At 30.4% G+C, this 131,720-nt stretch overlaps 7 protein-coding genes across 9 annotated transcripts; 3 read left to right on the top strand and 4 right to left on the bottom strand.

Moving 5' to 3' along the window:
• Positions 1-2,161: 2,161 nt before the first annotated feature.
• LOC130670967 (E3 ubiquitin-protein ligase Hakai) lies at positions 2,162-3,238 on the bottom strand. Its single transcript, XM_057474612.1, has 3 exons — positions 2,872-3,238; positions 2,446-2,775; positions 2,162-2,374 (listed from the first exon to the last, which is right to left on the bottom strand). The coding sequence occupies exons 1-3, from the start codon at positions 2,971-2,973 to the stop codon at positions 2,177-2,179; spliced, it is 630 nt and encodes a 209-aa protein (XP_057330595.1). The 5' UTR covers positions 2,974-3,238; the 3' UTR covers positions 2,162-2,176.
• An 8,390-nt stretch (positions 3,239-11,628) lies between these two features.
• On the top strand, positions 11,629-27,139 carry LOC130670882 (cyclin-L1). The gene is made up of 4 exons (XM_057474488.1): positions 11,629-12,269; positions 12,359-12,543; positions 23,381-23,962; positions 24,043-27,139. The coding sequence occupies exons 1-4, from the start codon at positions 12,048-12,050 to the stop codon at positions 24,236-24,238; spliced, it is 1,185 nt and encodes a 394-aa protein (XP_057330471.1). The 5' UTR covers positions 11,629-12,047; the 3' UTR covers positions 24,239-27,139.
• On the bottom strand, positions 24,352-71,999 carry LOC130670881 (uncharacterized). The gene is made up of 5 exons (XM_057474487.1): positions 71,570-71,999; positions 71,116-71,499; positions 28,138-28,416; positions 27,537-28,024; positions 24,352-27,461 (listed from the first exon to the last, which is right to left on the bottom strand). Exons 1-5 carry the CDS (start codon positions 71,735-71,737, stop codon positions 27,311-27,313), a joined length of 1,470 nt encoding a protein of 489 aa, XP_057330470.1. The 5' UTR covers positions 71,738-71,999; the 3' UTR covers positions 24,352-27,310.
• A 7,756-nt stretch (positions 72,000-79,755) lies between these two features.
• Positions 79,756-85,567, bottom strand: LOC130671276 (transmembrane protein 115). The gene is made up of 4 exons (XM_057475065.1): positions 84,726-85,567; positions 83,123-83,378; positions 82,871-83,047; positions 79,756-80,055 (listed from the first exon to the last, which is right to left on the bottom strand). Exons 1-4 carry the CDS (start codon positions 85,174-85,176, stop codon positions 79,851-79,853), a joined length of 1,089 nt encoding a protein of 362 aa, XP_057331048.1. The 5' UTR covers positions 85,177-85,567; the 3' UTR covers positions 79,756-79,850.
• Positions 85,568-87,287: 1,720 nt separating this feature from the next.
• On the top strand, positions 87,288-88,986 carry LOC130671277 (borealin). The gene is made up of 2 exons (XM_057475066.1): positions 87,288-87,426; positions 87,498-88,986. Exon 2 carries the CDS (start codon positions 87,707-87,709, stop codon positions 88,583-88,585), a length of 879 nt encoding a protein of 292 aa, XP_057331049.1. The 5' UTR covers positions 87,288-87,426; positions 87,498-87,706; the 3' UTR covers positions 88,586-88,986.
• Positions 88,987-103,890: 14,904 nt separating this feature from the next.
• Positions 103,891-110,608, top strand: LOC130671547 (uncharacterized). Of its 2 annotated transcripts, none has more exons than XM_057475503.1 (5): positions 103,891-104,151; positions 104,986-105,083; positions 105,171-105,375; positions 105,450-105,929; positions 106,403-106,705. In XM_057475503.1, the coding sequence occupies exons 1-5, from the start codon at positions 104,064-104,066 to the stop codon at positions 106,543-106,545; spliced, it is 1,014 nt and encodes a 337-aa protein (XP_057331486.1). In that variant the 5' UTR covers positions 103,891-104,063; the 3' UTR covers positions 106,546-106,705. The 2 variants fall into 2 exon arrangements, with proteins under 2 accessions (XP_057331486.1, XP_057331487.1); XM_057475504.1 differs by lacking the exon at positions 106,403-106,705 and adding an exon at positions 110,106-110,608 and having other exon boundaries at positions 103,914-104,151.
• LOC130671545 (uncharacterized) lies at positions 106,228-109,696 on the bottom strand. Of its 2 annotated transcripts, none has more exons than XM_057475502.1 (3): positions 108,833-109,696; positions 106,823-108,686; positions 106,228-106,458 (listed from the first exon to the last, which is right to left on the bottom strand). In XM_057475502.1, exons 2-3 carry the CDS (start codon positions 108,571-108,573, stop codon positions 106,455-106,457), a joined length of 1,755 nt encoding a protein of 584 aa, XP_057331485.1. In that variant the 5' UTR covers positions 108,574-108,686; positions 108,833-109,696; the 3' UTR covers positions 106,228-106,454. The 2 variants fall into 2 exon arrangements, with proteins under 2 accessions (XP_057331485.1, XP_057331484.1); XM_057475501.1 differs by having other exon boundaries at positions 108,764-109,695.
• Positions 110,609-131,720: the final 21,112 nt, after the last annotated feature.

The raw sequence follows: 131,720 nt of genomic DNA, 5'->3' as shown, positions 1-131,720 counted from the left end.
ATTATTATTATTATTAATATTATTATTATTATTATTATTATTATTATTATTATTATTATTATTATTATTATTATTATTATTATTATTATTATTATTATTTATATTAATTAGTGTAATATTAAAATATTAGTGTATTAGATTTGTGAATATGTATTCAGTCTAAAGTATGTGCTTATGCGGCGTTGCTAAATGTTTTAACTCGGTTTTAATGCGTACAGTTTTAAATTTTATACCAATTTTTTAAAGCTTATATTTCACGGAATTTCACGGTAAATGGTACATTTTATGGTAAAAAATATATCTTGCGTGTTTGCAAAAAGCTAATTTTATGTTTTTTTCAACCTCTAATCAACAAACTATGGTATGATTCAAAGAAAAGTGTCGATAACCTAACTTTTACATAAGGTTCTGACAAAATTCGTATACTTTTAAAAATTTTATTTTCAAAAATATGCACGGTGAAGTAAGATTTGAATTCCACGATAGCATAGGTTATGACTTAAACTATTGTAAAAAAAATTTATTTTCATCATAATCTAATGAATTTTATTTTTGATTGGCGGCGAAAGGACCTCCTTAACTAAGAGGTCCTTTTTTGTAGAGAATAAAATTTCCTAAAAAATTGTTGCTTGCATTTTTACTGTAAATTTTGTTATTTAGCCAATATCACTCAAAAACCCTCAATATCATAAAAAAAATGATTTTCAGAGCCAATACAAAAAAAAAACAATTGGAACGTCAGAAAAAGTACTCAGGATACTTTTGCAAAGTATTAAATTATCTACAAAATACTGTAAACGGCGGTCCAATAACATGAAATGCGGCTGAGCTATAGAGAATTTAAAAACAATCTCAACTGTCTTAGGTATTTTAAATGGGAAAAATTCAAAATTAAATGTAAAGTACTTACAATTAAAATTAAGAGCTGAAATTTTCAGGGAATTTTTCGCAACGATATTTTGAAATGGGAGTGAAAAAAAAATAGTCGTTCCCAACGTATCACCCTATTATTTATATCGCGTGCGAAATGCCAAAAGAGCGTACTACAGCAGAGATAGGGTTTTTGTGCCAAAAGGGCGTACAAAAATAAAATTCGTTTTTTATTACAAAACATAAAAATAATGCTATATCAATGAAGCAATATCAGAATGAATATGAAAGGTGGAAAATTGAACTGTAGAAAGGGGCGCAGTGGGTGAACGAATTTCAGTACTAAAAAATTTGATGAAAAATGATCTATTCACAGAATTTTTATAAAATAGTAAAAATTCTTTTTCAGTTTTATTTGACTCTATGTAGAATTATTATATACCCAAAGATCAGAACGTTTTTCACGCAACGAAAATGAAAAAAAAATTAGTGTAATTTGACTGCTTAAAGGTTAGTTGAGGGGTAATTGGGGGGTGGCTGCAATTTTCGACTGTCATTTTAGCACTTGTACGAAACATTTCATAAATCTTGATCCAGCAGATTTTTTACTTTTCATTTTGTTTTTTTTTTTCCCTTCCATGAAAGACTTCCGATCTTTAAGTACATGAATTTTCGAAAATCACTTAATTATTTTTCTATACTCTTTGTAAAGCTATTTTGTGTGATTCAAACAAAGAAAAAATTAACTTCTTTAAATGCTTATAATATAAAAAAACTCAAAACGATTGAATGATTTAAAAAATGATTACGATGCGATAAAATATATATTCAAACCTTTTGAGATTTCGCGCCTCAGTAACGGATAGTATTTCATAGTTTTGCACGACTCATCGAAGCATCTGAGATGTGCTTTACGATTGAAAAATTTATTTTCGATTTTAATTAAAATCAGAATTCATTTGGTTAAGCATTAACAATTCAACATTTTTCTTGTAATAAAATCCGATTAAATGAACATAACGCTTTTTGGGCTTTGACATTTTTTTTTCATTTTCCAGCTTAAACAATGTTTGACAGGCGATTAGAAAAAAAATATCTTCTATGCCCTTTTGGCTTTAGATCACAAAATTTTTAAGTTCCTAAAAACAAAAGGGCGTACAAATTGACACATACGCCCTTTTGCCTTTTGAAATTTCTTTGTTCATTTTTAAGCTTAGAATATGTTTACAAAGTGATTGGCAAAAAAAAATTACTATACGCCCTTTTGGCATTTCGCACGCGATATTAGTATACAGAGAAAAAATGTTTATATTACTTGTAAATCACGTTGACTAAGATAAGTTCTACGACAACCAGCGTTACCATATCTAGTACCTCCATGAGTGCACATAAATACTGTACCGAGTCCTGTTTGTTCAACTCGAGAGACTTTTTCCATGCATCGAGGACACATTTTATCTTCTCGTTTGCCACAAAATAAACAGAATACGTGTTTGCATGGTATCTATTGTCAGATTAACATGAGAATATTTTAAAATTTAATTTTATCAAGTCAAAAGATTTTAAAATACTTGCCATACGCCCATAAATAAGAATTGGTTTAAGACATTTGTCGCAGCAATGAATCATCGGATTAAGAACTTTTTCTCCAATTAGATTAACACGATGATCCCATCGCAAGCGCAGCATAGGCTCTGGAGGACCTCGATTGATTGTAGTGAAAGTTGGCGCTTCCAACTGTGATATATCTGCCTCCAAATCGAACTGATGTTCTGTTGGAGTTGCTTGTGATTGCTGTTGATCTTGAAGACCTTCAAAATTAGACTGTTCGGTTTCTATTTCTTCGGGTTCTTTTTGAATTTGTTCCGGTACTTGAGGAGTATCTTCTTCATCGCTTTCTATTATCTTTTAGCAAGTAGTAAAAATAAAATATTATAATTATTAGTCAATGAGAAAAAAAAAAAGCTAAATTCAAAACACTAATAAAAATAGTTTAAACACCTTAACAGCTTTTTTTGTACGACCTCGTATTCGCCCTCGAGCCCGCCCACGAGCTCTACCACGTGCTCTACCTCTCATTCTTTTACCACTGTCTTCATCCATTAATCATTAACAAAATTCAATTGTTTTCGAAATTGATAAACAGTTTATTTTTATTAATAATCAAACTGATTCTATTTTTTTTTTTTAGGTTATATTTAAAATCATTATAAAAAACTTGATTGATTCAAAGTAAACAAACTGGAGGTACATTTTCGAAGTTATTTGAATTTAGTCGAAAAGTATTAGTATATCTATTTTAATAACAATATTATTTGCAAAAAAATTATTTACTGATCACTTTAAGTTTATTGCCAATCACTAAAATTGATTACATTCAGGGTTGCCATAAATGCCAGTTCAAAAGCAGTGTGTTAGGAACTGACACGGAGGCGTGGCTTAAAAAACATGTCGGACGATAGCTTACACTTTTAAATGCGTAACCCATGTGACAGTAGGGTAAATAAATAAAATGTTATTAAATTTCATGAAAAATTGTCTTAGACGAGTAAAAACCCATAACAAAAAAATATACATGATGCCGGACGAATTTTATATGTCGGCTATTTGATTCAATATGGGATAAACCGCGAAAAAAGTGATAAATATGTGATCGTAGTTACCGCGCTTTGTGTACAAACGTCTCATATGAAAGAAAACCCCATGAAATTAATGCAAAAATCTAAAAAATTACAGAATAATCAAAATATTACTATAATTGATATTTATTTACTTGAAAACACAAAAATAATATTATCAGTTTTTAAGTGTTAGGTTAAACTTTAAAAACGTATCTGGCAATACATAATTGGGTTTTTTAAAATGTGAGGAGTAAGCTTTCATTTAAGGAGTAATTTTCTTCATTTTTAATAACTTCTTCTACGCATTTAATTTATCAACTTTTTCGAAATTTCCATTTTTAACACCGCTCTTTTTACAGTGTATATATTGACAATATATAGATATATCAGCAATGATAATTAAAACCCGGATAAAAATAAACTCGGTTTGAAAAACTGGCCTTAAATATTACAACTTCTATTTTAATTTTTATTTCTTAATAATTTGAGTTGTATAAAATTTATTGATGATGTAAACAGCATGCATTTACTGTGTACCCGAGTCGAAATATCAGACCCGTTTTAGCTGTAAAAGTGTTCGAATCCTTTGCAGTTTGAATCGCAGCCTTAAAAGACGCCTATTTAAACAGTAACAGACGGAATGAACTAAAGATACGGTGAAAACAGCTCCACTGAGTTCCGTTTTCAATGTAAATCTTATCCAAAGAATTATTATTATTATTATAATCATTATTTTAATTTGAAGGTATATATTAAAGCTTGGGGATTTCCAACATCTTATAAGGAGCACCATACACAGTAAAAAATATTGTGTATCTGTGTTAAAAACTGTCCGTGTTAAATTTTCTGTGTTGATTATTTTGTGTCAAATCAACACAATTCTTTGTGTTACTTTAAAATTTTTAATCGATAAAAGTAATACCTAGTACAAAAATCGATATTATCAACATTTATTGAGTGTTACTTTAAAATCAACACAAAAAAAGTGTTGAAACGACAGTTGAATTGTGTTATAAAAAATGTCTTCCTTCTATTCACGCGGGAAGCGCCATTAAGCATCAATTTTGCTTGGTTAGTTATTACTTTTGTGACATTGATTTTATTTATTTTCAATTGGAAATAAAAAAATTAAGTTAACAAAGTTCATGATTCGTATAACTTAAAAAAAAAAAATATTTAAAAAATTGCATCTGTAGCTTTTTTACTTTTCTACATGCGCATATTTTTTTTTTTTTTTCGTAATTGATTTGTTGATAAAAAAAATCGAAAATTGTTAACTGTCTGCTAACTTTAGGACCATGTTTACCATCACAAAATAGTTCAGTGTTAAATAATAATTGTTGACACTTTAGATAACCTAATAATAATCCATGGTACAAAAATAAAAGTGTTGAAGTTACTTCTTATATTACTCGAATTTTGTGTTGAAATTTTAATATAAATTTTGTGTTGAAATTCAACACAAATAGTCTGTGTTGAAAATTAACACAAATATTGTGTGGACCGTTTCTAACACACAGATTGTGTTGATTTTAACACAATATTTTTTACTGTGTAATAATAATAATAATAATAATAATAATAATAATAATAATAATAATAATAATAATAAATGCCCACGGTGCATGTTGTGCGGCCAGCGGAGATTTTGATTACTCCGTGGCGCACCGTGGGCTAGATAGGTCAGCCCTCCACCTACTGACCTACCAAGCGCACAACAACCTTTGCATTGGGTTAACTCCCCAATGTGAAGTAAACTGAGTTCAAGATAATCCTGAACACAGAAGTGCTCCCCACAACCGGCCCTTCTCGGATGAGGGCTACCCACTAGCTGGGCGGAGCACCGAGATTCCGAATGATGACGACCCTGGCGAACAACGGACTGCATTTAGGTGGACGGAGGAATTACGAGTCGATCTCCTGATGTGCTATAATAACAGTGAACCGGAGCGGAGAGGTTACATGGCTAGGATGCATGCTCTCTGGAGCGATATGCAACCTAACCATAGCCATTTTTCACAACAACATCTGCGTGATTATGCCTCTCATCTCCGGCGAACACGACGATCACTGTTAAATAACAGACGAGTATCTAACCGTCTGTCTTTTCCAGCACAGCTACATCAGGAGAGACGCCGTTCTTCCGAAGACGCCGACAATGATTTTGAAAGACGACAAGTATGTATCTCTAAAAAGATACACTACCCAAAACATCTACTTGACACGGAAAACCACGAGCTATCAACTCGGATTCAGGAGGATTCTACTCTACTCACCATCAATCAAGCTGTCTATGATGCTGCTTCCTCACTCTTACCTCCGGCAAGAAATAATACTTCTTCTCCTGAGGCTAAGATGAGAGGTCGCATTGGGCAGCTTTCACTGAAGATTGATGATCTCCGGAAACATGTCTCCCGCATTCAGTGTGTGATTGAGTACGTAAATGCTCGTAAAGCGTTTACGCCTAAAGTCCGCCGTATTGCGGCGGGACTACGATATCAACATCACACACTGAATAAGGAGAATCTTCTTAACATCAAAGAAGGTTCCCTTAACAGGTTGCGGGCTCTGGTGACTGCTAAAAAGTCACTAGAGAAAAAGCTGAAGCGGCTTACCGATAACTCTTTGTTTCGGTTGAGTCCTTCACGCTTTCTGACACCTAAGACATCTGTTTCTGGCGATCCCCCATCTATCGAGCGAGTAGAAGCTTTCTGGTCCGAGTTGTATGGTGATCAACCAAACGTGAATCGTGACACCCCAGCTCTCAACGACTTCGAGGCATTTTGTCGCCACCACCGAAACGACAATGCTGATGAAGAGAGCCCTGAAGTCAGCGTGGAAGAGGTCCGTTTGGCTCTGAATAATGGTAAGAACTGGGCTGCTCCGGGTCCGGATGGCATCAACTTATTTTGGTGGAAGAAACTTACTTCTACCCATAATCATCTGGCCCGGATTTTTACAGCGTTTATCAGAGGCAACGAACCTATTCCGTGCTGGCTTGTAGAAGGGCGAACCGTGCTCATCCCTAAGAAAGGTGACTTGTCCGACCCGAAGAACTACAGGCCTATCACCTGTTTGAATGCAGTTTATAAGATTTTCACAAAAATCTTGAATAATCGCATTCTACAGGAGATAGATCCTGTATGGCAGCAGATATACGAACAACGTGGCAGTAAAAGAGGCCTGTCAGGTTGCAAAGAGAATCTGTTAGTAGATCGTTGTGTCATTCAAGACGCGGTCTACTATCAGCGCAACCTGTCAATGGCCTGGATTGACTACCGTAAGGCATTCGACTCAACATCTCATGAGCTCATTCTCTTTTTGCTCAAATGCCTTGGGGTCAATCGTGATACAGTGGGATGCATACAGCGTACGATGCAACTTTGGCGAACACGGTTCCACATTTCATGTGGCGACGACAAACGTGTGACCGAAGTTGTACAGTACAAGCGAGGTGTCTTCCAGGGAGATTCCCTAAGCCCTCTGCTGTTTTGCATCTCACTGCTGCCGATATCTGTTGCGCTACGCCGTACCCGTGGATACTCAGTGGGCCCACCAACTGATCGGAAATATTCGATCACCCACTTACTCTACATGGATGATCTGAAGGTATATGCTCCTGATGAGGAACACCTTCAGACAGCCTTGAATATCGTAGGGGAGTATACACGGGATGTCGGCATGGCTTTTGGGTTGGACAAGTGCGCGGTCGTTAATCTGGTGAGGGGTAAGTGCTCTGATTTGCGCGAAGATATCGAGTTAGTAGATGGGAGCGTCATTGACCATCTTGACGCCGGAGAGTCGTACAAATATCTAGGGATTGACGGGAGTCCTATGCAGGATGTTGCGAAAATCAAAACGACTCTCTGCAGCGAGTATGGGCGGAGACTCCGGAAAATCTGGTCATCAGAACTTTCCGGGAAAAACAAAGTCTCTGCAACTAACATGCTTGCTGTCCCAGTACTACTCTACTCTTTCGGTGTCCTTGAATGGACCCGAAAAGAGCTTAGAGATCTCGATATCAAGACACGCAAAGTCATGAATATCAATCGGAGCATGCACCCTAAATCCTCAGTCACCAGATTATACCTTTCCCGGCACATCGGAGGGAGAGGTCTACAGAGCTTGGAGTGTCTACACGATCGTTTGGTTTTGGGTTTAACATACGAAGTTGTCAATTTCACTGCAGATGAGGACGACTTCCTTATGCAGATTGTTCATAGTCATGAGAATCTGCAGAAGGGAGCGTTCTTATATAAGGCAGCAAAGTACGCGGCAAAATCTCTCGGTCTCGGAAGAGTAAACCCTCTTATTGAACTCCCTAAGGAGGAATTTAAGAGTGTCGTCAGGAATGCTGAGCAGCAAAAACTGCTCAGTACACACATGGACAAGTCCATGCACAGCGTGTTCTTCAAACACGTGCGTGACCATGGCTTGTCCACCGAGCTGACGTTTTCCTTCCTTAAGTCAGCTGGCCTGATGTCCGAGACCGAAGGATATATTTTTGCCTGCCAAGATGGTGTGATCAATACCCTCGAATACCGTGCGAAAGTACTCCAGATGCAGCTACCCGACACATCGTGTAGGGTGTGTAAGCAACATCCTGAGACGCTTATGCATCTCTTGTCAGCATGTCCTGTGCTGGCAAGAAGTGCATACATCCAGCGTCATAATGCTGCTCTGCGAGTACTTTATTACCACCTTAGACATACGCACGGTATCGATAAAACACCAGTGCTGCCTTACCTGCCAGGAGATATTCCGCAAGTTGTTGAGAATGACCGTTGCCGCATTTATTGGAACGTGCCATTCGCAACAACGCGGAAAATCGACCATAATAAACCTGATATTGTGCTCTTCGATAAAACCGCTCGTGACATTTATGTCATTGAGTTTTCAGCTCCTGCTGAGTATAACATCACGGTTAAAGAAGAGCACAAACACGAGATATATCAGGATCTCCTGTTCGAAATTGGCAAACTTTACCCAGGTTACCGTGTCAAACTTGTCGTCCTCATTGTTGGCGTCCTAGGAGGGATGAAACAGTCGTTTGTGTCTGCACTAGCTAGAATACCAACTTGTTCAGCGCAAGTTGAGTTTCTGGCATCGCGGATGCAAAAGGCTGTTATTCTCGGGTCCCTCCGTCTCCTAAGGCAACGAAACATGGCCTGCTGCGCATGCTGATCATCTTGTTGATGATGCATCGCAGCAGTTACGATTTGGCGCTCAGCTGAGGCCCCTGATTAAAAAAAATGATTAAAAATGATTTAAAATGATTTGTTTTTTAATCATTTTAAATACTTTTTAATCCTTCAAATCATTTCTAATCCTGCCTCTTATGGACATTTAACGTGTAAAATCATTTTTAATCATTTTTTTTAATCAGGGGCCCTCGGTAGAGTCGGACTACCGGGGATAACCCCCTGAGCATTTAACTAAAAAGAAATAATAATAATAATAATAATAATAATAATAATAATAATAATAATAATAATAATAATAATAATAATAATAATAATAATAATAATAATAATAATAATAATGTTATTATTATTATTATTAAAAAAAAAATCCTGTTCCTAAGTAGCGTTCGAACCTGCATCCCTAGGCACGGTACAAGAAAAATAATTATTATTATTATTTAAATTGTTATTATTATTCGACGCCTGGTTTGAATGTAATCCTGTTAAAATGCGACAAAACTCCACTATTTACAGTCAAACCAGGCGACCAGTTCATATGGTATTTTATAGAGCAGACTCTCTCTTGACCACTCAATTTTCTGAGAATTGTTAGAAAAAAATACAATTTAAACAGGTCTGAATTTTCGACTCGGGTATTTACTTGAATGATGTAAGCTATCATTAGTTTGATGTTTTACCACGAGACTGCGTGACCCAGTTTCTAGGTTACCAATACTCTACCCCAATAGCCAATTTAACTTGATATTGACAGTAATTTGATGTTGAAATTACCTAAAATCTGTCGCCGAAATTTGTCGACAATTTGACAGCAAAAGTTGAAAAGAAAAATTTGCGGTCAATTTTTCTTCAATTTAGATAACTTTTTACGATAAAAAAAGTCAGTAATGTTTTTTCTTACCATTTCAGAAGGTAAGCAATTTCATACATAAAAATGTCTACAATTTGAGGATAAAAAAATACTTTACAACTTTTCAAGTCAAATTCACAATAAATTGATGTAAAAATTTGCCTGAAAATTAACGACAACTTTTTTCTAGTCAACTTTTGATGTAAATTTCCATTCTGATTCGAGTAGTAAATTTACGTCGAATTGAATAGCAAGTTGCAAACAAATTGTCGTAAAAAACGGAAAAGTCCAAAGTTGACAGAAATTCGACGAAAAATTCAAGGAAACTTTTGTAAAGTAAACTTTTGTTAAAGCAAACTGTGCCATTAGGGAATCTACTGCCGTCATCTGAATGTAATTTGACAAAAGAACTTGCCGTCAATTTGAAGTGAAACTTTCAATCAACTTAACGTCATTGTCTGACAGTAACATTTGTAGTCAAAGTGAATAAAAAGTTACAGACAATTTACTGTCAACTTACAGGTAACTGTTTGCTCTCCAACACTCTCCCTTAAGGGTGGGCCGCACCTAACGGAATCCTGAATTTAAGAATTCTAATTACTTTTTGAATATTTATGGGACTCGGATGATGAAAATCTTCCGAGGAAGTTCGTCTTCTGCTTTTAGTCGGAAGCTAATAAAATTGCTGTTATGATAATTATTTAATAAATAATTAGAATTCTTAAATTCAGGACTTCGATAGGTGCGGCCCAGCCTTAAGTTGACTTCAGAATACGGCAGTAGCTTGTAGTTAACTTGTGGATAAGGTTGTTATGTCCTCAGTGGCCTCAGGTGCCTCCACCTGTTAATGAATTAATGAACTTGAGATCCATAAATAGGCGCGCATTTAAATTTCATTTGAAATTATATATTATCTTACAACACTTATTGCGTCTTATCAATATTTAGTCAATAATTTAAATAATAAATCGTCGTGGCACATACTTATTAAATTATGTATTTTTATTATAAGAAACTTTAAATAAATAGATAAATAAATCTTTATTTTGTATTCAGAGAAATATAAATACAGTTGAGTGGTCTTGGAACGTTTCCTGTCACCCGATACTTAAAACCTAAACAAAACACACGCATAAAAATCATGAATAGGCCCTTGTTCTATAGTTAACAGTAAATATGGTTATAAACAAATGCATACTCTATAAACAAATAAGAAAAAGATGTATTTAATAAATAAATGTTACTTATAAATGAAAACCATATCACAAGAACTCAACTACTATTGTTAATATACATACATATTAAATAAAGAGCGACTCGTATAATAAATAAATTAATAGAAATATAGCATTAGAATAATTATAATGGTGTTTCATGATAAATAATAATTTCAATCGTATTAAATAATTAAATATAGAATAATCATAGTGGAATACACCTCTGATAGTCTAGATTAATTAACTAAAAGATTGTATTCAAGTACAGGAAAATGAAATATAAATAATATAAGTAATAAGTAAAAGCATAGAACGGATAAGTAAAGAACGTAGATGTGCAAGCTCATATCTCGTACTTGTATTAGTAGGAAGTATAAATGCATAAGTATATAATTAGTAAAGACGTTGATATGTATAAGTACATATGTTGCATAAGTATGTGTGTGAGTATGAGAATGGTGGGAGAAGTCGAAGAGCGGAGAGTCAGAGATCTTTTCTGCCGTCTGATGCAACTTAACTTCTCTCCGAGAACTATTGACGAGCACAACTGTTATTACTGATCAAATCTTATCTACACTTTATAATAAAACTCAGTCTTCAGATAAAAGTTATTTTATCAATTACATCTATCCTTATCCATAATTTCATTATTTCATTAAATAATAATCATAATCATCATCATCATCATAGTCAACAATAAATTTATCACTGTTTTCAAATTCAAAATTGGTCCCGCGTGACAACGAACTGCCCACTGTCCAGGAGGTGGCGTCAGCTCCGATCCTAGTAACCTCCCAGGACATAACAAGGTGGCTATCAGGGTAAACTTTTGCTAAAGCAAACTGTGCTATTAGGGAAGGTACTTTAGTTTTGTGATGTTGTTATCCAGTATCAAGTCACATAACCTCAAATTTGTTTAGCGGATTAGTATTTATATCATTATATAGCGATAGTAATGAACAAATTAAAAATAAAATCCAAACAATGAGATTTTTTTCGTGAAAATAACCATTTTTTTCTTAATTGTAAGACCACGGAGTTTTGAAACGATGACTAGATTTTTAGATGTAAATTTCCATACGAACGTCTAGGATTTGTAATTAAAAGACTAGGGCGCCTGAAAGCTGTTATTTTTTTTCAGTTAACACACGATTCTTATACTTATTTTTATCATTAGTGAAAAGTGCGAGCCTTCTAGTCATCTAGCTTTTTATGGAAAAACACAATCTTCGAAAATTCTAATAAATAGAACTGTGTAGTGAAAGATTATTTATTAATTATTATAATCATGAATTCCAAAGAAAATATGGTTCCAGCAAATAAAAGTTCGATCAACGCCAAACCATATGGAAAAATAGTATTGACATTACAGAATTGCCTTTTGCCAGAAGAAAAACTTAATTCAACACCATCCCGATTAGACGGATTAGATGCGGAAACTGAAACTGATTTACGAATATTAGGATGTGAACTCATACAAACTGCTGGAATATTATTGAAATTACCTCAGGTTATTATTATTCTGTTCTTGTAAATTCTTCTAAATCGATTTTTTTTTCATCAAAACCACAGATAATCGTATAATGAAAATTATTTCAGGTCGCGATGGCTACCGGTCAAGTTATATTTCAAAGATTTTATTACAGCAAATCCCTAGTAAGGCATAATATGGAAACTACTGCTATGGGTTGTGTTTGTTTAGCGAGTAAAATTGAAGAGGCACCAAGAAGGATCAGAGACGTAATCAATGTTTTTAATCATATAAAACAAGTGTCAAGTCAGAAGTAAGTAAATAAAACGATATTGGCTTACATGTTAGCTTTTAAACTTTTAACCATAAGCTAAAAGGGCAGGTATACGACTCAACCATAAGTGACCCTACCAAAAATAAAACTCTACCCAATTGAAGTCAGCCGCATCATACCCACCTAGAAAATTCCCGCTCCAATAAAATATCTACCATCTCAAAATCTCTACCAATGAAAAATTCTACCATGATATAATCACTACCAGAAAAAAAACACTACCAAGTTGCATTTATGAATAAACTCTACCGTTTGAAATCCCTACCATCAACTTTAGAATGTATATTTTATAGACAATAAATTTATTTTTAATTAATTGGGAATATTTAGGAATATGACTATATTATTTACGACTAATTAATTAATGAGTAATTAGCATTTGGGATTTAAAAACTAAAACAATTCATAACTTTCTTCCCAAATAGTTTACTATTAGCTAACAAAAAAGTCGTGTTAATTATATTTTCTAACATGCGCACTAAACGCTCAAACAATATTAAATAATTACCCATTAATTAATTAGTGCTGAATAATAAAATTATATTCCCAAATCTTCTCAATTAATTAAAAATGAATTTATTGTCTGTAAAATATACATTCTAAAGTTGATGGTAGGGATTTCAAACGGTAGAGTTTATTCATAAATGCAACTTCGTAGTGTTTTTTTTTTCTGGTAGTGAATATATCATGGTAGATTTTTTCATTGGTAGAGATTTTATTGGAGAGGAAATTTTCTAGGTAGGTATCATGCGGCTGACTTCAATTGGGTAGAGTTTGATTTTTGGTAGGGCCACTTATGGCTGAGTCGTATACCTGCCAGCTAAAAGCAATTAACAGTATGACATTTTTCTAATTGTACTGCTCTTGTACTTTACATCAGACTCATTGTATTCTAAGAAATATTTATTCATTATTTTAAGAGTTGTCATTTTTTTCTCTTTTGCACTCAAGTGAATGAACAGTACTATCGCTGTTGCACTTGCATAGTTAATGGAAACTTAGTCTGCGTTTTTTTCTTCATCAAATAAAATTTAATAAAAAAGTATAAACAGATTGCTGCACAGAAAGAAAAGATATCTTGAGCCAAAAATTAAATTTCTGCGAAATGTTTTTCTTGTACTAAGCAAAATTTCTTATTTGATTTTGAAGTAAAACATTCTTTGAATCGAAAAATTACATTTTTCATGAAAGACATTATTCTCTTAATCCAAACAAACTAATCCCTTAAGCCGAAAGAAGACTCTTGAAGCAATTTATTTCTCTATTTGAAAATGTTTTTTTTTCGACTCGAAAAATTTTTTTCATGGCTAGATATTTTTCTTATCGAATTAAAAGAAAAATTCTCTAATCAAGAGAAAGCAAGTTTTGGAACTGAGTTAAAAATTTCATGGACCACGAAATTTTTTTCTTGATTAGACATTTGTATTTTTGACTGAAAAATTTTTTTTCTTGGTTCGGCGTAATTTTTTCTTAACTTAAGAAATTTAATTTAATTAATTTATTTATTTATTTAAAGTCGCATCAACCTCCAGGGTCCTTAGCGACTACTGAGAACAAGACAATTTGGTTTTACATATTTAAATCATTGAACTTATAATATCTATCACACTTACACTAACTAAACTTTACCACATTCTGTACATACACACAGATTATTCTTATTTTTTTTTTTTCTTTTTTTTTCACAATATACTTTTACATATATACAAATCTTTTTTAATTTTTACACAATTAATTTTAAATCGTTTAACAAATTTTTTAACACATTGATATATTTCTTGTCTTTTAGGGTATCCCAGGAGTCACTTGGCCATTTTGCTTTTTCCTTTTTAACCTTTAATTTTAGGCACCCCGAGATTATATGATCAACTGTTGCTATATTATTACACTCGGGGCATAGTACTGGATCAGCTTTACTTATCAGATGACCGTGCGAAAACCAAGTATGCCCAATTCTGAGTCTCGTGAGGGTACATTGGTCTGACCTGTTCTTAATTTGTGGGGATATTTCCCATATGTTGTTGCGAATTCTGTGGAGTTTGGACGCTTGAGTTATCCATATACTATTCCATTTAGCACTGAAGTGTTTTTTGGTCACTTTTTTGAGATCATTTATTGGAGTAGGGAGTGCTGTAAGATCTACCCCATCAAGAGTTGCTTGTTTAGCATTAGAGTTAGCTATTTCATTACCACTGATTCCTTGGTGGGACGGGATCCATGCAATTGTGATATTTTTAGTTTTTGATAATTTTAGTAGCTTGTATTGACACTCAGTGATAACTTCGCTTGAATTTTGCGAGGACTTTAAGGCATCAATCGTAGACTTTGAATCAGTACAGATTATAAAATTTACTGCAGGAAGATTCTCAATCAAGGATAAGCTTTTGGAGATTACAGCTGCTTCACAAGTAAATATTGAGAAGACTGGATCCCATGGAGGAATGGGGTTGAGATGAGGCTTGTTTACTACAATATCACTAAATTTGGAATTTCTGATATAATGTTTTATAAATTTAAACAGTGGGGTTGGCCATGTGGAGTGGGTTATGTCCAGTTCGTTAGGTGTGAAATTCAGTAGCTTGGGGGCAATTAGCTTGATTTTTGGAATGAAGATCAGTGTGAGTTCAATTCTTCTGAGATTGAGAGGTATTTCATGTGCTTCTGTTAAAATGCTTGACCTTGGACTGGTTCTAAATGCCCCTAAGGCTATCCTGAGTGCTGAATTTTGTATAGTCAAGTTTTTTTAGTTGGCTGTTGGACGTCATGTTATATATTATTGATCCATAATCAAGTTTCAATCTTACAACTGCTTTATAAGTATTGAGTAGAACCTATGTATCAGCACCTCATTTATTAGAGCCTATAGCCTTTATAATTCCAAGTCTTCGTTGGCATTGTCCTTTGAGAGTGTCAATATGTTTGTTCCAGCTTAAAGATTTGTCGTGGATCATTTCCAGTATTTTGAGATTATGTACTTGTCTTAATATTGAACCATTGAGCGATAGATATGGACAAAAGGTATAGTATTTGGGGCTTTTGGAAAAAATCATATACTCCGTTTTATCTTCAGCAAATCTGAAACCTGTTTTATCACACCAGAATGTTAGCCTATTTAGAAATTCTTGAAGTGAATTACAAATATTATTAATATTTTTCCCTGAGCAGTAGATGGTAAGATCATCAGCGTAGAGAATGGCATGTGATGGTGTCGAGATGCAATATGTGATGTCATTTATGGCTATCAAAAATAGGGTCACACTGATAACAGAACCTTGTGGGATGCTGTTAGTTATAGATCTTGGGTTCGATATAACATCCTCCACTTTTACTTGGAGTAGTCTATCTTGTAGGAAGTTTATAATGAAGGCAAGCAGATGGTTATTTACTCCCAGTTTAATTAGTATCTCGACAATTCTCTTTCTCCAAATCATTTCATACGCTTTCTGAAGGTCGAGTTGTACTGCAATTACGTGTAGCTTGTTCTGAAAGGCTTCACTTATAAAATTTTGCAATTGTGCTAGATGTAGGTTGGTTGAATGGTGTTTACGGAATCCCTGTTGGGCTGGGGAAAACCACTTAATTTTTTCTAGGACCCAAACAAGCCTTTTATTAACTATTTTTTCCAATAGTTTACCCAGGTTACATAACATAGCGATAGGTCTATAGTTGAGCGGATTAGACTGATCTTTGCCTGGTTTAGGAACTGGAACCACTGTTGTTAGCTTCCAGAGACTCGGAAAAAGGTTATTTTCCCAAATATAATTATATACATTTAACAGGTATTTTAGACAGCTTTCGGGAAGCATTTTAATCAGTGACAGGGGGATCCCATCAGGACCTGGACATGAATTTCTGCTATTTTTGATGACTGCTTTTAATTCCTCCATTGAAAGTAGGCAGTTAGTGTCATTCATTAGATTTTCTTTAATTAGAGGTTCGTAGGGCTTGGGTTGGTACGCTTTTAACTCCTCAAGTTGTTTAAACACTATAAAGGACTGTGAGAAGTTATCATCACTTGAATTGTGTGCAAAGGTGTCCGCCAGAAGTTCAGATTTTGCTTATAGGGAAGAATGCGGCAGTTCTTGCTTATCCATTAAAACTGAAGACACTCTGGTTGGTGGTTTACCATTTATTTTATTTATTTTCTTCCAAATTTGATTCGTCGAGATTTTATGATTAATAGTGGATACAAAGTTTTGCCATGAGGCTCTTCTAGAAGTCTTTAAACATTTTCTCGCTATCGCTCTTTGCCGTTTAAACTCAATTTTCAGCTGTAGATTATCCTTATTTTTCTTATATCTGTTAAAAACCACTTTTTTGTCTGCTAGTGCTTTTTTAGCATCTTCCGAGCACCACTCGTAGGATTTTTTCTTGTCCTGTATAGTTTTTGGGATGCTTAAATCCGCTGCAGTGATGATAGCCATATTTAAATCTTCAATAGTATCGTCAATTGTCACTTATAAGGTTGGAGATTTGAGGAGATTAAATTTCTGCTCAACTATTTTTTTATATTTGGTCCAATCTGCTTTGCTCATAATCCATCTTTCAAGTCTCTGTGTCTTGCTCTGTCGTAGATTTTCCTCGTATGTAATGTGGATCGGATAATGATCACTGTCATAGAGGTCCTCATCAACATACTATATAAGGCTTTGTGCGATATGTGGATTTGATTGAGTAAGATCAATGCTACTTTCCGATCCTGAAGAGATGCAAAAGTGAGTCGGGACTTCATTATTGAGCGTAATTAAATTATTACAATCCATCCAATCCTCAATGATCCTAGCTCTAAAAGAATCTGTGAATTTAGAACCCTACAGGGTATTGTGACTATTAAAATCCCCCATAAATATAACTGGATTGCTAATTTGAGACGATATATCATTCAGTTCAGTAGCTTTTAACTTATGGTTGTTGGGAATGTACACGATACATATCGTTATTTCGTGGGGTATTTTAATTTTAACTGTAATAATTTCTAGATTAGAATTGATGTGAACTTGTTGAGCAGGAATATGTGATTTTACACATATCATAACTCCCCCGCTAGCATGAGAGGCATTCTCTCTATTCTTATTAAAGCAATTAAAACCTCTCATACTGAACATCGTGTTATTTTTTAAGTGAGTTTCTTGCAGACAAAGTATATCAGGGTTGTTTTTTTCTAGGGGTGTGCGAATCTTGTTCGAATCGAATCGAGTCGAATAGTTAGATTCGATTCGATATTCGAGTCGAATATCGAATAGTTCGAAAGATTCGAATAGTTCGAAAGGTTCGAATAGTTCAAAAGGTTCGAATAGTTCGAAAGGTTCGAATAGTTTGAAAGGTTCGAATAGTTCGAAAGGTTCGAATAGCTCGAAAGGTTCGAATAGTTCGAAAGGTTCGAATAGTTCGAAAGGTTCGAATAGTTCGAGAGGTTCGAATAGTTCGAGAGGTTCGAATAGTTCGAAAGATTTGAATAGTTTCGAAACTTTACCGAATCTTCGGTAAATAGGGGAGCCTGGGGCACGAATGCCTCCCTCATGCGGGGTAAACGGGACCAATCGAAAAAAAATTTTTTTTTCGTTTTCCGTCAAGTTAATTGTTTTTTTAGTGGTCCATTTTACCCCACATATCACATATTGGCCTAAAATATGGTAAAAACATTATAGAGGTCATAACTTGACGGAAAATAAAAAAAATTTTTTACCTAATTTTTGAGGGGGGCATTCGTGTCCCAGGTCCCCTATTTACCGAAGATTCGGTAAAGTTTCGAAACTATTCAAATCTTTCGAACTATTCGAACTATTCGAACCTTTCGAACTATTCGAACCTCTCGAACTATTCGAACCTCTCGAACTATTCGAACCTTTCGAACTATTCGAACCTTTCGAACTATTCGAACCTCTCGAACTATTCGAACCTCTCGAACTATTCTAACCTCTCGAACTATTCGAACCTTTCGAACTATTCGAACATTTCGAATCTTCGAGGCGAATCTCGAATCGAATTGTTCGATTCGATTCGCCTCGAATAATTCGAAGTTTCGAGTATTCGCACACCCCTATTTTTTTCATTTAAGATTTTCAGGAATTCTAGTCTCTTGTTCAAACCATTTAGGTTCCATTGAATGATGTGCACATTATTCTTTTATATGGTGGAGTAATGTGTAATGGAGAAGAACATATATATGAGTAATAAATTGATTGAGAGAGATGTCCTTGTCAGTTAATTTTTAATGGTTCAATTCTTTTTCAGTATCCGTATTTTCTGAGTCGGTGATAGGCTTATCAGATGTCCAGGATAAATCAGGATTGCTCGAGTAAACTATTCCAAACTCCTTTTTTATTTTGTTTCTGAGTTTAGAAAATTTAATTTTCATTCCTCTTGTTGTGAGAAAAGGGTACAACTCAGTCAATTGTTTGACCATTTCACTCAGGTTAACATTCAGCTCTTCTATAATATTCTTAATAATTTTTTGCCCTGAACTTTTGTTTAACAAGTTTTGAAGTTGATTGGGGTTACAGGTATATTTCATTGCGTTAGTGTTAATCTCTTCAAGGACTGTTGGCGGTAGCACTGAGGTCCCTTGTTGTGGATCCTTGGTGGACTGAGATCAATTTTTTGTTTTTTGTGGGATTGTGATAGATTTTTAGGTATTTTGAATTCCTTGTTTTCCGGTCGACTGTAGGTTATTTGAAATGATGATGTTGAAGATGAGTCCGAAGGAAGAGATCTTTTTTTTATTGTTGTTGTGTCCATGGGAACATAGTCAGATAACATTGTTGGTTTTTTTATATGATGGTCAATGTTGTCCTTGGATAAAACAGAATTGGTTAAAGATTCTTCTCTATGGAGCTCAGCTTATCCACTTGTTGTTACTGCTTTATTTTTGTCCATGTCAAGAGAAGAGGAACCGCTATTAGGGCATACTTTCGCAATATGTCCATCTTGTTGACAGACAAAGCATTTAATTGAGTCACATGAGAAATGAATAGTATATACTGTGTCATCAAATTGAATTTTTATAATCTCTGGAATTTTGTTGGCGTCATCAGGGTTTAGATATACTTGTCTTCTAAAGCTTTTGATATGTGAATGACCTGGCTCATTTGAATTTACTCTAAGACAGGTAATTGTCGATGTAGGTACAATGTTCTCTTTTTCTAATGCCTCAAGGATGTGGCTATGTGGGATTATCGGTGGGACATTAGATAGTATGATCCTCTTATTTATATTTACCAAAGGTCTAATGTTGAGTTCTCTTGATCCTATTTTAATGCTTTTACATTCATGAACTAATTTATCAGCAATTTCTTTAGACGCAAGGTATGCACTGATTCTATTTTTTGATATTTTCGATATGTACCTTATACTTTTTGCGGTGACTTTAAGAGCTATAGCATTGATGTACTCTTTGATCGATATATCTTCAATTGCATCAACTATTATGGCACATTCTTTAGTCGGGAAGGTTTCATTTCTCGTTGCATCTGCATAACCTATAGGCACTGAGACAGACGCCATCCTGGTCACTGCTTATCTTTCTGTAGTCAGAAAGATAACACTCCCACCTCCACCTGCCAAAGGATTACTCCTTGGCACTTTTTTTCTAATTTTTTTGAAACACTTAATTTAGCACGACAATTCACTAATAAGCACTTAAGAAATTCTAAGCTGATTGTATACCACTCATGCACTATTGTAAGAATAAACTCGTAGCGTATAAGGGAGAGCTTCATACACGACCTTACCGTTAGGCCGTCCGAAAACGAATGTTAAGAAATTTATTTTTTGGCCTAAGATAATTTTTTGTTGACTTGAGAAAAACTATTTTATGTACAGAAAAAGAATTATCGAACCAAGGAATAGATTTCTTTCGCCGAGATTAAAATTATTGGAAAACAAGAACTAACTTTCTTGGTCCAAGGTGAGCAAAAGAGTTTATCGTGTTAAAATCGTTATTGTTTTTTTTTTTTTTTAAATCAAAACAATTATTTTTTTATGTTCCTGAAGATCGGAACATTTTTTCGCGCAACGTTAAAAAGAATTGGAAAGTAAAAAATCTACTAGATGAATAGATTTCTGAAATGTATCGTAGGTATCTTAGCGAAATACTGATCGCATAATATACAATATAGTACAAAAATAAATTAATTTTTTGTAGAAAAAAAATCACGAAATTATTACATTAATTCATCTTTATTATTTTTAATGACGCAATTTAATTATTCAAATTTAACTTATTTAAAATAAAAATGGGAACTAAGTATCCACTTACTGTGCTAGTGCAACAAAGAGAGAGTAGTTCTCAATCCTTGGGGCACGAAAGAAAGAGCACCTGTAATTGGATCCAAGACAAAACTTTCTTGTCTTGAGATCCGAGTAACCTTGGTTTGAGATTTTTCAGATGATCGATCAGAGAAAATGCTACACAGAAAAAACAGTTAACTTGATTCAAAATAGTAGTTTATCTATCGAGTGCGATCGTGTTTAAGACGCGAGTGTGAAGATTGGTGCCCGAGCCGAAGGCGAGGGTACCAACACACGAGCGTCTTAGACTCGATTGTACTAGATAAATACATTAGTTTTTGTGACAGATATTTGAAATTTACTACATTTAGTGCCTATAAATGGCAGGTTATAAATCCGCGTTTATTTATTTGGTAAGATTGTTTTGAGTATTTATTGAAAATTAGAGAGAAGTCGGTAAGTGGACGAATTAAAATGATGATAAATTTTGTCACAAGATGGCTCGTTAAGTTACTTCGATATTTTTTGGTCGTTTGCTATCGCACATGTAACCAAAAAATATTTTTTGATCCGATGATGACGTCACTATTAGAACGATTAGGTATCTTTTTTACCAGCTGTATCTTATCTAATATTTTTAGCTGCCGGCTATAGGCACTAAATGTCGTAGATTTCAAGTGTCTGTCACAAAAACTTTCTTTTGGTTTAAGATAGTAAATTCTATTGCTCCAAAAAATAAATTGCTTAAGTGAAAATAAAAGTTGCTTGGGCCAAGAAAAAAATTTCTTGCTCCAAAAGCTTGTTTCTTTAATAAAAATGAAAAATTTTCTAAGTCAGAAATGTTTTCTCTCTTCGAAAGGTTGACGTGTCGATTCTTTTATTTTTTTTTTATCTGAAACGTATTTTTTTGTTCTTTTATTTCGAAAAAAAATTATTCAAGTAACCATTAATAGTAAATATTAAGGTCATGATGTACTATAGGATATACTATAGGACAATCCAAAAAGGTACTTGTCACTCTGTCAGATGACAGAGGAGTACTTAAACAAAATCGTATTGAAATTTGAAATATAATAATTCTAGAATATCTTTCTTACTAGGGAGAATGAAAGTGGCTGAGCGCGATCTCTTAGCGAGCAACGAACTACTCCCGCTGCTGCTGCTCAGCACCGGTGACTCTCCCCTTCTCCAAATCGATTTTTTCTCCCAAGAAATTTTTTCTCTTGGCTTAAGCAACTTTTGTTTTCTTGGTCGGAGCATACGAAAATACTTGCGTGAAAAGCATAGTACTTGTTCCGAGAAATTTTATTTTCTTTAAACAAAAAAAATGCAATATTTCTACAAAAAAATAATGTATCTTGCTTCAAAGAAAATATCTCTTACTCTAAGTAATGTAAACTCTTAAAACAAGTGAAAATTTTTTGGATTTAAGCGTACAAATATGTTGACATGAGAAAAAAAAATTTTGATTTAAGATAAAAATTTGACGATAATTGTTAACTTAGTGCAATAAATTTTTATTTTCCGAATCGATCAACAGAAATTTCTTGAATCAAGAATATTTTTCTTGATTCAAATTAACTGTTTTTTCTGTGTACTCGAATTTTTTGAACCAGCTACTTTATTTTTACTTCAAGTTGGTAAACGTATATTGTTTTAAAACATCATAATTCATTCATTTAGAGTATAATTTCCTTAAACTTAACATTATTATTTCTTGGCTTAATTAAGGATATTCTCAGATAGTGTCCCTCATTTTTTGAAAATTTTCAATGACACTTTCAATTGTCATAAGCGTATCAAAATTTTATCAAAAAAAAAAAAAAAATTGAAGCATTAATTGAAAAAAGGACAACGTAATAGTAATTTTGCCGAGATATAGAATTTGGAAAAAATTACTTACAACTTTATCAATTAGGAGGTAAACAGAATTTGTTGAATGAATTTAAGTCTAAAAAATTTGAAAATTCGAATTATAAAATTGACATGAAGATTTTACTGGAATTTAATTAACAAATTTCGTTTAACTCCCAATTGATATTAACTGCAAGTATTTTTTTTTAAATCTACACATATCGGCGAAATTGCTACTTCGCTGTCTTTTTTTCAATTAGTGCTTTAATTTTTTTGAATTTATTGATAAAATGTTGATACGCTTATGACAGTTGAAAGTCATTAGAAATTTTTAAAAAGTGGGGGGCACTGTCTGAGGATCGCCTTAAGTAAGTAATATACATAAGTTAAGAAAAATGTTTATCATACCAAGAAATACAAATTTTTAAAACAAATAATTCTACTATTAGACCAAGTGTAAAAGATGTATTGGCTTAAGAATTTATTTCTTCATTCAAGATTTAAAATTCAAGAAATTATTTTACTTCGTTCAAGAGATTTCCGGTTTTCATTCCACCCACTGAAAAGTTTCTTGGATCAAGTAAAAATCTCGAGTCAAATAATTTGTTTTCTGAGTAGATTATAAAATATTTAATCGAGTCTTGAGCTTTATTTTGCGTTTAGAGATTTTATTTAAAAAAAAAAGTTTGGACAAGAATAATTGAACATTCGTTTTAATTATTTGTTTATCTAGGCCGATTCAGCCGGTAATACTGGACCAAAACTACGTAGCTCTAAAAAATCAAGTTATTAAATCTGAACGACGAGTTTTGAAAGAATTAGGTTTTTGTGTTCACGTAAAACATCCACATAAGATCATTGTGATGTATTTACAAGTATTGGGCTATGAAAAAAATCGATCTCTTATGCAGCAATGTTGGAATTACATGAATGATTCACTACGTTCAGATGTATTTTTGCGTCATCAACCAGAAACAGTTGCTTGTGCCTGTGTTTACTTAGGCGCCCGACAGCTTCAGCTTCCGTTGCCTACACAGCCACCTTGGTTTGCTCTATTTAAAGTTAATGAATCAGCAATTAGAGATGTTTGTCGACGTATACTGAGGCTCTACACTCGACCACGTATACGTTCAGAGCAACTGGAAAAAAAAGTTGAAGAATTACGGCGACAATATGAAGAAGCTCGATCTAAAGCTCGTGGTGATGTTGAAGGACATACACCTAGTCCACCTCTTCCTAAACACCACAATGCTTGGGGTGGATTTATTAGTCGAAGTGGAACACATGCAGTTCCGGAAAGAGTTAAATCTCCAAGGTATTATTGATTTTTTTTCCAGTTTTATTTAGTGATATTTATCACTACTTATTTCAATAATAATTATGTATTTTTTCCAGGCGTTTAAAATCAGCAAATAATGCTTCATCATCTATCCAACGAAGTGAAATAACGAAACATAATAAACGAAAAAAGCATTCGAGTAGAAGCAGATCCCGAAGCCATAGTCGTGGCCGTACCCGTAAAACAAAAAAAACACAACGTCATAGGACTGGCAGTCATAAGTCTCGTAGCAGATATAGATCGCGTAGCTAATTTTTACTTTATCATTTGGGTTATAAACAATAAGTCATAGATTGTTATTGCAGTTAAAATAAGTAGCGTACATTTTAATAGTGATAAAATTAATTATAACTGTAAAAACTGTATGAATTGCTACATTTTATAAAAATTACAAATGTAATTGATTTTTATTCAAGCAATAATATTTATCACATTGAACACAAAATTTGAAAAAAAAAAAAATAATAATAATAATAATCAGTAACTTGAGAAGAATTTTTTAGTTGTTTATCGAAACATGGCGCAATGTGAAAGACATTCTCCCAAAGCTGCCCCCACTTTTTTCAAAATCAGTAACGCTGTCTAGAGTCGGAATCCAGAACCAAAATAATGAAAATTTAATTTAATCATTGAAATAATAAAAACTCTATACTTCAAGGCAAATTAGATTCAACTAGATGCTAAGAAGAATCATATCAAATGAGAATTGAACTAATGTAGGTTAAACACGGGACAAAACATAATATTAATGTTTTTTTTAAACAAATAAAACGACAATAGAATAATTTATTAGTTTAATTAATATTTTACAATTTTTTATTTATAAAAATGGCTTTTAAATTAATTGCTAAATTTTTTTTCTGTGATATTTTATTTTGGTAGAAGAAAATTAATAAATTCGTGTTTTCGGGAAGCAAGCAGTTCCGTTTAGAACTTATGATATTTCCGACTGTGGAATAAACCCTTTCAGAGGGTGTGCTTGATGCTGGAACAGCTAAAAATTTTCTCGACAGTCTAGCCAGTAGAAGAAACTCATGGCGTTTCGAATGTCACCAATGAAGGCGATTATCATTATGATGAATATTTGGCTCCATTTTGAAGCTATTGATTTTTCTTTCATATACATCATTCTGGTGATTTGAATTATCGCTTTCAAAGCTTACCATTCTCTCAAAACTTTGAGATATGGCTACCTTTTAGAGATTATAGTCAACGGAAATTTTGAAGAGACATCAGTAGTTGCCAATAAAAACAAAAGAGAAAAGGACTTAGATTATCTTTTCAATTGTGAGGTAGCCATATTTCGAAGTTTTGAGAGAATGGTAAGCTTTGTAAGCGATAATTCAAATCACCAGAATGATGTATATGAAAGAATAATCAATAGCTTCAAAATGGAGCCAAATATTCCTCATAATGATAATCGCCTTCATTGGTGACATTCGAAACGCCATGAGTTTCTTCTACTGGCTAGACTGTCGAGAAAATTTTTAGCTGTTCCAGCATCAAGCACACCCTCTGAAAGGGTTTATTCCACAGTCGGAAATATCATAAGTTCTAAACGGAACTGTTTGCTTCCCGAAAACACAAATTTATTAATTTTCTTCTACCAAAATAGAGACATCACAGAAAAAAAATTTAGCAATTAATTTAAAAGCCATTTTTATAAATAAAAAATTGTAAAATATTAATTAAACTAATAAATTATTCTATTGTCGTTTTATTTGTTTAAAAAAAACATTAATATTATTTTTTGAGCCTGTCTGTTAATAAAAAATCATTAAATAGCTTAAAAAAAAATTAGCCGTTTACCCGGTTAGCTGTTGGCTGAGCTAAGCTAGATTAAACGGTTAATCCGCCAGCTAATTAGCTAAGCTAATTTAGTTAACCGGTTAAATTAGCCAAGCTGATCGGTTAGTTAGCTAATCAACTTAACTAACTTTTTTAGCCGGCTTAACCGGCTAAATTGTACAGCCCTAGTAAAAATGCAGATAAAGATTCTTTGAGAAATTTGATTCTCTACAAAAAAGGTTCTCTTAGTTGAGTGGCTCAAGTTCTTCGTTCATGTGAAATAGCGTTTATATTAATTTTGTAAACAAAATATTTGTCAAAAACGTTTCCGACGCTTATCAAATTTAACCTTTCTTATTTTTATGAATGGCTTGAATGAATAAAAAGAAAATTATTTACTGATTTAAAATTAAAATTTGAAGGCATTTGATTGAATTTTTAAAAAAATATTATATATATAAAGTTAATTAACTCTCTGTATCACGTGAACGAATAACTTGAGCCACTTAACTGAGAGGACCTTTTTTGTAGAGAATCAAATTTCCTAAAAGCTCGTTATCTACATTTTTACAGTAAATTTCGTTATTTAGTCAATATCAACTAAAAATCCAAATTATTATTAAAAAAATGATTTTCAGAACCAATACAGAAAAAAACAATCAGAATCTTATTAAAATTACTATGGAGATTTTTGCAGAGTATTAAATTACCTACAAAATGCCGCAAACGGCAACCCGATTGAAGTGCAGCTGAACTATAGAGAATTTTAAAAAAATCCTAACTTTCCTATGTATTTTAAATGGGAAAAATTCAAAATCAAATGTAAAGTACGGGAAATTAAAATTAAGAGCTGATTTTTTCAGAGAATTTTTTTTTTATGTCTACAACAATATTTTTGAAATGGGAGTGGAAAAATAAGTCGTTCTAAACAGACCACCCTAGTCAACATATTTATAAATGTACGTATCATTACTTACATGTTACAAGTCATACAACACTCTACAGATATCTCTCACTCGAATTTAATTTACAAAATTATGGAATAATTATTGACTTAAAAAATCTAAATCATTGAAGTACTTATCTTGATTTCTCGAGTGGAGACAAATACTCGATTTTCTATGCATGGAAATAATCTTTCTACAGATCATGATCAAAAATTTAATTTTTAGTTTCGTGTTCAACCTACATTAGTTTAACTTTCATTTTATATAATTATCTTTAGCATCTAGTTGAACAAAATTTGCCTTGGAACATAGAGTTTATATTTTTTCCGACGATTAACTTAAATTTTTATTGTATTAGTTGTAGATTCCGACGCTAGACAGCGTTACTGATTTTGAAAAAAAAAAAAAAAAAAAATAATAATAATAATAATAATAATACAGACAGCTTTGGGAGAGTACCCTTAATTTTTATGGTTTATTTTATTTTTCCCATTTAATTCAGAAGTTCGAAATATCACATGCGAGATGATTAATTTTCTTACAGTCGAATTTATATACATATAAACAAACTATTTTTACAGAAACACTTTCAACTACCAGCATTATTGTAAGACTGTCGACCAGCTAACTCTAATAAGTAACGATCAGGATGATCCAACCAATCATTAGGGCTTAACTTGACAACTCTTTGTTTTTCAGCTTCTTGTAATTGCCATTTTTTAACTTCTAATTGTCGTTCTCTAAAAATAAATAACAATAGTTATAAAATTAAATATTATTTATGCTATAAAATTTATTATCATTAAAATAAAAACCTTGATTTTCTATCACCACAGCCCCATACTTCAATACTTGTAATACGATGAGGTGCACCTCCAAAATCAACCGAATGAAACGATTGATCAATATTAATAATAGGATTTCGTGGATCATCTCCAGCTCTTAATCCATAAGGATATCCTCTAATACTAGTATTTAAGTACAAAATTTTTGATTTTTTTTGAAGCACTTTATAAGTAGGATATAATTCAACAATAACAGAGTCGTCATCCCCCCAATAAAGATGAGACTCTCGCCATTCAACAGCACTACATATACAATAAATAATCTGCTGATCACTGCCGCTATCTCCTTTTATAGTTACTATCGTTGGACCCCGATACCCTAATACATGATGAAGAAAACGATTAACTCCTGTTCCATGTTCATCACTGCTATATAACAAAGTCCAGTGACTAGGACAAGGATTTCTAGATATCGGAAGTATCTTAGCTGTATTATTGTCTAATGACGGATCCTCAGTCTGTAAAATTAAACTTATTAAGAAAACCTAGTATCGGAATTGTTATTTTTTTTTTAACACTAAGTTCTATAAAACAATTAAAAAAAAAAAAAAAAAACATTTAATAATCATACCTGAATGTAAATAAGGGGTAAAGAGATGGATAATAACCATACATGACTTAGAGGCAACAAGTTTTCAGGCTTATCAAAAAAAACGGCTTTTTCTAGCACTGGAGTAATTGATTCCATATGAAGTTGTAATTCTTCAGTTAATAAAAGTTTTTGGCCATAACGATAGGCAATAGTGAATACATGGACAATCATTCTATGTATTCCCGTCACTACTCGAGGACAATGCTGCCACAGCCAATTACTTACGTAACTTATTGAAAGAGTTTCTTTGCCATGAAACTGAAAGTATAGTAATGAAAGTGTTATTCTGTAATTTGAATGTATTGTAGACTTTTCAAGATGAATCATATTTTTAAGTCAATTAATTCGTAGTTACAAATGATTTTCTAACCATAAATTAATGATTTAGTTTTTTTTTAACTTCCCACTAAGAAAATTGAAAATTTTCAAAAATTCGGGAAGTTATTGGTTTCGGTTCGATTTTCGAAAATCGAATTTCTATCAAATCTTGACGTTTTGAGGTTCTAGGAAGCTATCCTGACTAATTTCACGATGGTGTCCGAGTGTATGTATGTGTGTACGTACGTTCGTACGTACGTATGTATGTATGTAAATATTCATAACTCTTGAACGGATGAACCGATTTCAATCTTTGAGGTGTCATTCAACGTGGCTTGTTAATATCTTGAAGCTGTGAAAAATTGGAGCTTAATCGGTAGGGTGCGTTCGGAGATATTTAAAAAATAAAATTTTGTCAAAAATGTTTTATTTGGATAACTTTTAATTTGCTCAATGGATCGATTCCAAAATCTAATCAGCTCTGAAACTTCATAGGCTGCGTCGAATGCCACCTCAACCATCAAAATCGGTTCATTCGTTAAAGAGAAACCGAAAACGAAAGAATTCAAAAAATCTGGGCATTGGTTGACCCTGCGGGCCAGCCCCAAAACTTCCCGCTGTTTTCGAGCTCAAGGAGCTTGAAAACATTACTGTGTATATATTTTCGAGCTCGAAAATGCAATTACCTGGAATTATTTTTTATGAGCTTTTTAAGCTCTACCAAGTTACGTATTTTGCTAAAGTTTAACAAGTTAAGAATCGAAAATTATTAATGAAGAAGCGGTTTTCAAATTTTTATTCTCGATGATGTTTAATGAAATAAATATATCGAGGCAGAAATCAATGTCAGTGATCAAAATCAAAATTTGAGTGATTTTTGACTTAGGTCAAAGCAATAATATATAAAATGTCCGAGAAACATATTAAAAACTGGGTTTTCTCAATTTTTTGCTGATAATATGATTTAAACTAAAGAACAAGTTAGATGACATTCTATGATGATAAGAAGAGACTATAAAGAGAAAGAGTTGGTATGATTTCAGACACATTTTAGCACATTATATTTTGAATTATCCGGAAAAAATAACATAAAATGTTATTTTTTCAACTTTTCAGCACCGATATCTTTTGAACTAATCAACCGATTTTGACGTTTGAGGTGGCAATCGGAGCGTTTTCATGAATTCTAGAGCTAATTAAATTTTGAAATTGATCGGATGAGTTACTTCAAAGATAATCGAAAAAAAAAACGTTTTTTATCATTTCTTTCGCCAACGATATCTCTCGAACAAATTAACCGATTGAGATGGTTAACGCGGTGATCGACGCGTTTTATCAATTTCTAGAGCTGATTAGATTTTGAAGTCGATCGTTCGAATGGTTTCTGAGGAATCACTAAAAAACTAAAAAAAAAAATTTGTTTTTTTCGTAATTCGCCAATATTTTCGAGTCTGCTAAATCAAACGATCTGCAATTTTCAGGAAAGTTGAAGGCCATCAAGCTCTTTCGAGTGCCACCTCAACCATCCAAATCGATTCATTAGTTAAAAAGTTACAAAGAGTTTACACACACACACACACACACACACACACACACATACACTCGGACATCATTCTGAAAATAGTCAGAATAGCTTCCTAGGACCTCAAAACGTCGACATCTGATGAAAACTCGATTTTTGAAAATCGGGGTGAAAACAATAACTTCCCGAATTTTTCGAAAATCAACGATTTTCTTAGCGGGAAGTTAAAAATTTTTTTTTTTAGATTTTTGGAAATTTCTCAAAAACGACTTTATAAATCAATTTCAAAATTTGGTCAGCTTTAGAACTTGATAAAATGCGTCGATTGCCACCTCTACCGTCTCAATCGGTTAATTCGTGAGTGTTGTGATATTAATTAAATAAAGACATGCCAGGACTGATTGGTGGTTGGGATGTTTGAAAAATACGCATATTTAAAAATATAACAATATTTTTATTTGTCACAGCACAAAATATCACTGGGTTGCAAATTAAATAGTTTATTTAATTTATAAATACTGTTAAATGTCTGAGCTCATGAATACGTGAATGATTGAATACAAATTATTGAGTTGAGCTCGAGTAAATAAATGAATTAAAACTAATCAAGTTGAGTTTAATTGAACACTGAGTTAATTGCAAAAATGTCATGATAATAAGTAACATGATGTCAGAGGTTACTGAGCGAAGTGAATTATTGAACACGTAATTACTATTTTTAATAGCACTGAATACATAAATAATTTTGTTATTGAGTTTTAATAGTAATGATCACTTAATTAAATTGAATTTAATGAGCTTATGATAAATTACACTGATTTTAATTTATTTGTTGAACACGTGGTAGCATGATAGCAGAGGCTACTGAGCGAAAAATAACTTTTAGTTTAATTAAGAAATTGAGCATAATATTAATCAAATAAATAATAAAACTGAGTCCTTTGGTTTGATGAACACTTGAATTAATTTATAAAGTAGAAATTAAGCACCTGTACGATTCTCCGTCGAAAATAACCTCCTCAGGAACAGGTTGTAGAACACTGGATTTCTTGATGTTGTTTTTTATTTATTTTATGAGCTCTGGTGCTCGCAATTATAAAACTGATTATATTTTTATATAAAGTTATGAACCCTTAACGTAGTTTATTGATTACTTTTAATTATTTACTCGAGATGAGCGCAATTTTAATAGATTATACAAAACACGTGGTGACACTTGAAAATGTATAAAACGAAGATAATGGCGTCGGTCTTCTTGCCACGAAGCAGTAAAAATCCATGCGCATGCGTCGCACTGCGCTAGTCAAGTTTGAATTGATAGACACTAGGCCCCAGTAGGCGCTGCCTCTATTTGCCGGAAGTTCAACTACACTTATCCAAAAAATTAAAGGAACAAGAAAATTTTATAAATTTTTTAGTGATTTTTGGAAGGCTGTATTTTCGTGAAAAATGATCGTATTGAAAAAATAAAAAAAGCAAATTGAAGCTTGAAATCTCTAGTTTGAAGATCTTTCAGCAAAATATTTTTTTGAGCCACGGTTTTTGCGGAATCAGAAGCAAAATGTCGAGACAAAATTTTTCTAAATTTTTTGGTTTCGTTTTTTAGGTCTACGGGGCCGGGAAAAATTTTTTCAAAAAAACAAATTCATGGCTTGTTTAGGAAATTTATTCAGCTACAATTTGCTTTTTTTTGTTTCTCTGTACGACAATTTGCTGCTGAGATATCAGCCTTCAAATGAAAAAGGATCCTTTTGTCTTTGATTATTGATATCTCAGCAAGAAATGGTCACACCGTAATTTAAAAGGCAGTTTAATAAACTTGAATAAACCCCCTACAAGCTCCATTTTTGATTTTAAAAAAAAAAAATTTTTTTTCATCCTTGATATCCATTTGAAAAACCTTTAAAAAATGGCCATTTTCTGGTTGTTTAGTCGACTCATCGCTACTCTGCAAATATTGATAAAAAAAATAATGTTGCCAGGTAATTTTACAGCTTAATGTACCCCCAAAAACCCTGGAAATTTTCAGATTGATCCATTGAACCGTTTGTCCGGTCCGATTGCTCAAAATTTACAAAACAATTAAAGGAACAAGTTTTGTTCCGTAATTTGTGTAATCATTACCAAAATGCAAAAATTAATTTTTTTTCGGATTTTCTTCCATTTTTGCATTAGTTATTCAGTAAATGTAAGGTAAATAAAAACAAAAAATTTTTTTCCGAAAAACGAAAAAAAAAAATAACCCCCCGAATAAAACATAAAAAAAAAAAATTGGAAAAAATTCTTGTTTGGTCTCGTTTTTTGGAAAATTTTTTTTTTTTCCTCTTTACCTTACATTTACTGAATAACTAACGCAAAAATGAAAGAAAATCCAAAAAAAATTGTTTTTTTTCATTTTGGTAATGATTACACAAATTAAGGAACAAAACTTGTTCCTTTAATTGTTTTGTAAATTTTGAGCAATCGGACCGGACAAACGGTTCAATGGATCAATCTGAAAATTTCCAGGGTTTTTGGGGGTACATTAAGCTGTAAAATTACCTGGCAACATTATTTTTTTTATCAATATTTGCAGAGTAGCGATGAGTCGACTAAACAACCAGAAAATGGCCATTTTTTAAAGGTTTTTCAAATGGATATCAAGGATGAAAAAAAATTTTTTTTTTTTAAAATCAAAAATGGAGCTTGTAGGGGATTTATTCAAGTTTATTAAACTGCCTTTTAAATTACGGTGTGACCATTTCTTGCTGAGATATCAATAATCAAAGACAAAAGGATCCTTTTTCATTTGAAGGCTGATATCTCAGCAGCAAATTGTCGTACAGAGAAACAAAAAAAAGCAAATTGTAGCTGAATAAATTTCCTAAACAAGCCATGAATTTGTTTTTTTGAAAAAATTTTTCCCGGCCCCGTAGACCTAAAAAACGAAACCAAAAAATTTAGAAAAATTTTGTCTCGACATTTTGCTTCTGATTCCGCAAAAACCGTGGCTCAAAAAAATATTTTGCTGAAAGATCTTCAAACTAGAGATTTCAAGCTTCAATTTGCTTTTTTTATTTTTTCAATACGATCATTTTTCACGAAAATACAGCCTTCCAAAAATCACTAAAAAATTTATAAAATTTTCTTGTTCCTTTAATTTTTTGGATAAGTGTACTGTTACGTTCCCGTAATATTTTATTGATTAAATTAAATTAATTATTTTTAATAAATTAATTTTTTGCAATGTAACGGAAATCGGTTACGATAAGAGAGTCGCCGTGGCTCGCGGGTAGTCAAAACAGATGACGATGCATGAGACCCGGGTCACGACGATTCTCTCACAGAGAACCTGAGATGCAGCGTCAACATTTTGTCAACTCTGTTGACTTTATTATATTTTTATAATGACTAAATAATCAGTCCTTCGAGAGAGCTCATAGAGCTCGATCCTCTGCTCTCTATATAGTTAATAAACGTAATTATATCTAAATTAATTCAACCTTATTTTGGGGTGCCAATTGGCACCCCAATATTTTCACCTACACTATGACCTATTCATTCACTATCCAAAATAAATAATTACAATAAAATAATCGACGACCAAGGCCCACCGGGGGTCTGTCGATACTCCAATGAGGCCAAACCTGAATTAAATTTAATAATTAAAAATTATTTTTATTTTTAATTAGTTTGGGGTAATTCTCAAAACGTAACAGTGGTGCTGTGACCAGGATCAGTGACCATTGTTTATAGACGATACAAATAATTATTAAATAATTAAAAATTAATATTGGGAATTATTCAAAACGTAACAGTACATTCAAATTTGAATGTAGTTGTGATTACGCAACAGTTAGAAAGATATCGTTGATGAAAGAAATAGTAAAAAACGTTTATTTCGAAAACAACGGCCTACAAAAGTGTTTTCGAGCTTGAAGAGCTCGAAAATGTATTCACAACAATATTTTCGAGCTCCTTGAGCTCGAAAACAGCGGAAAGTTTGCGGTTGGTCCGTAAGGCCATCCGTTACGTAGGCTATTTTTTGTTAAAAAAATACGTGTTCGCAAGTGATTACCGCACGCAAGTCATCGTATAAAACACGCTAAAGTAATTATTGAATACGCAAAAAGTTGTTTATTGAACAAAAAAGCGAGCACTAAGATAGTGCTTATACCGTATAAATAATAAAAAAATTCAGTTGTCAATATTTATTTTTATTTCAAATAACAAGAAATAAACTCTGCTTTCGCTACTTTTGAATTTTAAAACGCAGTAATGGGTATATACTAGACTGGGCCAAAAAAATCGACTATTTTTTTTTTAACGATACTGTGAAAATATTATCTGGGATGACAAAATAGTATATTTTACACCTCGGGCAGTAAAGTAAGAAATATCTCAGATATCATGTAATTGTTGGCCGAGGCGAAGCCGAGGTCAACAAACCTGTGATCTGAGGCTTTCTTATTTACTGCCCAAGGTGTCAATACTATTTTTCTCCTCGACGGAGGCGGAAAGCGGAAACTTCGTTTCCCACAGCGGTAGAAAAGGACGCTTTTCGCCCGGAGGGAAGAAAAAAAACTATTGTGAAAATTTGAGCCCTTAATATTAATATTAAGAGGTGTATCATCGCAATTTTTGATTTTTTTTTTAATGAACGGGTTTTTGTCGCATAACTCTCAAACAATCGAGATAAACGAAATAGATTTGAATACATTTCTTGTAGGAAATTAAATGCTTTACAAACAAGGTCTGATTAAAATTTTTTGTCAGATAAACCGTTTTTTTATAACCATACCTGGAACATTGGTATGATTTTACAATTTAATTGTTCTACTTTGAAATTTTGTAATTAACGTAAAAATCAGTTTCCGAAAAAAAGCCAACGAATATTCTCAAAGGAAATTAAATGCTCTTCAAAAAAGTTTCTTAACAATTTTTGCTAAATTCACTCCTTCGAAATTTATTCAAAGCTGAAGTTGAGTCAAAACGACTTCAATAACCTTGAATAACTTTTAAGGGAGTGAATTTAGCAAAAATTTTTAAGAGACTTTTTTTTGAAGAGCATTTAATTCCAAAGTTGAACAATCAAATTGTAAAATCATACCAATGTTCAAGGCATGATTATAAAGAAACGGTTCATCTGAAAAAAAATTTTAATTAGACCTTGTTTGTAGAGCATGTAATTTCCTACAAGAAATGTATTCAAGTCTATTTCGTTTATCTCGACTGTTCGAGAGTTATGAGACATAAACCCGCTCATTCAAAAATCGCGATGATCCACCTCTTAATTTCAATATTAAGGGCTCAAATTTTCACAATAATTTTTTTTTGTCATCCCAAATAATATTTTCACAGCATCGTTAAAAAAAAAAAAATAGTCGATTTTTTTAGCCCAGTCTAGTATAAAGGGTAAATGCACCAATTGTTGACCGGACACCGGTTAGTTGACCGATGTGTATAAAAGTTAAGTAATTAATATCTTACAAAGGTTTTTTGGTTTTAGATGTAATTTAAGTATAAAATATAGTATTTAGTCTTCACAATAAAAAATTGCGCAGAGCATTGCGCCTTGACAACCGCGATCAAATATATATGATGTGTTTGTTTACAACGAGTCTAACTATAAACCGGTCAAAAATAACTAGGGTCCACTTGAAAGGTGAGGGCTTTTTATTATGAATTTAATGACATTACCGGGAAAAAATGATTTTTCCTAATCATATATGATCATGCATAATTGTCTATATATGATCAGATCCAAAAATTGGCCAGGTCTGATCATACATAACTTGATCTGTTTATACATGATTATATATGATTATATATAATCATGCATGAACGAATATAGTCATTTTTAGAATCTCATTTAGAATATCTGTAAATTATTAATCAAGTAGTTTAATTAGGATTTATTGTCTTCATCAATATCAATGTCGGTTAAAGTTAAATAAAAAAAAAAAAAAAAAATTATTAACCATCGACAATTATTTTACTACGAGGTCACCCATCCAATAAATGTCCAACGCCGATGGTGCTTAACTTTGGTTATCGATGGTTTGTAGTCTGATCCTCTAGTCTGTTATACACTTACAATTAAGAAACGTTTATGGCATTACTTAACTCAAATAATCAAATTGATACTTTATACTTTTAAATTACTGCCGAAACCTTTGAACATTTTTTAAGTATTGGGGATTTAAGTTTGATTGATAGTTGACAGAATAAAAATTTAATAACATTGATATTAAAAAATTGTCATATTATTTAATATATATATATATATATATATACATATATACATATATATATATATATTTAAATATTTATAGGTTTCATATCAATGAAATCTGATCAGATTTAATCATAGACATATATAACTACATATAGGTTTATATCAGTCACGTCTGATCAGATCTAATTATATATAGGCCTATATCTAATTATATATGGGTTTGTATCAATCATGTCTGATCAGATCTAATCATGTATAGACTTATATATGATCATATATGGAGTTATAACAGCCAGGTATGATTATATCTAATTATATATAGACTCATATATGATCAGACCTGATCATATATAGACTTGTAGATGATTATATATGGGGTCATAACAGCCAGGTATGATCAGATCTAACTATATATAGACTTATATATAAATAGATCTGATCATATATAGACTTATTTTGCATATTACACTGGTCACAGAAATTAAGGGATAGAAAAAAAATCCGAAATTTTTAGGTGATTTTCAACATGCTGTAACTCGGTGAAAAATGGTCGTATAAAAAAACTAAAAAAAGCAAATTGTAGCCTCAAGTTTCTAGTTTTCAGATCTGGACCTCAAAATTTTTTATCATGTACGGTTCCGGAGTAATCATAAGAAAACCAACGAAAAAAAAATTTTCAAAATTTTTGCTGGTCTTTCAATACCTCTATGGGCGACAATAAATTTTTTTGAATAATCCGACTGTCTGACTTTTCTCGGAAATTTTATGCCCTTTAATTTGGTGGCAAAAGCAAAAAAGTCCATTTTGACTTTGATAATCAATAACTCCGGATGTATTGGTCGTACAGAAAATAGAAGCAGGGTTTTGAAAACTGGAAAACATTCTCTATAAGGCAAAATTAGTGGCATTTGATAGAAAAATTTTTTTTAAAGCGATATTGTTGGGTAAAAAACAGGTCAAAATTCACAAATTTAAGGATATTTGGAAATCTTGCTATAACTTTGGATATAACGGATGAACAAAGGATATCTTCGACTTTTTTTCAACCTCAAAGTGTCCTGAAAAAACCCTAAAAATTTCAAATCGCTACGATTTTTCTTTTTAAGTGCCCCGAAGCTTTAAATTTATCGATTTTGTCAAAAATCACCATAATTGGTAGTTTCTCGGTTTTTGTTCATTTTTTCGATTTGAAAATGTTATTTTTACCGATAATCTTCATTTCTTTGATCAAAAAGATCGATTATCGAAAAAATTGAAAAAAAAAAAAATTTTGAAAAAAATTGTTTTTTTTTTCAAAATTTTTTTTTTTGTTGTATCTGCAATGATTTATCATTGTCAAAAAAATTCCTAAAATTTTTTTTACCGCTTTAACTGCATCTGCTTCAAATGTCAACTTAACAAACATACCCTTTGGGTAACTCTAATGCCGGCGGTAAAAAACATTTTAGGAATTTTTTTTGACAATGATAAATCATTGCAGATACTACAAAAAAAAATTCTGAAAAAAAAAATTTTTTTTCAAAATTTTTTTTTTTTCAATTTTTTCGATAATCGATCTTTTTGATTAAAGAAATGAAGATTATCGGTAAAAAAAACATTTTCAAATCGAAAAAATGGACAAAAACCGAGAAACTACCAATTATGGTGATTTTTGACAAAATCGATAAATTTTAAGCTTCGGGGCACTAAGAAAGAAAAATCGTAGCGATTTGAAATTTTTAGGGTTTTTTCAGGACACTTTGAGGTTGAAAAAAAGTCGAAGATATCCTTTGTTCATCCGTTATATCCAAAGTTATAGCAAGATTTCCAAATATCCTTAAATTTGTGAATTTTGACCTGTTTTTTACCAAACAATATCGCTTTAAAAAAAATTTTTCTATCAAATGCCACTAATTTTGCCTTATAGAGAATGTTTTCCAGTTTTCAAAACCCTGCTTCTATTTTCTGTACGACCAATACATCCGGAGTTATTGATTATCAAAGTCAAAATGGACTTTTTTGCTTTTGCCACCAAATTAAAGGGCATAAAATTTCCGAGAAAAGTCAGACATTCGGATTATTCAAAAAAATTTATTGTCGCCCATAGAGGTATTGAAAGACCAGCAAAAATTTTGAAAATTTTTTTTTCGTTGGTTTTCTTATGATTACTCCGGAACCGTACATGATAAAAAATTTTGAGGTCCAGATCTGAAAACTAGAAACTTGAGGCTACAATTTGCTTTTTTTAGTTTTTTTATACGACCATTTTTCACCGAGTTACAGCATGTTGAAAATCACCTAAAAATTTCGGATTTTTTTTCTATCCCTTAATTTCTGTGACCAGTGTATTTTCCTAATTAAATTTTATCTATTTTATTTCAGAAATCTGAACTATTTGCATCAGAAAATATTTTTAAAATCACTGAATCAAAAAGCAAGAAAAAAAAAACAAGCATTAAATTAAAAATATTCACCTGAAGATTTAAATGCCGCAATCACCAATTATAATAATAATTATTATTATTAGTATTATTACTATTATTATTGTTTGTTTATGAAAAAAGTGATATTTAAGACATAAAAAGTCTATCTAAATTATAAGTTACTGCTTCAAAAGTACTAAATAAAGTCAACTACATACATATAGTTTGAGTCAAAATTAATTTATTTCAGCGTCATTTATTGGGTTCCCCCGGTCAATAATTGGTGATTTTGATAAATTAACACTTTAACAATAAAATTCATATATTTTCGATAATTTTTGATAAAAATAGAATGAGATTATCAATAATCAAGTATTTAACTATAATAAAATCCATTATTAATTTCAGCTAATAACTTAATACTTATTTTATAGCTTATTACAAAAAAAAACCTCAATCGGTCAATAATTGGTGCATTTACCCTACACAGGGAATTATTCAACACTTTTTTTTTTTTTTTTTTTTCTTTGAAGATTGAACGCCATACAAAAAAAACATCATTTTAGCAGAATAAAAGGTAAATTTTGCAAAAAAAGTTTCAAAAATTTTTACTTATCATGCAATCGGTAAATATGGAACTAAAGCTTATTTTATCAGTTTCAACGTATTATTCATAAGCTCTAAATGAATCACTTGATCGGAAAGTTATACGAGAAATTATCTTCAGAACTAGAATTTTCCGTTATTGTTAAAATTTCACATTCCCCTATTAGATTGATAAAAATTGTTATGGAATAAAAATAAAGATAAGTTGAATAACAAAAATAAAAGCTTATAAAGAAGAAATTAAGATATTTAAAAAAAAAAAAAACAAGCGGAAAACCCCGAGAAAAAATAGAAAACTTGTTTAATTTCTTGGTCAAGACCGAAGCTCGACTGAGCGGGATTCAGGTACATAAGCCTGCACCACGGCCGAACCGTGTCTTTTTAACGGACAAATTGAACTGCACGCATCTATTAGACCGGAAGGGGTATTTTTTTTTTATATTTACTAGGTCTCGAAACAGGTCCTTGATGGTTGCAAGACGGTCGTCTTATCCACTGGGCTATCAAACTAAAAATATAAATGGAACGTTTTTATGTTCTATTTGTTATTCAGCTATGTTATAGATATGAGACACTTAGAAATAATGCAAAAATCATAATAATTACTGCCAGACAGTAATTCTTTGCAACTCGTGGTAAAAAAGCACATCTCTGATTGGTTAAAAATGACACTACAAAGATAAATATTGCGAAGAATGTTCACATTGTTCGTGAAAAATATGACAAATCTACACTTTATATATACATCGTGCCAAAAGGTAAAAGGGCGCATTGCTACAGGTTAGTAGGGATCCATGCTAAAAGGGCACATAAAAATTTCTTTTTTTGCCATTAGTTTTAAAATTTTTCGAAACGCAAAGATCTGTAAAAAAAAATCGGTCTATAGGTTGACCCTGCGGGCCAGCCCTAAAACTTCCGATGTTTTCGAGCTCCTTGAGCTCTTCGAGCTCGAAAATACTTTTGTATGCCATTGTTTTCAAAAAAACCATTTTTTAGCTTTTCTTTCTCCCACGATATCTCGCAAACAAATTAACCGATTTTGATGGTTGAGGCGGCAATCAACGCGTTTTACTAAGTTCTAGAGCTGATTAGAATTTAAAATCAAATGATTCAATTTCTTGGTAGATATCCGAAAAAAAAAACGTTTTTCACTATTTTTTTAATCAACGATATCTCGTAAACGAATTGACCGATTAAAACGGTTGAGGTGGCAATCGACGCATTTTATCAAGTTTTAAAGCTGATCGAATTTTGAAATTTATTTATCCAGTCGTTTTTGAGAAAATTCAAAAAAACCAAAAAAAATTTTTTTTGAATTCTTTCGTCAACGATTTCTCTTGAACGAATGAACCGATTTTGATTATTTTGGTGGATTCGACGCGGCTAATAAAGTTTTAGAGCTGATTAGATTTTGGAATCAATCTATCGAGCAAATTAAAAGTTATCCAAATAAAACATTTTTGACAAAATTTTATTTTTTAAATATCTCCGAACGCACCCTACCGATTAAGCTCAAATTTTTCACAGCTTCAAGATATTAACAAGCCGCGTTGAATGACACCTCAAAGATCAAAATCGGTTCATCCGTTCAAGAGTTATGAATATTTACATACATACATACGTACGTACACACATACATACACTCGGACATCATCGTGAAATTAGTCAGGATAGCTTCCTAGAACCTCAAAATGTCAAAATCTGATAGAAATTCGGTTTTTGCTAATCGGACCAAAACCAATAATTTCCCAAATTTTTGAAAATTTTCAATTTTCTTAGCGGGAAGTTAAAAATTGTATTTGTAGAATACAAATTTTTTTTTTTTTTCAATTTAGTAAAAGGATTCCAAAATAATTTTATAAACTTTAATAACCAATTCCATAATAAGAAATATTAATACAATCACGCGTATTTTGTGATTTTTCTAAACATAATTTTAATTTTGATATTACAAGAACGTATAAGTTAAAATACACCTTCTTGGCTGCAGCACTTTTAACTTTCCGCTAAGAAAATCGACGATTTTCGAAAAAGTCGGGAAATTGTTTTCACCCCGATTTGTGAAAATCGAAAATTCATCTGATGTCGACGTTTTCAGGTCCTAGGAAGCTATTCTTACTATTTCCAGAATAATGTCTGAGCGTCTGTATGTACACAGAAAAAAAAAAATCTTGACTCAAGAAAATTTTTCTTCAACCAAGAAATTTTTCAGCGAGTGGAATGAAAACCGAAAATTTCTTGAACGAAGTGAAATAATTTCTTGAATTTTAAATCTTCAATTAAGAAAAAAAATTCTTAAGCCAATACATATTTCATACTTGGTCCAATAATAGAATTACTTGTTTTAAAAACTTGCAGTTTTTAGTTTAATAATAATTTTTCTTAATCTGAGTATGTTACTTACTTAAACCAAGAAATAAAAATATTTCGTTCGAGAAAGTTATACACTTAATTAAAGAACTATGATGTTTTGAAATAATAAACGGTACGAACTCGAACTAAAAATAAAGGGAGTTGATTCAAGAAATTTAAACTCTTGGTTTGAGCATAGTGTACTTTCTCTGACCAATCACACGAAAAATCTCAAACCAAGATTTCTAGAGTCTCAAGCCAAGAAAGTTTTCTCTTGGATTCTCACTCATAGATGCTCCCTCCTTCGCACCCGAAGGAATGAATACTCCCCACTCTCTCTCTTTCTCACACTAGCGCAGCAAATGGATTTTGAGTTCACCTTTTTATTTTAGATAAATTCAAAATTAAATAACCAAATTATATTATTATAATAAATTAATAGATTAATGTAATTATATAATATTGAATAATTTCTCAATTTTTTTTGTAATTAAATTTTTTTTTTTTTTTAACTTTTTTATATTTATGTCGAAATTCATTTATGAATGATTCATACAATCCGTTCAGTATTTTGGTAAAATGTCAAAACTAACATTTTTCTAAATTATTAGCGATAACATTTGTAATATTAATTCTGGGTTTAGGATTTAAAAATGTGACTGACCATAAGCCAGTGTGGTTCAGTATATGTGGGCAAAGTAAACGTAGCCTAGCAAAGGCTGGGATGGCTTAGTTGGTAAAGCTCTCGCGTGGCGCCGAATCGATCTGGGTTCGATTCCTCGTTTAAGCGATAATTGTTTTTTCTCAATTTGTTTAAATATTTAGCTCATTGCGAAACTTGCCCATCCCTTATAAATGCTTCTGATACAGTATTTATTTGCTTCACAGCATTGTTTGTAATATTTAAACAAAAAAAAAATTGTTCATTAAAAAAATGAAACAAAAAAAATAAATTTTTTTAGCTCGATAGATTTATTTGCTTAATTAAAGAAACTAATTTCTTGGCTGAAAATTTTTTTTTTGTTTGCGACAAATAAAAAAATTCTTGGCCCAAGAAAGTTTCTTCTTGGTTTAAAAAATTTTTTTTCTCAGTACAAAAACTTTTTTTTTTAGCTCAAGACATTGTTTCTTGACTCGATAAGGTAACAGTCTTTAGACAAGAAACAAATTTCTCGAGTTAAAAACAAACTTTCTTGGCCCGAGAAAATAATGCTTTAAACCAAGAGCAAACTTTCTTGGGCCAAGAAAGTTTGTTCTTGGTTTAAAACATTATTTTTCATGGTTCAAAAACTTTTTCGTTTCAGCTCAAGATATTTTTTCTTGACTTAAAAACGTAAAAATTTTCAGCCAAAAAAAAAATTTGTTGAATTGAAAAAAAAATCTTCTCGAACCAAAAAAAAATTTTTTGGGACCAAAAAATTTTTTTCTTGGTTTAAAGAATTTATGTTTTAGACTAAGAAAATTATGTCTTCCGCGAAGGAAATAATTTCTTGATCCAAATAATTTTTTTACTTTAATAAAGTAAGAAATTTTGCTTGGTTCAAGAAAAAAATTTCGAAGACATTTTATTTCTTGTTTCAAGATTTCCTTTTTTTCTGTGTATGTGTGTGTATGTGTGTGTGTATGTATGTATGTATGTAAACTCTTTGTAACTTTTTAACTAATTAACCGATTTGGATAGGTAAGGCGGCAATTGAAAGAGCTTGTTAGCCATCAACTTTTCGGAAAATTTCAGATCATTTGATCAAGTAGACACGAAAATATTGGCAAATTACGAAAAAAAAAAATTTTGTTTTTTCCAGTTTTTTATTGATTTTTCAGAAACGACTCATACGATCAACTTCAAAATCTATTCAGCTCTAGAACTTGATAAAACGCGCCGATTGCCGCCTCAGCTATCTCAATCGGATAATTCGTTCGAGAGTTATCGCGGGAGAAAGAAATGGTAAAAAACGGTTTTTTGCGAATATCTTTGAAACAACTGAACTTAACAATTCTAAAATCTTATCAGCTCTAGAACTCAATAAAATACGTCGATTGCTGCCTCTACCATCAAAATCAGCCAATTCGTTCGTTAGATATCGTGGGAGAAAGAAATGCTAAAAAACGGTTTTTTTCGAAAACAATGAGATACAAAAGTACTTTAGAGCTCGAAAATGTATTCACAACAACGTTTTTGAGCTATTTGAGCTCAAGGAGCTCGAAAACAGCGAGAAGTTTTAGGGCTGGCCCGCAGGGTCAACCGATAGACAGATTTTTTTTTTTCATTTTTAGACATAGGCTAAGCTTTTTAATAAATTCCTTAGAAAAAAAATTTGTTGGCCCTTTTAGCTTTAGGTCACAAAATTTTCGAATTCCTAAAGCTAAAAGGGCGCATGATTAAAGACATACGTCTTTTTAGCTTTGGGGAATCTATGTTTGATTTTCAAGCTTAGAAAATGTTTACTAATCAATTGGCGATGAAAAAAAAATTTATGCGCCCTTTTACCTTTTGGCACGCGATATATAGATACACTATTTAGTAGTCACTAAACGATCCAACAGAAAAGCCAATCAACAGCCGTCTCGAGTTAGGACAACGGAAAGTCCCAGACTATAGAAAATCATTTTACTGTATTTAATTATAATGTACAATTAACTATATGAACTTTGGCTCGAAACTCTAGTTATTTTTGCTGAGTATCCATATATTGAAAACAATAAAAATAATTCTAAATTATTATAGAAATCAATTAAATCATATTTAATTGTTACTATTTAATAGAGTGCTTTAATTGTACAACTTCTGCAGTTTTTTACAATGTCTACCTTCTAACGCCCTCCCTGGTGAAAATTTTTCGGAATTTTCTCTGAAAAACTAAGTTCTAAAGACTTTTTCAGAGTTTTTCAGAAAAAAGTCCGAAAAATTTCCACCAGGGCTAAGCTCTTTTTCCGCTTGATATACACCCTAAGCTCTTACTCTCTTTATTTTGCGGCTGTGGTTCGACTAGTGCTCATACTGTACTGCATCATTACGGTGATGCCTTATGATGTCCCTTGTGCAATGGAGGTGCAGTGGCGTAGGAAAACCACAGACAAAACCAAGCCAGTAAAATTCCCATTTTACCGATCACTGGATCTTCATTCCGCGCCTAACGGTCAGAGACCTCCGTTCGAACCCGTCGCGTGGCTAAGCGGTCACCGAGCCAAGTAGTAATCATGCTCGATGCTACTTGACTTTGGTGACCGCCCGAGCCACGCGCGTGCCGAACGACTGCCTCAGCCGCTTAATTTAATTGTTACTATTATTATTTAATAATCTTTTGCATAAAAAATGATACAGGAATTAATTTTATATTAATAAGATTGAATATTATTTTAGGTTAATTAAAAGATTAAATTTAATGTAGTGTCGTTTTTACCAATAAAAGACATTTTTTCTTACCATTCGATGCAAAAACTATTGTGACGGATTGAGTAGGAAGGGCTTTTGCCACTCGCTTAACGGCTCGTGAGCCAATCACACTCGTTGTCGAAAGCACCTTCCACTCAATGCGTTAATATGCTATTATTTAAATGAAAATGAAATTATTGTATTTAAATAAAAATTTGATTAATTTTTTTGATGAATTGTTACCTATAATCAAGCACTATTTAATAATTTATTATTAATATTCGTAGTCGTAAAAATAATAAATCATTTTCAGATATTTTTGGCTAATTCGAGCAATTTAAGAAAAAAAAAAATAAAAAAATATGGTGGTCACATTTCTGGAAAATCTGGAAATGTCGGGAATCATAATAGATATTTACGTCATAAGGCCGCAAAGTGGCGATTTACCGACAATCTCGATGTTGCGATATGAGCCTAAAGTTTGTGGCGCGAATTTGCGAAAACGAGTGTAAATACAACGTCCGAGGCGAAGCCTCGGACGGTTATTACACTCTTTTTTGTAAAATAGCGTCACAAACATAATGCGAATATCGTAAAATCGAGATTTTCTGAATTGCCACTGAGCTGCCATATGACATACAATATTTTTTGTCATTTTTGTTCAGAAAATTCAATTTGAGAGACGCGCAGCCTCGAAAATGTTATATTTACTTGTAATTTATACATGCGTAAGCGACTACTTAAGGGTTGATTTACTTTCTATCACTTACAGAAAAATATTTATTAATCATTTAATAAATATTTTAAATACTGTAATAAAAGACACACTAATCACTGGTCTGCAACGTGTGTTAGTTATAAGTAAAATGGCATCGTTATTAATAGAAATTAAATTGAAAAACTACTCAAAATCTTCGGTCGGTAAGCTAGAATGTGATTCTTTTCTCTACAGCCCATTTCATTTTCGTCCGGTTATAGAGAAAAAGTACAGTCAAGGGGCATTTTGCGGTATAGGCCACAAAATAGAGACTGTAAAGTAGGGATTCCGGAAATCAGCACCTTTGCGGACGCCACCCAGTGCTCGAAAATTGAACTTTCTGAACAAGTATGACAAAAATATACTTGAAAAATCAGAAAAAAGTCAGGGAATTTTACCACAAACCTGGAAAAATTTTTACTTTTTCTTTTTATTGAAAAAATTTTTTTTCGGTCAAAACTGTTCAAAAAGTGGCGCGGCGTATATGCGATTTTAATACCGTCTTGAAAAAAAATTAGTAGAAATTGATTCTAATAGCGAAAAAATGAATCAGTTAGAATTAAAAAGATTCTTGCAAAAAAAAAGTCTTAGTAGTAATCAATCGTCAGGATCTCCAAGTTATTAACATACATATTGACAAGTAAAAAATCTGAAAACCGCCTGACGCTACAGGCTAGCCCTAAAACTTCCCGCTATTGTCGAGCTCAGGAAGCTCGAAAACATTATTACTTGTGAATTTTTGAGCTCTTCGAGCTCAAAAATCTGTTAGACCGACAAAACACACATTTCACTGAAAAATAAATCATTCTTGTCCGACGATATATTTGGAACGAATGAACCGATTCAGGCGTTCTTGATAGCAATCGAAAATGCTCACCAAGACTTAGAACGGAGTACATTTTGAGGTGAATCGGGCAAGTGGTTTATGAGTTATACCCAAAAAACCTGAAAAAAAAATTTTTAATATTTGTTTTTCGTATAACTTGTAAACTACGTGACCAATCGACTCCAAAATCAAATCAATTTTAAGTCTTGGTAAACCGTTTCGATTGCCACCAAGAGCGTTCAAATCGGTTGATTCGTTTCAAAGATATCGTCGGACAAAAGAAGTTTACACACACACACACACCCACATACACACGGACGTCCATCGGGAAATAGTCAGAATAGCTTGCTCGAACCTCAAAACGTCGACATCTGATGAAAACTCGATTTTCGAAAATCGAACAGAAACCAATAACTTCCCTTTTTTTGAAAATTTGCAATTTTCATAGTGGGAAGTTGAAAATCAAAAAACATTAAAAGTATACATAAGTATTGAACTAATGAGTTTCACTATGTTTATTATTCACGTACTTGATTAATACACTGGTCACAAAAATTAAGGGATAGAAAAAAAATTCGAAATTTTTAGGTGATTTCCAACATGCTGTAACTCGGTGAAAAATGGTCGTAGAAAAAAAATAAAAAAAGCAAATTGTAGCCTCAAGTTTCTAGTTTTCAGATCTGGACCTTAAAATTTTTTATCATGCACGGTTCCGGAGTAATCATAAGAAAACCGACGAAAAAAAATTTTCAAAATTTTTGCTCGTCTTCCAACAAGTGTTTGGGCTTCAATAAATTTTTTTGGATAATCCGACCTTATGACTCTTTTAGGAAATTTTATGCCCTTTAATTTAGCGGCCTAAAAAAGTCTCTACGACAATTCGGCACCAAGTTATCATTGATCAAAGCAAAAAAGTTAATTTTGGCTTTGATAATCAATAACTCCGGACGTATTAGTTGTACAGAAAATGGAAGTAGGGTTTTAAAAACTGCAAAACATTCTCTATAAGGCAAAATTTGTGGCTTTTGATGGAAAAATTTTTTTTGAAGCGATAATGTTTATTGAAAAACAGGTCAAAATTCGCATATTTAAGGATATTCGGAAATCTTGCTATAACTTTGGATATAACGGATGAAAAAAGGATATCGTCGTGTTTGTTTCAACCTCAAAGTGTCCTGAAAAAACCCTGAAAATTTTAAAGCGCTGCGATTTTTCTTTTTTAGTGTACCGAAGCTTTGAATTTATTGATTTAGCCAAAAATCTCATAATTAGCGATTCTTTGGTTTTCAATCATTTCTTCAATATCAAAAAGTTTTTTTTAGCGACAAGCTTCGTTTCTTCAATCAAAAACAGTAATTCTTAAAAAACATTGAAAAAAAAAAAATTTTTTTAAATTTTTTTTTCTTTCAAGAAAATTAATTTTTCGAATTCTTTTTTTCGATATTTTTCTTCTTTACCATTTTCATAATTGATTTTATTAACATCGTGATCATTTCAAAGATGATAAAGCAGAAAAATATCGAAAAAAAAAATCAATGTGTTCAAAAATTTAGATTTTATTGGAAAAAAAAAACACTTTTTTTCAATTCTTTCGACAACGGTTTCTCTTGAACGAAAGAACCGATTTTGATGGTTGAGGGAGCATTCGAGAAGACATAAAGTTTTAGAGCTAATTATTAGAAATATTAGCTAATTAGATTTTAGAATCAATCTATCGGGTACATTGCGTTATCAAAAAAAAAACCAGTTTTGAAAAAATTTGGAATAATTTTATTTTTGAAATATCTTCGATCGTACGGTACCGATTATGCTTAATTCATCAAAAGTTGTTGAAATTAACGAGCCGCTTCAAACGTGACTTCAAAAAGCCAAATTGGTTCATTCGTTCGAAAGTCCAGATAAAAAATGATTCTATCTGATTATATATGAGTATATATAAGTATTTATGATTATATATGAGATCATATATAATTATATATAATCATATATGGAATTATATATGATTATACATACTTATACATGGAATTATATATCATTATATATGAACTTACATATAATTAGATCTGATCAGACTTCAATGATATGAAAACTAAAAATATATAATTATGTATATAGGTCCAATATATACATATATATATTAGGGTGATTCATTTTAGAGCAACATTTTTTTTTAAGTCCCACCTGAAAATCTTGTAGTCAGTGGAAAAACAAAAATTTTGAGCCGCATGGCAGCTCTTAATTCCGATTTTAACCCGTTGCTAATCCATTTTTTATTTTTCCCATTTAAATAACATTGAAAAATAATTTTTTATAACTTTTTCCTTTCGCTCACAGAATTAAAAAATTTTTTTTGCATTTTGACATATGGGCTTTTGTAGAGGACTAAATTTGCTACAAAAAAGGTCCTTTGAGTTGAGTCCGTAACTCGATTATATTTCTACACAAATCGCTTCTTGGATTAAAATTTCGTAAAAATAACACTAAATCTCATCTAACGGCCAAACTATTGATAATGGATAAAAAATGTAAGGAACAATTTTGTAGGAAATTTCATGCCCTACAATTTTTGTAATCCAACAATTTATCCTAACTCTCAAAGTTTAGTTACTAGAGTCTCTTAAAATATAAAATCACGAAAAAATTTAGTTTTTACGTCTCCAAAAACTAATTTAATAGATCTCCGTGAAAAAGTTGAACCGGAAAATTGTGATATTGTTGAGGGTACGAAAGACATGAGCTCATCGATAATGAGTCATAGAAATACCTAAGGGCCTTATTATAATTACCTTGTTATAAATATGAATGAGTCAGTCTGGCATTAGCCCTCGTACCGAAGAGGTCTATTCTATATTTACTTGTCTATGTATATTTATAATGTTAATATTACTTGCCATCTAATAAATTTGTAATACCCCGAAATTGCGCCTATTCATTTCATCAGGTTATGGGCCCAGTGAAGAATACGCCCTAGTAAAAATAAATAACTAAATAAAGTGTTGTGAAAAAAAAAAAAAAAAAAAAAAAAAATCCATACGTGCCAGAAAATGGCAGCGTCAGTAAAAATTGATCAGTTAACGGGAGATAATTATAGTACATGGAAGATACACATGCGAGCCATTCTGAAAAAGAATGACCTTTGGGGGTATGTATCTGGTGATATCCGCAAACCAACGGAACCGGCGGACGCCGTAGCAAAATGGATCAAAAATGATGGCAAGGCTGAATCGGACATCCTGTTAGCGGTGAGTTCAAGCGAGTTAATTGCGCTGGACGGTTTGGAAAGCTCTAAGGAGATATGGGATAAGTTGAAGTCGACTTATGAATCAAGGGGACCTGCACGGAAGGCATCATTGCTAAAACATTTGGTATTAACACGTTTACAGGAAGAAGGTGACCTCCAAAAACATGTAAATGATTTCTTCAATACAGTGAATAAACTTAAAGAAATTGGAGTAAACACAAATGATGAGTTATTGGCAATCCTATTGTTATATAGCTTACCTGAATCATTTACCATGTTTCGTACAGCAATTGAATCCAAGGATGAACTACCCAACACTGAAACTCTTAAAGTAAAAATATTGGAAAATTACCAAGGGAGAAGAAATCAGGAAACGGCCTCGAGCCAGGGAGCTATGTATGTAAAGAAAGAGGATCATGCACACGAATGGAAAAATAAATCATACCAAAAGAAAAAGGGCGACGATAAAAGCCGTAAAAATAAATTTGAAACAGAGTGCTACCGCTGTGGTCGAAAAGGCCACATTGCACGATATTGTAGGACCAAGGTCGATACGAGATATAAACAAAGTGCGCGTCATACGAAGGAGCAAAGCGATAACGAGTCATCGGACTCGCAAAATCCAAAGACAATGCTAAGTACAATCGATGAGGTAATGTACGGAGAGGGGACGAGAGCCGAGTGGTGCATCGACAGTGGCTGTACTGCACACATGTGCAACGATAAGAATTTGTTCCGGGATTTTTCGTATGTGGATAATGAACTAATGCTTGCGAATAATGGAAGTACTCGAATAAAGGGAACAGGTAACATTAAGTTGAGTGTAGACACTGGGCGCGAAGAGTGTGCAGTTAATCTAGTAAACGCATTATACGTCTCAGATTTACGTACTAATTTGTTATCAGTGTCAAAAGCCACGGACCACGGGTATGAAGTGAGATTCAGTAAAAATGATGCGATAGTTTTAGACAAAAACAATGAAACTGTAATACGAGCCGATCGTATCGAAAATCTTTATTATATAAGACAGTGCAGGGTAAATAATATCGAAGCGAAGCATGTGAAGGGTGCGATAGATGAGTGGCACGAGAGGTAGGGACATTTAAACGAACGCGACTTAAAACTCATGGCAAAGGACGAACTAGTGTATGGATTAAGTTTGAAAGGCAATGAAAAATTGTTAGACTGTGAAATATGTGCGCGAGAAAAATTATCTAGTACTCCGTTTCCGAAAGGCAGCCATTTCAGCGGAGCTAGGTTTAGAGATGCATCAGATGGACGTTGTTACTGCATATTTAAATGGTAGCCTCGAAGAAACGGTTTACATGGAAGTTCCTGATCAACTACGTAAATTATTAATTAAGATAATAAATAATGAAAAAGTAGGATCGAGTGGTAGTGTTATTCGCGATAAGAGAATTATTGAAACAGCCGAGCGATGGATAAAAGCCATAGATAAAAATAATAATTCGGTTTGTTTATTAAAGAAAGCGTTGTATGGTTTACGGCAATCAGGTTTAGCATGGCATAAGAGATTAGTAGACGAATTAAAAAGATTAAATTTCGAATTAATACCGCAAGAACCGTGTATGTTTATATCGCGCAAGGAAAATAAAATAATGTTAATCGGTATATATGTAGATGATATGATTTTTGCAACTAACGATAACGAATGGTTATGTGAAGTAAAACGAGAGTTAGCAAGGTCATTTGAAATGAAAGATTTGGGGGAAATAAATAATTGCTTAGGTATTGAATTTTCACGCGATAAAGACAAGAGAGTGTATATGAGTCAAAGGTCGTACATAGAAAAATTATTAGAGCGTTTCGGTATGAATAAATGTAAAGAAGCATTAACTCCGATTGAGAAAAATTGTAAATTAGAAAAACCCAAACATGTCAATACAAATATAATGATTCAATATCCTTATCAAAGTTTAATAGGCGCGTTATTATATTTATCCGTAACGACTAGACCCGACATTGCTTATACTGTTAATTACTTGAGTCAATTTAATACAAATTACGATGAAAGTCACTGGAAAGCCGCTAAAAGAGTTCTACGATACTTGAAAGGCACCATTGAGTGCGGCATTATGTATGAACGTACAAACATCCCAGTATTTGGTGTCGTAGACGCAGATTGGAGCTCAGACATTGTTGATCGAAGGTCGTACTCCGGCTACGCGTTTATATTCGCTGGTGGTCCTATCAGCTGGGAAGCACGTAAACAACGCACAATAGCATTATCTAGTCTCGAAGCCGAATATATGGCGATTTCGGAAGCTTCCAAGGAAGCACTGTACCTACGTCATGTTTTAAAAAGTATAGATATTCAAGATGAATGTGTAACTATACTAAATGATAGTCAGGGTGCGATAAAGCTCGCACAAAAAAACAACAGTTATCACCCCAGAACTAAACATATTGATGTGAGGCATCACTTTATCCGCGAATTATGTGAAAAAAATGTGATACATTTAAAATACCTATGTACAGAGAAAATGCCAGCCGATGTCTTAACGAAAGGGTTGAATGGTGCAAAACATCGCGAATGTATATGTAATCTCGGTATGACGAATGTATGTTGATAAAGTATACTCACTCATGTTTTCGAGGGGAGGTGTTGAGGGTACGAAAGACATGAGCTCATCGATAATGAGTCATAGAAATACCTAAGGGCCTTATTATAATTACCTTGTTATAAATATGAATGAGTCAGTCTGGCATTAGCCCTCGTACCGAAGAGGTCTATTCTATATTTACTTGTCTATGTATATTTATAATGTTAATATTACTTGCCATCTAATAAATTTGTAATACCCCGAAATTGCGCCTATTCATTTCATCAGATTTAAATACTGATTCTACATAAGTGGTGCATGAATTTGAGACCTTACATAAATAATCAAGTTACTTGGATAGTTTAAAAAAAGTTTCTTCAATATATGAGACCTACAAAACCAGTACTATCTGTAGATTTAATGGTTTAAAAAATTTTACTGCCGTCAGATTTTAGTAAGTCCGATGACATACAAATTCTGGGTTCGACTTTTTCACGTAGATCTATTAAATTAGTTTTTGGAGACGTAAAAACTAAATTTTTCCTCGATTTTATATTTTAAGAAGCTGTAGTTACCGAACTTTGAGAGTTACGACAAATCGTTTCATTAAAAAAATTGTAAAGCTTAAAATTTCCTACTAAAGGACTTTTTTTGTAGCAAATTTAGTCCTCTACAAAAACCCATATGTCAAAATGCAAAAAAAAATTTTTAATACGGAGAGCGGAAGGAAAAAGTTATAAAAAATTATTTTTCAATGTTATTTAAATGGGAAAAATAAAAAATGGATTAGCAACGGGTTAAAATCGGAATTAAGAGCTGCCATGCGGCTCAAAATTTTTGTATTTCCACCGACTACAAGATTTTCAGGTGGGACTTAATAAAAAAAAATGTTGCTCTAAAATGAATCACCCTAATATATATATATATATAAATATATATATATATATATATATATATATATATATATATATATATATATTAGGGTGGTCCTTATTTTGAACGTTTTCGAATTTTTATGCTCCCAGAGGCTTATGTGGTTCGAAATAAATAAAAAAAAATTTCCTCAAAGTTTCAGATCTCTATCTCAATTTTAACCTGTGCCGCACAGCGATGTAAGTTTCCCATTTAAATAACACGGGGTTTTTGGCATTGAACGATAAATTTTTTATTCCGGCTGACGGAATTGTTCGAAAAATTTGAAACTCTGTAGACTTTATCCTTATATTAGCAGCTACACCTCAGAATTTTTACAGATTTTCAGCCACTATAATTTTCGGGGTACCGCACGATAAAAAAAAAAAAATTATTTTTTTTATTTTTAGCTAAAATTTTTTTCAAATAACATATCAAACCACTCTGCATCCTTATCAGAAGTTCTTACTTTTTTCACTCTCGCACCCAAGTGGGTGAACGACATATCTTTGTTGCACTAATACAGTAATCGGGAGCTTTGGACGCGTTTTTCTTATGAACAAACGAATGTTTGCAAAAAATTAAAGCGCACTTCACTAGATTAGGCAACAGTTCATGAATGTGCAGTAGAGTGACCCTCAAAGGGATGATTTTTTTAATTTATTACGATCACCTCTCAAAATGGTTTCAATTACAACAAATAAAATTCCCTTAAAGTTAAAGCTCTTAATTTTATCGAGAAGAGTTACCGCAAAATATTTTTTGTGATTTTTTCAAGAAATATTTTTGTTTATGCTATATGACTTTGTGTCTTTTTCAAAAATACATAATGCATTCAATTGACATCTGAGATCGGTATATCTATGCCACTAATCATATTACGCCTTAGTTTAACATTTAATAAATATTATCAATAAATTAAATTTCTATCAATATTTGCTTAAATAAGTTGGTCACCGTTAAGTTTATTATTTGTTTTAAGCAATAAATAATAAACAAAAGGTTGATAGTTGTGTGTATTATAATATCGAAATAATTATTTATTTACAATTTTATAACTATAATAAATTATTAATAAAATCGATCTTTTTTATAAATAAATAAAATAAATTGTAAAAATCACGAAAACGAAATTTGCGGCACGTGGTCCCGTTGGAATTAAGAGCTCAAACTTGAAGGCAATTTTTTTTATTTCGTAATTGAAACCGTTTGTAAGGTGATCGTATAAAATTCAAAAAATTTTTTTAAGGAACACTTTACTGCACACCAATGCAAAGTTCCTGATTATACAGTATCAGTGCAACAAAGATATACCGTTCACCCACTTAGGTGCAAAAATGAAAAAAAGTAAGAACTTCTTGTAAGGATGCAGAGTGATTTCATATGTTATTTGAAAAAAATTTTAGCTAAAAATAAAAAAAATAATTTTTTTTTTTTTTCATCATGCTGTGCCCCCAAAATTAGAGTAGCTGAAAATCTGTTAAAATTCTGAGGAGCAGCTGCTATTATAAGGATAAAGTCTACAGAGTTTAAAATTTTTCAAACAATTACTTTAGCCGGAATAAAAAATTAATTGTTCAATGCCAAAAACCCCGTGTTATTTAAATGGGAAACTTACATCGCTGTGCGGCACGGGTTAAAATTGAGATAGAGACCTGAAACTTTGAGGATATTTTTTTTTATTTATTTCGAACCACATAAGCTTCTGGGAGCATAAAAATTCGAAAATGTCCAAAATTAGGACCACCCTAATATATTTATTATTTACGTAAGATGTATCAATTTGATTATTTTCCTTAATTATAAGTGTATAGCAGACTAGAGGACCAGACTACCATCCAGCGATTACCAGAGTTAAGCAGCATCGACGTGGGTCATTAAATGGTCAGTTGACCCCTTAGTATCATAATAGTTAACCGATATTAATTTTTTTTTTTTTGTTCAATTTAAAGGGTATAGCCCGATTAATATGGGAATTCTGCCTCCATGGCTTTTTTGACTCAAACTTATAGGGTCGATTTGGTATTGAATGAAAATAATTCACCCCAATTTTTAGCTCTTTAACTCAAACGGTATTCGAGAATTTCAAAAAAACTTGTTTTTTCGAAATTATTTTTATTTTTATAGTAAAATTCGGAATTAATCAATGATGATTTTTTTCCTAATTCTTACGAGTCCAAAACATGAAAAAATCATATGATCGTGATTCTCAAACGGAAAGCCGATTTTTAACGGAGAAAAGAAAATTATAATCTTTTTTTTTAGCCTTTTTGAAATATGTCAGTCACCAAAATTCGTCAGAAAATGTCTTTCATACTCCTCTATACTCAGGAATTTTTTTGATTTTTTTGAATTGGTGAAACAATTAAAAAAAATTAAAAACTCATTTTTTTCTTAAAATCTTGCGTTTTAACAAACTTATATTTTTTTTTAGTACAAATAAATACGTCGAAAATTCTTTTTTACCAAAAATACATCTTCGCAAAAGATAAACATAAAGAATCAGTAGCCTACAGTCATTATAAGGGCTATTAACAGGGATTCGCACTTTTCTCTCTATTACATTCAAGTCTATGGACAGTACTATCTTTGTTGCACTTGTACAGTAAATGGAAACTTCGGCCGAGTTTTTCTCTTAAACAAACGAATATTATGAATCAATTAAAGCGCACTTCGCTAGATTAGACAGTAATGCATCAAAGTGCGGTCTGTGTTTTGTATTGAGAGATTTTGTTTCTGAAAAAAACCCAGCCGAAAATATCTGATAATCCCTGTTAATGATTCAAAAGACACTTAAAGGTAATACTTATTAGGGTGTCCCAAAAAAAACAAATATTTTTTTTCAACGTCTTATAGGCTCAAAAGTTACTTTATATTATAAAAAAAATCCTCACCGAGTTTCAGCCAGATATCTTTAAAATTGAGCTATCACAAAGAGGGGTCCCCTTTCCCATTTAAATTACACGCGAAAATTTTTCATTTTAGTTTTTAGTTATTAAGACTATGAAAAAAAAAATTTTTTTCAATTCCGCCTAGTATAATTTCATAGGGAATTAAATTCTCTACAAAAGGTGCTTATACATTATGTACGTCAAACAAACTGGGAAAAAGTTACGGGGCTTCAAAGATCAACAAAAATTCAGTTTCATCAGTGTTAAATTATTTTTTATTATTTTTCATTTTTGTTCTACACTAATGCAAAAAATTAAAGGAGCAGAAAAATTATATAAATTTTTTAGTGATTTTTGGAAGGCTGTAACTTGGTAAAAAATGATCGTATCGAGATTTTAAAAAAAAGCATTCTACAGCTTGAAATCTCTAGTTTTGGTGCATTTTTTTCAAAATTTTTTAAAACCTCCGGTTAATGCGCAAACATGAGAAATGCCGCGAGACCAAAAATTTCTAAATTTTTTTTTTTTCCGAAGAGCCCACGGACCGCGGAAAAATTCTTTCAACTAAGCGAACATATAGTTCGTTTAGCAAATTTATTCAGCTTCAATTTGGTTTTTTTTAACCTCGTAGGACGATTTTTCGCAGAGATCCCATACGAAAAAAATATATATCCGGATATATCCGGGCAAATCTGGAATATGTCGCATATATGCAACATATATATAAATATATGTCTCATACATGCAGATTTGCCCGGATATATCCGGATATATATTTTTTTCGTATGGGATATCAGCCTTCAAACAGAAAATGATCCTTTTGGCTTTGATCATCGATATTTCAGGTACCAATGATCGCACAGAAAGTTTAAGGGCGGCGGTGAAAACTTGAATAAATTCCCTACAAGACCCTGTCATCATTTTTTGAAAAAAAAAAATGTTTCTATTTTTAACATTCATTAGAAGTAAGCACAAAAAAATGACTTTTTTTGGTTTTTTAGTAAATCAACCGCTACTCTGCAAATATCGATAAAAAAAATAATGTTGCCAGGGACTTTTTTAGCTTAATGTACCCCCAAGTCCCCTGTAAATTTTTGAATTGATCCATCGAACCGTTATTTGGGAATCATCGATCAAAGTTTTGTTAAACAATTAAAGGAGCAAGTTTTGTTCCTTTAATTGTGTAATCATAATCAGAATGAAAAAAATTTTTTTTTTCGACTTTTCTCAAATTTTTGCGTTGGTGACTCAGCAAATGCAAGGAAATGACAAAAAAAAATAAAAAATTTCCAAAAAATGTTAAAAACAAAATTTAGAACACAAAAAAAAAGTTTCAATTTTTTTTTTCTTCGATTTTTTTTGTCATTTCCTTGCATTTGCTGAGTCACCAACGCAAAAATTTGAGAAAAATCGAAAAAAAAAATTTTTTTCATTTTGATTATGATTACACAATTAAAGGAACAAAACTTGCTACTTTAATTGTTTAACAAAACTTTGAGCGATGATTCCCAAAAAACGGTTCGATGGATTCAATTCAAAAATTTACAGGGGTCTTGGGGGTACATTAAGCTAAAAAAGTCCCTGGCAACATTATATTTTTTATCGATATTTGCAGAGTAGCGGTTGATTTACTAAAAAACCAAAAAAAGTCATTTTTTTGTGTTTACTTCTAATGGATGTTAAAAATGAAAAAATTTTTTTTTTTTCAAAAAATGATGACAGAGTCTTGTAGGGAATTTATTCAAGTTTTCACCGTCGCCCTTAAACTTTCTGTGCGATCATTGGTACCTGAAATATCGATGATCAAAGCCAAAAGGATCATTTTCTGTTTGAAAGCTGATATCTTTGCGAAAAATCGTCCTACGAGGTTAAAAAAAAACCAAATTGAAGCTGAATAAATTTGCTAAACGAACTATACGTTCGCTTAGTTGAAAGAATTTTTCCGCGGTCCGTGGGCTCTTCGGAAAAAAAAAAAAATTTAGAAATTTTTTGTCTCGCGGCATTTCTCATGTTTGCGCATTAACCGGAGGTTTTAAAAAATTTTTAAAAAAATGCGCCAAAACTAGAGATTTCAAGCTGTAAAATGCTTTTTTTTAAATCTCGATACGATCATTTTTTACCAAGTTACAGCCTTCCAAAAATCACTAAAAAATTTATATAATTTTTCTGCTCCTTTAATTTTTTGCATTAGTGTATAAAAATTTCTTTTTCACATTTTGAGAAGCACGTTCTTGTAGGAAATTTAATTTCCTACAAAAAATATTCAAAATCTTATATACGTCGAATGGATAAGAAAAAAGTTACAGGTCTTTAAATGTCAACGAAAAATGAAGTTCACTTTTTCGTTGACAGTTAAGTTAAAAAATTTAATATTTTTTAAACTTAACTTTTCGTTGACATTTCAAGCCCTGTAACTTTTTACTCATTCATTTGACGTATATATGATATCAGATACTTTTTGTAGGAAATTAAATTTTCTACAAGAATGTGCTCGTGAAAATTTGAAAAAAAAAAATTTTTTGATGAAATATAAATGAAAAATAATTTCAAAACAATTAATATTGAGGAAACTAAATTTTTGTTGATCTTTGAAACCCCGTTACTTTCTCCTAGTTCGTTTGACGTATATATTATGCTTGAACACTTTTTTGTAAAGAATTTAATTTCCTACGAAATTGTAATAGGCGGAATTAAAAAAAAAATTTATTTTCATAGTCTTAATAACGAAGAACTGAAATGAAAAATTTTCGCGTGTATTTTAAATGGGAAAGGGGACCCCCCTTTGTGATAGCTCAATTTTAAAGATATCTGGCTGAAATTCGGTGAGGATTTTTCTTATAATTATTAATCCGGCTATGCCCTTTAACCGACATTTATATTAATGAAGACAATAAATCCTAATTAAATGATTTAATTAATAATTTACAGATATTTTCAATGAGATTTTGAAAACGACTATATTCGTTCATGCATGATTATATCTAATCATATATGATTATATATGATCTGATCTGGCCAATTTTCAGATCTTATAATATATTGACTCATATATAATTATATATAGTTATATAAAATCATCTTTTATCGGGGTTATAGAATATTTACATACAGACGTACGTACAGACATACATACACTTGGACATCATCTTGAAGTTAGTCAGAATAGCTTCCCAGCATCTCAAAACGTCAAGATCTGTTAGAAATTCGATTTTCGAAAATCGGGCCGAAACCAATAACTTCCTTACTTTTGAAAATTTTCAATTTTCTTATCGAGAAGCTGAATATAATTACTAATCTGCTTCTCAAAATTAAATATATATATATACTTTTTATAATTACAACTAATTACTCTAATTAAATATTTAGCTTTGACTGTTTTTGATTGCTGATAAAAATGAAAACAGGAGATTTTTAAACTAAAAGTTATTTATTTATGATGACCAAAACATAAGAACAAAAATGTTATACTTATTTAAGTAAAAATTCTCGATTAATATCATTTATTTTTGTTCAGAAATATTTGACTGAATTCTTGATAAAAATTTTCCAGTCATTTAACAATAATTTATGATCACCAATAAATAATTTTGATTTTGGTGCTTTGGTCATCATAAATAGATAGGGTGGCTACAAAGAAATGATTTCAAAATTCCCCGATATTTCCCAATTTCCAGTAAATTTTGTTCACATTTTCCCTGATTCAGATATTTTATTCGTATTATTAAGATATTTAAAGTTTTTATTATATTTTCATTGTTGATATTTGAATCTGTTGATTAAATCATGCGAGAAACCAAAAAAAACGACAATGACTATTGCCTATAGACCAACTAGTCAAATTACCGATGGCATAGATCCCAATTACCTAGATTTTTATTGCTCAGAAACCGATCGCCCAGATTATTGATTATATATGATTCCGAAAACGTAGATTTCCGATCACCGAAAAATCCAATAAAATAGAATTTCGATCGCCTACAATCCCGACGAGTCAGAATTTGATAACCTAGAAATTTAATTGAATATAATCCCGATTACACAGAATCCCGACGGGGTAGAATTCCAATCACTTAGAATCCCGGTGGCATAGATATTTTCTGGCTTGAAAAAAAAAAAAATAATTTATATAGATGGCGCTGAATTTAATACGGCTCACATTTTCTGATACATTTAGGACTGTTTTCATACAACAACAATATATAACAAAATAACCATACATGTTAGGGTGTTTTTAAAAAGAACAAGTTTGTTTTTTCTTCTCGAAAACAGGTTCAGAAGTTTCATTTAGGTATAAAAATACGCCTGTGAAAATTAGAGCTCTTAATATTATAACATTAAGAGGTTCCGCATAGCATTTTTCTATTTTCGATAAGAATAACATGGAAAAGAAATTTTTTTCGTATTCTGATTTTTAAAACTAACTAACGATGCGCCGTAAGAAAAATCTGTATACATATTTTAGTAGAGAATTGAATGCTCTGCAAAAGAAAAGTCTCTTATCTTTTTTTTTGATAAATCCTTTCGTTCAAGTTATTTGAGCTTGAAGTCGAATTTATATTAAATTTTCAGATCTTTTTACTTTTTCGGCGAAACTATCGGGCTTATCACAAAATATTATGGGAACTTTTTTGTAGACACCCGGGGAAAAATGATTTTGCCTAATTATATATAATTACTTATATATGATCAGATCCAAAATTGGCCAGATCCGATTATATATAATCATATATGATTATATATTATTATGCATGAACGAATATAGTCATTTTTAGAATCTCATTTAGAATATCTGTAAATTATTAATTAAGTAATTTCATTAGGATTTATTGTTTTCATCAATATAAATGTCGGTTAAATTAATAAAAAATCGATCTATCAGTTGACCCTGCGGGCCAGCCCTAAAACTTCCCGCTATTTTCGAGCTCCTTGAGCTCGAAAACTTTGTCGTAAATACATTTTCGAGCTCTTCGAGCTCGAAAATATTTTTCTTGATCCCCGACCCGAAAGTACGGACTTTCTGGCTGCTTCTTGCTCCAGAAAGAACGACTTTTGTGGCCTACACGAATTACAGCGCGCTCTGGTGGGCTACGTTTATTTTCTGGCTCAGTCCTGTAACTATATTCATAAGCGCGCTTGTGTCAGTATACTCACACTATGAGTTATACACTATAAAGTGTATAGTATACAGTGCCGGCGTGCTGACAGCTCAACATAACCTACACTGATCATTTTAAATCGTGATAATTATTATAATTTTTAAGAGTTAGTGGCTTTCAACGATATAACCGTATGAAAATTTTATTAATTAATTAAAAAAAATTAAAACTTCAATTGAAAAAAGGAGAACGTAGTTGTAATTTCACCGAGATATATAATTTAAAAAAAAATTACTTGCAATTGATATCAATCAGGAGTTAAACGAAATTTGTTGAATAAATTTTAGCCTATAAAATTTGAAAATTGGAATTATAAAATTGACATGAAGATTATACTGAAATTTATTTTACAAATTTCGTTCAGCGTCCAATTGAAATCAACTGTCAATAATATTTTTTTAAATCTATATCTCAGCGAAATTACGACTACGTATTCCCTTTTTTACTTAAGGTTTTAATTTTTTTTTAATTAATTAATATAATTTTGATACGGTTATGACAATTGAAAATTTTTAAAAATTGGGGGACACTATCTGAGCTCCAGGATGGCCTGCAGGGTCAACTATTTTTCAGATTCTTTTTTTTTTAGCCCGCCCCGACCAGCCAAACCTCGGCTTTGCCTCGGCTTTGCAAAAGTCGGCGGGCCGCCCCCTCCCCCCACCTTTGTCCGTATTTCCGTACTTTCGGTTGGAGATCAAGAAAAATAGTAAACAACCCACGGCCAAAAATTTGGGTGCTCTGACGCAAGGAATATAGAAGCCTCGGCTTCGCCTCGGCATCTATATTCCATGCGCCAGGAAATCCAACTTTCTGGCCTAGGGTAGTAATATACTATTTGTATGCCGTTCTTTTCGAAAAAAATAGTTTTTTACCATTTCTTCTCCAACGATATCTCTCAAACGAATCAACCAATTGAGACGGTTGAGGTGGCAATCGACGCATTTTATCAAGTTCTAAAGCTGATGGAATTTTGAATTCGATTTATCGAGTCGTTTTTGAGATATTTCAAAAAAATAAAAAAAAATTTTTTTTTTAATTCTTTCGACAACAGATTCTCTCGAACGAATGAACCGATTTTGATGGTTGAGGTGGCATTCGGCGCGGCTTATAGAGCTCTAGAGCCCAGTCCATTTTGAAATCAATCCATCGAGCATATTAAAAGTTATCCGAAAAAAAAATTTTTGAAAAAATTTAATTTTTGGAATATCTCTGAACGGCCCTACCGATCAAGCTCAATTTTCTTACAGCTTCAAGATATTGACAAGCCGCATCAAATAACACCTTAAAGTTCAAAATCGGTTCATCCGTTCAAGAGATACAGGTATTTACATACGTACGTACGAACGTACATACACACATACATACTAGGGTGTCCGTTATTTCCCAAATCGATTTTTATTTACCGATCGCCCCCTGAATCTTTAGTTAATGACCTAAAAAAAAATATCCAACACAATGAGGCTCTTCATTTTCACATTAAACCGTGCCCAAATCATTTTATATTTCCCATTTAAATAACATGGGATTTTTAGACTTTTTACTCTTAATTTTTTTTCTCAGAAACAAATGAGAGTAAAAATTTAATCAAACCATATTCTGATAGAAAATTGAACGTTCTACAAAAAAGTTCTCTTATGAATTTTCGATAAAATAACTCCTTCAAAAGTTATTTAACGTTAAACTTGTGTTTGTTATCAATCCTATAATATTTTTAATTCTATTTTCATTTTTACCGTTTTTGGCTATAAAATCGTTAAAATAAAAGATAGTTGTTATTATCACCAGAGTACCGATGATCATTTATGTAGATTTCATGGCCTAAACAGAAAATCAAGGGAAAAAAAAAATTGTTTTATGAGAAATAATAGAAATAACATCCTTTCCTCATACAGACGAACTTTAAAATGAATTAATAGTAAGTGATGAAATAAAAATGTAATAACTTCTTTGTCTATAATATTATAAGCAGATTTATTATCATTTTTGCTTTCTTTCGAAAGCCTTCTAAATAGTCGTTATTGCCCGCCCACGTTTCACATCTAATTTCAAAAAATTTCTATCAATGTTAAATCTCTTAAAAAATTGTAAGGATTCCAAATTTACTTGCGAATTGTTAACAATTTACAAGTCATTAATGATCTCACCGAAAGAGCAATTAAATCAACTTAAGAGTATATCAACATTTTAACAACACGAGAAGACCAAAAACACTATTTGATTTAAGTTGTAAATGAGTACAAAACAAAATATCCTAATGCAACCATAGCTTTCTTAACAAAAAATTATAGAGAAAGCAAAGTTGATAATAAATCTGCTTATAATATTATAGACAAAGAAGTTATTACATTTTTATTTCATCACTTACCATTAATTCATTTTAAAGTTCGTCTGTATGAGGAAAGGTATGTTATTTCTATTATTTCTCATAAAACAATGTTTTTTTTCCCTTGATTTTCTGTTTAGGCCATGAAATCTACATAAATTATCATCGGTACTCTGGTGATAATAACAACTATCTTTTACTTTAACGATTTTATAGCCAAAAACGGTAAAAATGAAAATAGAATTAAAAATATTATAGGATTGATAACAAACACAAGTTTAACGTTAAATAACTTTTGAAGGAGTTATTTTATCGAAAATTCATAAGAGAACTTTTTTGTAGAACGTTCAATTTCCTATCAGAATATGCTTCGATTAAATTTTTACTCTCATTTGTTTCTGAGAAAAAAAATTAAGAGTAAAAAGTCTAAAAATCCCATGTTATTTAAATGGGAAATATAAAATGATTTGGGCACGGTTTAATGTGAAAATTAAGAGCCTCATTGTGTTGGATATTTTTTTTTAAGTCATAAACTAAAGATTCAGGGGGCGATCGGTAAATGAAAATCGATTTGGGAAATAAAGGACACCCTAATACATACTCTCGGACATCATCGTGAAATTAGTCAGAATAGCTTCCTAGTACCTCAAAACGTCGACATCTGATGAAAATTCGATTTTCGTAAATCGGACCCAAACCAATAACTTCCCGAATTTTTGAAAATTTACAATTTTCTTAGCGGGAAGTTAAAAAAAAATATATTATCCGTTGACTACTATTTTACTACAAGGTCACCCGTCCAATTAATGTTCCACGTCGATGCTGTTCAACTTTGGTTATCGCTGAATTGAAGTCTGATCCTCTAGTCTGCTACACACTTATAGTTAAGAAAAATTGATGGCATTATGTAACTCAAATAATCAAATTGATACATCCTACGTAAATGATACACCTAATGATGAATTTGGTTTTATACATAAATTACAATAGAATTTATTAGATAGATATAATCAAATCTTTATATCAATAAACTTATGAATATCCATACATATATCGATATCGATTTATACTTTTAAATTGCTGCCGAAACCGTTGAACATTTTTTTAGTATTGGGGATTTAAGTTTGATTGATAGTTGACAAAATAAAAATTCAAAAACATTAATATTAAAATTGTCATATTATGTTATACATATATATATGTATATATTGGACCTATATACATAAAGTTTTCATATCATTGAAGTCTGATCAGATCTAATTATATATAGGCCTATATATTAGGGTGGGCCGAAAATCCGTTTTTTTTTAATTTTCGTTATTAATACCAAAAATATTATTCCTCGTACAAAAAAAAAATTTTTCGGAAACCAAAAAAAATTTTAGGTCGATATCTTAGGCTCGCCAAATCCCGCTAAAGTTAGAAGTTGTTTAAAATTTTTTTTCCAACACATTTTAATCGGAAATTTAATTCTCTACAAAAAAGGTCCTATAATAAAATCACGTAAAGTTGATAGTTACTCAGATAATTGCAATTTTGCTCTAAGAAATGAAATTTTTCAAAATATTATTACTTTTTCAGGGTAAAAAATTAATTTTATCATAAAAATTTCGTAGGAAATTTAATTTTTTACAAAACAGACCTAATGAAAATTTATTCAAATTTGATAGATACAAAGAAAATAGCAATTCTTGGTGAAAACCACCAAATAACGAAAATGTGACTATCTAAACATAAAATTGCCAGTTTCTGAATAACTATAAATTTCAAGTTTTTACCAGAACGCCAATTTTGTAAGAAATTTGATTTTCAATTAAATTTATGTGATAAAATTCATATTTTACCCTGAAAAAGTGATAATATCTTGAAAAATTATATTTTTTAGAACAAAATTGCAATTATCCCAGTAACTATCAACTTTACGTTATTGTATTATAGGAACTTTTATGTAGAGAATTAAATTTCCGATCAAAATAAGTTGGAAAAAAATTTTTAAACAACTTCTAACTTTAACGGGATTTGGCGAGCCTAAGATATCGACCTAAAATTTTTTTTGTTTTCCAAAAAATTTTTTTTTTGTACAAAGAAAAATATTTTTGGTATTAATAATGAAAATTGAAAAAACGCGTATTTTCGGCCCACCCTACTATATATTATTATATATGGGTTTGTATCAGTCATGTCTGATCAGATCTAATTATGTATAGACCTGATATTATATCTGCATACCCTCGCAGATTTGAATCACGGTGGAAACACGGTGGGTTTGTTCCATTTTACCACCGTGATTCCGCGGTGTATCCACCGTGATTCCACGGTGGCTGGACCACCGTGTATACACGTTTTTTCCACTGTGATTGCGCGGTGGATACACCGTGGAACCACGGTGGTGAAATAGCTCAAAGCCACCGTGGATCCACGGTGTTTACACTTCCACGGTGTTTCCACCGTGATTCAAATCTGCGAGGGTATATATGGGTTTATATCAGTCAGATCCGATCAGATCAAGTCATGTATTAACATTTATATAATTATATATAAGCCTATATATGATCATACATATGCAGATATAATTCATGCCTGATCAGATCTAATTATATATAAACCTATATATAGCTTTATACATGGTTCGAGACATAATGTATTGGTCAGACATGATCAGATCAAATTATATATAACATCATGCATGATTATATATGGAGGTAGATATGATTATATATGATCATACATAAATTCATATATAATTATATATAATTTCATATATAATCATACATACTTATATATAATTAGGCAAAATTATTTTTTCCCGGGGCAATCTTATTTCCTACGAATTATTTTTTATAGAGTTTTTTCCAATTCCTCATTGTTTTCTAGTTATTACCATTTTAATGTTAAGCTCAGAAAAAAAAATAGTGTTCTGATAAATTTTATCAACTTGATTTATTTTTATCAAGACATAAAATATCTATGCCATCGGGATTCTACCTCTTCGGGATTCTGTGCACGCAAAAAAATTTTTTGTTAGAGCAACAAAAAATATGTTTAGGTAACAAATCGTTATGTTAACATAGGGATTACAAATGATATGTTATGATAACAATAAATTGGTTACAATAAGTAATTTATATGTTGATTCAACAATAGTGTTTTATTATTGTGATAAAATCCTCTGATTGTTTTAAGAAAATAGTTTGGTTAAATTAACAAATCCCTTTGTTTAAGCAACAGAATTGCTTTTTCTGAGTAACAAATTTTTCTGTTGGCTTACTAAAAAGTTTGCAATTAGTATAACAAATTCTGATTAGTAAGCACAACAAATATCTTTCTTAAAGTAACTGACAAACTTGCCATAGTAAGATTTTTTTTTTAATTTCATTTGTGGCTTACGCAAGCCAGAGAACCTATTTTTGGCCGTATTTTCATCCCTCTGGGAAAATTATTAATATTGGTCCTACAGTTCCGGAAGTCAGGTCTTTTTTTAGGAAATTTCCTCTTTTCGTTGAATCTTTTTTTAAATTTTAAAAATCTTTATTAGTTTTGCAGATATTTCCAAAAAACTGAACCCCTTTTTTTTTAGTTAATTGTTAATAACTTTTGCAATTTTTGCAACTTTATTTTTTTCAAAAATCATCTAGATGCTATTCCGAATCGAATGACACCTCAATCATAATTTTCGGAGACTGCTGAAAGAAGTTGACCAAAAAGGCACTCGTTGACTAGGCTATTAAACAAATTTTGTATTTAAAAACATTACAAGATTTAATGTTAATTTTTATCTTTATTACAAAGTTCCTTGTATAAGGAATTTTTTCAGTTACTGTCCAGTAAATTGTATACTTTTTAATTAGAATTTTGAGTTCTGCTTTTAACAGGAGCTGTGTTTGGGCATTTCCTGAGATATTTAGGGCTGAGACAATTTATTTAATTTTAATAGAATTTTTAACAGGAGCTTTGTTCGAGCATTTAAGCTGAAATTTCCTTATTTGGGCCAGAAATGCCTAAACATTAAATTTCAAACCTGCAGAAGCTACAAGGTAATAGTTAAAAATTGTTTTCATTTTTAACTCCCCAACTTTGCCCTTTGTGAGTGGGATTTCACAAAATCGGTTCTTGACAGTTTTTAACATACCAAAAAAAAAATATTCTGTCAAAGTTTCAGAGTTCTAAGAGCTATAGATTGGAAAATACAAATTTTTTAAAATTGTTAATGCCTCCGTACAGCCCTCTGGGAGTGGAATATCATCAAATTAGTTCTTACTAAATTCAAGAAGCAAAAAAAAAAAAAATTCTGGCCAAGTTTCAGAGTTTTAAAAGCTGTAGATTGGAAGATACAAATTTTTTTTAATTTCTCAACACTCCCGCACAAAAGAATATCCTAGCTGTTTTATACCTATAAGAGATATAGTTAAAAAATGTGAATTTTTTTTAAGTAACGTCCCCGCAACGCCTCTTGCGAACGGAATTTCGTAAAATCCGTTCTTAGCTGACCTCTACTTGGTGGAAAGAATATTCCTACCAAATTTCAAGTCTATATGTCTTATGGTACCAGAGATATTGTGGTGAGTTACTATATACGTGGAAATCTCTTATATACATGCAGAAAATATAATAAAAAATATAATTAAAGTGATTAGCTATCATAACAAATTTCGTTTGTTAAATCAACAAACTGATTCTGTTACGACAACAAAAACGAATAAGTAATGATAACGAAACAATTTTGTTATTGCAACAAATTCATTTATTACGACCACAAAGCGATTTTGTTGAGACAACAGATTGACTTGTAGGTTGTTCAAACTGATTTTTTATTGCAACTTAGTTCATATTGTTAAATAAACTAATTGATTTGTTATCTTTAATAAATTCATTTGTTATTGAAACATATTTTTCTGTTATCTCGTCTTTTGTTATACTAACAAAAAATTTTTATGCGTGTGTAATTCGGATTGTATTCAATTAAATTTCTAGGTCATCAGATTCTGACTCATCGGGATTGTAGGCGATCAAATTTCTATCTTATCGGATTTTTCGGTGATCGGAAATCTACGTTTTCGGAATCATATATAATCAATAATCTGGGCGATCGGTTTCTGAGCCATAAAAATCTAGGTAATTGGGATCTATGCCATCGGTAATCTGACTAGTTGGTCTATAGGCAATAGACGTCTTTCCCCAAAAAAAGTTAATAAAGTAAATTAATATGGCCTACTTTTGATTATTCGTTAAAAATATGTAAGTTAAAATATTTAATAAGAAATTTTGTGATTAAAATAAATTCAAAATACACTAGTTATAAAAATTAAGGGATATTGAAAAAATTCAAAATTTTCAAATGATTTTGAACAGGATGTAACTCGAAGGAAAATGGTCGTACAACAAAAACAAAAAAAGTAAAATGTAGCTTCAAGTGTCTTGTTTTTTGATCTGGTTTTGATAATTTTTTATTATGCACGATTTTTGAGTAATAAAAAGTCAATCATAATTATCGAAAAAAATTTATTGAAGCTCGTAGATAGTTTCTTAAACAAGCATAAATTTGAAAAGTTTTTTTTCTATGGTTTTCTAAGGATAACTCCGGGCCCGTGCATAATAACAAAATTTCAAGACCAGATAAGAAAACGAGACACTTGAAGCTACAATTTTTGTTTTTCGTTTTTGTTGTACAATCATTTTCCTTCGAGTTACGTCCTGTTGTAAGTGACTTATAAATTCGGAATTTTCTTAATATCCCTCAATTCTTGTAGCTAGTGTTTTATTTAAAAAATTTTAATTTTTGATTGATGCGATAAAATTCCCGGATATTTTTCGAAATTCCCTGACATTCCCTAGTTGCATTAAATTCCCTGATGATTCATGGCTTCTGGCAACCCTGATAAATAACTTTTAACTAAAATATCTTCTGTTTTCATGTTTATCATCAGTAAAATCTCGATTTTCATTAACAAATAGACATTTAAATGTAAGGTAAAAGACCCAGTTGTTGAACCTAGCCCAGTTTCTGACCTTTTCAACTTTTTTCTTACTTAAAAAACTATAACTTTAAAAAGAAAATCAATTTTTTCTTAATTTATTGTAATTTATTCTGAGTCTTACTAATGGCAACTTAAAAAGCAGAAAATATAAACCGAATAAAAACAAATATTTTAGCCATAAGTGGCTGAGGAAGCCATTTTCTAAGTAGGGTCTAAACAGTTTACGTTAGGAGGTACGACGATTGAATCTGGGCACTAATTATCATGTAAGTAAAAAAATTTAACTAAAAATTGATGGATAGATCAATATTTAATTGAAATTTATTTTAAGAGAGTGTACCAGGTGATTTTCAAATGAACCGTTTTCACAGGTAAAGACCCAAATTATTAAACAAAATATGTTATTCGATGCGTAAACTTATTATTTATCGAATGAAATGTTTCTCGTTCGGAAATTGCAATTTATATCTGAGAACGGCTCATTTTAAATTTCCATTTGCTAATGTAAGTGCAACAAGGACAGTTCCGTTCATTAACATGTGTGTGAGAAAGAGAATAGATGGTACATCCACTTAATACATTTATAAAACACATTAAAATGAGTTTTGTTGTTGAAATTTTAGGCCCAATATTAAAGGTATGGTGGAGTTTTTGACCCTAAAATTATAACTTACTGCGAGCGAAGTTATCTGTTTAATTAAATGTCTATAAAATGTAAGAATAGCAATATTTATAATTTTCTTAAATTATTTTCTACTATTATTCATAACACAGTGATAAATTAACATTTAATATTCATTTTTAAAACTAAAAGATCATAATTAGATGTTGAAAGTACATATTCTTAGAGTAGTGATAAAATTATTGTAAAAATAATGTCAATTTCGATAGTATTTAAATTGTTATGACTCTTTTGGTTGAATAATATTTTTATTATGACAAAATTACTTTTTTTACTGATTTTTCATTCAAGAGTTTAAAAAAAAAGACAACGAGCTACGATTAAAAATAATGAAAACAGGCGCTAGCTAAAGTGACTTTAATTATTTATATTTTAAATATTAAAAAATGATGTTTTTGTATTAATAAATATTTAATTTATTTATCTAAATAATAGTTTTAGTTTATTGAAACTTGGTAAGTACTTCATAACCTAATCATGGTTTGTGTAATTTGAGGGTCAGAAACTAGGCCACTGTGAGGGTCAGAAACTGCGACCTGAAAAATTCTGAGGGTCAGAAACTAAGTCTCTGAATGTCAACTTTTAAAACGTCAATTTAAATTATTAATTCAATTTAAATAATTATTTTACGCGCATGACTTTATTTGAAAAATCATAAACTAGTCGATAGAATTATTGTTTTTCTCATTAAATTAAATCTTGCTTTAATTATTATAGTATAACCCCAACCGGCTCTCTAAAAAGGTCAGAAGCTGGGTCCCTTACTTTAAAGAGAATTTGGTAACTTTAAAAAAGTTTAAGAAGATAATTAAAGTAAATATACAATAATTATTTACTTACACATGAGGTAATAACAGTATGAATAGTGTTATGTATATATGGGCAAGAATTTGGTTCACTATCTGTTGCTGAGTGATAAGAAATCATCAGTAATTCTTTCAACGTTTCCGGAGTCATATCACTATTTTCTTGTGAGTTACAATAAATTTTAACGTAATTATCTAATATAATTCGATCATTCATCAACGATAATAATTTCTCAACTTGTTGTTTAAATGTTGATATGCCTAGATGTTGAGATGAATTTTTTTGTGATGAAGCAACAAGATATTTAAATAATCTTGAGCCCAATTGCGGATAATGTGGAAATAAATACTTAATAAATACATTTTCTGAAATACCATGATGAATATTATCTTCGGACTGACTATGCTCAGCCAAAATCTGCAAAAAATATAATTATATGAGTTCTGACGTTTAATTAAATGATAGTATTTAATTTTTAAAATTATACTTTGCTTAATTTGTCAATGGGAAGAAAATTGGTTGTAAAATTTTGTTCTATTTCATTACTGGAAGTACTACGGGAAATAGATTTAGGTACTTTGTTATTTATTGTTGCAGTTGACTGCTGATGTTTTTGTTCTAATTTATCATTATGCCGAGTTGAATGATTACCCATCTTGAATCGCAACTTTCACTGGTTCATATGGAATTAAATAATTTCTTATTGATGCAATCAAGTATTAATTTATAGGCTAAAATTACACAAGTCACGTATGCAGAGAATATTGATGATGCATTAAGCGTCATCCAAAATAAAGATATATATCTTTGTACATGACTAGACAGGCCAATGAAACACCTTCGGGTTTTTCCGACTGAATAAAAAAAGGAAACTAAACGTGATGTTTCGCAAATTGACAGAAAAAGTTTAAAAGCCTAATAGTCACTTTTATTTGCAAATTGTCGTCGATTTGTAAATTGAACTTAACTAAAATCTGCTGCCCTGGGACCGGATGGCAAATTCCCAGCAAAAGTTGAAAAGAATTCCCTGATAGCCACACTTTTCTCAGCAAGTTGTTATGTCCTCAGTGGCCTCAAGTGTCTCCACCTGTTAATTAATTAGTGAACTTGAAATACATAAATAGGCGCGCATTTAAATTCCATTTGAAATGTATATATTAAGATCTCACAACACTTATCGCGTCTTATCAATATTTAGTCAATAATTTAAATAATAAATCGTCGTGGCACATACTTACTAAATTATCTATTTAGATTATAAAAAAGGTTTGAATAAATAGATAAATAAATCTTTATTTTGTATTTGAAGATATATAAATACAGTTGAGTGGTCTTGAAACGTTTCCTGTTACCCGATACTTAAAACCTAAACAAAACACACGCATAAAAATCATGAATAGGCCCTTGTTACACTACAGTGGTTGCACAGGGCCGGCCAAACACCAAAGGTTTTCTTTGCATTTATTTAAGTAATTATAATTTTTTCTTTTTAAATGTCATTAAATTTGAATCCTGACTTTGTCAGTATTTTATAATAAAATACCAGCAACCACTGTAGTGCTCGTTGATGCCATTTTCTAGTCATGGTTATTTTTAATATCATTATCATTATTATTGTATTGTTGTTGGAATTTTATGGTAGTGCCACGCGATTGCTGGTGGTAAGACACAAAATCATTCGTAAAACTTAGTTTTTTTTTTTATGAGAGAAATGTTGAAACTGACTTTGGTCAACATCAGGGGTGGGTAGTTACGCGTAACGGACAGTTTCTTACGTATTTTACGTAAACTACGTATAATACCTTAATTACGGTATTATACGTCGATTTTTGTGCCAACTAGCGGATGTTACTTGAAATTGCACGATTTTTAATTTCGAACCGTTTTTCAATTGCTTCACAAGTGACGGGTCGAAGTATATAATTTTACCCGAAATGAGTTTATTTAAAAAAAAAAATGTATCAATCATTCTTGGAGGAAAATGATTTTGTAATTGAAAAATTGGATAAGAAAAATATTGCTCGATGTTTAAAGTGTAATCATATGCTAAAAAATACTGCACAACTCCGATTACAGAGTCAGCGGTAAATATTTTATTAATAATTATTTATACTTTTATTTAGTTAAAGAAAGTATTCATTTTACAATAATTAATACACTTATCCAAAAAATTAAAGGAACAAAAAAGTTTTATAAATTTTTTAGTGATTTTTGGAAGGCTGTATTTTCGCGAAAAATGATCGTATCGAAAAAATTAAAAAAGCAAATTGAAGCTTGAAATCTCTAGTTTAAAGATCTTCCCGCAAAATATTTTTTTGAGCGACGGTTTTTGCTTTTCCTCTTTACCTTACATTCACTAAATGACTAATGCAAAGATGAAAGAAAATAAAAAAAAAATTAATTTTTTCATTTTAGTAATGATGACACAAATTAAGGAACAAAACTTGTTCCTTTAATTGTTTTGTAAAACTTTAAGCAATCGGTCCAAACAAACGGTTCAATGGATCAATCTGAAAATTTTCAGGGTTTTTTGGGGTACATTAAGCTGTAAAATCACCTGGCAACATTATTTTTTTATCAATACTTGCAGAGTAGCGATGAGTCGACTAAAAAACCCGAAAATGGCCATTTTTTATGGGTTTTTCAAATGGATATCAAGGATGAAATAGTATATTACACACCGAGGGAAGTAAAGTAAGAAATGTCTCAGATCACATGTAATTGTTGGCCGAGGCGAAGCCGAGGTCAACAAATATGTGATCTGAGGCTTTCTTATTTACTTCCCGAGGAGTGTATACTATTTTTCTCCTCGACGGAGGCGGAAAGCGGCAACTTCGTTTTGCACAGCGGGACGAAAGTTGCACTTTCCGCCCGGAGGTGAGAAAAAAAATTTTTTTTTGAAAAAATCGAAAATGGAGCTTGTAGGGAATTTATTCAAGTTTATTAAACTGCCCTTTAAATTACTGTGTGACCATTACTTGCTGAGATATCAATAATCAAACACGAAAGGATCCTTTTCCATTTGAAGGCTGATATCTCAGCAGCAAATTGTCGTACAGAGAAACAAAAAAAGCAAATTGTAGCTGAATAAATTTCAAAAACGATGATTATATTTATACAAAAAAAAATTTTTTACGCTAAATTTTGCAAAAATGCGTCTTCTCTCTGGATTTATGTTTATCGAGTTCGTCTTACGTCAACAGGTGGCGCTACAACACTAAACGTAAAATACGTCATGTAGAAAACTCAGTAGGTATTATACCTAGTACAATCAGCGGCGGGTATTCATACCGCACCCGGTTACAAGCGTGCCTTGCACATCTCTACTATTATCACTCTACCAACATACAACTCTCTTAAATAGATTTCTATGCGAAAATATCAATACTAAATATATTTATGTTGCAAAATAATTCTATGTAAAATTATCTCTATGTAAACTTATTCTATTAAGTATAAATATATGCGAAAATAATTCATGTCCAAAATATCTCTATATTATATATCTCTATGAAAATTAAGTCTCTACAAAATTTACTATAATATGACAGAATTAGGTGTTAATATATTTTTATTATGGAATTTCTCCATAACTATAAAACTCTCCTTAATATTTCTCTATTCTGCATATCTCTATGACACAACAATTCTATGAAAAAATTTTTCTATTTAAAAATTTTTCTATGTTGACCAAAGTCAGTTTCAACATTTCTCTCATCAAAAAAAAAAACTAAGTTTTACGAATGATTTTGTGTCTTACCACCAGCAATCGCGTGGCGCTACCATAAAATTCCAACAACAATACAATAATAATGATAATGATTTAAGTAATTATAATTTTTTTTTTTTAAATGTCATTAAATTTGAATCCTGACTTTGTCAGTATTTTATTATAATTTCAAATTTAATGACATTTAAAAAGAAAAAATTATAATGACTTAAATAAATGCAAAGAAAACCTTTGGTGTTTGGCCGGCCGTGTGCAACCACTGTAGTGCTCGTTGACGCCATTTTCTAGTCATTGTTGTTTTTTATATCATTATCATTATCATTGTATTGTTGTTGGAATTTTATGGTAGCGCCACGCGATTGCTGGTGGTAAGACACAAAATCATTCGTAAAACTTAGTTTTTTTTTTTGATGAGAGAAATGTTGAAACTGACTTTGGTCAACATAAAAAAATTTTTAAATAGAAAAATTTTTTCATAGAATCATTGTGTCATAGAGATATGCAGAATAGAGAAATATTAAGGAGAGTTGTATAGTTATGGAGAAATTCCATAATAAAAATATATTAACACCTAATTCTGTCATATTATAGTAAATTTTGTAGAGACTTAATTTTCATAGAGATATATAATATAGAGATATTTTGGACATGAATTATTTTCGCATATATTTATACTTAATAGAATAAGTTTACATAGAGATAATTTTACATAGAATTATTTTGCAACATAAATATATTTAGTATTGATATTTTCGCATAGAAATCTATTTAAGAGAGTTGTATGTTGGTAGAGTACTAAAAGTAGAAAAGTAAAAGGTACGCTTGTAACCAGGTACGGTATGAATACCCGCCGCTGATTCTATATTAAATAAAGAGTGACTCGTATAACAAATAAATTAATAGAAATATAGAAATATAGCATTAGAATAATTATAATGGTGTTTCATGATAAATAATAATTTCAATCGTATTAAATAATTAAATATAGAATAATCATAGTGGAATACACCTCTGATAGTCTAGATTAATTAACTAAAAGATTGTATTCAAGTACAGGGAAATGAAATATAAATAATATAAGTAATAAGTAAAAGCATAGAACGGATAAGTAAAGAACGTAGATGTGCAAGCTCATATCTCGTACTTGTATTAGTAGGAAGTATAAATGCATAAGTATATAATTAGTAAAGACGTTGATATGTATAAGTACATATATTGCATAAGTATGTGTGTGAGTATGAGAATGGTGGGAGAAGTCGAAGAGCGGAGAGTCAGAGATCTTTTCTGCCGTCTAATGCAACTTAACTTCTCTTCGAGAACTATTGACGAGCACAACTGTTATTACTGATCAAATCTTATCTATACTTTATAATAAAACTCAGTCTTCAGATGAAAATTATTTTATCAATTACATCTATCCTTATCCATAACTTGATTATTTCATTAAACAGTAATCATAATCGTCATCATCATAGTCAACAATAAATTTATTCACTGTTTTCAAATTCAAAATTGGTCCCGCGTGACAACGAACTGCCCACTGTCCAGAAGGTGGCGTCAGCTCCGACCTTAGTAACCTCCCAGGACATAACAACACTTTGCTCAGCATGTTCTGCAGTGATTACATTTTCTCTGATAGCCACACTCTAAATATAATCGCTTAGCAAGTTCTGCAGTGAAGCATCTACGGCTAGACAAGTTTCTGGTAAGCGTCGGCTGGATAATACTTGCGTGCAAATTGATGCAAATCTACTGCCGTCATCTGAATGTAATTTGACAGAAAAACTAGCCGTCAATTTGAAGTGAAACTTTCAACCAACTTAACGTCATTCTCTGACAGTTACACTTGTAGTTAAGTTGGATTCAAGTTACAGACAATTTACTGTCCACTTGAAGGTAACTGTTTGCTCTCCAACACTTTCCTTTACGTTAGCTTCAGAATAAGGCCGTAGCTTGAAATTACCCTAATAGTACAGTTGTTATGTCCTGGGAGGTTACTAGGATCGGAGCTGACGCCACCTCCTGGACAGTGGCAGTTCGTTGTCACGCGGGACCAATTTTGAATTTGAAAACTGATAAATTTATTGTTGACTATGATGATGATGATTATGATTATTATTTAATGAGATAATGAAATTATGGATAAGGATAGATGTAATTGATAAAATAACTTTTATCTGAAGACTGAGTTTTATTATAAAGTGTAGATAAGATTTGATCAGTAATAACAGTTGTGCTCGTCAATAATTCTGCGAGAGAAGTCAAGTTACATCAGCCGGCAGAGAGATCTCTGACTCTCCACTCTTCGACTTCTCCCACCATTCTCATACTCATACACATACTTGTGTTATAGATGTACTTATACATAGCAACGTTCTTTCTAATTATATACTTATACATTGATACTTCCTACTAATACTCGTACGAGATATGAGTTTACACATCTACGTTCTTTATTAATCCGTTCTATGATTTTACTTATTACTTATATTATTTATATTCCATTTTCCTGTACTTGAATACAATCTTTTAGTTAATTATTCTATATTTAATTATTCAATACGATTGACATTATTATTTATCATGAAACACCATTATAATTATTCTAATGCTATATTTCTATTAATTTATTTATTATACGAGTCACTCTTTATTTAATATGTATATATATTAACAATAATAATTGAGTTCTTGTGATATGGTTTTCATTTATAAGTAACATTTATTTATCAAATATATCTTTTCCTTATTTGTTTATAGAGTATGCATTTGTTTATAACCATATTTACTGTTAACTATAGAACAAGGGCCTATTCATGATTTTTATGCGTGTGTTTTGTTTAGGTTTTAAGTATCGGGTGACAGGAAACGTTCCAAGACCGCTCAAACTGTATTTATATTTCTCTGAATACAAAATAAAGATTTATTTATCTATTTATTTAAAGTTTCTTATAATAAAAATACATAATTTAATAAGTATGTGCCACGACGATTTATTATTTAAATTATTCACTAAATATTGATAAGACGCAATAAGTGTTGTAAGATACTAATATATAATTTCAAATGCGCGCCTATTTGTGGATATCAAGTTCACTAATTAATGAACAGGTGGAGGCACCTGAGGCCACTGAGGACATAACAGGTGCTTGGGAAGGGGAACTTTTCGTCCGCGATCTGGCTGCACTGCTTATCATCGCCAACTTAAGGTAGTACTACCGTTACCACAGGTGTCAAATTAGTGCTATGTGTAATTTGGCTAGAGTAGTATTTTCATTTGGCAACGCCGCATAAAAACTAAAGAGTCAGAAATACATTCTGTTTCACTCAACATATGAGTTTATGCGCGGAAACCTATTGCGCATACATTTGTTTATTTTTACACTAATTATCAGTTGCGTATGTTTATTATCATTAAATGTCGGAGTTAAATTTAATAAACTGCACAAAAAAAGTATTTCGTTGGAAAGGTAAAAGAGTTACCGAAAAGGTATATAAAAAAAATCTGAAACAAGTCACACTGGCAAAGAAATTAAACGGAAAACATGGAAAATTCATGTCACCTAACCCTACCAAAAATGTAGATGATATCAACATAAATTAAATAATTTTCTATTTTGAAAATAATTTATATTATGCTGTGTATTTTATAACATGTTGCTCAATTTGTTTATGTAACTTTATTAAAAATAAAAATTATCATATGTTTTTTAAAAATCTGTATAACACTGATATTCTCACATACCGCATTGGTGCATGTTTGAATTTCGCGCGCGTCCTAACCTTTTCTGCGGCGTTGCCACATTTAAATCGACTAGTACTTTTTTCTCAATCATTTATTAATTGTTCTTATCACAGGCTCTGAGTTTATGGTTTTATTTGCACATAATATTCAATAAATTTTTCTCTTTCTGTTGATACCAAAATTATAGAACTCTCAACGTCCAGTTTTGTGAAATAAAATAAAGTCTGTGATTTCCTATAAGGATCAATGTTAAACGCAAAAATTTATAAATATTAATATATCTTTTTTCAGTGCTCTGTAGGCCTCCAAAAATTTAACTGCTTAATTATTATATTATAAAGTACCAATATGCCAAGTTTCATTAAATTCTGAACGTCAATTCTAAAACCGGTAGTACTACCTTAAGGCAGCCTGAAAAATATATGAAGTTAAATACATGATACACATATCTTACCATATATTGATGAATTATAATATATATTCTTATTTGTTTCCATATAAAAATAACATTTATTTTGTAATATATTAAAACATAAGTTTTCAAATATATTAATAATACATTGAAGTTATATGGAAATATATGAAATCACATAAGAGAAAACATGTATAGAAATATATTAAAATCGGCAAAAATCTATATATAATTCTAGATAAGATTTCATGTATTGTCACATATATATTTATATATGTAACATATATTTTTTAATATATGTTTACCATATATGATATTTTCATGCGGGACAGTAATCAAGAACCTTGGTCGAGTTTTTCTCTTAAGCAAACAAATATTATCAAAAATTAAAGTGCACTCCGCTAGGTTAGACAGTAGTGCATCATTGTGCAATTTGTAGTTTGTGTTGAGAGATTTTGTTTTCGAGAAAAACTCAGCCGAAAATATCTGATGACCCCTGTTAATATAAATAGCATTGATGTTCAACTACATCATCGTTAAGGGTCGGCAGTACTAACCAAATATCCGAATTTTAGATTTCTAATTACGTTTTAAATTTTTATGGGACTCTAATGATGAAAATCTTCCAATGAAATTCGTCTTATGCATTTTTCCAGAAGCTAAATAAATCGCTGTGGTAATTAATTAATAAATTAGTATAAATCTAGAATTCAAGAATTTGTAGGTATGGCCCAGTCTTAATAATAATTTGTAATAATGAAATTTTTTTTTTTCTTTTTTTTTTTTATTATTTAAAATTCACTTCATAACATAATGTATGAGTTTTCAATACGAAAATAAAAGAGTTTATTAATTTTCATTTCAATCCTATGATATATCTATCACGTGTTTGTTAATTTTTGACTATGTATATTAGCATTTAATTGTGGAATAAGAGGAGATACAAGAGGTTTTAGGGTAGTCGACTCCGGAATAGATATTGAAACAGTAGCTGGAAGAGGAAATTGCTTTTTGTTTCTATCTTGCTGCCACGGCCTTGCATGATCTTTGCTTAAACGCTCACTTAATGCCTTGAGTGCTATTTGTCTGTAAAAAATTGTCTACAATTATTTTATATCATTCTTTCTGTGTATAATTTAAGTTGTTTCCGGAAACTAGTTTCGGAATGTTCTAAAAAATTCTGAAACTGTATTTAGAACATTTGATAGCGAATTGTAACACTCCAGAAAATTATAGAACCGATGGGACCATTCCAAAACATTCTTAAAAACTATTTAAATAATCAAGAAAATTCTAAAGCTGTATGGAACATCTTGAAAAAATTTTTTAACGGTTTGAAATATTCCGGGAAACTCTAGAACCTTCTTAAGAATAAAAAAGTATAATTGTAAAAAAAAAAGAACTATTATACGGAGCATGGTGACCACAGATTTCTGAAATTGAAATTCCCTGACTTATCCAGTCAAATAATAAAAAAAATTCCCTGACCGTATGTATGATTCAATATAACTACTTATATTGAATCCTTGGAAATATTGATACAATTCAAAATAAAATGGTATATGTCAATGTCAGTTCGATAAGAAATTAATCATTGTCGTTAAATGAAACTTTATTTTATTATTTGTCAATGATCACACTCTCTAAATATGAATTAGTGATTTTTCACTAATTTTAAGTGAATATTCACTAATTGTCAATGCTACAATCGTATCACGCAGAATTAGTGAATATTCACTAAATGAATATGTGAATATCAGAATTCACTGATTTGATAAGTGAATATGAGAATCCACTAAATTGAAAAGTAAATATGGGAATCTACTGATTTCATCGGTGAAAAAAAATATTATATTGCAAAAAAAAAAATAAGACACTTGTAATTAGATCCGAAATGTGATTAGTGTATTAGAATCATTACTTAGAGGAGTTATACATGATTTTGATTGATGAAAAAATCCCGGTGACTGCTGGGCTCGAACCTGCATCCTTCCGATTCAAAGTCTTTGATGCTATCCACTGCGCTGACCTACGCATGTGATCGCGTGAGTGTAAATAGCATATTCGTTATGATACCAAACAATAACTGATGAAGAAATAAAAAATCCATGATATTATGATTGACGTACTCTCCATATAAATATATTATTGTTCTGTACTTCTATTTTTTTTTTATTTTGAAAGTTTTTTATTAAAATTTTTAAAAATAGTACCATAATTATTAATTATATTTATATCTAGTAAAATATTTAATTATTTGCTAGTTAAAGTTACTAGTAAAATTGTGAAATTCATAAATTAAGAAGTGAATAACAGTTTCACTTGTAGAAATTATGAAAATATCGCTAGTTCAGTAGTGAAAATCACTAATTTGCTAGTGAAAATTATAGTACTAAATTTATTAGTGAGAATTCACTGATTTGTTATTTAAATACACTGATTATGAAGTGAATACTGCTTCACTAACGTAATTAATGAAATTTCCACTAATTCATGTTTAGAGAGTAGGTTTTTTTACTTATTAAATGAATAATTTTCTTATTTTTGATTTTAAATCTATGTTCTTATATAACTTACTCCATAACAAAATATAAATAAACTTTTCATTTTCACTAGAATAAATTTCATAAATAAGAACGTTTTATAGAATATTAATAAAATATTAATCAAGTACGCGAATAATAAATATAGTAAAACTTATTAGTTCAATACTTATTAGGGTGGTCGTTAAAAATTGAATTTTCTCAGACGCCCTACAAAAAGCTTCTTTCTAGAGAAAAAAATACCTGGGGAATTTGGTTTTTTCTTTTTAATTAAAAAAAACACGTACCTCAGGACGATCAAAGTCCATTTTTCGATATAATCGCGGTTTTTTTTAAATTTCTCATGAAATATGCAAATTAAAGGAAACAATCATGAGAACAATTTTGTAGAAAATTAAATTAAAAAAAAAAAAAGGTTATATTCATTTTTTTTATAAAATGTGTATTTATGAAGATATTTTTAAAAAACTTTTTTAGATCTTAGCAAGTAAGAATTTCAAGGATTACGAATGTTGAAAATAACATTTTTCTTAAATATAGACAACTTCGTAACTCCTAACATATCAATCATTAATGTTTGTTATAGTTTGTATATACATACAAAAATGTTATTTTCAACATTTGTAATACTTAAAATACTCAATTCATCAGATCTTAAAAAAGTTTTTTTTAAATATCTTTATAAATACACATTTATAAAAAAAATGAATGTAACCTTTTCTGTCAAGAATTTAATTTCTTACAAAATTGTTCCTATGATTTTTTCCTTTAATCTGCATATTTCATGAGATATTTAAAAAAAACCGCGATTGTATCGAAAAATAAACTTTGATCGTCCTGAGGCAAGTGTTCTTTTTACTTAAAAAGAAAAAATCAAATTCCCTAGGCATTTTTTCTTTAGAAAGAAGCTTTTTATGGGGTGTCTAAGAAAATTCAATTTTTAACGACCACCCTAATACTTATGTATACTGTTAGTGTTTTTGGTTTGTTTACTTGTGAATATGCATGTTAATAACTTGAAAACTCTGACGATGGGTTTCTATGGACTTTTTTTTTTTCTAACTGCTTCATTTTTTTGCTATTGAAATCAATTTCTACTAATTTTTTTATAGAACAGCATTACAATCGCATTCGCGCCTCGCCAATTTTTGAACAGTTTAGATGGAAAAAAAAATTATCGGATTTCTAGTCAAAAGAAAGAAAATAAAAATTTTTCCAGCTTTGTGACAAAATTTCCTGATTTTTCCAGTATATTTATAATTTCCTGACATTTTCAGGTTTTCCAGAAAAGTGGCCACCATGCGGAAGGCCATAATACTTAGAACTTTGATAAATAGTATTGAAAAATATATACTAACCGTCGTCTCTCGCTATCTTGTGGATCGATTCCAGGTAAACTGATGATCAAACCTGGTGGTGCATTAGACATATCAAATCGTCTTACGACTTTTTTGCAAAGCCCAATTCGAACAAAAAAATCATGTACAGTATTACTGACTATAGCAATCGGTGGTTGTAAAACATTGGGAAAAAAACTGAAATTGATAGTAATTTAATAATTTTAAGATAGACAGTCAAGTCAGATGAAATGTACAATAAAAAATAAATACCTAGCAAATGTAAAATTATCAGCCATATCTCCTTTGGTTCCATTAGTATGTCTTTGGTAAAATCTTAAATATATCCAAGATGTAATAAGACCATTTAAAAACATTGTTGGATGTGTACCTTCTAACAATCCTACGATCCATAATAATAAACTTACTATCCACACCAGTAAAGGAATATTTCTATTCGTAATTTTACCAAGTGGACTTTTTAATAAAATATGGTCGGGCATTATCTGTTTAACGGCAACGCTTACACCTAAAGACAGAAAAAAAAAAAACACAAATAGAGAATAGTTCAAATTGATAGACATTATTGATGTATATTAAAGGAGACTACTAGTGTAAAGTTAAAAAAAAATGAATATTTTTTGATAGTCGATATCTTCAAAAATAACATACTAAAATTTCAAGTGCATATCTTAAATAGTTTTTGTAAGTTACAGCCATCTGAAGAGCAGCCGCTTATCGGTTCTCGGAAATACATTTTTCAAAATAGCAGTTATAACTCGAAGATAAATCATCCGATCGATTTGATGCGAGCTGCAGTTACTTTTATATAATTTTCAATGTACCACGAATCTCCAGTTTTCCGATCAAACCAAAATGTAATTTTGGCAGATCAAAAATCATCAAATTTTCGCGCAAAATTTGAAATTTTTTTTTAAAACTCCGCCATTTTATTCAATTTCAATTTTTTTTCTTAACCCGAGGGCCATGTTGCGGGAAATACCTTCTAGTTTAATAAACTTTCTGGTTTCTTTTATTAAACCACTGTAAAGGTCGCTATCACTGCAGCAGTGGGGGGGACTATTGTTTTTTAGCGTTGAAAGATTGTGAATAACTCGCTAAAATTTGAATTTTTAGTCCAAAAATTTTAACTTGTATTCATTACATATCCACTTTTTCAACTTCCCGCTAAGAAAATTGCAAATTTTCAAAAAAGGGAAGTTATTGGTTTCGGTCCGATTTTCGAAAATCGAGTTTTCATCAGATGTCGACGTTTTGAGGTCCTAGGAAACTATTCTGACTATTCCCGGGTGGACGTCCGTCCGTCCGTCCGCGTGTGTGTGTGTGTGTGTGTGTGTGTGTGTGTGTGTGTGTGTGTGTGTGTGTGTGTGTGTGTGTGTGTGAACTTTTTGTTGTCCGACGATATTTTTGGAACGGATGAACCTATTTGAACGTACTTGGTGGCGATCGAAAGAGCTCACCAAAACTTAGTCTTGATTAGATTTTGGGGTAAATAGGTCATGTAGTTTACAAGTTATACAAAGAATTAGTATTAAAAATTTTATTTTAGTTTTTTATTGATTTCTCAGAAACGACTTATACGATCAATTTCAAAATCTAATCAGCTCTAGAACTCAATAAAACGCGTCGATTGCCGCCTCAACCATCAAAATCGGTCAATTCATTCCTGAGATATCGTGGGAGAAAGAAATGCTAAAATCGGTTTTTTTTTAAAACAATGGCACACTAAAGTATTTTCGAGCTCGAGGAGCTCGAAAACAGCGGGAAGTTTTGGGGCTGGCCTGCAGGGTCAACCGATAGACAGATTTTTTCAGATGATCACACCAGTGGTCCCCCTTAACGCAACTAAACTTACCGGCAATATAACCCGTTAATCCGTGAATATGTATGTCAAATAAAAATTCAGGATCACTCGTACACATATAAAGGAATAAATAATACGATGCTGATAATAATCCGACACCAACGTTGACAATCGCAAAGAAAGTCATCATTTCCATAGCACCCCACAGCGGCTCGATAAGTTTTCCACAAAGTCCAACTGTGACAATGTCAACACACACTTCCCAAAAATGTATTTCTAGAAAACAAAAAGTAAATGCGGTCCATATCCAAAAAGATGGAGGCAGTAAATAACCTGGTGTAACACTCAAAATTATTATTGCCTGCTCCATAAAGGAAATGCCATATGATAATATCATAACAATACATATAAACTTAACACTGGCACTTGTGTTACCAAGAAGCGCAGCGAATTGCTGTTTAAGGTAAGGGATATTCCTTCCCAGACCTTTCATGGTTCCCATTACTAGATTTTATCGGTGCTATGAAACTATCACTGCTATCACTATCGCGTTAACTATTTTTCATCAACTTACAATTACACTATCAATATCGCATGTCTAAACACTACAATATGATCCATCCTTCAATCACTTTAGAATGTAGACACTCTCGTGGCTCCCGTGTCATCAAATCCTTTAACCCACAGCTGCGGAAACGAATTCCTGGTTTATAATTTATAGTTGTTTTCGCGAGTTAACCTATGATTTACATTTCCATTTTCTCGTCATCAAGATCAGGGGCCGTTCACTCAATTCCCTCAATGTATGGAGACTAAGACTATATACCCTAATAGCACAGTTGGCGAATACTTTATCTATACTCAAAATTTCTTTACTCAAGCACAAAAACGACATCTATACTCAGTGACAACTATATTCAATGATAACTGTACTCCACTAAATTTTTGTAAACATCTCATCTATATTATGTTTACTCAAAGTCCTCTATATTCAAAGACAACTTTACTCAATATCCGAAGATAAAAAAGATTGTCGATAATGAAGTAATTCATAGATAAGACTATTCGGAAAGTCGATAACGAAGAAAATTAAAAAAGTATTTAAATATTAACTAAAGAAAAATTAATTTTTAAAATAAAAATAAAATGTTTTTATCATTTTTACTTTGAAAACGATTTTAAAAAAATTTTACAAGAGCGTTTTTGGTAAGCTTTTGATTTAATTATAATTAATTAGTTATTTATAATTTCTCATGATGTATTGGTCTGAAATAAATGAAAAAAAAAAATTATTAAAGGAAAAAACAATTTCATAAATAAAATATTATTCATTAAATTAAAAAGTTATTCAATATCAAGTAGGTAGTACTTAACATTAACTAGTGATATTTCATAATAAAAAAATCAAAAATTAATTGAGCTGAAATATCAAACTTATATAATCAATAACAAATGAAGCACTATAAACTCATTGATTGACGAATATTTAAATTTAAATCATATAAATGCAACCAGGTGTGAAAAAATAATATTCAACGAAATTATTGTGACTATTAAATTATAAAATAATAGATTTATTTATTGTCGCTGCTTAATTAAGGAAAATTATACAAAAATATATATGTGACAATAAAGAAGGACTTTACTTACAACAATAGATATAACAGTTGTTTAATTAATAATTTTGACAACATAATTGTACTATATATTTGATAACTTTTCTTAATTCTTGAGGTTTTATTTGATATTTTTATTTTTTTCAAGTTTTATTGATTACATTTTCCATTGGATTGCATAGCTTTACTTAGTACGTGCAACTGAAATAAATATTTAATGTGAACAACAAATTTTAATTATTTATGAAGTTTTGTTTTCTATTTTTTATCTTATTATTATTCAATTTGTATTTTAATGTAGATAAAACCTAATATGTCGTGTCAATAATTCCAAAAGGACATATTTTTTTTATACGCCCTTTTGGCTTTAGTCATAAAGTCCAAGTTGATAGCCAAGTTGGCCGCAAAAGTTGGCATTTCCATAAGTTGACGGCAACTTTCCGAGAAACGTGTCGACAACTTTCAGCTTGTGTAACTGTTGATTACAAGTTTTCTACAAGTAGCTTAGAAACTTGATGACAGGTTGCGGCAGTAGATTGTCACCAATTCTGAGCAACTTGTAGCCAACTTGTAGTCAACAGTGTTACACAAGTTGAAAGTTGTTGGCAACTTGTCGTCAAGTTGGTCGCAACTCAAGTACACCGACTTTCTGATCAGAAACTCTGGCCATCAGGGTAGAAAAAAAAGTCAGTAATGTTCTTTCTTATCATTTCAGAAGGTAAGCAAATTTATACATAAAAATGTCTACAATTTGAGGGTAAAAAATACTTTACAACTTTTCAAGTCAACTTAATAATAAATCGATGTAAAAATTTGCCTGAAAATTGACGAAAAATTTTTTCTAGTCAATTTTCAAAGTGAATTCGCATTAAATTCGGGTAGTAAATTTACGTCAAATTGCATAGCAATTGTAGATAAATTGTCGTTAAAAACGGAAAGTCCGAAGTTGACTGACATTTGACGGAAAGTTCAAGGAAACTTTTGTATTTTTTTTTGTACTTCTTTAACAGATAGATCGAGCCACCGTCGGGGAAATAATCATAACATTGGGTTTATCTGAAATTTTTAAAATAATACCAAGTACAACCGTTATTATCTTAATATGTTTAATTTTTGACCACCCTAAGAAGTTATCGGTAATTATTTTTTAGACTTAATTAAATATTGTTTGTATTATGATCATTATTATTTGTAACTTATTTTTCAGATGATAAACAAGGATTGTATAAGTATTCTTACAGTATCTGCAATTGTTAAAGTTAAAAAAATATAGAGGTTAAAGTTGTTGATACTGAAAATCACTATAAGTATTCCAGCGACACTTGGTTAAAAAATCTTAAAAACAACCGTTGGTAGATATTTAAAATTTTTAATATTCGTCTTGAGAATCACCGTTGAATAAAAACCGAGGATAAAATGCCCCGAACTAAACAAGTACGTAAACGGAGCTCAAGCCATACTGTGACTGATGAAAGTGATCTATTAATTAAAGATTGTGAGAAAAAAGTATTAATGGGTGCTCGAAATTCAGATGCTACTTATAACACAATAATAGATGGGATGAAAAATCATATTGATACTGCACTATTTCGTATACCGCCAGAGATAAGGAAAATGACACTGGGTGATTTGCTGGATCTTGATGAAGATTCAAATGAAAATATAGATCCAAATGAAGAATCTTTCAATAATGACCAAACACGTAATATTTTTATACCACAGTCATCAATTAAATCAACGAAAATTCTCAAACGACAAACTGCAGCGTCTACTGATGACGGATACGCTACTGAAGCAGGAACAAAGAAAAAATCTCTTAATGATGCGTCGAAATTAAAATCTAAAGCAAAAGTTACCCATTCAAGTCGAGCTACCCGTAGCAGTTCAAAAGATGAAGCTCGAAAATTACCACGATCTCCATCAGCTTCAAGTAATAGAAGTACGTCCAAAACACGAATTGCAAAAAAAATGTTTACTCCTACTACTTCAAAACTTCCCACAAAGTGTCACGTTATCACACCTAAAATTGAACCAAACACTCCAATGAATATTCTTCGACGGCCACGAGAAGGTGAAGTTGCCTTAAGTATGCAAGGAAGTCCATTATTAGTTTCTGCTGTTTCTGGGGATCGTATGGCCAGCATTAATGTTCCACTTAACAATGGAAACGTTATGTCTCTGTTGCCTAAAGACGGAAAATTAAGACTTTCTAATTTACCTGGATTAGATGAAGAATCAACAAAGCAATTAAAAATACTAAAAGAACATCTTGAAAAAGTTATTGGGAACAAATAATTTATACACACAAGGAATTTAATTTCACTATTGTTAAATTAAAACAAAATATAATATCTTCAAATGTTAAAGAATCTCACTTGGAATACACTTGAAAAATAATAATAATAATAATAATAATAATAATAATAATAATAATAATAATAATAATAATGAGCATTTTTGAATAATTTTTATCATAAAGAATGTTTTAACATGTAGAAAGAAAAGAAAATTTATTAGACACTCCATTATGTATGGATAAATATATCATTCTCGGTATTTTTATAGAGTTTTGTGAATCATTTATCCGACCCACATTATTAAATTAAAATAGTTATTTAAATTTATTCGTGAAAAACAAAAACAATGGGAATCAAAATCAATTGAAAAAAAATTTTTATGTTCATTGCTTGTAAATATTACAAATGGATAATCAATACTGAGAGTACCAATAAAGTACTAAATCAATATAAACTAAAGTAATTAATTTGTAGTGCAGTATTTTCATTAGAGTAAAAATCAATCACTTTAAACGCATATACTAATAAGTGCCCGTCCCATCACCAGCACTTAGCATTGCCTTCCTGTATCCCCACTACTCACTCAACGTACGCTTTTTCGTTAATACAACTTGACATCCAAGTTTCATGTTGACTTGCTTGCATACTGTCTTGCTTGAATTGTAGAGATTGGGGGGGGGGGCATCAATGATAACGAGTGTACAGATAAAATATGCAACTGGAATCCTTAGTCCGTCATCAGCAAAAAGTTGTAAATTTTTAAGTAATTTTCAACGGGCTGTAACTCGAAGAAAAATAGTCGTGCAACAACACAAAAAGACAAACTGTAGCTTTGAGTGTCTAGTTTTCTAATCTGGTTTTAAAATTTTCTTATTAAGCACGGTCTCGGAGTAATCCTAAGATTAAAAATAAACCTGGTTTGAAAAACTGGCCCTAAGTCATATATCTAACAGAAACGAAATATTGTTAACTAAAAAAAAATAGTCAAATTTTAAATCCTACCGAAAACAGATTCTCTGTATGAAATCACGCCAAGTATACGTTTAAAATTTTTTACAAATAAGAAAAAATTCTTTTTTACAAATAAAATAAATCAAATCGAAAAAATACCAAGTACCTAATATAATTCGAAATCTTGGAAAAAATTTTCATAAAATTGAAAAAAAAAAACAAATTTCAATGTACTTGGTGTTCGTTACTTAATTTATTCAAGCAAAATCAATTTCTAGAATTGATTTCGCATACGAATTAATTTCTAATAAAATTAAGAGACATGCTTTTTTTTCAGTTTATAGACACACCAAGTACATTGAAAATTTTTTTTTCAATTTTTCTCTCAATTTTATGAAAATTTTTTCCAAGATTTAGAATTATGTAAGGTACTTGGTATTTCTTCGATTTGATTTATTTTTTTTGTAAAAAATAAGTTTTTCTTATGGGTGAGAAATTTTAAACGTGTACTTGGCGCGATTTTGTACAGATAATCTGTTTTTGGTAGGATTTGTTTTTTTAACTTCCCTCTAAGAAAATTCCAAATTTTCTAAATTCGGGAAGTTATTGTTTTCACCCCGATTTTCGAAAATCGAGTTTTCATCAGATGTCGACGTTTTAAGGTCCTAGGAAGCTATTCTGACTATTTTCAGAATGATGTCCGAGTGTATGTATGTATGTATCTGTGTGTGTGTGTGTGTGTGTGTGTGTGTGTGTGTGTGTGTGTGTGTGTGTGTGTGTGTGTGTGTGTGTGTGTGTGTGTGTGTGCGTGTGTAAACTCTTTGTAACTTTTTAACTAATGAACCGATTTAGATGGTTAAGGTAGCAATCGGAAGAGCTTGATGGCCGTCAACTTTCCTGAAAATTTCGATCATTTGATCAAGTAGACTCGAAAATATCGGCGAATTACGAAAAAAAAAAAATTGTTTTTTTTAGATTTTTAGTGATTTCTCAGAAACGACTTAAACGATCGACTTCAAAATCTAATCAGCTCTAGAATTTGATGAAACGCGTCGATTGCCGCCTTAACCATCTCAATCGATTGATTTATTCGAGAGATATCGTTGGAGAAAGAAATGGTGAAAAACGGGTTTTTCCAATTATCTCCGAAACGGCTGAACGGATCGATTTCAAATTTGTATCAGCTTTAGAATTCAATAAATCGCGCTGATGGCCACCTCAAACGTCAAAATCGGTTCATTAGTTCAAAAGATATCGGCGCTGAAAAGTTAAAAAAATTACATAAAATCTTATTATTTCCAGATAAATCAAAATGTAATGTACTAAATGTGTCTGAAATCAAACCAACTCTTTCTGTTTATAGTCTCTTTCGATCATCATTTAATGTCATCTCTCTTGTTCTTTAGTTTAAAAAATATCATCAGCAAAAAATTGAGAAAATCCAGTTTTTAATGTTTTTCTCAGATATTTCATATACTATTGATCACTGACATTGATTTCATCCTCGATACATTCATTTCATATAATCGAGAATAAAAATTAAAAAACCGCTTCTTCATTAACAATTTTCGATCCTTAACTTGTCAAACTTTAGCAAAAAAACGCAACTTGGTAGAGCTTGAAAAACTCATAAAAAATAATCGCAGGTAATAGAATTTTCGAGCTCGGAGAGCTCGAAAACAGCGGGAAGTTTTGGGGCTGGCCCGCAGGGTCAACCGACGCCCAGATTTTTTTGTCGTGTTGATTTTTAATAGTTTTAATGCACACTATTAGAAATCGACTTCCAAACTAAGCTCGAAAAACTCGTAAAGTAATGCGCAGTCGTGATATATAACACGTGAGGGTATACTGTTTATAGTATTATTTTGTAGAAACAATAATAGTATTAATTTAGTACTGCCAAACATTATAACCTGGTCGATCAATTGTTATGTTACGTTTTCACTGCACGATGTTGATGTTGAGCTCAGCTAGTTCTGTAGTATTTCTAGGTATTGGCCCTGATTAGACAAATGTATTTGACAGGATTAAAAAGGATTAAAATTTTAATACTTTCAAATCCTTCTAAATACTGTAAATCCTTTTTCAAAATTCACGATTAATCATATTAAATACTTTTTAATACTAAAATAATCGAAAGGAGTAGAAGGATTTGAAAGGATTCAACTAGCATTTAAAATTTCTAATGCTATTAAATACTTTTTAATCCTGAAATAATATTTTTATTTCGTTATCTTTTTAGGATATAAAAGGATTCAACCAGTATTTAAAATTTTTAATGCTATCGAATACTTTTTAATCCTGAAATAAAGTTTTTATTTTAATATCTTTTTAGGATATAAAAGGATTCAACTAGCATTTGAAATTTCTAATGCTACCGAATACTTTTTAATCCTGAAATAATGTTTTTATTTCGTTATCTTTTTAGGATATGAAAGGATTCAACTAGAATTTAAAATTTCTAATGCTACCGATTACTTTTTAATCCTGAAATAATGTTTTCATTCCGTTATCTTTTTAGGATATAAACGAATTTAATCAGTATTTGAAATTTTTAATGCTATTGAATACTTTTTAATCCTGAATCATATTTTTAGGATTAAAAAGTATTTAAAAGTATTTGACAGTTTAAATCATTTCAAATCCTATTAAATCATGTTTTCAGGATTAAATAGTATTTAACAGAATTAAAAAATTTGAATCATGTTAAATCCTTCTGAATCATATTTTCAGGATTCGATAGCATTCATAAGGACCCGGGAAAAAATGATTTTGCCTAATTATATATAATTATATATAAGACCTTATATATAATTAGATCTAAAAATTGGCCAGGTCTAATTATATATAATTCATATATAATTATATATAGGTTATATATGATTATATATAATACGTTATATATAATTAGATCTGAAAATTGGCCAGGTCTAATTATATATAATCATATATAAGTTATATATACTCATATATAATTAGATATGATTATGTATAATACATATATATCATATTTTATATATAATTAGATCCGAAAATTAGGCGGGTTTAATCATATATATGATTATGTGTAATTTATGTACAATTACGTATGTTCATGTACGATTAATATTGAAGTATTCAGAGGGAAGTTTATTATTTAATTATACGTTTGCAATTATTCATAACAAATTATATTTCCCTCAAAATATAAATACAGAGTATAATTAACGACTGTGCTACTACATATATTTATTTTTGTTATATAACATTTTATTATGTATTTATAGATAGATAATACAATCATGTCATTAGACTATTAGTACTTACAAACGTAAATTACTAGAGTCATTTTTACTAATATATTAGAGAAATTAAATATATTCTATAAATAAAATATTAACTTATATATATATATAAATAATTAATTTTTATTTGATTATATATAAATCTAAAGATCTAAAATATAATAAAAATTACTAAATATGGGTCTATATAGGTCAGGTCTAATCAGATCTAATCATATATAGACCTATGTATAACTATATATAGGTATATACTATTATATATACTATTATATATATTCCATATACAATCATATATAATTAGGCAAAATAATTTTGTCCCGGGATATAATTAGATCTAATTATATATAAGGCTATATATACTTATATATAGGTCTATATATAATCATATATAATTAGGCAAAATCATTTTTTTCCCGGTATAATTAGGTCTAATTATATATAAGGCTATATATACTTATATATAGGTCTATATATAACCATATAGATTCTATATATAATCATATATAATTAGGCAAAATCATTTTTTTCCCGGTATAATTAGGTCTAATTATATATAAGACTATATATACTTATATATAGGTCTATATATAACCATATATATTCTATATATAATCATATATAATTAGGCAAAATCATTTTTTCCCGGTATAATTAGGTCTAATTATATATAAGGCTATATATACTTATATATAGGTCTATATATAACCATATATAATTATATATAATACCATATATAATTATATATATTCCATATATAATCATATATAATTATATATAATTAGGCAAAATCATTTTTTCCCGGGGATATAAATTTTTTTAATCCTTTCAAATACTTTTGTTTAATCAGGGGGGTTCTCGACAGCAAATCACCTCACGGCGACCCGAAATAACTGGTTGTATTTTAGATATAACAATAACTTTATAGTTGATAACTATCACAATTGATAGTTATAGAATTTAGAAATTGAAAGTATACACTTAATATACAAATGATGTATGTTCAATAGTCAAACTTACAGAAGGTATGACTATGGACTTCCCTCGCGGTTTTGGAAATACCGAAATAATACCGGAATTATACGGTATAAATACAGCATAAATATGGTATTATTCAAGTTATTTTGGCCAGTTTTTTCGCCGCATTACTACCAAAAATTTACGAAAAAAATTCAGAATATTTACGGTAATAAAACAGAAAAAATACAGTATTTTAACAGCATTAAAACCGTAATTATACAGCATATTTTCGGCATTTTTGCAGCATTAAACCGTTCTACCCGGAACAAAAATTATATATAATTATATAAAATTTTATTTAATTATATATAATTATATATAACATTATAAGGTTATATGTACAATAACTGTCATGAAAAAAAAAAAAAAAAAAAAACCCGCTAACTCGTGGGCTCGATCCCGGGTCCTAATGATTTAAAGCCTGATCTGTTAACCATTATGCCAAATCGCTTATTCGAAAGTTGATACTAATTGTATGTGTATCTATACAAACAAACTTAAGAAAATTGAAAACCTCAATTTTCCCGGATTCTTATTTTCACTTACATTCTTTTGTTTCAATAAGAAATGTGTGAACTAATATAATAAAATATAAAATTTTACACTTTGCACATTTTCGATGATTTTAACCGCAGAAGCAAATATAAAATAAAACCAAATTTTTTACAATTTTTCATTATATCAGGATAAATCTGGCAAAATTGCAGGATATCTACGGTATAATTACCAAAAAAATACGATTTTATTATTATAAAATTATCGCATTATTGCGGTATTTATATAGCATTTTTTCGGTAAAAGTTCGGCATTTTTATAGTTTTTTTTACGGCATTTTTTTGGTAAAAGTTCGGCATTTTTTTAGTAATTTTACTATAATAATCTGGAAACTCTACAGTATAAGTACAGCAAAAAAACTGGCCAATATAACCATATTATTACCAAATTATTACGGTAAATTTACGGCATGTGTATAAATGCCGAAAATTTACGGCATTTTTACGGCATTCGCAAAACCGCGAGGGTTGATAGTTTAATAAGCTCTGATATCAAAGATCTGGTGTTCAGAGTCTGGCTAAGAGTGTCGCTAAGTGTAAGCTTAAGAGAGTAAGCGTATAAGAGTCTAAGTGTCTAAGTGTGTAAGTCTCTAAGAGTGTTCCTGCTCGGAGAGCGAGGGTTTTTATAAGGTATTCTAATCATCAAAAATAGTGGGATTGAGAGTTATTAAGCCGGGTTGAATTGTTGATCAGAGTTCACAGTCAATGGTCATTGAACTCGTCGTTGCTTATCAGCGCGAGGCGATTGGGCATGAGACCCATGCGTCGAGCGCGAGAAGGGATTTAATCCTCGGCTGATGTAAATTTCTAAGAAAAGTTATTTATTTGAAAGTCAAAGTCCGTTTTCATATCATCTGCGTTTGTTACAAATTATTACTAATAGTTTATACAGCTGTGTTTTAAAATGATTAAATTATCTCTAGTTGAATATACTTGAAGATTATTATGAAAAATGTTCCCTCGCGGATTTGGAGTTACTGTAAAATCACAGTGAAATCACAGTGAAATCAATTTTACCGTGAGTTTACTGTGTATTGACGGTAATTTCATAGTGAATTCACAGTCATTTTGTGCCATTTCGTCACTGTGGTTCTGTAGTAATTTTACAGTAATTTTATGGTAGTTCCATTGTGATTTCACTTGTGATTCTTTCGTAGGCTTACGCTTAATTTACTATAGTTTCATGATAATCTTACTGTCGATGAACTACCCTCGCAGATTTGAATCACGGTGGAAACACCGTGGAAGCGTAAACACCGTGGATCCACCGTGGTTACACGGTGGGTTTGTTCCATTTCACCACCGGGTATACACAGTGTATCCACTGTGATTACGCGGTGTATCCACCGTGATTCCACGGTGGCTTGACCACTGTGTATACACGGTGTTTCCACTGTGATTACGCGGTGCATCCACTGTGATTCCACGGTGGCTTTGTGCTATTTCACCACCGTGGTTCCACGGTGTATCCACCACGTAATCACAGTGGAAACACCGTGTATACACAGTGGTCAAGCCACCGTGGTATCACGGTGGATACACCGCGTAATCACAGTGGTAAAATGGAACAAACCCACCGTGTCTCCACCGTGATTCAAATTTGTGAGGGTATCGATTTATGGTAACCCGACAATGGTAACACTGAGGCTTTACCATGGATTTGCAGTAAGTTGATCGTGGTTTCACTAAGAATTCACTGTGATTCCATAGTAATCTGATGGTGTCAACTCTGCGGCTTCACAATAGTTTCACAGTCAGTTCATAGTGGTTTTACCATGATTTTACTGTGATCCCATGGAGACCTAGTAGTATTAGCACTGTGACTCTATGATATTTTCACAGAAAATTATTAGTGTTTTCTCCATGATTCAACTCTACTTTGATAGTGATCTGATACGGTACATCTATCATTGATCCAATTTCAAAATCAAAATTAGAATTTTTAATGTCATTAATCGATAGAAATGAAATTAAAAAAAAAATAATATCAATTATTTCATAAATGCTCCTATAATTATCTGTAAGTTTATCAAATATTTGGGCACATATGTATTTTAATTATTAAAAATTTAGCTATTTTAGGAATTTCCGAGCGAAACTTTACCTGTATTATCTGTAAATAAAAATAAATTAATAAAAAAATTGAATAACTTTTTTTCAAAACTGTATAAATTGAATTTAAACTATCGCAAAAAATAAAAAGAACATCATTTAGATTAATATTTCAACAGTAAATATTTATTATTTATCATAATTTAAAATAAAATATTCTTAAATTAAGAAAACTTGATGATTTACAAATGAAGGCAAAAATTTTTTTTTTATAAATATCGAATTCTTTTAATTTTCTAGTATTTAATAAAATAATTTTTCTTATAACTCAGTCTTGAGTATATATAGTATTGAATAGCATGAAGTAACAGATTAAATATTTAGTTCCGAATGCGTTCGTTTCAAAAAGGAGTTTTATTTATAAAGATTTAACAGTTACAAGCATAAATAAGTAATAAATATCCTTAGAACAACTTAAACACTAACATAAAGATAATTTCCGATTTGACATCCGGATGATGCTCTTATCTAAACCCTGATTAAACAAAAGTATTTGACAGGATTAAAAAAATTTATATCCTTATAAATGCTATCGAATCCTGAAAATATGATTCAGAAGGATTTAACATGATTCAAATTTTTTAATTCTGTTAAATACTATTTAATCCTGAAAACATGATTTAACAGGATTTGAAATGATTTAAACTGTTAAATACTTTTAAATACTTTTTAATCCTAAAAAGATAACGAAATATTAAAATTATTTCAGGATTAGAAAGTATTCGGTAGCATAAGAAATTTTAAATACTGGTTCAATCCTTCTATATCCTAAGAAGGTTATGAAATAAAAATATTATTTCAGGATTAAAAAGTATTTGGTAGCATTAGAAATTTAAAACACTGGTTAAATCCTTCTATATCCTGAAAAGATAACGAAATAAAAACATTATTTCAGGATTAAAAAGTATTCAATAGCATTAAAAATTTCAAATACTGGTTAAATCCGTTTATATCCTAAAAAGATAAAGGAATGAGAACATTATTTCAGGATTAAAAAGTATTCAATAGCATTAAAAATTTCAAATACTGGTTAAATCCGTTTATATCCTCAAAACATAACGGAATGAAGACATTATTTCAGGATTAAAAAGTATTCGGTAGCATTAGAAATTTCAAATACTGATTAAATTCGTTTATATCCTAAAAAGATAACGGAATGAAAACATGATTTCAGGATTAAAAAGTATTAGAAATAGTAGCATTAGAAATTTCAAACACTGGTTGAATCCTTTCATATTCTAAATAGATAACGAAATAAAAATATTATTTCAGGATTAAAAAGTATTCAATAGCATTAGAAATTTCAAATGCTAGTTGAATCCTTTTATATCCTAAAAAGATATTGAAATAAAAACTTTATTTCAGGATTAAAAAGTATTCGATAGCATTAAAAATTTTAAATACTGGTTGAATCCTTTTATATCCTAAAAAGATAACGAAATAAAAACATTATTTCAGGATCAAAAAGTATTCAATAGAACTAGAAATTTCAAATGCTAGTTAAATCCTTTCAAATCCTTCTACTCCTTTCGATTATTTTAGTATTAAAAAGTATTTAATATGATTCATCGTGAATTTTGAAAAAGGATTTACAGTATTTAGCAGGATTTGAAAGTATTAAAATTTTAATCCTTTTTAATCCTGCCAAATACATTTTTTTAATCAGGGTCGACCCTCCCAATCGCATTGAAGTAAATAAATTTTTCAATTATTTCCGTTAATATCGACTTTTTTCTTTTTTAATTTAACTCATGATAGTAATCTCAGCAGTTTCATAAAACTTTCCTTTTCATCCGTATAAAACTACACTGTAAAAAAAGATTCCTGACGTCAAACCAGATTCGTTTGGTTCAAGTACTCCGTGCGTTTGGATACAGCCAAGCGCGTCAAGCGATTGAGTCTACCGCCCTCTACGTTTGACAGTATATTTTGCTTCAACTGAGAGTTTCTTGAGGGAAGGAACCAAGTCGTTTGAACTAACTCTATAGTATTTGATATAACTCAATAACTTTTTTCATTTAAAAAAAAATAGAAATTAGTTCAAGTCATTGAAACTGTTGATACAATAATGATTTTTGTTTTATATAGAATAATTAAAAATTTCACTCAAAGTAAATTGTTAGGTGATTGAAGGTATCAATTTTCAGTTAAGTCAAAATTTTATTAAAGCAAATGAATTTTAGTGTTGAAAGTAATATTTTTGTAGGTCCGTTGAAACTGTCCTTGCAATTGATACAATAAAAAATCGAATTGTTTCAAGTTGCTGTATTGCATTGATCCAAAAAAACATTAATCTGCATCAAGTGAATATTGCCTTTAATTATTTCATCAATGATTAATTTAAAAACAATTTTTTTTTCTTACTAATTTTTTTATTTTTGATTTTATTTTTATTATTATTATTATTATTACTATTAGTATTATTATCACTTTTTTATATTAAGTATTGGGACAATTACATTATATTATTATTATTATTGTATTACATACATTACACTTTACAAATAGTTCTGACATACTCAGTTTTTAGTGAAAAATTAAATAATCGTAGAATTAGTATCCGGAGGAATCGAACCTAGCACCTTACGCGCGAGAGTCAGGCGCTTTACCGCTACGCTACGGGACCAGTAGGAAGTTTGAGTTTAGTTGTGCTTCTAGGACTTTGTTCTCATATTGAATGGATATATACAGTCAATTGCTTATACATTGATCTAAACGTGATAAATATGTGACTCTTTTTATAAATAAATTTTTTTATTTAACCGATAATATAAAGACTTTCATTCAAATATAGTTCGATATTTTGTAACGATTACATTTATATTCTTGTCGAATATTTTTCAGTTTTAATGTGAGAGCGTCAAATTATTCCTACAACCTCGTTGGATTCTCTCTCCAAGAAACTCGTCGGTTGACACGACACGTTCGGTATTATAGGAAACTCCTTTTGTTTCATTGAAACATGTGAAGCTGTCAAACTCAACGTTTCAAAAGTTTCAGTTAAATTTCTAAAAATTGAAAAGTTTGCTTCAACAATTTTTTATTTTTAAATCAAGTACATTCAAACTTTAATTAAAATATATTTTACTATTCGTTTAAATGTTAATTTAATTACGGTCAAACTTAAAAACTTTAATATAAACGCTTAATCAATTTCTAATAATCGAGTAGAGATTTTCATTCAATAAAAATGATTTTCTTAAGACAAACTAGTTTTCGTTACTTCAAACGAATTTGGTTTCACTGAAGAGGAAATTTGTCAAACTCTTAGAGAGTTTGATGTCAGTACCTTATTTCTTACAGTGTATATTTATTAACTCGATAAATACTTGAGGTATATTATATATAGCCCAGATAAAAATTTTCAAAAATGACTATCTATACAAAATTTTTTATCTATTGTTCTTCAACACAAAATCATTAAATATACCCGGTTTATTAATTACGTCAATCGATTACAAAACAAAAGAGCGCTTAGATGTCACGATATTTTTAGTTAGTTTATGTTTGATAAAATGATGTTTCTTTTATTTTAATTTTACCTAACTACTATTATTATTAAATAATGATACTTATCTTTTCTGAATTTCGAGTTGTCCATAACTCCTCAATTGATGCTAATAATATATTCTTCCGGCTTCACTGTTTTGTTGAAAAAAAAAATAAGATTACCCGACGTTTAATATTTTGATCACTATTATTTTATATTTTTATCACACACGTAATTACTCATACCCGCACTTTAACACAAATTAATAGAAATATTTTCACAACGCTAATTTATTAATCACGATTTTTTTTTTTTTTTTTTATATATAGTACATCACACATATAAATTCAAATACGCACTTTTACACCGATTAAGAAAAATATTTTCACAAAACTTAATTATTTAATCACTGAATTCGTTTAAATTATTACACGCACTTGAAATCTATATTATAAAATATATTCACAAATTTTAATTCATTCATGACCGTATTTATTTATATTACTTATTTACTTATTTTACTACACGCACTTTAATATAATAACATATATTCATAAAACTTATTTAATTCATCACTAAATTTATTTAAATTCACACGCGCACTTTATCACAAATTTAAAAAAATATGTTTTCACTAAACTCGTTTAATTGATCACTGAATTTACGTCTTTTTTTAATATTAAAAACACGATCGTTTCAAACTTTTTCTTTTCCCATCGCGTCACGATATATTGACAGTTATTTTTATTTTATATTTGTAAGTACACACGAAGGTTACGCGCACTTCTGACACCAAATTGTACCCTCGCAGATTTGAATCACGGTGGAAACACAGTGGGTTTGTTTCATTGTACCACTGTGATTACGCGGTGTATCCACCGTGATTCCACGGTGGCTTTGCCACCGTGTATACACGGTGTTTTCACTGTGATTACCCGGTGGATACACCGTGGAACCACGGTGGTGAAATAGCACAAAGCCGCCGTGGAATCACGGTGGGTACACCGCGTAATCACAGTGGGAACACTGTGTATACCCGGTGGTAAAATGGAACAAACCCACCGTGTAACCACGGTGGATCCACGGTGTTTACACTTCCACGTTGTTTCCACCGTGATTCAAATCTGCGAGGGTAGTGATTGGTATCTTAAATTAATATCACTTATACACTACAATGATAACACACTTATATTAGAAATAATAACACCACCCGGGAAAAAATGATTTTGCCTAATCATATATGATCATGCATAATTGTCTATATATGATCAGATCCAAAAATTGGCCAGGTCTGATCATACATTACTTGATCTGTTTATACATGATCATATATGATTATATATAATCATGCATGAACGAATATAGTCATTTTTAGAATCTCATTTAGAATATCTGTAAATTATTAATTAAGTAGTTCAATTAGGATTTATTGCCTTCATCAATATCAATGTCGGTTAAAATTAAATAAAAAAAAAAAAAAAAAAATTATTAACCATCGACAATTATTTTACTACGAGGTCACCCATCCAATTAATGTCCAACGCCGATGTTGCTTAACTTTGGTTATCGATGGTTTGTAGTCTGATCCTCTAGTCTGTTATACACTTACAATTAAGAAACGTTTATGGCATTACTTAACTCAAATAATCAAATTAATACTTTATACTTTTAAATTACTGCCGAAACCTTTGAACATTTTTTAAGTATTGGGGATTTAAGTTTGATTGATAGTTGACAGAATAAAAATTTAATAACATTGATATTAAAAAATTGTCATATATATATAATATATATATATATATATATATATATATATATATATATATATATATATATATATATTTAAATATTTATAGGTTTCATATCAATGAAATCTGATCAGATTTAATCATAGACATATATAACTACATATAGGTTTATATCAGTCAAGTCTGATCAGATCTAATTATACATAGGCCTATATCTAATTATATATGGGTTTGTATCAATCATGTCTGATCAGATCTCATCATGTATAGACTTATATATGATCATATATGGGGTTATAACAGCTAAGTATAATTATATCTAATTATTCATAGACTTATAGATGATCAGATCTGATCATATATAGACTCATATATGGTTATATATGGAGTTATAACAGCCAGGTATGATTATATCTAATTATATATAGACTCATATATGATCAGACCTGATCATATATAGACTTGTACATGATTATATATGGGGTCATAACAGCCAGGTATGATCAGATCTAACTATATATAGACTTATATATAAATAGATCTGATCATATATAGACTTATGTATGATTATATATGGGGTCATAACAGCCAGGTATGATCATATCTAATTATACATAGACTTATATATAATCAGATCTGATCAGATCTAATTATATATAGACTTATATATTATCAGATCTGATTATTTATAGACTTATATATGGGCTTATAACAGCCAGGTATGATCAGATCTAATTATGTATGGGGTCATATATAATTATATATAACTTCATATATGATTATATATAATCATATATGATCATATATATGAACATATATAATCATATATGATTAGGCAAAATCATTTTTTCCCGGGCACAATTAACACTAGTAAAAGAAAGCAAGGGCAATATATAGTTTATTGAGATACAATATTTGCTGTTTAACTGTCAATATAAGACTGACTGACTTTTGTCGCGAATCTATAAAACAAGAGAAGAAGGCATTTGTTTTCTAGCTATTCAAATATTTAAAAGATCAGTTTCACATTCGTTACAATATGTATATTTGATATTTATGTCTTATTTGGACTTGGTAATTAATGTAAGTAATTGTTTTCAAATTTCAATAAAAAATTTTAATCCCAAGCCAAGCAATTTTTTTTATTAAATATTTAATAAATAATTTATTTTTACCATTTTGTTTTTTTAATAATAATTTTTACTTAAATTACTGTAATTAGTTTTAATTAATTTATTTTTTATTAAATATAAAAGATAATAAATTTACTTGTTCAATTCCAAAAGTACTATTTATTATTATAATATACAATTATCTTGTTTTTAAATTTACCGCTGATTTTTTTTATCTATTATCTGGTTACTGTTATGATAATACTAATTTTACTGTAGAATTCTAGATTATTGACTGAAGTTATCCTCCCTTTTTTTTCTGGGCATTTTATAACTTTGACGAATCATGAATTCTGCGAAGTATGATTTCAGCATTTTTTAACTTTGACATTTTTTCAATTGGTCGAATTGTTACTTGGGCGTGTTTTTATTCCAACGTATTGAAACATTTGCATTTTGTGACTTCAACATTTTGTCACTTTGGCTATGTGTGATTTGGGCATTTTGTTGCTTCATGGAAACGTATTTAGGCGAAATATACACTGGTCAGAATGTGATGTGGGGATTTTGCCTGCAAGCCGATTTCGTTATACTGGAGCTACTGAGAGCGTTCCCTTCAGTTTGCATGCAATTCCCATACCCCCACCATTAAATGATGAGCAAGCTCTCAGTAGCCTCACTATAGGTGCGGCCCAGCCTTAAGATCACCTCACCCATGTTATTTAGCATCTCAGGTGACTATGAATACCGGCCTATAAGTATTTTCTTTAGTTATTCAAAAGGAATAAATTTTTTTAATGTCTGATATTGTCAGTATCATTTGGTAGACTAATTATTCAAGTTAACTTTCTAGAATCTCCGTCATTTAGATTAAGCACTTGATTAAAATTGTGGTCTAATATATCCAGTACTTTTCCGGAAATGTTTTTAGGATGGAAGTGTGGCACCGGTGGCACCCGCAACAGCTACAGCGGGTGGACTATAAACCTTAGGTGGCGCTTAAAATCATTCCGTTAAAGCTAAATTACTATTGGAGAGGGCTGTGTATGGTGTGTATGTATAATACGCCAGCATTCGTCAGATATGTCTATACATACGATACATACGTAGGTGTGATTATCGTGGATTGCCAAAAAATGGTATTATATTATACAGGGACATAAATTTACGGAGATTGACGGGCAAGAACCGAGACGTGACGACAAACTATGACGAGCATCATGGCCGATATTGATACTGAACCAATGTCACGGCTGCTTAAAATTGCCAACAAGTTTAACTGCTTTTATTTATCAGGTATTTTATTATAAGTTTATCATGCAATAATAATTTTCATCTGTTATTGATTACTCGTGAACGTATACTAGTTTTCATTAAATTACGAGTTTTTTTCTGTTATCTTTGTTAAAATATTGATTTCGAGTTCATGTTGCTTTTATTTAACCACAATAATCATATTATTTTTTATTTTTTATCCAATGTTTGTACAATTATTATTATTTTTACTTTTATTATTTATAATTGAATGATTGAATTTTTTAAATTTGCTTTCACATTTATATTTTGTAATACAATATCTCTGAGTTTATTTGTTTCGTCTAATATTTTTCATGATACTGAAGTTAGCAGACGTCTGACAGTTTTTGAATTTTTTTAAAAACGATTAACTACAAAAAAAAAATATTTTGAAAAATTACACCTATAGTTTATTAAATTTTCTACATGTGCATATTTTTAATGTTTTTTTTTATAATTTATTTGTTGAAAAAAAAAATCCGAAAATTTTTAATTGTCTGCTAACTTCAGGATCGTTATTTTTCATACTAAATCCTCTTTTATCACAGAACTTTATTCTATTTTTAATTTATTTATGTGGCCTTAGGGATAATAATAATTTGCATGAATACTTACTAATAAACTGTATCGTTTTGTGGTTTGGAAGGACAAAAAAAATTTTGCTGTACTGATGATACATGATTTTACTTATCAAAAGTTTAGTCAAGGTTGAAATCAATATATGATTGAGAATTTGTAATGAGTGATCTCTTAATTAATTCGAATCTATCGTATGTAGTTGCATTAAAATTATATAAAAAAAGGAATTTCAAATTTTTTATTTAAATATTTAAGGCTTTCGTGCTGGTGAATGCAGAGCATTCATTGTCGATGGTCAACAAGTGGGTCTTGTCAGACCTGATGTAATGAAAGAACTCTTAAATTACCCTCAAGTATATCTTTAAATCATTCAGTTATATTAAAATTATATTATTCAATAAAAAAAAAAAAATAATATGGGAAATTTAATAAATTTAAAGGTATTTCAAGTTCAACCTGATTGTGTACAACTTAATCCTGCGTTCAGAGGATATGCAGAGAGAAGTGCAAGAGTAAATGAAGTATTACAAGAATGGAGAGCTGGTGAAAAATTTATTACTTTAAGAGGCTGGAGAGAAGAATATTATGATGTTCGAGCTCAATTCAATACTCCTCCTCTCTTCAAGATGGATCGCTCTGCGACTTGTAAATATTAGCTTATAAAATTATTTTAAAACAATTAAATCATATTTATAAATTTTTATAACCATTCAATTTAGGTTTATTTGGAATTCGAAAATATGGTGTAGATATCAATGGATATGTGATGGATCCCGTAAAAGGTCTGTCTATTTGGCTACAAAAACGTAGCCCTAGTAAACAAACATGGCCCGGTTATTGGGACAATATGATTAGTGGTGGACTAAGCGTTGGTTTTGGGATTAATGAGACTGCAATAAAAGAAGCAGGTGAAGAGGGAAGTATTCCATCAAATTTATTGACGAAACTTAAAAGCGCTGGTTGTGTTTCACTTTTTTTCGAAAGCGAAAGAGGGTTATTTCCAAATACAGAATTCGTTTATGATCTCGAATTACCAGTAGATTTTGTACCAAGTAACAGTGATGGTGAAGTTGAAACATTTGAATTATTACCGGTTAATGAATGCTTAGAGAGGATACTTTCACCTCATTTTAAAACAACTTCCATTCCTGTCGCCCTTGATTTTTTAATTAGACACGGATATATAACGCCGGAAAATGGTAAGAAAAATGTTTATTTAATTAAAAATTATCGCGTAACAAATGCGAAAACGGCGTACTACAGCAATTAGATAGTTTTGTGTCAAAAGGGCGTATAAAATTTTTTTTTTTGCTATTTAACTCAAAATCGTTTAAAACGTCAAGATCAATAAAAAAAAATTTTTTGAATTACTAACACCAAAAAAGCGTATAAAAAAAATTTGTTTTTTATTACGAAACATGAAAAAAATGCTATAAGGTAAAAGCCCCTATACCCGCTCCGTACCATTAGTCGCTCACTTTAACTGTTTAAGGGGTTAGGGGTACTCAGGGGTATGAAAAAATGATGATTTTCAATAATTTTTTTTTTGTAGTTAATTACTTTATTTGACAAAAATAAAAACATAGCTTTATTAGAACACGTTTCGATTTGACTTCACGAAAATTTCAAAAAAAAAAATTAATAATTCAAAAAGTTATCGCTGTTTTTGTAGAGCCCGTTCCTCCCGAAGTCCTTTGCGGTGATCATCATAAGTCCTTGGAGATTCATCTAAAATCAATCGGACAAGAAAAATTAGTTTTATTAATAGATAATCTTGTGCCTGATCGAAGCTTTTTTTTTTTTTTTCGAAATTAACAAAATGGCGGCCTCAGGAAATTTTTTTCAAATTTTCGAGAAAAAAACCGACAGTTTATTGTTAAAAAAAAATCGAAATTTTGAAAAAAAAAAAAAATCCTTCGATCAGGCACGAGTTTTTAATGTATTTCAAAAGTACAATAAATTTTATTGAAATCTACCGAGCAGTTTTTAAGTTACAGTGATCACCAGTTCAGAAAACATAGTTTTGAGAAAAACGCATTTAAAGTTTTGCTATGGATTTATGTCGAATTATAAGAATTATTTAATAACTTACACTGAGTCATCTATTCCTGGACCATATAATAGCTCTTCAGCCGACATAGCAGCTTCCAAAATATCGATTTGCTGGTGCCTACGTTGCAATCGACCTTCTCGGGTGTTATCATTAGCGCGCTTATCTGCTACTTTGATACGTGCAGCATCCATTCTTTCTGCATACCGATGAGAATTAGGCCCACAATTAAGTCCTAGTGTATTCATCAAGACTAATAATGAATTTATACCCTCATTAAATATACACATAGCAACGTATGCAGCTATTTGTACGATAGTAAAACTAGTATTTACCGTTTTTGGGCATATTTTCCATACTAGTTGGTTAAAGCTTTCATTATTATTCTGATTGAATCCACCTACACATCTTGAAAGTAAATTTTCATTACTAAGATCTTCGTATATAGGCTTGATAGCTTTTAAAACATCAGAAGGTAAAGGAGAATAATCGTGAGAAAAGGTATCAAGCTCTCCTCTTGCTTCAGCGCGCTGGTAAGAGCACCAAGATTCTTCGCCTTTTGGACACATATCATGATTCGGTTTTTCATCACTCGAGCCGTAGTGATAAAAGGTTGCCATTATAGCAGATTTCATATTTTCAATAGAATCACAATGCCGGCGTATTGCTAAACCATAGTACACAGTTAGTTTGTCTATTAATTTTCCTGTGAGCTTACCTCGACCACCAAGACCTTTTTGTTTACTCTTCAGCGTACGTAATCGACTCCCCATCCGCTTTTGGACATGCCCTATACATTCCTTTTTATTTACAGTTGTATTTTCGTAAGGATCTGATTTTATAATTCCTGAATAGGTCTTGGAGTCACCATCACCAATATAGTTGGCATACTTAACTCCATATTTAGTTTCAGAATACGAAAACATTTCGACCATCGCATCCACCTCCATTTTCCCAGAAGACCCTTGATGATTAGCAGAACACACATCTTCATGCGATTGATACCATTCCTCGAACTCAACAGTATTTGTTTTTTTTTTCCAATACTCACATAGCTTACAATATGCACTTTTAATGTTTATGTCAAGAATCTTTCCAGTAAAATAGCCAATTATAGAAGAAACTCCAAATGACGATGTATATCCCCGTTTTTGCCAGGTTCCATCTCCCGATACAGTTAGATGATTTATATCTTCATTTTCAGTTGTTGGCATTGCTTGCTTTTCTTCATTCACAGCTTTCGTCATGAAGGTTTCTGCGACGGCTTTACTACAATTCAAAATCTGTTTCAGTAAAATTGTATGCGTAGATTTATCTAAAAAAGACGGCATGTCCATCAGGCCGCAAAACTTGCACAATCCTTCGTATCCTATTCCTAGTATTCTCATTACAAAAATGAAACGTCTGTTTATTTCATAAGAATGCCCAACGAAAGAACAGGAAGGAATATATTCATTTCCACAGTTATTACATGCAACTACAATTTTGAATCCCAGCCCACGTGTACTTGCTGTTTGAAACACTACATTTCCATCACATTTTTTACATTTTATAAGAGCAGAAATTGCAGTGAATACCTGAATAAAATTTATTATTCGAAATTCAGTACTGCTGTCTTCAGGTACATCATCTTCAGTGTTTTGTTTTAATTTTTTAGAAGATGTACTCTGAATACTTTCATCACGTTCGGCTGTTTTCGGATTAAAAACATTCTTTCTTTTGACTGAACGCGACTTATTAATTTTTTCAGAACTCCGAAGTTCTCTTGAAACCTTTCTAGAATCACGTCCCATGGTTAATAATTTAATTCACTTGAGAAATAATTTATCACAAAACTATCGACTGATCAGTGCAACGACTACAGGTATACTGGCAACCAAAAATTATTTTTCAGTTCTTGTACTACCTACAAATTGTGAATATATGTAGAAGGATATATATATATATATATATATATATATATATATATATAATTATAAATACATTAAAATGGGGAGATATTCATGACAATGAAACCCGAAAAGTCGGTTGCTTGCAGCTGTTTCTAGCTACCTGCTCTCGAATGCCACGTAGCACCCGAGCGTCCTTTGGTCATTGTTAAATAACTCGAAAAGAATTTGTCGGATTCACTTCAAATTTTCACACAATATTTTTAAAATATTATACTTTAAGAAAATGCAAAAAAAAAAAAATCGATTTTTTGAAAATTCTGACTACCCCTAACCCCTTAATGCGTTTTTTATAATTTTTATAACAAAAAATTTCAACTGAAAAAATTATTATTGATAAGTAATTATTTGTGAATCTAAATATATTAAAATATGATGTACCACATTATTTTATAATAGATTATAATTTTAAATTAAGTAACTGTTTTTAAAATCGCGCTCAGCCGGGCATTTTTTATTTTAACGTTCATTCGTTACATTAAATTTAGGTTACGTCAAATTTTTTACGAATTGTTATAACTATATCTTATTAAATAAATTTTTGAAATTCATGAAAATTTATATTACGAAAGAATAAAGTAATATAATTTATAAATTATTTTCCAAATCAATAAACTTATCACAGTTTAATTGATATTGTCTTTGAGCGACTATAGGGCCATGCATTGATCGAGTAATGGTACATCACAACTTTTAGTGAGCGACTATGGGTACACTCAAGGACCTTATTTAAAAAATTAATAATAATTAATTGTCAACATTATTATTCAAACTAAAATTTTATTCTAATATTTAAAACTATAAAAAATAAATATAAAAAAAAATATGGTTTTTCATTTTATTTAATCATTTATATTGAGTGATTTAATCTCACTCCAATGAAAAGTGAGTGGGTATAGGGGCGTTTACCTTATCAATGAAACAATGTCAGAATAAATATGAAAGGTGAAAAATTGAACGAAATTCAGTATAGTTATTTTGTGTGATTCAAATGAAGAAAAAATGAACTCTTTTAAATGCTTCTAAAATAAAAAAACTCAAGACGTTTGAATGATTTGAAAAATGATTACAATGATAATATATATATTCAACCTTGCATTGAAACAATTTCATTTTTTTTTTTTTTTAATTTCATTTAAAACTAAAATCCATTTAGTTCAGCATTAAAATTAAACATTTATATTGTAATAAAATCAGATTGAATGAATATTACGCTTTTTGGGCTTCGACATTTTTTTTTGATTTTCTAGCTTAGAGTATGATTGACAGGTGATTAGAAAAAAAAATTTTATACACCCTTTTGGCTTTTGTTACGCGATATATAACTTTTTTACATTCAAATTAAAGAACATTTTAAATCATTCAACATTTTTTAGAGCCAAATTTTATAAAAATTGTGGAATTACTTCATGTACCCCTTCAAACTATGTATAGCTTTGTACAGCAACAAACAAAGTACAAGATAGCAACCAACGGCGAGTCAAATGAAATTTTACAATGAGTTTTGGCTTATAAATTAAACAATTAGCCATTGATTTCATATATTAACACGCTATTAACTGTATGAAAATAAGCTGCTCTTTTCTTTAATCCATGTGCAACATTTAATCAGCACGAACAAAAAGTGAAATTTATATAAATAATTTAATTTTTTATTTTTATTGCGTTACCGATTTACATGAATTATTCGATTTAATATTTATTCATTGTCTTCTAAGTTACAAACAAAATTATTTGTTACTTCTTTTTAAACGTCAACTTATTTCTTTCATTTCGTTTTTAAGATTAAATTATTTTTTAATTTTTCATCTGTAATACGATACACTGTAATTGTAATTATTTTATTAATTAAATGAGAATAAATTTTTTCAAATAGAAACTTTCAAAATATCAAAAAAATTAATAATAATAATAATAATAATAAACACACAAAATAAAAAAAAACGAAGATTACATTTAAGCATAATATTATTTCACATTCCAATTATTAAGAAAAATGCCATCTGGCAGCCAGATTGAAAGGTAGATTTTTCGAAAATTTTCAGCACTTCCCTGAGTTTTCGCTAGCTCGCGCTTAGTTTAAAACGAAAGCGGCTCTTTTTTTCATTTTTACTAAGGTTGAAGATCAGTTTTTCAATCCGAGATTCTTAATCCGCGATTCAAATATTGTTAATATACTTATATATTTATTAGGGTGGTTCTTATTATAGTCATTTTCGGATTTTTAGGTAGATTTTTTTAAAAATCTAACTATTGTATTTGTCCTCATGGTCGACTTTTCAAGGAATTTCGTCATAAACTATCATAATTACTTGAGTAGAGTTCAAAAATACCCTTCGTTGAAAAATTTATATATGTATGTATATATATATATATATATATATATTAGGGTGGTCCTTATTTTGGACATTTTCAAATTTTTATGCTCCCAGAGGCTCATGTGGTTCGAAATAAATAATAAAAAAAAATCCTCAAAGTTTCAGGTCTCTATCTCAATTTTAACCCATGCCGCACAGCGATGTAAGTTTCCCATTTGAATAACACGGGGTTTTTGGCATTAAACAATTAATTTTTTATTCCGGCTAAAATAATTGTTCGAAAAATTTGAAACTCTGTAGACTTTATCCTTATATTAGCAGCTGTTCCTCAGAATTTTTACAGATTTTCAGCTACTATAATTTTGGGGGTACAGCATGATGAAAAAAAGAAAAAAAAAATTTTTTATTTTTATCTAAAATTTTTTTTAAATAACATATTAAATCACTCTGCATCCTTATCAGAAGTTCTTCCTTTTTTTCATTCTCGCACCCAAGTGGGTTAACGGCATATCTTTGTTGCACTAATACAGTAATCAGGAGCTTTTTTTTTCAATTACAACAGAAAAAATTCCCTTAAAGTTTAAGCTCTTAATTCTAACGGGAAGAGTTACCGCAAAATTTTTTTTGTGATTTTTTCAAGAAATATTTTTGTTTGTTATTTGACTTTGTGTCTTTTTCAAAAATACATAATGCATTTAATTGATATCTGACATCGGTATATCTATGCCACTAATCATATTGTCTTAGTTTAACATTTAATAAATATTATCAATAAATTAAATTTCTTTCAATATTTGCTTAAATAAATTGGTCACCTTTAAGCTTATTATTTGTTTTAAGCAATAAATAATAAACAAAAGGATGATAGTTTTGTGTATTATAATATCGAAATAATTATTTTTTTACACTTTTCTAACTATAATAAATTATTAATAAAATAGATCTCTTTTATAAATAAATATAATGAACTTAAAGAATCACAAAAACAAAATTTGCGGCACGTGGTCCCGTTGGAATTAAGAGCTCAAACTTTAAGGGAATTTTTTTCTGTCGTAATTGAAACCGCTTGAGAGGTGATCGTAATAAATTCAAAAAATCCGTTTAAGGAACACTTTACTGCACACTAATGCAAAGTTCCTGATTACTGTATTAGTCTAGTCGATAAGTTGAAAATGGTCGAAAATAGAGATACTGCTCTCAAAATTAGGTGAGATAGCTCATTGGATCCGGAATGACGTCTAGAAAAATGTGCCAAAAGATTGTATTAGCACGTAAAAAATTGCAAAAGTTATAAACAAATTAAGATGAAAAAAAACAGGTTTTTCGTTTTTTGCCAATATTTCATAAACTATTGATATTTAAGAAATCTAACAAAAAGATTCTTAAAGAGGAGGAAATTTCCGAAAAAAAACTCCCATCTCTCGGATTTCTATCTCCATTATTTATAATTTTAATTTAACGCTGAAAACGGGTCTCCGCGCGATATTCTTAAGTTGCGCGCGCAGCGTCAAAAGCGAGTACGACACATTAATTAATTTATTTAAGGTATTAAATATTTTTTTTTAATTTTAAAAAATTATGGTGTATTCTGAACACTTTAAATAATTTATTCCCGTTGGAAATTTTACTTAAAGTTAATTTTTCAACAATTTGAACGATTGTTAACTAACAAAATTTTCTCGAACTTACGTCTTCATTGTAAATGAGAAAAAATGTTTAAATAATTGTCGTATAAATTTTTCGCTTCGTGGAGCCTTTCTTACATACATACTCAACAAGATCACGCGATAAAAGTTAAAAAAATATTCATACTTTGTTTATAATAATTTTTGTACTTGAACAAAAACTGAAAAATCCAGGTAATGTTGCTAAAAAAATTTTTTTTTTTCTTAATCATCATATTATCGTTCTTTCATTAATACCAGATATCAATTGATTTGAAAAAAAAAATTTTTCCGTCATTTGTTGATAAATTTTTTATAAACAAATTGATTATTTTGATATTTTTAAAAAATTTTTTTTCACAAATTCATTCTATTACAAATATTATGATTTTTAAAAAACAAATTTTTCCTTAATTACAATTTTTAATTGCTTATAATCGTTTTTTTTATATTTCGATGGTTTAAATAATTAGTTAAGAAATTATTTTTTATCTAAAAATCATAATTGACAGTCCTCTATAAAGTAACAAAAAAAAAATATTTTTTTATCAACAATTTCATTGTTTATTAACTTACCAATTTGTTATAGACAAATTTTCAACTTTGTTATATTTTTTTTCTGAATCTTGTAAAATTTACAAATACGACCACATATAACAAAGTATAGAAAAAAATTTTTTTCAATTTTTTACTGTACTTTAAAAAAATACGTGCTACAAAAGTTGCAGCGGCTGCTTCATTTGTCTACTAAAAAACCAATATAACTTTTAAACTATTAGAGATACGAAAATAAACATTTTTGCCGATTTTATAAAGGGTTAAACGATCTGCCAAATAAGCTGTCATAAAAATTTTTAGTCATTGCTAATCTATTGTCATGCATTTTTTAAAAAGTTAAATGCCGTATTTTCTGTTTTACGATTCTCTCACTAGTTAGAAATCACGAGAGTTCGACAAGCATCGAAAAAAATATTAGTTTTTACAAACAAATTCGCATAACAGAAGATTAGCAATGACTAAAAATTTTTATAACAGCTTATTTGGCAGATCGTTTAACCCTTTATAAAATCGGCAAAAATGTTTATTTTCGTATCTCTAATAGTTTTAAAGTTATATTGGTTTTTTAGTAGACAAATGAAGCAGCCGCTGCAACTTTTGTAGCACGTATTTTTTTAAAGTACAGTAAAAAATTGAAAAAAATTTTTTTCTATACTTTGTTATATGTGGTCGTATTTGTAAATTTTACAAGATTCAGAAAAAAAATATAACAAAGTTGAAAATTTGTTTATAACAAATTGGTAAGTTAATAAACAATGAAATTGTTGATAAAAAAATATTTTTTTTTGTTACTTTATAGAGGACTGTCAATTATGATTTTTAGATAAAAAATAATTTCTTAACTAATTATTTAAACCATCGAAATATAAAAAAAACGATTATAAGCAATTAAAAATTGTAATTAAGGAAAAATTTGTTTTTTAAAAATCATAATATTTGTAATAGAATGAATTTGTGAAAAAAAATTTTTTAAAAATATCAAAATAATCAATTTGTTTATAAAAAATTTATCAACAAATGACGGAAAAATTTTTTTTTTCAAATCAATTGATATCTTGTATTAATGAAAGAACGATAATATGATGATTAAGAAAAAAAAAAATTTTTTTAGCAACATTACTTGGATTTTTAGTAGATTTCATAAAAATCTAACTATTGTATTTGTCCTCATGATGGAATTTTTGAAAAATTTTGCTACCTCTAAACTCAGCTCGATGAGCTGAGTCAGGAAATACATTCAGTTCAAAAGTTTATATATGTATTTATATATATATATATATATATATATATATATATATATAACGCGCCGTTCTCCAACGATAGCGTCCGCAATTCTACACCGATCTTAATGAAACTTAGTATACTTATTCTATGGACGATTAACTTGAATGAGTTCGAAGATGAGCCCTTTCGGCCAATAAGTTTAGAAGTTATAGTTAATTGAAATTTTGCAAAATTTTCAAAAAAAATTTGTTTGCTGCTTTAACTGGATGTAACTTCTAAACGGTGAGATATAGCTTATTTTCGTTTGTTCTATGTGAAAGCTCGTCCGATTGCCTACAATTTTGACTATACAGCTCATTAATTTGACCATTTTTTCTAGTAGATAAATGGTTTTGAACATTTACAAAATATTATAAAAACTAATTTTATGCGGGTTTTCACTTTGATCATAGCCACAATTTCACACCGATCACCTTGAAACTTAGTATACGTATTTTGTGGGTGACAACCTTGTTCGAGTTCGAAAATGAGCTCAATTGGTCCATTAGTTTAGAAGTTATAGCATTTCTAAATTTTCAAAATGTCCAAAATTCATGTATTTTTATTTATTCTTCCTTCAATATCTTTTGAATGTAATAACTTATCGACTTTACATCAAATCCATCTGAAAGCTCTTCGAATAAGCTTTAATTTTCATGCCTATATATATGCCCAAACCACTGGAATTACTTATTTTACCATTCATTCAATGAAATTTTGCTATTGCATTAGTTCTCCTACTCCTTAGTACATTCATGGAGCTACTTAAATTCATATAATCGCAGTGTGACACTTATAAAATCCATACATCTCAATTCAGTGGGTATATACAATTTTGTTTTATCGACAGTGTATAAATGACATGATATATCAATAACAAGATTAACATTAGTTATGATGATAATATTCTCTATATCATCTACTCGTCGTTCGATATTCTAATAGGCTTTTTATTTCAAATATTAGTACTAATTTCAAGTATGACACTTTGATGTATCGCAATCAATTTTTAATCTTAGAATATTTTATTAGTAGATTTTATTGAAAGCAAATTATCGCCTTTGTCCTTATGGTAGAATTCTCGAGCCCTAAAACCATAATCTTTCATAATTTTTCGAATAGGGTCCGGAATACCATTGGTCCAATAGTTTGAATATATGCATACGAATCTTTAAATAACGTCAAATCAAAACATATAGTGCATTATCAAAAATTCTTCTGAAGCTCATTTAGTTAGCTTCAATTTTTGGCATTATACTTATAATTTTTGGATTTCTTTTGTTTTAAGAATTCTTAAGAAAATGTAAAAAAAAATTTTATTTTAACAGTGAAAAAAAATTAAACAATGAGAAATCTACTTCCATTTCGGCTGCTGAATGGCCTTTTTCAGTTTTTGTTCAAGTACAAAAATTATTATAAACAAAGTATGAATATTTTTAACTTCCCGCTAAGAAAATTGCAAATTTTCAAAAAAGGGAAGTTATTGGTTTCGGTCCGATTTTCGAAAATCGAGTTTTCATCAGATGTCGACGTTTTGAGGTCCTAGGAAACTATTCTCACTATTCCCGGGTGGACGTCCGTGTGTGTGTGTGTGTGTGTGTGTGAACTTTTTTTTGTCCGACGATATCTTTGGAACAGATGAACCGATTTGAACGTACTTGGTGGCGATCGAAAGAGCTCACCAAAACTTAGTCTTGATTGGATTTTGGGGTAAATCGGTCATGTAGTTTACAAGTTATACAAAGAATAAGAATTAAAAATTTTTTTTTATTTTAGTTTTTTATTGATTTCTCAGAAACGACTTATACGATCAACTTCAAAATCTGATCAGTTCTAGAACTCAATAAAACACGTCGATTGCCGCCTCAACCATCAAAATCGGTCAATTCATTCCTGAGATATCGTGGGAGAAAGAAATGCTAAAATCGGTTTTTTTTAAAACAATGGCACACTAAAGTATTTTCGAGCTCGAAGAGCTCGAAAATGTATCCACAACAATGTTTTCGAGCTCGAGGAGCTCGAAAACAGCGGGAAGTTTTGGGGCTGGCCCGCAGGGTCAACCGATAGACAGATTTTTTTAACTTTTATCGCGTGATCTTGTTGAGTATGTATGTAAGAAAGGCTCCACGAAGCGAAAAATTTATACGAAAATTATTTAAACATTTTTTCTCATTTACAATGAAGACGTAAGTTCGAGAAAATTTTGTTAGTTAACAATCGTTCAAATTGTTGAAAAATTAACTTTAAGTAAAATTTCCAACGGGAATAAATTATTTAAAGTGTTCAGAATACACCATAATTTTTTAAAATTAAAAAAAAATATTTAATACCTTAAATAAATTAATTAATGTGTCGTACTCGCTTTTGACGCTGCGCGCGCAACTTAAGAATATCGCGCGGAGACCCGTTTTCAGCGTTAAATTAAAATTATAAATAATGGAGATAGAAATCCGAGAGATGGGAGTTTTTTTTTGGAAATTTTCTCCTCTTTAAGAATCTTTTTGTTAGATTTCTTAAATATCAATAGTTTATGAAATATTGGCAAAAAACGAAAAACCTGTTTTTTTTCATCTTAATTTGTTTATAACTTTTGCAATTTTTTACGTGCTAATACAATCTTTTGGCACATTTTTCTAGACGTCATTCCGGATCCAATGAGCTATCTCACCTAATTTTGAGAGCAGTATCTCTATTTTCGACCATTTTCAACTTATCGACTAGACTAATTAGTGCAACAAAGATATACCGTTCACCCACTTATGTGCGAGAATGATAAAAAGTAAGAACTTCTGATACGGATGCAGACTAATTTGATATGTTATTTGAAAAAAATTTTAGTTAAAAATAAAAAAAATAATTTTTTTTTTTTTTCATCATTCTGTACCCCCAAAATTATAGTAGCTGAAAATCTGTAATAATTATGAGTAGCTGCTAATATGAGGATAAAGTCTACAGAGTTTCAAATTTTTTGAACAATTACTTTAGCCGGAATAAAAACTTAATCGTTCAATGCCAAAAACCCCGTGTTATTTAAATGGGAAACTTACATCGCTGCGCGGCACGGGTTAAAATTGAGATAGAGATCTGAAACTTCGAGGATATTTTTAACTTCCCGCTAAGAAAATTGTAAATTTTCAAAAATTCGGGAAGTTATTGGTTTCGGTCCGATTTACGAAAATCGAATTTCCATCAGATGTCGACGTTTCGAGGTCCGAGGGAGCTATTCTGACTAATTTCACGATGATGTCCGAGTGTATGTATGTATGTATGTACGTACGTACGTACGTACGTATGTAAATACCTGTATCTTTTGAACGGATGAACCGATTTTGAACTTTAAGGTGTCATTCGACGCGGATTGACAATATCTTGAAGCCGAGAGAAAATTGAGCTTGATCGGTAGGGCTCGTTCAGAGATATTCCAAAAATAAAGTTTTTTGAAAAATGTTTTTTTTTGATCACTTTTAATGTGCTCGATGGATTAATTCCAAAATGGACTGGGCTCTAGAGCTTTATAAGCCGCGTCGAATGCCACCTCAACCGTCAAAATCGGTTCATTCGTTCAAGAGAAACCGTTGTCGAAAGAATTAAAAAAAAAAAATTTTTTTATTTTTCCTGAAATATCTCAAAAACGACTCGATAAATCGAATCCAAAATTTTATCAGCTTTAGAACTTGACGAAACGCGTCGATTGCCGCCTCAACCATCAAAATCGGTTAATTCGTTCGCGAGATATCGTGGGAGAAAGAAATGCTACAAAATGGTTTTTTACAAAACAATGGCATACAAAAGTATTTGCGAGCTCGTAGAGCTCGAAAATGTATCCACAATAGTGTTTTCGAGCTCAACGAGCTTGAAAACAGCGGGAAGTTTTGGGGCTGGCCCGCAGGGTCAACTGACAGACCGATTTTTTTTTATTTACTTCGAACCACATAAGCCTCTGGGAGCATAAAAATTCGAAAATGTCCAAAATAAGGACCACCCTAATATATATATATTTATGTAATATAACGGACTTTTGAGGACACGATTGCGTCTACAGTTTTTATCCGATCTTAATGAAATTTTCAACACTTATTTTATGTGTAATTACCACGGTTAATTTCGAAGATGGGCTGAATCGGTCAATTAGTTTAGAAGTTATATGGCTGTTTGAAATTTTAACGAATTTTCGAAAAAATCAGTTTTTAATCACTTTTAAAGTCCATATAACTTGAAAACTAAAATTAATAGAGAATTTTTGTAAAAAGTATTTTAAATCTCGACTAATAAGCTTCAATTTATGACCTTAGACTTTATATTTAGACCATTTCTTCCAATAATTTGATAGCCTTGAAAATTTTAATGGAATCAAAAAATGTTAAAAATATGGTTTTCATTCTACATAACTTATGCTTGTCCGATTATAATCCAGTTTCATCATAAAGAAAATAACCTGTAAATTTCACAGCTATTTTATATTTTAAAAAGATTTCTTTTATCACTTATGATGTTTCAAACGTACTCGTACGTCCTATAATTGTAACTGGTCTTGCCATCGTAACAGCGATTACAATTATGATCATACTAATTAAATTTCCTATACTTTGTTTACGTGAAGGTTAGTTTGGTACATTACCTATATAATGTTTAGTCAAATCAACTATCTGAAGTTCTCCATCGAAAATAGTCGTTGTCTTTTTTTACCCTCACTCTTAGAACACGAGCCTAATTTCAAATCATGACTATACACTAACATGAATCACAAGATTTGACAAAACATTATATAGGTAATGTAGTAAACTAACCTTCCCGTAAACAAAGTATAGAAAATTTAATTAGTATGAGATCATAATTGTAATCGCTATTACGATGGCAAGACCAGTGATAATCATAGATATTAGAGGTACATTTGATATATCATAATTAATAAAAGAAATACTTCTAAAATATTAAATAGCTATGAAATTTACAGGTTATTTTGTTCACAATAAAATTCAACTGACAAAATTGTATTTTAATGGAAAATGCATAAGTTATGTAGAGTAAACACCATATTTGCAACATTTGTTGATTCCATTAGAATTTTCAAGGCCATCAAATTATTGGAAAAAATAGTCAAAACATAAAGTTTAAGGTCAAGTATTAAAGCTTATTAGGCAAGCTTTAAAATAATTTTTACAGAAATTCTCTATGAATTATAGTTTCAAAGTTATATGGACTTTAAAAGTGGTTAAAAACTGATTTTTTCGAAAAATCGTTAAAATTTCAATCAGCCATAACTTCTAAATTAATCGACCGATTCAGCCCATCTTCGAACTTAACCGTTGTACTATCAGCGGCGAGTATTCATACCATACCTGGTTACAAGCGTGCCTTTTACTTTTCTATTTTTAGTACTCTACCAACATACAACTCTCTTAAATATATTTCTATGCAAAAATATCAATACTAAATATATTTATGTTGCAAAATAATTCTATGTAAAATTATCTCTATGTAAACTTATATCTCTATGAAAATTAAGTCTCTACAAAATTTACTATAATATGACAGAATTAGGTGTTAACATATTTATATTATGGAATTTCTCCATAACTATACAACTCTCCTTAATATTTTTCTATTCTGCATATATCTATGACACAACAATTCTATGAAAAAATTTTTCTATTTAAAAATTTTTCTATGTTGACCAAAGTCAGTTTCAACATTTCTCTCATAAAAAAAAAAAACTAAGTTTTACGAATGATTTTGTGTCTTACCACCAGCAATCGCGTGGCGCTACCATAAAATTCCAACAACAATACAATAATAATGATAATGATTTAAGTAATTATAATTTTTTCTTTTTAAATGTCATTAAATTTGAATCCTGACTTTGTCAGTATTTTATTATAATTTCAAATTTAATGACATTTAAAAAGAAAAAATTATAATGACTTAAATAAATGCAAAGAAAACCTTTGGTGTTTGGCCGGCCGTGTGCAACCACTGTAGTGCTCGTTGACGCCATTTTCTAGTCATTGTTGTTTTTTATATCATTATCATTATCATTGTATTGTTGTTGGAATTTTATGGTAGCGCCACGCGATTGCTGGTGGTAAGACACAAAATCATTCGTAAAACTTAGTTTTTTTTTTTTATGAGAGAAATGTTGAAACTGACTTTGGTCAACATAGAAAAATTTTTAAATAGAGAAATTTTTTCATAGAATTGTTGTGTCATAGATATATGCAGAATAGAAAAATATTAAGGAGAGTTGTATAGTTATGGAGAAATTCCATAATATAAATATGTTAACACCTAATTCTGTCATATTATAGTAACCCTGTGGAAAAGCTCTCATAAATTCTGATAAGATATTGAATATTTTTTATGAGAATCTATGAGCTTCGAAAATATCTATGAGATTTAAAAAAATTCTCATATGAATTTTTATGAGAATCTATGAGTCAAAGATTTTGATGTTTTCCTATCATGATTTCCGTACTAGATTTTTAAAAGAATGAGTAAGATTTTTTAATTTATGAGATTTTCTAACTCGAATCCCGCCAACGATTATGAGATTGAATAAGTACTTTCACTTCTATCAGATTGTTACAGTTTATTCTAATCTATTTTCAACAAGAATTGATCAGGCGAATTCCGATGTTATAATACTTACAAAATCTCAATAAGATTATTTTTTTATACGAAATTTTCAGAATTTATAAGTTTTAGTAAGAGTTATCCTAGGAGATAATATCTTATTGAATATCATAAAATATTTGTTATATTTTATGAGAAAATATTTAACATGTATTTCTTCGAAATTTTATGAGACTGAATCAGGAATCACATGGACAAATGCAGACCTTTTTCTCATAAAAATTTTATGAGAATTAGTAAGAAAATCTATAATCGAATTAACTTGTAAAAACTTAAAAGATTTAATTTTAATTTAAAAGCTATGTGATTTATGAGTTTTTGTAAGTTTTAGTTAGAAGGCTATTACTTATAAAATATTATGGAGTACTTATGAGATTTTATAAATAATTTCCATTCACATAAAATGTTAATTTTATCAGATTCATTCAAAAATAATTGCTTAACTTCATTTTTTTTAATAAGAATTTACACCAAAAATACTAATATTGTCACTATTTCTTGTACTTTAAATATTTTAACTGTTCGGAGATGAGTGAAAATATAAGTTTTTATGTGATTTTTTACAAACCCAGTAATGTATCTTGCCCCATTCTTTTTTTTTTTGGTGCAAGATACATTATTTTTTTGTAGCAATGTTGCATTTTTTTGGTTAAACAAAATAAAATTTCTCGGAACAAGTACTATCCTTTTCACGCAAGTTTTTTTGTATTCTCCGACCAAAATAACAAAAGTTGTTTAAGCCAAGAGAAAAAATTTCTCGGGAGAAAAGATCGATATGGAGAAGGGGAAAGTCACCGGTGCTAAGCAGCAGCAGCAGGAGTAGTTCGGTGCTCACCACGAGATCGCGCCTACGATTTGTAGTGTCCCTGGTAAGACATTTATTTCAGAAGTGTTATATTCCAAATTTCAATACGATTTTATTCGAGTACTCCTCTGTCATTTGACAGACCAATAAGTACCTGTTTGGGTTGTACTATGGTATATCCCATAATACAACATGACTTTAATATTTAATATTGACGTATACTTGAGTAATTTTTGATGAATAAATGAACTGACTCAAATTCATAGATTTATCATGAATAGATTGCTAAGGATTTTCCGCGTAAATACTCTCATACAAATATTCTTGAGTATACATAATAAAAACTTTTTGAATTCGTGCTAAAAAATTCAATAATTTAGCATATAAACCTTAATCAATACTAAAGAAACTATAACTTAATCAATCTCATAAATTTTTTGGTTACTGTATGGAAAATTACTGTACTCACATTGATTAATCAGTATCGAATCTTGTATGATTACTTCAGAAATCGTCTCATACAATCTTATTCATTTCCAAAATCTACTCAATTGTAAACTTTACATTTTTCGAAAACTTATAAATACTTATAATCACAATATTACAGCTTCTGTTTCTTATAGATTCTGATAATTTATATGAGAATTTTAAGAAAAAAATTTTTTTGATGCACCATCAATGAGAAAATAATTGTATTAGAATTTGTGAGATTTTCCGTGGACAAATACTGATCGTTTTCTCATAGCCAATTTTTTTTATGAGATTTTATAAGACCTTTTCCACAGGGAAATTTTGTAGAGACTTAATTTTCATAGAGATATATAGTATAGAGATATTTCGGACATGAATTATTTTCACATATATTTATACTTAATAGAATAAGTTTACGTAGAGATAATTTTACATAGAATTATTTTGCAACATAAATATATTTAGTATTGATATTTTTGCATAGAAATCTATTTAACAGAGTTGTATGTTGGTAGAGTACTAAAAGTAGAAAAGTAAAAGGCACGCTTGTAACCAGGTACGGTATGAATACCCGCCGCTGATTGTAATTACACACAAAATAAGTGTGGAAAATTTCATTAAGATCGGGTTTTTGTCTCATAACTCTCAAACCATCGAGATAAACGAAATCGACTCAGATACATTTTTTGAAGGAAATTTAATGCTCTACAAAAAGATCTGATTGAAATTTTTCGTCAGATGAACCGTTTCCTTATAATCATGCTTTGAACATTGGTATGATTTTAAAATTTGATTGTTCAACTTTGGAATTTTGTAATTCATGTAAAAATAAGTTTCTAAGAAAAGACAATGAATATTCTTGAAGGAAATTGAATGCTCTTCAAAAAAAGTCTCTTAACAATTTTCCCTAAATTCACTCCTACAAAAGTTATTCAAGGTTGAAGTTATGTAAAACGACTTCAATAATCTTAAATAACTTTTGAAGGAGTGAATTTAGCGAAAATTGTTAAGAGACTTTTTTTGTAGAGCATTGAATTTCCTTCAAGAATATTTATTAAATGTTTCCGGAAACTTATTTTTACATGAATTACAAAATTCCAAAGTTGAACAATCACATTTCAAAATCATACCAACGTTCAAAGCATGATTATAAGGAAACGGTTTATCTGACGAAAAATTTCAATTTGACCTTTTTTGCAGAGCATCAAATTTCCTTCAAAAAATGTATCTTAGTCGATTTCGTTTACTCGATGGATTGAGAGTTATGAGACAAAAACCCACTCATTAAAAAAAAATCGAAAATTGCGATGATACACCTCTTAATGTCAAAATTAAGGGCTCAAATTTTCACAATAATTTTTTTTTGTCATCCCAAATAATATTTACACAGTATCGTTAAAAAAAAAAAATAGTCGATTTTTTTGGCCCAGTCTAATATATATATGTATACATACATATATAAATTTTTGAACGAATGGTATTTTCGAACCCTAGTCAACTAATTGTGATAGTTTATGACGAAATCCCTTGAAAAATCGACCATGAGGAAAAATACAATAGTTAGATTTTCAAAAAAATCTACCCTGATTAAAAAAAATGATTAAAAATGATTTCACACGTTAAATGTCCATAAGAGACAGGATTAGAAATGATTTGAAGGATTAAAAAGTATTTAAAATGATTAAAAAACAAATCATTTTAAATACTTTTTAATCATTTTTTTTAATCAGGGTACCTAAAAAAGGCCATTCGGCAGCCGAAATGGAAGGTAGATTTTCCAATTAATCTATATAAAAAGTTACATATATACATATCATGAGATACATGTTAGTGTACAGTAGGGTGATTCGATTTGAACGAGTATTTTTTTTTTTCACCCCCACTTGAAAATATTGTTATAGACATTGAAAAAAAAAATTCCTTGCAAGTTTCAGCCCTCAATTTTAATTTTAAGTACTTCATATTCGATTTTGAAGTTTTCCCAATTAAAATACATAGGAAAGTTGGGATTTTTTTTTTAATTCTCTATAACTCAGCCGCATTTTAAGTTATCGGGTCGCCGTTTGCGGCATTTTTTAGGCAATTTGATACTCTTCAAAAGTCTCCTCAATAGTTTTACTCGGACTCTAATTGTTTTTTCTGTATTGGTTCTGAAAATAATTTTTTTAATAATAATTTGGGTTTTTAGTTGATATTAACTAAATAATGAAATTTACAGAAAAAGTGCAGATAACGATTTTTTAGGAAATTTTATTCGCTACAAAAAAGGTCCTCTTAGTTAAGTGGCTTAAGTTCTCCGTTCACGTGATATAGGGATTTTAGTAATTTTGTAAATAAAATATGTCAAAAAATTCCACCAAATGCTATTTCATTTCAATTTTAAATTAGTAAATAATGTTCCTTTTATTAATTTAATCCAGTCATTAAAATCAAAAGGGGTCAAATTGATGAACTTCGGAAAAATTTTTGACAAATATTTTATTTACAAAATTACTAAAATCCCTATATCACGTGAACGGAGAACTTAAGCCACTTAACTAAGAGGACCTTTTTTGTAGCGAATAAAATTTCCTAAAAAATCGTTATCTGCACTTTTTCTGTAAATTTCATTATTTAGTTAATATCAACTAAAAACCCAAATTATTATTAAAAAAATTATTTTCAGAACCAATACAGAAAAAACAATTAGAGTCCGAGTAAAACTATTGAGGAGACTTTTGAAGAGTATCAAATTGCCTAAAAAATGCCGCAAACGGCGACCCGATAACTTAAAATGCGGCTGAGTTATAGAGAATTAAAAAAAAAATCCCAACTTTCCTATGTATTTTAATTGGGAAAACTTCAAAATCGAATATAAAGTACTTAAAATTAAAATTGAGGGCTGAAACTTGCAGGGAATTTTTTTTTCAATTTCTATAACAATATTTTCAAGTGGGAGTGAAAAAAAAAATAGTCGTTCAAATCGAATCACCCTAGTGTACAGTCATGTTATGAACTTAGGCTCGTTTTCTAAGACTGAGGGTAAAAAAAGACAACGAATATTTTCGATAGAGAACTTCAGATAGTTGATTTGACAAAACATTATATAGGTAATGTATTAAACTAACCTTCACGTAAACAAAGTATAGAAAATTTAATTAGTATGAGATCATAAATGTAATCGCTATTGCGATGGCAAGACCAGTGATAATCATAGGGACATTTGATACATCATAAATAATAAAAGAAATACTTTTAAAATTTAAAATAGCTCTGAAATTTACAGGTTATTTTGTTCACAATAAAATTCAACTGACAAAATTGTATTATAATGGGAAATGCATAAGTTATGTAGAATGAACACCATATTTGCAACATTTGTTGATTCCATTAGAATTTTCAAGGCCATCAAATTATTGGAAGAAATGGTCAAAACATAAAGTTTACGGTCAAACATTAAAGCTTACTAAACAAGCTTTATGATACTTTTTACTGAAATTGCCGATCAGTTTTAGTTATAATGTTATATGAACTTCAACAGTAAATAAAAACTGATTTTTTCGAAAAATCATGAAAATTTCAAACAACCATTACACTGTAAAAAACAAGGTACTGACATCAAACTCCCTAAGAGTTTGGCAAATTTCCTCTTCAGTGAAACCAAATTCGTTTGAACCAACGAAAAATAGTTTGTCTCAAGAAAATCATTTTTATTGAATGAAAATCTCTTCTCGATTATTAAAAATTGATTAAGCGTTTATATCAAAGTTTTTAAGTTTGACCGTAATGAAATTAACATTTGAACGAATAGTAAAATATATTTTAATTAAAGTTTGGATGTACTTGATTTAAAAATAAAAAATTGTTGAAGCTAACTTTTCAATTTTTAGAAATTCAACCGAAACTCTTGAAACGTTTAGTTTGACAACTTCACATGTTTCAATGAAACAAAAGTAGTTTCCTATAATACCGAACGTGTCGTGTCAACCGATGAGTTTCTTGGAGAGAGAATCCAACGAGGTTGTAGGAATAATTTGACGCACTCACATTAAAACTGAAAAATATTCGACCAGAATATAAATGTATTCGTTACAAAATATCGAACTATATTTGAATGAAAGTCTTTATATTATCGGTTAAATAAAAAAATTTATTTATTGAAAGAGTCACATATTTATCACGTTTAGATCAATGTATAAGCAATTGACTGTATATATCCATTCAATATGAGAACAAAGTACTAGAAGCACAACTAAACTAAAATTTTCCTACTGGTCCCGTAGCGTAGCGGTAAAGCGCCTGACTCTCACGCGTAAGGTGCTGGGTTCGATTCCTCCGGATACCAATTCTACGATTATTTAATTTTTCACTAAAAACTGAGTATGTCTAAATTATTTGTAGAGTGTAATGTATATAATATAATAATAATAATAATACAATGTAATTGTCCCAATACTTAATAAAAAAAAAATAATAATAATACTAATAGTAATAATAATAATAAAAATAAAATCAAAAATAAAAAAGGCCATTCGGCAGCCGAAATGGAAGGTAGATTTGCCAATTAATCTATATAAAAAGTTACATACATACATATCTTGTGATACATGTTAGTGTATAGACATGATATGATATTAGGCTCGTTTTCTTAGAGTGAGGGTAAAAAAAGACAACGACTATTTTCGATAGAGAACTTCAGATAGTTGATTTGACAAATCGTTATATAGGTAATGTACCAAACTAACCTTCACGTAAACAAAGTATAGAAAATTTAATTGATATGAGATCATAATTTTAATCGCTATTACGATGGTAAGACCAGTGATAATCATAGAAATTAGAGGTACATTTGATACATCATAAATAATAAAAGAAATACTTTTAGAATATAAAATAGCAGTGAAATTTACAGGTTATTTTATTCACAATAAAATTCAACTGACAAAATTGTATTATAATGGGAAATGCATAAGTCATGTAGAATGACACCATATTTGCAACATTTGTTAATTCCATTAGAATTTTCAAGGCCATCAAATTATTGGAAGAAATGGTCAAAACATCAAGTTTAAGGTCAAATATTAAAGCTTACTAAACAAGCTTTATGATACTCTTTACTGAAATTGTCTATCAGTTTTAGTTTTAATATTATATGAACTTCAACAGTGAATAAAAAACTGATTTCTACGAAAAATCATGAAAATTTCAAACAGCCATAATTTCAAAACTATTCAAATGATTCAGCCCATCTTCGAACTTGATCAAGGTAATTGCCTATAGAATAAGTGTAAAAAATTTCATTAAGATCCGATAAGAACTTTGGGTGCTATTGTAATGAAAAGACCAGTGACAATCATAGGGAGTAGAGGTACATTTGATACATCATAAGTAATAAAAGGAATACTTTTAAAATATAAAATAACTGTGAAATTTACAGGATATTTTGTGCACAATAAAATACAACTGTTGAAACTAGATTATAATGGATAATTCATAAGTTATGTGGAATGAAACCCATATTTTCAACATTTTTTGATTCCATTAAAATTTTCAAGGCCATCGAATTATAGGATGAAATGGTCGAAATACAAAGTTTAAGGTCATAAATTAAAGCTTATTAGACAAGCTTTCAGATACTTTTTACGAAAATCGTCTATGAGTATTAGTTTTAAAATTATATGAACTTGAATGTGGAAAAAAATCGATTTTTTCAAAAAATCATGGAAATTTCAAAAAGCCATAACTTCTAAACTAATCATCAGATTTTGCACATCTTCGAACTTAACCGTGATAATCGCCCATAGAATAAGTGTGAAAAATTTCATTAAGATCTGATAAGAATTGTAGGCGTAATCGTGTCCTCAAAACTGCGTTATATCCCATATATATATATATATATATATATACATACATATATAAATTTTTTAACGGATGGTATTTTCGAACCCTACTCAACTAATTATGATAGGTTGTGACAAAATTCCTTGAAAAATCGACCATGAGGACAAATACAATAGTTAGATTTTAGAATAATCTACCTAAAAAATACGTAAGAAAAAAAAATTTTTTTTAAAATTAATTATTGATGATATAATTAAAGGCAATATTCACTTGATACAGATTACTGTTTTTTTGGATCAATGCAATACAGCAACTTGAAACAATTCGATTTTTTATTGAATCAATTGCAAGGACAGTTTCAACGGACCTACAAAAATATTACTTTCAACACTAAAATTCATTTGCTTTAATAAAATTTTGACTTAACTGAAAATTCATACCTTCAATCACCTTACAATTTACTTTGAGTGAAATTTTTAATTATTTTATATAAAACAAAAATCATTATTGTATCAACAGTTTCAATGACTTGAACTAATTTCTATTTTTTTTTTAATGAAAAAAGTTATTGAGTTATATCAAATACTATAGGGTTAGTTCAAACGACTTGGTACCTTCCCTCAAGAAACTCTCAGTTGAAGCAAAATATACTGTCAAACGTAGAGGGCGGTAGACTCAATCGCTTGTTACGTTTTCGCTGCACGATGTTGATGTTGAGCTCAGCTAGTTCTGTAGTATTTCTAGGTATTGGGTTCTTGACAGCAAATCACCTCACGGTGACCCGAAATAACTGGTTGTATTTTAGATATAACAATAACTTTATTCACAATTTATAGTTATAGAATTTAGAAGTTGAAAATATACACTTAATATACAAATGATGTATGTTCAATAGTCAAACTTACAGAAGGTATGACTGGACTTGATAATTTAATAAGCTCTGATATCAAAGATCTGGTGTTCAGAGTCTAAGTCTAAAAGTGTCTCAGACTAAATGTATCTAAATAATAAGTGAATAATGAACGCTCCTGCTCTGAGAGCGAGGGTTTTTATAAGGTATTCTAATCACCAAAAATAGTGGGGTTGAATTGTTGATCAGAGTTCACACTCAGTGGTCATTGAACTCGTCATTGCTTATCAGCGCGAGGCGATTGGGCATGAGACCCATGCGTCGAGCGCGAGAAGGGATTTGATCCTCGGCTGATGTAATATCTGAGAAAAGTTATTTATTTGAAAGTCAAAGTCCATTTTCATATCATCTGCGTTTGTTACAAATTATTACTAATAGTTTATACAGCTGTGTTTTAAAATGATTAAATTATCTCTAGTTGAATATACTTGAAGATTATTATGAAAAATGTTCTCATACGTGGGATTAAGTACATCCGGTGATAGTTTGTTATTTGATTATTGATTTGTAAAATACACGTATGTTAAAGATATTCTTATTTTATACAATTTAAATGATGGAGTAATTCTTATGATATATAATATTCTTACGTTATTATAATTATCTACTTAAGGTACTCTAATTGTTGGTAATTAGGGTGCCTTATTTTGGGAATAGACTTTAGGTCGGTAAAATAATCTAGTGAGCTAAGAACGGGCCCTGCTTGACAGCCAGGATATAACACGCCCCACCCCATTGGACGAGCGCCCCGCTCGTTATTTTTTTTAAACATAATGGGTCTTACCGACGTAAGGTCTATTTCCTTACTAATGTATTCTATTTTAACTACATGATAAGTTGATAAACAGATGTCTTTCTTATTTTTTTTCTTTGCTTTATTACTTAAATTTTGTTTTATTATTCGTTAAATAGTTTTGCTTAAAATTCTACTTAAAATCTAACTTACAAAATTAATTTCTTATTTAAAAAATTTTCTTGTTTACATTTATTTATTGATACATATGTATTTATGATTTTAGTATATCTTTTTTTTTTTTATGAAGCTTTGAGAATAAGTTTATTGATACTATTATCTATGCGATTTCAGTATATTTTTTCATGAAATTTTGAGGATAAGTTTATTGATACTATTAGTGGTTTTTTCTAAAGAGAAATACAAATTATTTTTCTATATATACTTTTGACATAGTTATTCGATTTTTTTTTCTTTGCTTCTGTATATTATACATAAATATATTTTTGTATAAATTTCTTTTATATTTGAAATTCGTGTGTTAGCTAGAGTCCTTAGTCAAGGATCGTTGGTAGGAAAGAAAGTAGTCTTCAGTATTGTGTGAATGGGAAAGCGAGATAACTTATTTATATGCTATTTTTGCTCTATCGCAGTGAACTATTTTTCGTTTCCCCGGTTTATATTCTATCTCTATATCATTCTTATCTGCAAGTACATCAGTAATTTTAAATGGGCCTAAATAATTGTCGTCAAATTTACCGGTTTTTTGATTTTTGATTAAATAGATTTCTTGACCTATAGTAAATTTCACGGGATTAATTTTCTGATCATAATATTTTTTTGATTTTTCTTTAGCTTTTTCTAAATTTTTTTTCGCTTGTCTTTTAGTTTCAAAAAGTCTAAGAGTTAAACTTTGAACGTGATCATCATACGTGAGAATTTCTTCAAGATAAGGAAATTCCGAAGGCATACGGGCTTGTTTTCCGTAGACCAGCTGATAAGGACTGAATTTAGTCCCTTCGTGTACACTAGTGTTATATGCAAAAACTGCAAAAGGAAGCCATTTATCCCAATCTTTATGATTTGTGTAATGTTTAATGAAATCTGTAAGAACCTGATGACTTCTTTCTAATGAGCCATTAGATTGAGGGTGAAAAGCTGTAGTTTTAATTTGTTTAATTTTAAATGCTTTAGCTACTCTCCGCATAACTTTACCGATAAAAGCCGCGCCTTGATCAGTCAAAATAACTTTTGGACAGCCATGAAGACAGATGAAACGTTCTATTAAAGCTTCTGCAATATCATCTGCTGTCATGCCGTATAAAGGAATAGCTAAACAATATTTAGAAAGATCATCTTGCATAGTTAATATATATCTGTAACCATTATTTGAAATTATGTTAGGTACTACGATATCCATAGCAACTTTATCAAAAGTGTCTGAAGAAGTATCGGTAATTATCATTGGTTGTTTAGTTTTGATTCTAACTAGTTTTTTCTTTTGACAACTTATACATTTACGAACAAAATCTTCTATATCTTTTTTTATATTATCCCAGAAATATCTCTGTCTAATTCTATTGTATGTCTTAGTCACACCTTTGTGACCTGCGAACGGAGACTCATGATTCTCCTGCATGATTTTTTTGTCTTTGTTCTACTGAAGGAATAATGATTTTATCTTTACAAATAGTTATTTTTATTTCTGTTCCTGCAAATACTTGGTTTATAATATTTTTAATTTTTAACCACGAAACGTTTTTCAAATTACTTCTACCTTCTGAGATGCTAGCCGTTTTTAAATCCATTCCTAACATTG

The sequence above is a fragment of the Microplitis mediator genome, chromosome 7 (genome assembly GCF_029852145.1).
Source record: "Microplitis mediator isolate UGA2020A chromosome 7, iyMicMedi2.1, whole genome shotgun sequence".
In the NCBI taxonomy this organism is placed as follows: Eukaryota; Metazoa; Arthropoda; class Insecta; order Hymenoptera; family Braconidae; genus Microplitis; species Microplitis mediator.
The sequence above is the reverse complement of the archived record's forward strand: the minus strand, read 5'-3'. Positions and strand labels throughout refer to the sequence as shown.

Excerpts from the sequence above, each read along its gene's own strand:
- LOC130670967 (XM_057474612.1), bottom strand. The coding sequence starts at position 2,973 with ATGGATGAAGACAGTGGTAAAAGAATGAGAGGTAGAGCACGTGGTAGA. Across the intron at positions 2,776-2,871 it reads GTACAAAAAAAGCTGTTAAG|ATAATAGAAAGCGATGAAGA; the intron begins GTGTTTAAACTA and ends ACTTGCTAAAAG. Across the intron at positions 2,375-2,445 it reads TTCTTATTTATGGGCGTATG|ATACCATGCAAACACGTATT; the intron begins GCAAGTATTTTA and ends ATCTGACAATAG.
- LOC130670882 (XM_057474488.1), top strand. The coding sequence starts at position 12,048 with ATGAATTCCAAAGAAAATATGGTTCCAGCAAATAAAAGTTCGATCAAC. Across the intron at positions 12,270-12,358 it reads TATTATTGAAATTACCTCAG|GTCGCGATGGCTACCGGTCA; the intron begins GTTATTATTATT and ends AAATTATTTCAG. Across the intron at positions 12,544-23,380 it reads AAACAAGTGTCAAGTCAGAA|GCCGATTCAGCCGGTAATAC; the intron begins GTAAGTAAATAA and ends TTGTTTATCTAG.
- LOC130670881 (XM_057474487.1), bottom strand. The coding sequence starts at position 71,737 with ATGGGTAATCATTCAACTCGGCATAATGATAAATTAGAACAAAAACAT. Across the intron at positions 28,025-28,137 it reads TACCCCTTATTTACATTCAG|ACTGAGGATCCGTCATTAGA; the intron begins GTATGATTATTA and ends TTAATTTTACAG. Across the intron at positions 27,462-27,536 it reads TGTGGTGATAGAAAATCAAG|AGAACGACAATTAGAAGTTA; the intron begins GTTTTTATTTTA and ends ATTTATTTTTAG.
- LOC130671276 (XM_057475065.1), bottom strand. The coding sequence starts at position 85,176 with ATGGGAACCATGAAAGGTCTGGGAAGGAATATCCCTTACCTTAAACAG. Across the intron at positions 83,379-84,725 it reads ATTAACGGGTTATATTGCCG|GTGTAAGCGTTGCCGTTAAA; the intron begins GTAAGTTTAGTT and ends TTCTGTCTTTAG. Across the intron at positions 80,056-82,870 it reads CAAGATAGCGAGAGACGACG|ACAAATAGCACTCAAGGCAT; the intron begins GTTAGTATATAT and ends AATTTTTTACAG.
- LOC130671277 (XM_057475066.1), top strand. The coding sequence starts at position 87,707 with ATGCCCCGAACTAAACAAGTACGTAAACGGAGCTCAAGCCATACTGTG.
- LOC130671547 (XM_057475503.1), top strand. The coding sequence starts at position 104,064 with ATGACGAGCATCATGGCCGATATTGATACTGAACCAATGTCACGGCTG. Across the intron at positions 104,152-104,985 it reads TAACTGCTTTTATTTATCAG|GCTTTCGTGCTGGTGAATGC; the intron begins GTATTTTATTAT and ends TAAATATTTAAG. Across the intron at positions 105,930-106,402 it reads ATATATAACGCCGGAAAATG|AGCCCGTTCCTCCCGAAGTC; the intron begins GTAAGAAAAATG and ends CTGTTTTTGTAG.
- LOC130671545 (XM_057475502.1), bottom strand. The coding sequence starts at position 108,573 with ATGGGACGTGATTCTAGAAAGGTTTCAAGAGAACTTCGGAGTTCTGAA.